At 58.5% G+C, this 105,000-nt stretch overlaps 6 protein-coding genes across 9 annotated transcripts; 3 read left to right on the forward strand and 3 right to left on the reverse strand.

The window, feature by feature from the left end:
• Positions 1-7,574: 7,574 nt before the first annotated feature.
• LOC308234178 (ATPase PAAT-like) lies at positions 7,575-15,912 on the forward strand. Of its 2 annotated transcripts, XM_080641558.1 has the most exons (6): positions 7,575-7,762; positions 8,885-9,088; positions 10,075-10,147; positions 12,452-12,658; positions 12,968-13,419; positions 13,558-15,912. In XM_080641558.1, exons 1-6 carry the CDS (start codon positions 7,611-7,613, stop codon positions 13,790-13,792), a joined length of 1,323 nt encoding a protein of 440 aa, XP_080497684.1. In that variant the 5' UTR covers positions 7,575-7,610; the 3' UTR covers positions 13,793-15,912. The 2 variants fall into 2 exon arrangements, with proteins under 2 accessions (XP_080497684.1, XP_080497685.1); XM_080641559.1 differs by lacking the exon at positions 12,452-12,658.
• A 379-nt stretch (positions 15,913-16,291) lies between these two features.
• On the reverse strand, positions 16,292-17,435 carry LOC308233234 (protein FAM24A-like; the record flags this gene model as incomplete). The annotated part of the gene is made up of 2 exons (XM_080640090.1): positions 16,292-16,481; positions 17,326-17,435. 2 exons carry the CDS (start codon positions 17,433-17,435, stop codon positions 16,292-16,294), a joined length of 300 nt encoding a protein of 99 aa, XP_080496216.1.
• Positions 17,436-21,077: 3,642 nt separating this feature from the next.
• On the reverse strand, positions 21,078-28,767 carry LOC308257940 (ATPase PAAT-like). Of its 2 annotated transcripts, XM_080688131.1 has the most exons (6): positions 27,751-28,767; positions 26,438-26,641; positions 25,383-25,455; positions 23,181-23,387; positions 22,426-22,877; positions 21,078-22,287 (listed from the first exon to the last, which is right to left on the reverse strand). In XM_080688131.1, the coding sequence occupies exons 1-6, from the start codon at positions 27,900-27,902 to the stop codon at positions 22,053-22,055; spliced, it is 1,323 nt and encodes a 440-aa protein (XP_080544257.1). In that variant the 5' UTR covers positions 27,903-28,767; the 3' UTR covers positions 21,078-22,052. The 2 variants fall into 2 exon arrangements, with proteins under 2 accessions (XP_080544257.1, XP_080544258.1); XM_080688132.1 differs by lacking the exon at positions 23,181-23,387 and having other exon boundaries at positions 27,751-28,758.
• PSTK (phosphoseryl-tRNA kinase) lies at positions 28,533-36,598 on the forward strand. Its single transcript, XM_080688134.1, has 6 exons — positions 28,533-28,812; positions 33,173-33,461; positions 33,595-33,796; positions 34,212-34,293; positions 34,662-34,755; positions 36,107-36,598. The coding sequence occupies exons 1-6, from the start codon at positions 28,597-28,599 to the stop codon at positions 36,301-36,303; spliced, it is 1,080 nt and encodes a 359-aa protein (XP_080544260.1). The 5' UTR covers positions 28,533-28,596; the 3' UTR covers positions 36,304-36,598.
• Positions 36,599-38,331: 1,733 nt separating this feature from the next.
• IKZF5 (IKAROS family zinc finger 5) lies at positions 38,332-52,963 on the reverse strand. The gene is made up of 5 exons (XM_080688133.1): positions 52,822-52,963; positions 50,446-50,594; positions 43,363-43,543; positions 40,994-41,176; positions 38,332-40,725 (listed from the first exon to the last, which is right to left on the reverse strand). Exons 3-5 carry the CDS (start codon positions 43,493-43,495, stop codon positions 39,794-39,796), a joined length of 1,248 nt encoding a protein of 415 aa, XP_080544259.1. The 5' UTR covers positions 43,496-43,543; positions 50,446-50,594; positions 52,822-52,963; the 3' UTR covers positions 38,332-39,793.
• Positions 52,964-53,084: 121 nt separating this feature from the next.
• Positions 53,085-79,268, forward strand: ACADSB (acyl-CoA dehydrogenase short/branched chain). 2 transcript variants are annotated; one of them, XR_013961593.1, is made up of 12 exons: positions 53,094-53,239; positions 66,689-66,848; positions 67,044-67,144; positions 68,101-68,307; positions 68,995-69,165; positions 69,843-69,968; positions 73,168-73,260; positions 75,084-75,173; positions 76,811-76,948; positions 77,721-77,820; positions 78,593-78,725; positions 78,769-79,268. XR_013961593.1 is itself a non-coding variant. In XM_080687173.1 (11 exons), the coding sequence occupies exons 1-11, from the start codon at positions 53,198-53,200 to the stop codon at positions 78,661-78,663; spliced, it is 1,299 nt and encodes a 432-aa protein (XP_080543299.1). In that variant the 5' UTR covers positions 53,085-53,197; the 3' UTR covers positions 78,664-79,268. The 2 variants fall into 2 exon arrangements, 1 of the variants encoding a protein (XP_080543299.1); XM_080687173.1 differs by having other exon boundaries at positions 53,085-53,239; positions 78,593-79,268.
• The last annotated feature ends 25,732 nt before the right edge of the window (positions 79,269-105,000 follow it).

A 105,000-nucleotide genomic window follows, 5' to 3' on the forward strand; every position in this document is an offset into this window, starting at 1 on the left:
TTATTTTATACCCCAAATACCAGGACGTTTCACCAAAAGTCAAGACAAAAGGAGATTATTTGCATTCTTGAGTAGGCCCGAGCATTCCTGGTGCTGGACTGGATTTAGATATCAAAACCCACTCCCCACCACCTGGGCTGAAATGAAGGTCAAGCTGATAACGCCCTTGCCTTTTTTGGCAAAATGTGTTCCCAGGGTGTGGCTTTGCCTATCGCCTTGGGTTCAGCTGACAATTTATTTTTATTTATTTATTTTTTTTAAATATATTTTATTGGTATTTCACAGAGAGGAAGGGAGAGGGATAGAAAGCCAGAAACATCGATGAGAGAGAAACATCGATCAGCTGCCTCCTGCACACCTCCTACTGGGGATGTGCCCGCAACCGAGGTCCATGCCCTTGACCAGAATCGAACCTGGGACCTTTCAGTCCGCAGGCCGACGCTCTATCCACTGAGCCAAACCGGTTTCGGCTCAGCTGATAATTTAAAGAAATGCCCATGTGCCTTCCTGGGCGCTCTCTACACCCACACTCAGCAAAGTTGGTTTAATGAGATGAGGGAATTATTTTAATTCCAGAGGTCATTCCTTGCTGGTCTGGCCAAACCCTGAGTGAGGCCATGAAAAGCAGAGGAGGTATCAACAAAAAGAGTGGCGTACGCCTGGCCGGTGTAGCTCAGCGGTTGAGCGTCAACCTATGAACCAGGAGGTCACGGTTCGATTCCCGGTCAGGGCAGGTGCCCGGGTTGTGGGCTGACAAGCAAGAATGCCAATTTGATTCCATAGGCGAATACTCGGTGCCTACTGCGCACTAGGCGTGGCGATTCCCCGGGGCAGGGCCTCGGTGGGGTGCGGCCTGTACTCCAGTGAACGAGGCCCAGGGAACGCTTCCTCCTCGGGTGTTGCTCACAGAGAACCAGTCGTACGGCTGCTATTTCCTCACATAAATCCATACGTTGACGTTTCCCTGGGGGCCAGAGCGCTAGAGCAGGGGTGAGTGAGGGCGAATCAGAGTTCAGGTTTGTCGAGCCTTGTGGTTTTCCCCCTAAACTACCCCAGAAATGTGTCCTCGGGGGGATCTGCAGAGACCCGTCAGTGTGAGCAGAAGCCAACCTCCTGGGCTGCCGTGTCTGAGGCAGGGCACGGCACTGTCTTTTTTTTTTTTTTAAATATTTTTATTGATTTTTTTACAGAGAGGAAGGGAGAGAGACAGAGAGTTAGAAACATCGATGAGAGAGAAACATCGATCAGCTGCCTCCTGCACACCCCCCACTGGGGATGTGCCCGCAACCAAGGCACATGCCCTTGACTGGAATCGAACCTGGGACCCCCCAGTCCGCAGGCCGACGCTCTATCCACTGAGCCAAACCGGTCAAGGCCACGGCACTGTCTTTAAGGATGTGGACGTGACAGCGTGGGAAAGGGAGGAGGAACGGGGGATGCTCAGGTTTTCTTCACCTACGGTGGATGCCAATGGCCCTTCTAAGCACTCAGCTCCCCAACCAATACCTGGCAGAGAACTGTGGGTCTCGGGGGTAGCCACGGAAGAGGCGTTCCTTTATCTGACAACTGCTTTGTACTTCACATGACCGAGGGGGTCGATTACCAATAAGAAGGTTTGATATGGGCTGAGATGTGTGTGCCCCCCACCCCCAATTTTATATATGGAAGCCCTAACTCCCTGTACCTCCTGACGGGACTCTCTTTAGGGCTGGGCCTTTAAAGGGGTAATCAAGTTAAAATAAGGCCATGAGGGTGGGCCCTACTTCAATACGGCTGATGTCGTAATTGGAGGTTAGGACACAGACACACACCGAGGAAAGAACACGTAAGAACACGGGAGAAGACTGGCATCTATAAACCGAGGGGCGGGGCTGAGAAGTCCAATGCTCACACCCTGACCTTGGACTTGTAGTCCACGGAACTGTGAGCACTAAGCAGCTGCCGCCGGCTTTTGCAGCATGGATTCAGGATCTGGAGAGGGGCGGAGACATAAACGGATACACTAGACAAGAAATATACATTTGGAAGGCATGGGGAGAGCCAGGCAGAAACCTCCGCTCGAGGGCAGTGGCTCTCTGAATCTCTGGACCCACAGCCTTTTATTTACTAGAACATACATTTGCCCTTTAGCAAAGCAAACAGACATCCATGGTAAGGTTTGGTAAACAATAAACAAGTTATCAGGTTAGGGAGCTGCCTTTGGCCATTCAGCCTGCAGCAGCTAATAATATGCAGGTGTCCAGCCCTTGCTGAATATCCAGGTCCATCAGCCTTCTGTACTCCTGTGAATGAGGGCCATCTCCCTTTTATATGTTAACTACTTGTTGGTCTTTGCCTCCAGCAAGTGGTGTGTGAGCCACCCAATTCCTGGCATTTTGTGCCGTAGCCAGAGAGGAGTGCAAAGGGTGGGGCTGTGGCAGGTCAGGGGGGGGGGCCCGAACCACGCTCCACTCTTCCCACCCAGAACCTCGAGGTGAAGTGTGGGTAGGTGGAGGCCGAGCCGGGAGGGGTGCTTTAGGATTAAATGAGGGCAGAGGGTGCTGCTAGAACCGTCCGCAAACCCAGTACAATGATCATGTCTTTTTCTTGTGACGAATTCACCACGTCAGAGAAGTGGTGTCAACTCAGATGTGGGAACCCCTTTCACGTCCCGCGTGGTTCAGGGTTCCGGTTCAGGGTTCGGGTTCTGGAGAAGGCCGCACACAAATGAAGAGAGACTTGGAAAAGTATTAATTTGGGAAAATGGGGGGCCAGGCGGGAGCCCACCTCTAGTGGGAGGACTACCCTTTGCTCTGGCCTTGCAATCCCTTTTATTGAGACTATGGGATACGCCCATAACCTTTAGGCAGGTAATTCCAGTAACAGGCAGATTATCTGATTATTTGGTGGGGAAGTTGCTTCAGCTACCATTGTCTCAATTAGATAGGGAGTGGTTGGCTCTGACCTTTCAGAGCTTCAAGGTTGACCAGCCTTCCAAGGTTCCTTGTCCACATCTTTCCATTAGTGAGACAATGATCGGTTTCGGGCACCCAGACACCTATTATTTTGCGGATCCTCTGGGAGAGGAGCGGGCAGGACTGAAGCCAGAGGAAAGGTGGCATCGCACACCTGCGAGAAGCCTGGGGCCCCACCGGAAGCAGGCGGCAGGGTCTCCGCGGCCTCCTGTGCTGCTGAGGGTCAGTGCCCGAAGTGGACGGGGCAGGGGGGGGCCTGCGGTCCTGGCTGCGACCCTGCGTGGCACGCGTTTACCACCCTCTGGGCTCTGAGTACAACAGACTTCTCCCGTCCACCCTCCTTCTCCCTCCCTCCTGTGCCACGCTCACCTCACCGTAGCACAGCCAACACGTGCATTCTTACAACAACGCAGTCCAGTTCCTTCCTCTTTCTCTCTGGCGTGCCTTGAATAGATATACACGCTGTGGTTACCAGGGGGTTACCTAACGCACAAGTCTATCTTAAGCTGAAGACAACTATGATTACACACAAAAACACACCTTTACTCCCCCCCCCGCCCCGTTTTTGATGTCACAACTTACACCTTTTCATGTGTGCACCCATCATGTTTTACAGTTCGCTTTCGTCACGTTTCCACTGGGGTTAGACTTCTCCACCATCACACGGTGCTCTGTGCTCCTCTCCATCGACCTTTGGGAGCGCGTTTCGACGCTTCCCACGCTTGTCTTGCCGGTTAGCAGGCTTTCCCTCCCACTGGGTAATTCCTGAGCATTTATCAAGCAGGTCCGGCAGAAATGAACGCCCCGCTGTGTGCAAGTCCCTCTCTCCTTCGTGTTTGCCAGGGTGTTCTCGGTTCGCAGGGTTTCCCTCGGTACTTTGGAGAGAGCACCCCACTCCCTTGACCTGTCCACTGGGGAAGCGTCCTCGGCTTCCTCGTTTGCCATCTTGCTCCACACTAACACGTGCTTTCACTTGTTTATGAGTATCTTCCATGAAGGTAAGTTCCAAGTTACCACATTTTTTCTTTCATGGATTGTCTTTTTGGTGCTGTATCAAAAATGTCATTGCCGCCCTGACCCGTTTGGCTCAGTGGATAGAGCGTCGGCCTGCAGACGGAAGGGTCCCAGGTTCAATTCTGGTCAAGGACATGTACCTTGGTTGCAGGCACATCCCCAGTAGGAGATGTGCAGGAGGCAGCTGATCGATGTTTCTCTCTCGATGTTTCTAACTCTCTATCCCTCTCCCTTCCTCTCTGTAAAAAATAAAAAAATATATATTTTTAAAAAATGTCATTGCCAAACCCAAGGTCACACAAATTCCCTATTTTCTTCTCTATGTTTTAGAGTTTTATATTTTACATTTAGGTCTATACTTCATGTTCCTTTAGTTTTTGTATAAAGCATGAGGTATATGCTAACTTCTTTTTCTTTAAAATGTTCCCCTCTATTCCTAATTTGCTAAGATATCTTATCTTGAATGGATATTAAATTTTGTCAACTTTGGGTGGTGAATACACATTATAATTTACAGATTGTGTAGTACTGTAGGTCTGAAACCTATATAATTTCATTAACCAACATTCACCCCCCCCAATAAATTCAAAACAAAAATAAATGTCAACGAGAGATTTTTTTATAATTTCATATTTACTGAAAAGTACATTAGAAATCATCCTATATAAAAAAAGAGGAATATGCTAATTACCCATTACACCATGAGAGGAACATGCTAATTATGCTAATAACTAGAGGCCTGGTGCAAGAAATTCATGCATGGGGGGGGGGGGGTTGTCCCTCAGCCCAGCCTGCACCCTCTCCAATCTGGGACCCCTTGAGGAATGTCCGACTGCCCGTTACTGGGATTGGGCCTAAACGGGCAGTCGGACATCCCTCTCACAATCCAGGACTGCTGGCTCCCAACTGCTCGCCTGCCTGCCTTCCTGATTGCCCCTAACCGCTTCTGCCTGCCAGTCTGATCACCCCCTAACCACTCCCCTGCCAGCCTGATTGATGCCTAACTGCTCCCCTGCCAGCCTGTTTGCCCATAACTGCCCTCCCCTGCAGGCCTGGTCCCCCCTAACTGCCCTCCCCTGCAGGCCTGGTCCCCCCTAACTGCCCTCCCCTGCAGGCCTGGTCCCCCCTCATCTGCCCTCCCCTGCAGGCCTGGTCAGCCCTAACTGCCCTCCCCTGCAGGCCTGGTCAGCCCTAACTGCCCTCCCCTGCAGGCCTGGTCAGCCCTAACTGCCCTCCCCTGCAGGCCTGGTCAGCCCTAACTGCCCTCCCCTGCAGGCCTGGTCAGCCCTAACTGCCCTCCCCTGCAGGCCTGGTCAGCCCTAACTGCCCTCCCCTGCAGGCCTGGTCAGCCCTAACTGCCCTCCCCTGCAGGCCTGGTCAGCCCTAACTGCCCTCCCCTGCAGGCCTGGTCAGCCCTAACTGCCCTCCCCTGCAGGCCTGGTCAGCCCTAACTGCCCTCCCCTGCAGGCCTGGTCAGCCCTAACTGCCCTCCCCTGCAGGCCTGGTCAGCCCTAACTGCCCTCCCCTGCAGGCCTGGTCAGCCCTAACTGCCCTCCCCTGCAGGCCTGGTCAGCCCCAACTGCTCTCCCCTGCAGGCCTGGGTTCCCCCCCCCCCCCAACTGCCCTTCCCTGCAGGCCCGGTCGCCCCCAACTTCCCTCCTCTGCCGGACTGGTCACCCCTAACTGCCAGCCCCTGCAGGCTTGATTGCCCCCAACTGCCCTCCCTTGCAGGTCTGGTCCCTCCCAACTGCCCTCCCCTGCTGTCCATCTTGTGGCAGCTATCTTGTGTCCACATGGGGGCAGCCATCTTGTATGTTGGAGTGATGGTCAATCTGCATATTACTTTTTTATTAGATAGGATAAGAGAGGAATATGCTAATTATCCATTATGACTGCGTAGTATCTGGACCATGGATCTGCAGGAGGGTGGCAGCCACCTACTGGCGCACGTGAGCAGGGCTACTAGTGTAAATGTAACCTCCTAAAGCAAATGAAGAAACACTGCAATTATCAAACACTAAAACCGTACTTGAACTGAAATGCTAACTATTTCACTAAAAGGAAATAAAATACACACCAGGAAGATACCTGCAACCAGCATTCCAGGTTACACTCCCCCACTCTGGCCACAGAAGCATGTTGGGGGGCAACTGAGTTTGGCAGGGATGGCATCCTCTTCAGCCGGGGGGCGGGGCCCCGGGGCTGAGCATCCCCCTAGGAAAGGGGAGGTCACAACTCCATTCGGGTCAGGGCACGTGCCCGGGTTGCGGGCTCCATGCCAGTGTGGGGCGTGCAGGAGGCAGCTGACCGTGCTTCTCTCTCATCCTGGATGCTTCTCCCTCCCTCTCTCCGGAATCAATAAATGTGTGTAAACCAGAAGCCCCGCTCTTCCCTGCCCCGGAGAGACTAGCGACACTTGGTCCTCCCGCTCTGGGAAATTAAAATGAACCTCCTCCCTGCATCTCTTCTCCAGTTGTGAGTTCTTTCACAGCCGCCACCGGCCAAACCCTACGCCTCCCTGTCCCGGGTGGCGTCTCCGTCACCGGAGACCCAGGCCCCGCTTCTGCTGCTCTTGCAGGAGCCCGGGGTGCAGACCCCTGGGAGCGGGCCCCTCTGGCGCCTCAGGTCAGCAGGTCTCCCCTCGCCTGGCCGCCCAGTCTGTCCTCTGCCAGGATGGCGATGTCCAGCTTGCCAGGCAGGCGGGGCGGGTTCAGCGGGCGGGTGGTAGGCAGGGCAGGCCACGGTCTGAGCAGCTCATCACCGGAAGCGCCAGGCGGGAATCGGCGGGGTTTAGGCTCTGCGGGAGGCCTGCGGGGCAGGGAGGGCCTGCAGCAGCCAGGAGAGCGGAGCAGGGAGCAGGGGGGCTCGGGTCACCGAGGCATCAACCGGGTGACGGCAGGTAGACACGAAGCAGGCGTGTACCAAACCTGCCCTGGACCACAGGCCTCGGGGCAGCCATGGGGGCCCCTCCCCGGGAGTCGGGACCTGCTGGCAGCAGCTTGCCGCGCTTTGGCTTAAATCGTGGGTCCGGTGCTCATTCTTCCCCAGGCGGCTTGCACTCTGGTCATCACTGTGACTCCGCTCGGGCTTCGGCCTCACTGCCCCGCCCCCGGGAGGCCGCGTGGGCAGAGGAAGGGGGGGAAGAAGCCCACCCACGGCCGCCGCCCGTCCCCACGCCACCCGCTCCACTGCCTCCCGGACGCCCGCCGCCCACCTGCGGGGTTTGGAGGAGTTCTTCCCCCCCCAGGAGCCACCACCTGCCTTTCCATGGACTCTCACTGGCCAGCCCTCCCCGCGCGCCAGCACTGACGGCCACCCTTGGCCTTTTCCAAGGAAACGTCCACAAACCCAGCTGCTTCCGGCGCGCCTCGCCCCGCGCCTGCGCATAGCGCCCCCGGGAGACGCGGAGAGGTTCATGCGCATGCGCCGCCCTGGAGGTCTGCGGGTGAGTTTTGAATCCATTGGGGAATCCGGCCGAGATGCGCATGCGCCGCTGCAGAAATAGGGTCTCTCCCTGCAGGAGTCTGAGGCCCCTGGGGAGGAGCCGGAAGTTGTTGGGCGTCGTCCCCTCCGCCTCGGCCCCGCCGGAAACCGGAGCGCCGGAAGAGAGGTTCCGGGCCGGCCGGGCCCGGCGGTGGCCCAATGGAGACCGAGACTGAGGACGAGCGATCGGCCAGACACCCGACGCTGGCCTCTTCCTGGGATGCCGCGTGCGGGGCCCTGGGCCGGAGCCTCCGTGTCCGCGGAGCCCAGGACTCAGACTGGGATGAGCTGCTGGCGCCACCTGCCTCGGGGTGCGCTGGGCCGGCGGGGACGGGTGGCGGCCACGCTCCGGGGGGGGGGGGGGAGGTGTGAGGGGACTTGGAGCCGAGAGGGGAGAGCGTCCGGGCCCGGGGTCCGGGAGCCCAGCTGGGGACGGGCTGTGCGGGGAGCCGGGCAAGAACCGCGAGGGGTGGGGCCGGGGGCGGGGCGGCTGCGCGTGGGGCGCCGGGCACGGGGCGGGGGGCCGTGTGTCCTCAGGTCAGCCCTGCAGGGCCCTGTCCCCCAACAAACAACACCCTCCTGTGGCCCAAGAGGCGGAAAAACGCTCCCAGCCCTCGGGAGTCTCCCTCCCCGAAATTTGGAAAAAGACACTCTGTCTTTCATCCTGTTCTGCCCCCACTCCTCACAGACAGGTGCCCTGAGCCTTAGATTAAATAGGAGTCCTTACAGCGGATTGAGGAAGATGTCCATGATCTAGGGCAGTGGTCGGCAAACTCATTCGTCCACAGAGCCAAATATCAACAGGACAACGATGGAAATTTCTTTGGAGAGCCACATTTTTTAAACTTAAACTTCTTCTAACACCACTTCTTCAAAATAGATTCGCCCAGGCCGTGGTATTTTGTGGAAGAGCCACACTCAAGGGGCCAAAGAGCCTTATGTGGCTCGCGAGCCGCAGTTTGCCTACCACGGATCTAGGGCGAGAGCAGGAGAAACCCTGAGGTCCAAATACCCCTTCCTCAAAGGAGGGTGTTTCCCCGGTTCCGTTCCGTTTTGTTTTGTTTTGTTTTGTTTAGAAAGAGAATGGCGGGGAGGGAGAAGGGGACGGGAAAGACAGAGGAAACTTGCAGATTGGTTGCCTCCTGTTCCCCCCCCACCTGGGCCGGGGCTGGACCTGAAACCAAGGTCCATGCCCGTGACCCTGCGACCCTCAGTCTCTGCCCGGATGCCACCCGCCGAGAAGACAGGCCAGGGCTGACCTCGCCATTTCTCTGAGAATCTGTGTGGAGCCGGTGTTGGCTGCTTGGAGGGTGTGAACCCCAAAGGCAAATGGCCGTGAACGGAATGTCAGCCCGGGGCCGGGGCCGGGTCGGCGGGGCAGCGGCGTGTGCAGAGGGCACACAGTTCCATGTTTGTCCCTTTCTCCTCCTCAGCCGGGACCTGGTGATTCTGAAAAGGAGCCGGAAGAGCCCAGAGGAGCAGCCCTGCTTCCTCTCCCTGAGCTGCGACCCGAGTGGAGGTGAAGAAATCGTTTCTGTGGGCATTTTAAGTTCAGCAAGAAACATGGAGGTGTACTTAGGCGAGGAGTACTGTGGCACCAGTAGGGGCAGGAGTGTTGGGGATGTGCTGGATACCAGGTGCGTGGCCTCCCTGCGCACGTTCTCAAGGAGGGTGTCTGTCTCGGCAGCTCGGGCCGGAGCTCTTGCTTCTCTGACATTGGCCTCAGACGTTGGGGGGTGGAGGGGGGGTAGCTGGAAACACAGCAGCCGCCTGGGAGTTCAGGCCTTGGGGATCCCTGCCACAGGCTGGATCCGCCCTGTTGCCTTAGCAACTGCAAACTGACGGCTGGTAGAAGGGAGGTGAGCTGGTGAGGTCCCACCAGGGCCTGGAAGAGGTTTCCTCTGTTTCCCTTAAGCAGTACTCTGTCAGTCAGCCTGGCGCTTTGGACAGACCTGCTTGAAGGAAGCCCTTTACAAACAAACAGTGCGGAGCCCAACACTGCCATTCCAGCATACCTACCCTGGGGTTATGCCTTTTTCCGAGTTTTTACAAAGATCCTGTCCTAACCTCTCTTTTATGTAACTCAACATATGAACTGTTGTATGTACCACACATGTTGGAAGTAGTAGATATGTTCCTTGAGCGTTACAATATGCTTGTGCAACAAGATGTTACATTTGTTACCAAGTTTAATTCTCTCATAAGCTGGTAAGTGGTCTGTGTAGTCTGGCCCCCCGCAGTTTCCTAGGAAGCCACCACCCTCAGCGGGAAAAGGGAATTATTAGAAGCGTTGCCCTGGAAACCCTTATTTCTAAATGTGACCATTAACAGTGATAATAGCCCGGCAGGGATGGCTGGTGGTTGAGCATCGGTCCACCCGTGAGCTGGAGGTCACGGTTGGATTCCTGGTCAGGGCACGTGCCTGAGGTGCTGGCTCCATCCCCAGGAGAGGGCAATCGCGAGGCAGTCCATCAGGGATTCTCTCTCATCATTGATGCTTCTATCTCTCTCTCTCCTCCCTTCCTCTCTCGGGAATAAGTTTTAAACATTTAAAATAATTTCTCAATTTTAAAGAGTGATAATGTGTGAAAATAAAAAAGTCAATTTTTATTTTTATTTTCAGTGAACAAGAAAAAATTATTTTATACAAAAAATTTCTAAAATTGGAGTCGGCTGCACGTGCTTGTAAAATAAAGGTAAGTCATGACTAGATTTGAACTAAGTTGAAAACTGCAGTTGTTTCTGTACGGTGCACATTCATTGTATGCTGGGTTAGTAATTCTCAGTGTTCGCCTTTTAAAACTGCCCATGTATTAGCCATGGCAATGCCATGCCGTGGACTAGTGTTAACACGGTTCATGCTGTGGTGCTCTTTGGCTTTGGGGAACTCAGTTAAAAGTCATTTTTACTTTGATGTAAAACGTAGGTGCCAAGACAGCCACGAGCAGATTTGGGACCAAAATACTGAGGAAAAGAGCCAGGTCGGGGAGTTTCAGACCAGGGCACCACGGAGTTAGAGAGACCTGGCCAGCTGCCTCCGCATGGAACTGGCTGCAGTGAAGTGCCCTCTGGGGGCGGGGCCGCGAGCTGGAAACGGGCCGCCTGTCCGGGGGCTGGTGGCTGATGTCCCCCGCTTAGCCCCGGCCTCCTGGGCAGGACTGGAGCGGAGGAAAGGAGTCCTTGGGTGGTTTCCATCCCGGAAACCCGGTGCTCGCTGTGCCTCCCAGATGGCGGGATCGGTTGTTCCAGGACGTGGTTTTGGAGGTACATACGTGTTCATCGCTTCTAAAGTGGCTTAAGCAAGGTGATTCAGTCAGTGAAAACATTCTGAGTGCCTGTTGCTGCCACGTACTGTACTGGGCACTTAGGACTGAGCAGCCATACAATAAATTGCAACCAAGCCCTCGTGTTAGTGTTACAGTGGGCAAGACATAAGTAGGTTCAATGTGCAAAACACGTTCTGTTTGGTAGTGAGAAAGTCTTGGGGATTAAAAAGCAGAAAGGGTGCTGTGGAGGTTGGAATGTGGGTGTGGAAGTGCAGGGAGGTGGTGACTTAAGGGTGGATGACAGTCACGTTGGGTCCGTGGAGGGTTTAGATCAGCGGAGGGCGGTGTGAGCCCTGGGGGGTGTCTCGGAAAGTGGGTGTTTCTGTAATTCTGTGGAAGGTCGTGCAGTGCAAAGGGCGCTTCATTCAGGGAAATGTTTGGTTCCTGTGGGGTTTCTTCTGCGCCAGTCGTATATTAAAGTTAGAAATAATAGGGATGCATGTTTTTGAGCTCTTTCTCAGTGGTAGATACTGGAAATTTACCACTGATCGTCATCACAGCAACCACAGGAAACACACACACACACACACACACACGTGCGCAGAGTAGGAGAGCCATCGCTGCACACACACGTACACACACACGCACATACATACACACACGTACATACGTACACGTACACACATACATACACACACAGAGTAGGAGAGCCATTGCTGCACACACACATACACACACACGCACATACATACACACGTACACGTACATACATACATACACACATACACACACAGAGTAGGAGAGCCATTGCTGCACACACACATACACACACAGATACACACACATACACACATGTACACACATTGAGACAAGAGTAGTAGCAGAGCCATTGCTGCACACACACACACACACACACACACGTACATACACATACACACACGTACACACACACACACACCGAGACAAGACTAGTAGCAGAGCCATCGCTGCACACACACACACACACACGTACATACACATACACACACGTACACACACACACACACACCGAGACAAGACTAGTAGCAGAGCCATCGCTGCACACACACATACACATATACACACACACATACACACACACGTACAAACACAAACACACATGTACACACACATACACATATACACACATATACACACACACATACATACACACCTACACATACACACACACACACACACATACACACACACACACACAGGCACACACCGAGACAAGACTAGTAGCAGAGCCCTCGCTGAGGCCTGTCTGTCTGAGTTTGAATCCTCTTCCCTTCCCACTGAGCGGCCGTGCTGTCCAGACACACAGGGAACGTGTTCCGGTGACAGTGGGCGACATGGGGCAGCAGGAAGCACTGGACACCATTGACCGCTTCGGCGGCACTGCCTGCCCTGGCCAGCCGGCTCTGTATGAAATAGTATCAGAGCAGCTTGCAGTGCATGAAGCCGTCAGATTGGAACGGTTTATCTTTGGCTCCTCACCTAAGTGTGTAAAACGTTATTTTACATGGGACTGTTCGTTTGAAGAGGGCTTTTTTATTTAAATGGTTGAGTATTTTCAGTCTTAACTATCCTAGCGACATGTCAGTGAACTTTAGACTCTGACTGCTTCCCTGTTCCCTCGGGGACGGCAGGAGGTGGCCTCCGTGGGGTTCCCGTTCCACGTGGTTACGTTCCTGAACTTGTGTTTTATGCCAGTTGCTGTCCTTTGGCGAAAAGCCGTGCGTGTTCGTCAGTCAAGTGGTGACGCACGTGCGGCCCGTCCCAGCGAAGTCTCCCACAAGCTCTCCTGCTCTGGGGTGCAGGGTGGACCTCGAGAGGGTCCACAGCATGGTGGCGGCCATGGGGTCCACGCTGTCACCTGGAGCTCAGCAGCTGATGAGTATGGTCAGCTCCCAGCAGCAGGTGCGTTTACTTCCCTGCGCCCCGAAGGAATATGAACGGTGCCAGGGCAGCTTCCCGGAGTGCGCTGGGTTCATCTTAGTGTTTTCTGGACGGAAACCACAGGCAAGTGGTCAGAGGCCCGGACTGGAACCAGGCGGCCAGGTGACCGTGACCGTGACCGTGGTCTCCTCCGCTTGCTGGTGGCCGTCGTGCAGCTGCCTGCACAGGGGGGTGCGAGGACCCGAGGGGAGAGTGCCCCGGCCTGATTCTAAAGTGCTGCCAACTGTCGCTCGGTCACTGCTGTTCACAGCCTGTTTCCTGTTCCCTCAGCGCTGCCTTCCCGTGGGGGAGCAGCTGCAGGCGGTTTTGGGGAGCGCTGCCTGCAAGCGAGTGCTGGGCCTGCGGGCCTCGGCGCCCTCGGGAGCCTGGGACAGGCCGACCTGCGCACCTGCTCCTCTCAGAGCCGGGCTGACGTCGGGACGCGGGACTGAAGACGTGGACGCTCCCGGGGATGAGCGCGCACGGCCCCCCGGGGGAGGGAACCCCGCACCCCTCGGAGAGTGGGACGTTGCGCCCCAGAGCCACCCTCTCCCCAGGAGGGACCTTCAGCTCGCGGCGTCCTTCTTACCAAAGAGAGCGAGTGACAGCCCCGGGGCCCCTGCCCCCGAGCTGCTGCCCTTCCTCCAGGATGTGTGCGGTCAGGTGCGCCGTCTCCGTGGGGCACAGGGCGCCGCGTGGCCGGGACACGCCCCCACGCCCAGCGCAGGCGGCCTTGGTGCCGGGTGAGTCTTCACACAGGGCCCCGGGCGGGTGAGCACCGACGTGGACAGCAGCAGGCTGTGGTGGGCTGGCGTGGAGGTGGCTGTTTTGTCGCCTTTTCCGCGGTGATGGTTACGTTGCGTCTTTCAATTCGCTTCCAGGATGGGCGAGCCGCCCGCCTGCTCCTACCTGGAGAGGATTCTGTCCAAAAAGCTGGAGCTGATGGAGCGGAGACTGACGGACCACCTGGAGGAGCGGCTGCGCGCCCTGCAGGAGCACATCGACCGCCAGGTGGCGCTGCTGGCGCACGCGCTGCACAGCCCCGGCTCCCCGCCCCCGGGGGTGCCGCTCACACACTGTGACTCTGGGGACGGACTCTCCAACGGGGAGAGATAGGCGCTCCGCGGCGCCTGCGTGCCGATGTCTATGACTGTTTATTACAGCGCCGCCCCGAGCTCAGAGCACGCGTTTCTGTCATGTGAGGATCAGCGTCCTACCTGCATCAAGTGACCTCAGCGTTCGTGTCCCTGTGCTGTGACGTGACCCCGTGATGTGACCCCGGGCCGCCCCCGAGAGCGGATGACCTTCCTGTGCTTGTGACGTGACCCCGTGACGTGACCCCGGGCCGCCCCCGAGAGCGGATGACCTTCCTGTGCTTGTGACGTGACCCCGTGACGTGACCCCGGGCCGCCCCCGAGAGCGGATGACCTTCCTGTGCTTGTGACGTGACCCCGTGCCTGCGTGTGCGCGGGATCGGGCCAGGAGTTGCTGTGTTTGCAGAGCTGTCCGCTCACAGACATTTGTGTCCGTCGTGGTGTGTTGGGTGTGTAAGTTGTTAAGGATTTCTCCTGCACCGGGTGCCATAGAAGTGTGTGTTTTGTCCATGAAAGACCTCATTTCCTCATCGTAGGAGGGAGAGGACGGTGCTCAGAGGACCTGGTGACTGTGTTCTCTTGGATTGTCTTGGGAAGTCGGAAGCTCTGCGCCCACGGACGTGCCCTGGCGTTGCCACCCCGGGAACGGGCGCAGGCGGCCTCCGCAGACCGGACGGCGTGGCCTTGGCTCCCTGGTGTCGCGGTGACGGGGCAGGGAAGTCGGCGCCTCTCCCGGGGAGGCTGTGGCTGTAGATTCATGTGGGACGGGAAGGGGGGACGTTAACTTGTTCTGTCTCCACCCACCGCCAAGCCCGGGACCCCCTGCCGAGCAGGTGCTGCTGCCCCCCGCGCCGTGCTGGGGTGGGCGACGGGGCTCGCGCTGCGGGCGAGGCGTGTGGCGAGGGGATGGCAGCGCTCAGTGCCCGCTGCAGCGGCAGGAAGCGTAACCGTTGCATGTGCTGAAGGTGATGTATTTGCATCTGAAATTAAATGCGTCTGTTTTGGAAACCCCGTGAGTGAACAGAAGTGCTTTCTTTTCCCTGGATCTCTCCTCGCCTGGGAACCTGCTCCACTTCCTGATCCTGTGCGGGGGCCACGGGCAGCCGCCTCCCAGTCTTCCCTCGTTTGGGGGTGTTCACGGCGGGCACAGCCACAGGTGTGTTTGCTTTGTCCTTCCCGAGAGTTCTGTCTCCGTCAGTCGGGTTTCACAGCTTCCGGTGTGTAGCCTCCCCAGGATGTAGCCACGTCACCACCCTCGGAGCAAGGACCAGGGATGCACGTAGATGCAGGTGGTGGGGAAGCCAGTGCCCGATCCTTCCCGGGTGCCGGGAAGGAAAGGGGATCGGCGGCAGCGTCACACCGTCTCACGGGAGCGTTGGCCCACGTGAGTGGGGTATGTTGGTGGCCGCCCTGCGTGTGCCGTGAAGCCTGCACGTTAGGACTCCGGGATCGCATCTCCGCTGGCAGCGAGCAGCTGGGTCCCAGGCCCGGGCTTGAGCCCAGGAGCCACTTACCTGGCCCAGCTTTCATCTCCGCCTCGTCCACGGCTCCCCCTGCCCTGCGCCCCGGACTCTCCCCTTCACCTCCTGCTGACCCGGGCCTGCTGTGCCCTGGCCCCTGCCGCGAGGAGCCAGCGCTGCCAGGGGAGGGTCCCCCTCCGGAAACTATCCCTCCAGGGCCAGCGTCGGGCTCCAGGCTGGGAGGGGACAGACGCCTGGACAGACGGCGGGCCCTCTGGTCTGCAGGGGCCGAGGCTGAGAATCTGTCCTGAGTCCTTGTCAAGTCCAAAAGGAAGGCATCGGCTCCCGGGTCTCAGAGGCGCGCCACACAACCAAACCCAGGCAGGACTCTGCACCGGGAAACGTTTGTCTCATCCGGAGACACATTTCCCTTTCGCCGAGGCTGCTGGGAAATGTGCGTCTAAAGTCAGTTTCCTGCCGAAACCGGTGTGGCTCAGTGGATAGAGCGTCAGCCTAGGGACTGAAAGGTCCCAGGTTCGATTCCGGTCAAGGGCATGTTCCTTGGTTGCAGGCACATCCCCAGTAGGAGGTGTGCAGGAGGCAGCTGATCGATGTTTCTCTCTCATTGATGTTTCTAACTCTCTATCCCTCTCCCTTCCTCTCTGTAAAAAGCCAATAAAATGTATTTAAAAAAATAAATAAAAAAAATAAAGTCAGTTTCCTGATGCTTTCAGTTTCCGTCCCAAGCGCCCAGCACGATGCTGCCCTCCCGTCACACCGTCCACACGCCTCTTTAGCTCTTACTCTCGCCCGCCTTACGCTGCTACGTGACATTACAAGCCTGTGGCTCCACGTCCCAAAGTGGGCGATACGCAAGTTCAAGGGCGTGGATCACTAACCACACCAAACATGCCCAAGGCTGAGAGGGTTCTTTTCAATTCTGCATTTATTCAAAAGCACACGAACGTCCTGTAGCACATGACAAGGGGAACACGATAAAACATCTGGAATAAAACACTCTGCTAAGAAAGGTCGCGCCTGCGGGGGCCGCGCCCGCCGGGTCAGAGCCCCTCGCTCACGTCGCAGAAGCCGGGCGGCAGGGACGCGGTGTCGGCACACAGCTGACACTCGTCGTAGCGCTGGAGGCCGGGGTAGCAGCCGGCGGTGATGGACGGGGCCGCGGTGATCTTGTCCCTGGTGACCATGGACGGGTAACTTTTTAAGACCAAGCACACCGGTAGCTTTGGAGCTCTTAAGGAAAGACACACACAGGAGGGTTAGAAGCCTCGGCCCGTCCGTGGCCGCGTGGGACCGGAGGTCTGGGGGCCCAGCTGCGAGGAAAGCTCTGCCCTGGCCCAGGCCCCCGCGTCCCGTGCTCTCCAAGACGCCAGCAACCAGGTCAGACCCAGCACCCAGGGAGCGAGGCTGCCCGTGGGGAGCCCCGGCGCTGAGGCCCCAGCTGCCGAGCCTGGGAGGGGCAGGCGCCCGTCAGCTGCCCCGGGTTCTGGGATTGACCTGGTGCACGGCCTCCGTTCCTAGCACGGAGCGCCCCGGCTTTGGACAGCGAACCTCCCACATCTGAAGGGTCCCCCCCGCCCCCCCAGCTGAATGACCTGCGCTCCCCTCCCTGTCTGTCCCCAGGATCTTCGACAGCTCCGCTCCCCACGCCTCCAGGCACCTCCCTGTCCCCAGGCCACGGGCAGTGGAGGAGGGAACCCGGAGCTCTGGGCTCGGGCAGGGGAGACCAACCGAGCCGGGCTCTGGGTGAACTGAGGCAGAGGTGCGCGCCCGCCCCGCGGTCCTCCGTCTGCCGCGCCCGGGACACAGGCTGGGCCGGCCGGGTGAGTCCCCGCGGACGGGGGGCAGCTCCCCGAGGCCCCGGGCAGCGGACGGACAGCGCTGACCCTAGCCGCCCGCCGGGACCTCACTGTGAGCTCGCAGCCCAGCCCGAGGGGACGCGGCCAGGATTCCGTGCTCACCTGCCTCTGCCTTCTCCCAGCTGCCCCGTGCCTGACCCCGGGGGGGTGGGGGGGCCCGGCTCCAGCTCGGCCCAGGTGCCCGTGCGAGGGGGTCGGCACTCTTACACGTCACTTACTTCAATATGCTGGTCAGTTTGAAGAGGAGGCTGGTCACACAGAACATCAGCAGGACTATGGCGATCAGCAAGGCAACCCCGATGGCCGTCATAATCTTGATGTCGAACATCTTACAGGCGCCTGGGCAGAGCAGTGCAGGGCGGGACTGGCTCCCTGCCCGCAGCCCGGCGCAGCCTGTGTCCTCCTCCCGGGAAGGAAGAAGGAGCCCCACCGGCAGGCTTGTGCCTGTAAAACACGGACGGGTCTCCCAGGGAGGCCGAGGGGCCCAGCCGCTGGGCCACATGGGGGTAGAGTTTATTCGCGGATGAAAAGGGACTGAAATGCAAAGGCAGAAGGAAGGAAACGGGACAGACGGTGGGAAGGGCTTTCTCTCCCTCCCGCAGGCAGTAACGTGCAGCCAGCGGTGAGTAACAAACAGGCCGCACGGAGCACAGGGTTTCACTCCCAACGCCTGGGTCTCATGAAATACCCTCGCTCAGAGTCAGGACCGCCCCTTGCTGCTCGTCAAGCTTAAACTGTTCTGAGAACATAACTAGGGACACGGCTCTTTCCCAAACGCCGTGCTTCCCAGCTCAGCACAAGCAAACCCACTTGTCACGCTGTTTGCAGGAAAAAGGCCTCTACTTGTCCTCTGACAATCGTCCTGCCGCCTCACGGTTCGAGGAGATTCGAGGAGCCCTTGTCACTGGGAGACCATGGGCCTTTCTGCCTCTTTCCTCCCAGATCTTCCCAGGAAATGCCATTTGGTTGGAAGAATAAACAGTATGACTGCTGCCTGGCCGGCGTGGCTCAGCTGTTGAGGGTCATCCCTGGATCGGTTCAATGGTTGACTCCAGGTCAGGGCACGTGCCTGGGAAGTGGGCTCAGTTCCCGGTAGGGGGCAGCTGATGGATGATTCTCTCATTGATGTTTCTCTCTCTCTCCCTCTCCCTTCTCAGACATCAATTAAAAAAATGTTTAAAACAACAACATGACTGCCAAGCATCCTTGGTACAGTTAAACCCTCAGAGAAAAGAAATGTATTGAAAGACCGTAGGAAACAAGTTATTTGATCAAACCCATCGTGGGACACCACCCTGGACCTTACTGAGTGAAAGGCCGGGCGGGGTCGAGCCTGCACTGGAGGAGGAGGGAGCTATCGGTTCATCCTGGGAGGAGTTGGGTCCGAGACTGAAGAGCTCACTTTAGAGGCCCAGCCATGGCCCAGCTCCACCTTCCGCGCCGCGGGCTGTGACATCACCGCTCCGCCCCCGGCCCCGCCCTGAGGTTCTGAATTCTGTTCCATTGTACTGGAGCTCAGCCCCCAGGAAGCAGAAACACTATTTTGAATCACTTAACTCTAAGTTTTTACCTTTCCAGGTTGTATTTCCCCTTATTTTCAGAATTTGGTTGTTGACCAAAAGCAAGTTTAAGATGTCAATTTTACAATTAAAAGACAGAAACGTGGGGAGGATAAAAACTCTTACTGTTTCAAAGCTCAGTGCTAGCCCTAGCTGGTATGACTTAGTGGTTAGAACACGGCTTGTGGACTAAAGGGCCCCAGGTTCGATGTGTCAAGGGCACGAACCTCGGTTGCAGGCTCACTCCCTGGCCTCAGTTGGCAACCAATCGATGCGTCTCTTTCACATCAATGTTTCTCTCTGTCTCTCCCCGCCTCCCTCCACTTTCTCTACAGAAGATAATCAATGGACTGCATGTTCAATGGTGACCTAGATGATAATGAAGCTGAAAAATTCCTACCACGTCGTGACGCCGTGACGTTTTATTTATTTACATTTGTGGTGATGCTGGTGTAAACAAACCTGCTGCTCTTCCAGGTGTATAAAAGTACAGCACGTGACTATGTACAGCACATAGTACTTGATAATGAAAACAAATGACTATGTTACCGATTGATGTATTCATTACACTAGTTTATTTAATATACTAGAGGCCCGGTGCACGAAATTCGTGCACTGGGGTCCCCTCGGCCCGGCCTGCTCCCTCTTGCAGTCTGGGACCCCTTGGGGAATGTCTGCTTGCTGGCTTAGGCCTGCTCCCCGAGGGGGTTGGGCCTAAGCCTGCAGTCAGACATCCCTCTTGCGGTCTGGGGATCCCCAGTCCAGAACCCTTCGCTCCTTACTGCCCGCCTGTGGTGGAGGGAGGAGAGGCTCCGACCACCGCCACTGTGCTCACCAGCTGCGAGCCCGGCTTCTGGCTGAGTGGTGCTCCCGAGAGAGCGCACTGACCACCAGGGAGCGGCTCCTGCATTGAGCGTCTGCCCCCTGGTGGTCAGTGTATGTCATAGCGACTGGTCGTTCCACCATTTGGTCAATTTGCGTATTAGCCTTTTATTATATAGGATACTTATTTAATACACTAGAGGTCTGGTGCACAAAATTCGTGCACTCGGGGGGGGGCGGGTTCCCGCAGCCCAGCCTGCACCCTCTCGCAGTCCGGGAGCCCTCAGGGGATGTCCGACTGCCAGCTGTGGAGGCGGGAGAGGCTCCGACCACCACCACTGTGCTCGCCAGCCATGAGCCCGGCTCCTGGCTGAGCGGTGCTCCCGCTGTGGGAGCGCACTGACCACCAGGGAGCGGCTCCTGCATTGAGCGTCTGCCCCCTGGTGGTCAGTGTGCATCATAGCGACCGGTCATTCCGCTGTCGGGCCGAAACTGGCTCTCTGACATCCCCCGAGGGGTCCCGGATTGTGAGAGGGCACAGGCCAGGTTGAGGGACCCCACTGGTGCACAATCGGGGTTGGAGAGGGAGGTTGGCCAGCTGGGGAGGGACCGCGGGAGGGCTCCAGGGTATGTCTGGCCATCTCACTCAGTCCTGACCAGCCGGACCCCAGCAGCAAGCTAACCTACTGGTCGGAGCATCTGTCCCCTGGTGGTCAGTGCACGTCATAGCGAGCAGTTGAGAGGCCTTAGCATACATTAGCATACTATGCTTTAATTGGTTGCACGGCCAACCAGATGACCGGACACTTAGCATATTAGGCTTTTATTATATAGGATTTTTATTGATTTCAGAGAGAAAGGGAGAGGGAGACACAGAAACATCAATGATGAGAGAGAATCATTGATCAGCTGCCTCCTGCATGCCCCACACAGGGGATCAAGCCCGCAACCTGGGACTGTGCCCTGACCCGGAATCAAACCGTGATTTCTTGGTTCCTGGGTCCACGCTCAACCGCTGAGCCACGCCGGCCGGGCCTGTATTATACTTTTAATCATGGTTTTAGAGTGTGCTTTCTGCTTTAAAGGAAGTTTGGTGTGAAACAGCAGCCACGCTGGGCCGGCAGCAGCCTCAGGTTTGTTGTTTAGAGTCTCCTGATCGCATCATTTTCTCTCGCACTTGGTTTGGTCTCGTGTTGTTTTGCACAGGAACACACTGCGCAGGCGTGCAGCCAGGGGCCACAGGCGGACCACGGAGCCCAGGCGTGCAGCAGGCTATACCGTCCAGGCGTGCGTAGGTGCACCATCATGTTCACAATTGGACGACACCACCCAAGGATGCCATTTCTCAGTGAGCCCTCAGCCTGCCGTGCGCACGACTGTGCTGACTGAATGTGACGGCCCTTCAGCACCAAGACGGGAGGGGGGGGGGGCTTTCACATTTACTGGGACAGCAGTGACGTGGGACCACGTGCCACTCTTCCTGTCTGAGAAGACAGAACGCAGGAGCAGAAAGAGGGAGAGGGCGAGAACACCAACACTTGGTGGTGTGACACCTACAGTACAGACGAGGCTTGTGCCGGGACATCGTGTCCAAAACATCACCCCTTTATTCCCCATTTTACTGTTTCCAGAGCACACGCACTTATTCTTGGATGCAAATACCCCACCATCAGCACAGCAACAGTTACGCTTCCTGACGATGAGCTGCCACACGCCTCGCCCGTTGCGTACACCGAGCACAGAGCTCTGGGAGGCCCCGGGTTCGGAGTGGCAAGGGGAGTCCCCACGCTTTCCGGGGGGACGGCAGCACGATATCCTCTCGTTTTGCGTCAACCACTAACCCTAAATAATTCTAACAAAGCGTCCATTTCGATTTCACTTTCCTTCTGTAGCTACAGCAACAAAGAACGCAAAACCAGTGGCCCCAATGGACACTAATTTACAAATGCCAAACACAACTAGTTTCTTACTGAGACGAACAATTAGGAAAAGAAAGTAACAAATCTCTAACCATTTTCCCCTGTCCCTAAAATATAAGGTCTTTATATAAAACAGTGCATACTTCAAATATGTTCACAATACACACTAATGAACTGAACTAGAAATACTTAACTATTTAAAGATTTAAACACAGAAGTATGTGTACAATTCTGAGAGCGGACAGCTCTGCAAACAAAGTAACTCCTGACCCGATCCCGCGCACACTCAGGCACGGGGTCACGTCACAAGCACAGGAAGGTCATCCGCTCTCGGGGGCGGCCCGGGGTCACGTCACGGGGTCACGTCACAAGCACAGGAAGGTCATCCGCTCTCAGGGGCGGCCCGGGGTCACGTCACGGGGTCACGTCACAAGCACAGGAAGGTCATCCGCTCTCAGGGGCGGCCCGGGGTCACGTCACGGGGTCAGGTCACGGGGTCACGTCACAGCACAGGGACACGAACGCTGAGGTCACTTGATGCAGGTAGGACGCTGATCCTCACATGACAGAAACGCGTGCTCTGAGCTCGGGGCGGCGCTGTAATAAACAGTCATAGACATCGGCACGCACGGCGCCGCGGAGCGCCTATCTCTCCCCGTTGGAGAGTCCGTCCCCAGAGTCACAGTGTGTGAGCGGCACCCCCGGGGGCGGGGAGCCGGGGCTGTGCAGCGCGTGCGCCAGCAGCGCCACCTGGCGGTCGATGTGCTCCTGCAGGGCGCGCAGCCGCTCCTCCAGGTGGTCCGTCAGTCTCCGCTCCATCAGCTCCAGCTTTTTGGACAGAATCCTCTCCAGGTAGGAGCAGGCGGGCGGCTCGCCCATCCTGGAAGCGAATTGAAAGACGCAACGTAACCATCACCGCGGAAAAGGCGACAAAACAGCCACCTCCACGCCAGCCCACCACAGCCTGCTGCTGTCCACGTCGGTGCTCACCCGCCCGGGGCCCTGTGTGAAGACTCACCCGGCACCAAGGCCGCCTTCGCTGGGCGTGGGGGCGTGTCCCGGCCACGCGGCGCCCTGTGCCCCACGGAGACGGCGCACCTGGCCGCACACATCCTGGAGGAAGGGCAGCAGCTCGGGGGCAGGGGCCCCGGGGCTGTCACTCGCTCTCTTTGGTAAGAAGGACGCCGCGAGCTGAAGGTCCCTCCCGGGGAGAGGATGGCTCTGGGGCGCAACGTCCCAATCTCCGAGGGGGGCGGGGTTCCCTCCCCCGGGGGGCCGTGCGCGCTCATCCCCGGGAGCGTCCACGTCTTCAGTCCCGCGTCCCGACGTCAGCCCGGCTCTGAGAGGAGCAGGTGCGCAGGTCGGCCTGTCCCAGGCTCCCGAGGGCGCCGAGGCCCGCAGGCCCAGCACTCGCTTGCAGGCAGCGCTCCCCAAAACCGCCTGCAGCTGCTCCCCCACGGGAAGGCAGCGCTGAGGGAACAGGAAACAGGCTGTGAACAGCAGTGACCGAGCGACAGTTGGCAGCAATTTAGCATCAGGCCGGGGCACGCTCCCCTCGGGTCCTCGCACCCCCCTATGCAGGCAGCTGCACGACAGCCACCAGCAAGCGGAGGAGACCACGGTCACGGTCACCTGGCCGCCTGGTTCCAGTCCGGGCCTCTGACCACTTGCCTGTGGTTTCCGTCCAGAAAACACTAAGATGAACCCAGCGCACTCCGGGAAGCTGCCCTGGCACCGTTCATATTCCTTCGGGGCGCAGGGAAGTAAACGCACCTGCTGCTGGGAGCTGACCATACTCATCAGCTGCTGAGCTCCAGGTGACAGCGTGGACCCCATGGCCGCCACCATGCTGTGGACCCTCTCGAGGTCCACCCTGCACCCCAGAGCAGGAGAGCTTGTGGGAGACTTCGCTGGGACGGGCCGCACGTGCGTCACCACTTGACTGACGAACACGCACGGCTTTTCGCCAAAGGAGAGCAACTGGCATAAAACACAAGTTCAGGAACGTAACCACGTGGAACGGGAACCCCACGGCGGCCACCTCCTGCCGTCCCCGAGGGAACAGGGAAGCAGTCAAGAGTCTAAAGTTCACTGACAATGTCGCTAGAATAGTTAGAGTCTGAAAATACTCAACCATTTGAATAAAAAAGCCCTTTTCAAACCGAACAGTCCCATGTAAAATAACGTTTTACACACTTAGGTGAGGAGCCAAAGATAAACCGTTCCAATCTGACGGCTTCATGGACTGCAAGCTGCTCTGATACTATTTCATACAGAGCCGGCTGGCCAGGGCAGGCAGTGCCGCCGAAGCGGTCAATGGTGTCCAGTGCTTCCTGCTGCCCCATGTCGCCCACTGTCACCGGAACACGTTCCCTGTGTGTCTGGACAGCACGGCCGCTCAGTGGGAAGGGAAGAGGATTCAGACTCAGACAGACAGGCCTCAGCGAGGGTTCTGCTACTAGTCTTGTCCGGTGTCTGTGTGTGTGTGTGTGTACGTGTGTGTGTGTGTGTACGTGTGTGTGTATATGTGTGTGTATATGTGTATGTGTGTGTGTGCAGCGATGGCTCTGCTACTAGTCTTGTCTCGGTGTGTGCCTGTGTGTGTGTGTGTATGTGTAGGTGTGTATGTGTGTATGTGTGTGTGTGTGTGTGTGTGTGTGTGTGTGTACAGCAATGGCTCTCGTACTCTGCATGTGTGTGTGTGTATGTGTGTGTGCAGAGATGGCTCTATTCTGCGTGCGTGCGTGTGTATGTGTGTGTGTATGTGTGCGCGTGTGTGTGCAGCGATGGCTCTCCTACTCTGCGCACGTGTGTGTGTGTGTGTGTTTCCTGTGGTTGCTGTGATGACGATCAGTGGTAAATTTCCAGTATCTGCCACTGAGAAGGAGCTCAAAAACATGCATCCCTACTATTCTCATTCTAACTTTAATATACGACTGGCGCAGAAGAAACCCCACAGGAACCAAACATTTCCCTGAATGAAGCGCCCTTTGCACTGCACGACCTTCCACAGAAGTTACAGAAACACCCACCTTCCGAGACACCCCCCAGGGCTCACACCGCCCTCCGCTGACCTAAACCCTCCGTGGCACCAACGTGACTGTCATCCACCCTTAAGTCACCACCTCCCTGCACTTCCACACCCACATTCCAACCTCCACAGCACCCTTTCTGCTTTTTAATCCCCAAGACTTTCTCACTATCAAACAGAACGTGTTTTGCACATTGAACCTACTTATGTCTTGCCCACTGTAACATTCACACGAGGGCTTGGTTGCAATTTATTGTATGGCTGCTCATTCCTAAGTGCCCAGTACAGTACGTGGCAGCAACAGGCACTCAGAATGTTTTCACTGACTGAATCACCTTGCTTAAGCCACTTTAGAAGCGATGAACACATATGTACCTCCGAAACCACGTCCTGGAACAACCGATCCCGTCACCTGGGAGGCACAGCGAGCACCGGGTTTCCGGGATGGAAACCACCCAAGGACTCTTTCCCTCCGCTCCAGTCCTGCCCAGGAGGCCGGGGCTAAGCGGTGACATCAGCCACCAGCCCCCGGACAGGCGGCCCGTTTCCAGCTCGCGGCCCCTCCCCCAGACCGGCCACTTCACTGCAGCCAGTTCCATGCGGAGGCAGCTGGCCAGGTCTCTCTAACTCCGTGGTGCCCTGGTCTGAAACTCCCCGACCTGGCTCTTTTCCTCAGTATTTTGGTCCCAAATCTGCTCGTGGCTGTCTTGGCACCTACGTTTTACATCAAAGTAAAAATGACTTTTAACTGAGTCCCCCAAAGCCGAAGAGCACCACAGCATGAACCGTGTTAACACTAGTCCACGGCATGGCATGGCCATGGCTAATACATGGGCAGTTTTAAAGGGCGAACACTGAGAATTACTAACCCGGCATACAATGAATGTGCACCGTACAGAAACAACTGCAGTTTTCAACTTAGTTCAAATCTAGTCATGACTTACCTTTATTTTACAAGCACGTGCAGCCGACTCCAATTTTAGAAATTTTTTGTATAAAATAATTTTTTCTTGTTCACTGAAAATAAAAATAAAAATGGACTTTTTTATTTTTACACATTATCACTCTTTAAAATTGAGAAATTATTTTAAATGTTTAAAACTTATTCCCGAGAGAGGAAGGGAGGAGAGAGAGATAGAAACATCAATGATGAGAGAGAATCCCTGATGGACTGCCTGGCGATTGCCCTCTACTGGGGATGGAGCCAGCACCTCAGGCACGTGCCCTGACCGGGAATCCAACCGTGACCTCCAGCTCATGAGTGGACCGATGCTCAACCACCAGCCATCCCCGCCGGGCTATTATCACTGTTAATGGTCACATTTAGAAATAAGGGTTTCCAGGGCAACGCTTCTAATAATCCCCTTTTCCCGCTGAGGGTGGTGGCTTCCTAGGAAACTGCGGGGGGCCAGACTACACCGCCCACTTACCAGCTTATGAGAGAATTAAACTTGGTAACAAATGTATCATCTTGTAGCACAAGCATATTGCAACGCTCAATGAACATATCTACTACTCCCAACATGCGTGGTACATACAACGGTTCATATGTTGAGTTACATAAAAGAGAGGTTAGGACAGGATCTTTGTAAAAACTCGGAAAAAGGCATAACCCCAGGGTAGGTACGCTGGAATGGCAGTGTTGGGCTCCGCACTGTTTGTTTGTAAAGGGCTTCCTTCAAGCAGGTCTGTCCAAAGCGCCAGGCTGACGGACAGAGTACTGTTTAAGGGAAACAGAGGAAACCGCTTCCAGGCCCTGGTGGGACCCTCACCAGCTCACCTCCCTTCTACCAGCCGTCAGTTTGCAGTTGCTAAGGCAACAGGGCGGATCCAGCCTGTGGCAGGGATCCCCAAGGCCTGAACTCCCAGGCGGCTGCTGTGTTTCCAGCTACTCCCCCCACCCCCAACATCTGAGGCCAACGTCAGAGAAGCAAGAGCTGCGGCCAGAGCTGCGGAGACAGACACCCTCCTTGAGAACGTGCGCAGGGAGGCCACGCACCTGGTATCCAGCACATCCCCAACACTCCTGCCCCTACTGGTGCCACAGTACTCCTCGCCTAAGTACACCTCCATGTTTCTTGCTGAACTTAAAATGCCCACAGAAACGATTTCTTCACCTCCACTCGGGTCGCAGCTCAGGGAGAGGAAGCAGGGCTGTTCCTCTGGGCTCTTCCGGCTCCTTTTCAGAATCACCAGGTCCCGGCTGAGGAGGAGAAAGGGACAAACATGGAACCGTGTGCCCTCTGCACACGCCGCTGCCCCGCCGACCCGGCCCCGGGCTGACATTCCGTTCACGGCCATTTGCCTTTGGGGTTCACACCCTCCAAGCAGCCAACACGAGCTCCACACAGATTCTCAGAGAAATGGTGAGGTCAGCCCTGGCCTGTCTTCTCAGCGGGTGGGCATCCGGGCAGAGACTGAGGGACGCGGGGTCACGGGCATGGACCTTGGTTGCAGGTCCAGCCTGGGCCCAGGTGGGGGGGAGAACAGGAGGCAACCAATCTGTTTTCTCTGTCTTTCCCATCCCCTTCTCCCTCCCCGCCATTCTCTTTCTAAACAAAACAAAACAAAACGGAATGGAACCGGGGAAACTCCCTCCTTTGAGGAAGAGGTATTTGGACCTCAGGGTTTCTCCTGCTCTCGCCCTAGATCGTGGTCGGCAAACTGCGGCTCGCGAGCCACATAAGGCTCTTTGGCCCCTTGAGTGTGGCTCTTCCACAAAATACCACGGCCTGGGCGAATCTATGTTGAAGAAGTGGCGTTAGAAGAAGTTTAAGTTTAAAAAATTTGGCTCTCCAAAGAAATTTCCATCGTTGTCCTGTTGATATTTGGCTCTGTGGACGAATGAGTTTGCCGACCACTGGGCTAGATCACGGACATCTTCCTCAATCCGCTGTAAGGACTTATTTAATCTAAGGCTCACGGCACCTGTTCTGTGAGGAGTGGGGGCAGAACGGGATGAAAGACAGAGGATCTTTTTCCAAATTCCAGGAGGGAGACTCCCGAGGGCTGGGAGCGTTTTTCTGCCTCTTGGGCCGCAGGAGGGTGTTGTTTGTTGGGGGACAGGGGCCTGCAGGGCTGACCTGAGGACACACGGCCCCCCGCCCCGTGCCCGGCGCCCCACGCGCAGCCGCCCCGCCCCCCCCAGCCCCACCCCTCGCGGTTCTTGCCCGGCTCCCCGCACAGCCCGTCCCCAGCTGGGCTCCCGGACCCCGGGCCCGGACGCTCTCCCCTCTCGGCCCCAAGTCCCCTCACACCTCCCCCCCCCGCCCCGGAGCGTGGCCGCCACCCGTCCCCGCCGGCCCAGCGCACCCCGAGGCAGGTGGCGCCAGCAGCTCATCCCAGTCCGAGTCCTGGGCTCCGCGGACACGGAGGCTCCGGCCCAGGGCCCCGCACGCGGCATCCCAGGAAGAGGCCAGCGTCGGGTGTCTGGCCGATCGCTCGTCCTCAGTCTCGGTCTCCATTGGGCCACCGCCGGGCCCGGCCGGCCCGGAACCTCTCTTCCGGAGCTCCGGTTTCCGGCGGGGCCGAGGGGGAGAGGACGACGCCCAGCAACTTCCGGCTGGGCCGGCTGCAAACCCAGTAGCGGCGGCCTCAGGCTCCTCGGGGGCGAGAACTAGTTCGGTAGCAGCGCAGGCGCGTGCCGGCTGCCCACGCGCGGCGTGAAGGCGCAGCTGACAGTTACTCTGCCCTCCCGCCTGTCAATCAGGTCAGGGCGGGGCAGCGGAGCCTGGCGGCCCGACTGTCAGGTCCGCGCCGATTCCTTGACTTGCAGTCACTGAGCTCCCCAAGGCCGCCGGGGGAGCGGTGCAGTCTCTCGGGTGACTCTCCCGGGGCGGGGACTTCACCGCCACCAGCGCGAGGCCCAGACCCCGAGGCCCGGCCGGCGCCCGGCAGGAAGGACGACTAACCGAAGATTCCCCTCTCGGGCCCGTTAGATGTCCTGGCGTTGGGGGCCGCATTGCTACGCCTCCCGGCCCGAAGGGCGCACCAGCACCGCAGGTCACCGCGGGGACCTCCCGCCGACAGCCGACGCCTCGGGTCACTCGGGTTCAGACGCGCCTCTTCGTGCCCCGCGGCGCCGGGCGGAGCAGCAGCGCGGGCGGAAGGCGGCTCCGGACGCCACGCTGCCGGCGGCTCGCGGCCTCCCGGGGCGGCATGAAGGCCGGCGAGGACGCCCGGGCGGCGCGCGGCGAGGGCCCGCGGCGGCTGGGGCTCTGCGTGCTGTGCGGCCTGCCCGCCGCGGGCAAGTCCACCCTCGCGCGGGCCCTCAGCCACCAGCTGCGGCGCGAGCGGCGCTGGGTCGTCGGCGTCGTCGCCTACGATGACGTCATGCCGGACGCGTTTCTGGAGGAGGCGGCCGCCGGGCCATTGGTCAGTCCGCGCGGGGGCGGGGCCTCGGCGGCGGCCTTAGGCAAAGCATCTGCTTGGCTGCAGGCTGGAGGGAACCTGGGGTGGGAGGTGGCGCCCAGGGCTGGAGTGGTGCTGGATTGGGGGGCATGAGGCTGGGGTAGCGTAGAATGAGTTGACTGCATGTTAAGAGTAATTCATTATAGAGACTTATATGCACGTATGGGGCAGGTATGTATGTATATTCTCTACGGTGTACTCTTATGGGGTCAGGTTCTGAAGTCCGCGTGCAGGTGGAAATCTCCAGGTCAAATAGACTCTTGAAATTCCTTTGGGAAGGTGGTTCTCTCAAAAATCCCACCATAGCCAGTTTAACATCCAGCCAGGCGCGAATGCAGGCTTGTGGGGCTTAGAGTTTATACCATTTGGGGAACCTTTTTTAAGAAAAAGGAATACAAGCCTGGCTGACATAGCTCAGTGGTTGAGCATTGACCTATGAAGCAGGAGGTCAGGGTTCGATTGCCAGTCAGGGCACATGCCCAGTTTTCGGGCTCGATCCCCAGCGTGGGGTATGCAGGAGGCAGCCGATCCATGATTCTCTCTCATCACGGATGTTTCTCTCTCCCCCTCTCCTTTCCTCTCTGACATCAATAAAGATATATTTAGAAAATAAAAAACAAGAAAAGAAAAAAGAATACAGGTAACAACATTGCTAGGGTCCCTCCCAGGACGATAAAGAGGCTGTACAAATGAAGGACCTGGGCCTCCACTTTCCTTCATTCTGGGTAAACCTGCCTCATTCTGGGTAAACCTGCCTCTGCAGGCAAAGGGGAGGGTGGTGCCAAACGCATTAATGGCTTGTACTTAGGGACCAACTTGTATGTTCCAAGTACACACTTCTCTTTAAGCCCTCAAATCCCGCTCTCTGCCGTGAGATACATCCCCTGGGAGAAGCAAGTGAAAGCTGAGGCTTCTGGGTAGAGTAGATTGATGCTCCCCATCTCATGCTCACTCCATAGCAAACACTCACTGGCTGAAATATTCTGAATACTTGAAGTAGTTATTTTTGTCGTTTAGGCCTGAGTGTAGATTGTTAACGTAGAAAAAAACAAAAACATTCAAACCTGTAAAGAGTTTCTGTGAGTTTATTTGAGCCAGACCGTCGACAATTGCCAGGAAGAGCAATCTCAATGTATCTCAGCCGTGGGCAAACTACGGCCCGCGGGCTGGATCCGGCTGTTCTATCCGGTTCTCTTGGTCTCCCCTCCGCTCCTTTACTTTGAATGTATATTCGTTCACACGAACACTCCATCCATGCTTTTGTTCCGGCCCTCCGGTCCAGTTTAAGAACCCATGGTGGCCCTCGAGTCAAAAAGTTTGCCCACCCCTGACTAGGTAGTGCTCTGGAGAACGGTGGTTTTTCACCTATTTTTATAAATTGCCATCAAAGGAGGGGACCTAAGTGGGTCACATGATGGATGAGGGAGGCGGGAGAAAACATGATGGGGTGGGACCTCTGGGACTGGATTAAAAGCAAAATGATAAACACACACATCTTTTACACAGGTGGGCACAGGACCGTTAACAGTCCAGTTAACACCGTAACAGTAATAATGAGGGAATTTGTGGGCTCTGCCCAGGTGTCCTGGGGGGTGGTGGGGGGGAAGGAAGTAACAAGTAACCTAGATATTTCACAGGTATGTTATCTTAGATGCTCAGTAAAGATCAGAGTTGATCTTTGTCAGGGAAGATACTGGCCTAGAACGTGACTACCCACTATAAACTGCTCTTTACTGAAAAGGTTTTCATTTCAGACCGTCCTCCGTGGTTACTTTAGGTCTCCGGGTTTGCAAGGCCACCACGCAGGCTTTCCCCGAGTTAGTCAGGTTAGCGTTGGGCGCCTTTTTGTCCAGAAGATGAATTCACATAAATAAAGTACAACTATGATGTGGTTCTACAACCGGACAATCAGTGGGTCCGGTCCGCCTGTCACTGCTTGAGCCAATGAAGCAGAGACAGGGCTGAATCGTATATGAACATTTATTCCAGTACTGCCGGGAGGGTGTGAGAACAGGTTACCCACAAAAATGTGCTGTCTCCCCACCATAAGCCAGCCGCTTGTATTGGGTAGGACAAAGACTCCATGGGGAAGTGGGCAAAAGGAACAAGAATGGGTGTGAAGAGTGGGCAGCTTACAGGCTATGCGGGCTGGGGGTTTGCAAAGGGCTGGGGGTATGCAAAGGGCTGGGGGTTTGCAAAGGGCTGGGGGTTTGCAAAGGCCTGGGGGTTTGCAAAGGGCTGGGGGTTTGCAAAGGCCTGGGGGTTTGCAAAGGGCTGGGGGTTTGCAAAGGCCTGGGGGTTTGCAAAGGCCTGGGGGTTTGCAAAGGCCTGGGGGTTTGCAGAGGGCTGGGGGTTTGCAAAGGGCTGGGGGTTTGCAGAGGGCTGGGTGTTTGCAAAAGGCTGGGGGTTTGCAGAGGGCTGGTGCCTCGGGTGCAACAGGTGGTTAAGCTCTCGCGCTAACAGGCAGCTCCCGCAGTGGAGAATGGGCTGCATTTCCAGGTGAGCCGGGTCCGTCTTGTAGCCCCCAGTCCCCAGCCAGGCTCCAATGTGCTCTCTCTCATCAACGAACACCCCGGCTAAGAAAGCACGATTAATATTTGCTGTAATCACAGCTGGTCCCCAGTATTCTATTCCTGCCCTAACAATTTCATCTATTTGTATATATGCCAAAACACAGCACATTTGGTGCATGGAAAAGTCTGGGCCACTCCAGCGAAGTTCCTGCTTGCCCATTCCTGGCTCATTCTGAGGTGGACACAGTATCAGGTCGCGGGCCGCCCCGGGTTCCCTAGCTGACAGCATTTGACGCTGCGGGAAGCTGGGAGCCGCGGTGAGGATTGCTGCCTCCTCTGGGCTCTTCCTCATTCTTGCTTCCCACTCAGACGGACAGAGGCCATGGGGCTCCTCTCGTCACGTGAAAGGGTGTCACCACTGCTTTGGTGGTGTTTTCAGTGAGTTTAGCTGATGGATGTGTTGGAGGTGCCCTGGTCTCCGTGACGTGGTAGGTGTGGACCGGCAGGAGAGGACCCTGACCTCCTGTCCTGGTCTTGGCTTCATGGCTGTGTCAGAGCTCCCCACAGCCCTGGAGCGGCACAAGATGACAAGCATCTCAAGCCATTCATTCCCTTCCCCTGGCGGATGGAGAAGGGGCCACATGCCCACCTGACCGCTCAGGGAAGGCCAGCGTGGGGCACAAACGAACGCCCTGGGCGCCAGGGCGGAGACCACAGTTCCCTCACTGTTACTGCTGTCGCGTCATTGGCCGGTTTACTGTCCCGCACCCGCCTGTAAAAGAAGCATGTGTCCTTCACCTCACCCAGTCCCAGGGGTCCCCCCTTGCTTTCCCGCCTCCTAACCTGTCAGCAGTGGGATTCATGGGACCCAGCCTCCTCTTGGACGGGAACGTATAAAACAAGGTGAAAAGCCGTACCCTCCAGAGCGCAATCCCAATACACGGAGATTCTGCTTCCCGGCAGCTGCGCCCCGATTGGCCCAGACTCACACACACTCTGTCCAGGTGTGACTGTTTCCCCACCAACTCCTGCCTCTGCTTCCCTCTCCCCCCTGGCCCAGGGCCCTTCAGCCGACCTTTCTGTCCACACTTCCTTGTTTCGGGGGAAGCAGAGCCAGCGGAGCCAGCCTCGGTCTCTGTGGCAGCTGTTGGCTTGGCTTCCTTCTCCCGGCGGTAGCAGCTTTCTGTCCTTTATTCACCGCGGAGCCACACAGTAATTTAAGAGGCATTTCTGGAGCATCTGGTGATGCCAGGCCCTCTGCAGGAGGTGGGGTGTGCCGGGGCCTCGCAGGGACATAGAGCTGTGCAAGCAAACGGCTCAGCAGCGTGCACCCCGCCCCAGTGGAGCCCCGGGATGTACAGGACCAGGGTCGTGACAGCCGAGGGAGGTCCCGGACGCTTCTGCACGGCCGTCCGAGAGGATGCACGGGCTGGTGTCATCGAGGAGGAGTTTTACAGGAGGACATGGAGGCATGTGCCCAGCCGGCGTGGCTCAGTGGTTGAGCGTTGACCTCTGAACCAGGAGGTCACAGTTCGATTCCCAGTCAGGGCACATGACTGCGTTTCGGGCTCCATCCCCAGTCGGGGGCGTGCAGGAAGCAGGGGATCCGTGAGTCTCTGGTTATGGATGTTTCTCTGTCTCCCTTCCTCTCCGGGATCCATACAAATGCACCTAATGAAAAGGAAGGGGAAGAAGTGCGTCAGGGCACCCCGGCGGCTCGGTGCGCAGGCGGGATGTCCCTGCGGGGCCGGTGGGACGGGCCAGCGCCTCCGCACGGATTGTGCGGGACGGTGCGTTCGGGTCTCTTGCAGCCGCCCCGCTGGAAGGCGCTGCGCCGGGAGCTGCTGGCGTGCCTGGAAGGCTTCGTGCGGGCGCTGCTGCACCGGGACCCGCTGTCGGCGCCGCCCGGGGGCACGGAGGCCCTGTGGGAGGCCTTCGCCGCCTGCCTGCGGGCTCAGGGCCTGCTGCGCCCCGCCTCGGAGGGCCCGGCCCGCTACCTGCCCACCCCGACCGCGGCGGCCGGACCTTTGCTGCTGATCTTGGACGACAACTTCTATTACCGGAGCATGAGGCACGAGGTCTGCCAGCTGGCGCGCAGGTGTAAGTGAGCCGCCCGCGCTCAGCGCACCCAGGTGGATGGAGGGAGGGGGGGGCAGTTCCCAAAGCGGCTGCTCCCGGCGGCCGGACCGGTCTAGCTTCCTCCGCGCTCACCGCGGCTCCCGATGGCTCGCAGACTCGCTGGGCTTCTGCCAGCTCTTCTTGGACTGCCCCCTGGACACCTGCCTACAGAGGAACGGCCGGCGGCCCGGGGCGCTGCCCGCCGAGACCATCCGCCTGATGCGGACGAAGATGGAGGAGCCCGACCCCCGGAAGCACGCCTGGGAGCGCAACAGCCTCACGGTGCGGAGCTCCGCGTGCTCGGCGGCCGAGGCCAGGTAGCTGCCCCCGCCCCCCCCCCCAAGAGAGCCGCTCCCCCCCCAGAGAGCCGCTCCCTTCCCCCCCCCAGAGAGCCGCTTCCCCCCCCAGAGAGCCGCCCCCCCAGAGAGCCGCTCCCCCCCCAGAGAGCCGCTTCCCCCCCCCAGAGAGCTGCTCCCTTCCCCCCCAGAGAGCCGCTCCCCCCCCAGAGAGCCGCTCCCCCCTCCAGGTAGCCGCTCCCCCCCCCAGAGAGCTGCCCCCACCCAGGTAGCTGCTCCCCTTCTAGGTAGCTGCTGCCCCACCATAGCCTCCCCGTTTCTCTTAGCATAGCTGCGGGCTACCCCTCACATGAGGAGGCACAGTCCCCCCCCCCCAACCAGGTGAAGATGTGGGGTACAGTGATTTGCTGTGTAACATGTCCTCCTCCTCCTCCAGCCCCGAGCTGACCGGCCTGCTGCTTGCTGCCCTGGAAACCCCAGCACCCTGCCCCTCCGCAGAGGACAAGGCAGAACAGAAGGTGCGTCTCCCCTCAGGGCGGGGGAAGGCCACCTTTGCAGGAAGGTCTTCTGGAGCCCAGGGGACAGGCCCCGCCCCTGGACGCAGGGGTGCCCTGGGGGTGCCCCGCTCCTGTGCGGAGCCTCTGTGTGGGTCACTGCGAGGGCCAGGAGGGGGCCGCTCACACAGACTGACGGCTCTGTGGCCGCCTCGTGTTTTCCTGGCGAGCCCATCACTGTCACTCACCTGCCCCCCTGCCCCCAGCACCCCGCTTCCAGCGGACGCATCTCACTGGGAGCCCCTCCTCCAGGAGGAGGAACAGCAGAACCCGCCAGCCCCGCAGCCAGGCCCTTTCTGAGCCGCACCATCTCATCAGTGTCTGTCCCGCAGGAAGCGGACAGAATGGTTTGCTCCACCAGCACGCTGCACCAGGCGGACCAGACGCTGCGAAGGATCATCTCCGAGACGATGAAGGAAGCGAAAGGTACGCGGGTCGTCGTATGCGTGAGCGCGCTTGGTCTCGCTGCCGCCAGGGGGACGCAGATAAAACCGGTGAGGCCTCCGCAGGCCCAGGACGCCACGTGGGAAAGGTCAGTGCTGCGAGGGGGGGAGGCCGGGCCTCACGGCTGCCACAGGATGGACGGGCAGCGTTACCATGGGACCCAGCTGTGCCACTCTTTTTTTAAAAAATATATTTTTATTGGTTTCAGAGAGGGAGGGAGAGGGGGAGAGAGAAACATCCATGAAGAGAGAATCATGGATCGGCGGCCTCCTGCAAGTCCCCTCTGGGGATCGAGCCCGCAACCAGGGCCTGTACCCTGACGGGAATTGAACCCGGGGCCCTTCAGTCCTCAGGCCGGCGCTCTAGCCACGGCGCCACCCGGCCAGGGCAGCAGGGCCCTCTTAGGCACACGCGTTCCTGGCAGCATCATTCGTGACAGCCGGAAGGGGAAAGCAGCCCGATGCCCATCAGCTGGCGGCGGCTTAGAGAGAATGTGGCATCCACAGAACACGGGCCGTTCGCCACAGACAGGAATGCAGCCCTGATGCATGTCACATGGCGAACCATGAACATATTATGCAGCATGAAAGCAGAGAACGGCCCCGGCAGCCTCGGCACCGGAGCGTCAGGGCGGGACATCCCAGCCGTGGGCAAACTACGGCCCGCGGGCCGGATCCGGCTGTTCTATCCGGTTCTCTTGCTCTCCCCTCCGCTCCTTTACTTTGAATTTATATTAGTTCACACAAACACGCCATCCATGCTTTAGTTCCGGCCCTCCGGTCCAGTTTAAGAACCCATGGTGGCCCTCGAGTCAAAAAGTTTGCCCACCCCTGATAGACTCAGTCACTGGATTGGTGGGGGCGGGGGGCTGGGGGGCGGGTGGGGAACAGGAAGGTGATAGCTGAACATGACGCCGTCTGGACTGTGGCTCCGGTGCACACGTCTGAGTATCCTACAGCCACTGCGCTGTCGTTTACATGGAAACCACATGTGGGCTGGACACAGGCACTCCACCCGGCAGGACGCGGAGGACCGCGCTGGTGGGTGACCGCGTTCCCGAAGCAGGCGGCCCTCCTCCGCCTCAGGCCTCGGTGCCTGTCCGTTCAAGGTGGTGGGTCAGCTGTCAACGAGCCTCCCCTTCAGGCTTGTCTTCGCCGCCCAGCGACTTCACAGCAGGTCACTGAGGGACTCGCTGTCACGTTGATGGGGCCTTCTGTCCCTGCCACCCGCTCGGCTGTACTGACGGGTGTGACTGTCTGAGGAACCCAGGGGCTCTCCGAGTCACGGACCGCCCGCTGGCGTGGCCCCGTGACCGAGACTGTCTTGGTTTCAGATGCGGGCGTGCGGCCTCCCGGCCTGAAGCTCCTGGCGGAGGCGCTGAACCAGCTCCGGGCGGAGCTGCTGCGGGACCTGAGGCTCGGGACCAAGGCACCCCTGTGCGCGCAGGCCCGGGGCGTCCCGGACGTGGCTGCTCTCTTCCGTGACGAGAAAGACAGCCTCGTGCACAAGTACCTTTCAGAGCAGCATTAGGACTCTCCGTTTCCAGTCAGAGCGCTGATGGTGGTCAAGATTTCGCAAACTGATTACGGTTTTGTATTCCTGCAATTTCTCTAGGCCCATGACACGGGTGGCCAGACTTACTGTTCACAAAAATTCGATCCATTTGTCGTAACAAAAATGACTGGTCATCCACCTGTCACGTGTGGCGTGGAGAACTGAGCCTCAGAGGCCGCCTCCCTCGTTGATGTGCGGGACCCGCAGGGCTGCGTGGGGCGGGAGGCACCCTGAAAGGATCTGTAATAAATGAAGAAACTAGGAAGGAGACAATGGCTGTGTGGAGCTTCCGTTTTTAAGTCATGTGACAGATCTACTCAGGGGTAAGGCATTCTACAAATTCCAGCTAATGTAGCCATAAACCTTGTTTTCATTAACATTTTAAATACTGGAAAGTTACTAAAACGTTAATTGGGTCCTAGTTCTCAAGAAAGAAAAATGGAAATCATTAGGCAGTGTTAGTTGTTTATTCAGACGTTACAGAGGCAGAGCTGCTTGCCCATGGCCATACACTGGGCCCGGGCATTTCCGCGCTGAGCTCTTTCTGGAATCCCCAGACAAGTTTTTGCAACCAGACTCATTTTGTTTTGCATACAAAGTATGTTCTTTACATCAAAGTACATATTAACAAAAACACGTTCTAGAAATCGTATACCCTCTAAAACTATTTAATGAAAAAATCCTTAGGGAATTTTTAAAAATAATACAGCCATGTGGTAAATATTTTTGCAGAACTTAAAATGAGGTTTATCTCTGAACATAAATTTAGCAATATTCCCTTAATCAAACAATTCTGCAGATGAATGGCAAACACCTTTTTCTAAAAGGAAATAGCAGGAAAATAGCCAATGGGATTTTTTCAAAGTAGAAATCTAGCCTTGACTTGAATTTCCAGAAGTTGTAGCTACACACTACATTAGTGAAATCGGTTATTCCATATTAATCCTTTCACAGTTTCTTAAAAAAATATTAGTGGAGATAAATTATCTACCAACTTTAAAAATCTAAACTTATGTTCACTGAACAAAAATAAATTTAGTTTCAGAACATTGCCTGTTAACAGCAAAATACTATAAATATTGCATGTTAAACTTTCCCCAACACCTCATTTCTATAAAATGGGATTAAATATAAAATGGGATAAATATACTCAATACTTAATGGAAGATACATTTAACACACAGATTTAAGTGAAACCCTAAATCTTTTAAAAAACAGAACACTAAAGAGCGGCTAAGGCAGACTCACTTCAAGGCCTTGCGTGCATCACGCCGATGGAACAGCAACTGCGCCGAGTCCCAGGGAAATTAGTCATACATTCGAGTTTGCAATTATGAAAAAAAGTCTACATTGAAAGCGAAACGCACCTTCCAAACATCTATCTTTAGTTGTCAGAAAAAAATATAGTTGTCACTATCTGGCCCAGAATGCAGTTAATAAACTGGTTTTAACAAGAGAGTTCTCCCCTTTGTTTAATGGAAACCTGCATTTGCTATTCTGCGTATTGCTTTTGAATAAAGTAAAAGTGAGGGGGAAAAAGCTTCCAAACGACAGCACCCTCGTGCTTTGTGGGAATGAATGAATTCGGGGCGAAGTTACGCGTCTGGAAACGGCGGCACGGACCCCGGTCTGAGCGGTGAGCGAAGCGAGAGCGAAGCAGGACCAGGTTTTGGCCGCAGGAGCCTGGGCGGTGAGAGGGAAGAGGTCGAGTCGGAGCAGCCCTTTGAGATGCTGCTGCTTGGACCAGTGCCAGGGAGATGGGCTGACGGAGCACTAACCACTGAGGCCTTCGAAAGGCTTCCCAGCACTGCGGGCAGGAGACCCGTTAACTCGGCACTTCGGGCTTTTGTGCACATTTGCCACCGACACTTCCCTTTCAGGAGCAGTGTCCTTTTCAGTTAAAAAAGGCTCAACCGTTAGGGCGTTCTCTACAAACCCGGTAAGTGACACTCTCAAGCTTTAAACCAAATTAAAAACAGAATGTTTGCCAAGTACACAGAAACCAACAGTTAGAAATAATAAGTTTATTTGACCAAGTGCTCTTCAGGGTAAGCGAGTTATCACACAATATAGAAACAGCAACCTCCTATTCGAAATCCCTCTAGATTAATGAGCACGTCTTACTTCTGTAAACAAATCAAATGTGTCTGTGCATCTGCTACCTGCTTCCCCATGGCAAGCCCTCTTCCACTCCGGAGTCGAGGGGGCCAGCTCCCAGGGCCCTGTCACTGCACAGGGAAGACGGTCCCCTGCAGCGAGCATCACAACTGGAAGTCACACTCGGGTGCTAGGGGCCAGTTCTGAAGAGGAGACAGAACTCGTTTTGGACGGATGCTTCCTATTCAGAAACACCCTCCGCCTCACCTCTTCCCATGTGTTCCTGTACACGCACCAGAGAAACGACGGACAGCAAACGGGTGCGAGGCAGGAGGCAGGGCACGGGACGGTGGGGGTGCGTGAAGGCCTGTTTCCGGGAACCAGGGGGGACTTGCACTTACCTCTTTGGTCATCAAAGGAACGGGAGGGGGAACGGACACTCAATAGCCTTGTCAATATCCTCACCTGACAGTAATGATGTCAGAATAAAAGGTTTAAATACAAGGTTCAAACTAATAGAACAAAAAAGGCATCTTCATAGATAATCACCCTGATATTTCTAGCATTCTCATGTATTTACTTGTGGTTTTTAAAATAAACTACAAGTATAATAGAACGAATCCGATGGAAAACTGATGCATTTTTAAACAAGAGATTGAATAAACAGGTTTCCAAATATTAAACTCCATTTTCGATGTAAAGTCTTGTTTCATTTCTTTTCAGAACACTTCTCTCAAATTTTTATCACTTTAATTTTAAAGGAATTAGCTGTTTTACATTCCCCCTTATGGAAAAAAAGAAAGGTTTACTATATACTGAAATAGCTTTACTTCTATCAGTTGAAACTATCAATTCAACTTAACCTAAGTGAACTAGATAGTATTTCAACTATCTAAAGAGCAATTTTAAAGGCAATTCCTCTGCTAAACATGGAAATAAGTTGTAACAAAGTTGGTGAGAAAGTAATTTATTCTACCGTTTTAATATGGCAGAAATGCCATCTAGCTGCGTATACAGTGGGCCACCACCAGGATCAAGCTTTGAAGTCTACATGGACATAAACATGGGGTTTAAAGGAATACCTGTAAGACTAAGATTGCACTTCAATCATCAAATGTCTAAAGAAAAGGAAAAAACAGACACCAATGTGTCTAATTGTTCTTATAAATGACCCTGACCAAATGTTTATGGGAAAAAAAAAAGGAAAACATTTGTTTCCATTGTCAACTTTGTTTTCTATAAATATAATGTATAAACTTTAAATTAGCACATTAGGGATGGGTCCTCCCCCCAACAACGAAAACCAACGATGAACAAAACTAAGAAACGCGTCCCGTCAGAGCCGAGTCAGGAACGAGTGACCGTCCGGTCAGTGCTGGTTATGCTGCCCTCTTGCGAAGTGACAGGCGAAATCATACTTGTTTTTGCACTTGCAGCCGCATATGTTGCACTGGAACGGGTTCTCGTACCCGTGGCAGCCCATGTGGATGGTGTAGAGGACGTTGTCGGCGAAGTACATGTCGCAGTGCGGGCAGTGGTGCAGGAGCTGCGGGTCCTGGGCCGGCAGGGTGGGCGCGGGCGTGCTCGGCTGGCTGTTGCCTAGGCTGGGGGTGCTCGTGTGGGCGCTGGGCTCGCTGCTGGGACCGGCCACGGGGCTGTAGTTCCTCTGGCCGTGGGGCGGCCGGGGCTCGGGGCTGGCGGGGGAGGCGCTCTGAGGAATGCTTGGGGCCCCGGCCTGGGCGGAGGGCTGCTGCATCAGGAACGGCTTCTCGTCCGGGCAGGGCACGACGTCGGGGGACGCGGGGTTCTGGTTCTCGGGGGGCAGGCTGGACAACTGCCCCGCGAGCGTGGAGAGCTGGTTGAGGGGGTTGTCGACCAGGAGCTCCTGGGGGTCCCGGGGCAGGCCCCCGGCGGGGGCGGTTTTCGCCATGCTTTCGTAGGAGTCCGTCTGGATGGCGGGGATCTCGTGGGCGAAGTCGTTAAGGTAGTCTGGCTTCTGGACCACCATGGAAGGCGGGCTTAAGTTGATGAGTGCTCTTCTGCTGTAGCCCAGGTTGCTGGTTTTCTTCTGTAAAACACCCCACATTTTCTTGCTGCTCAAGGAAGACCTGGCACCTTTAATCGGCACCATCTTGTGCTTGCGCCGTCGATGATGGGACAGGTTGCTTCGATCGCTGCAGCGGAAGGAACACAGTTCACATTTATACGGTTTCTCCCCCGTGTGGGAACGCATGTGTGCTTCCAGGTGGCGCTCGTAAGCAGAGGCAAATGGACATAAGTGACATCTATGAGGCTTTTCACCTGTTCAGAGAGAAAAGCGGGGAGAAAGGGCCAGACAGAGGTTGAGAGATGATGTGGATCGGGACAGAGATGGCTGAGGAAGGGGAAGCTTTGCAGGGGCCTCACTTCCTGTGTGCATGCTATTATGCTGTTACTTCCCATCTGTTCAAACCTCACGTCAACCTTCCGTTTAAAACAATCAGAACTTCTTACAGCGCAGGCCCACCTGCCCTCCTGGGCCCCCCCCGCCCCCACAGAAGTGGCTCCCCGCCCGCCCGCTCTCCGGTACCTGTGTGGATTCTGATGTGTTCGATGAGCCGGGCTGTTCCTTTGCTGGCATAGTTGCAGTACCGACACTTGAGCTTCCCATCGAAGGTCCTTTCGAACCCGTCTACTAACATTCCTGAGTTTTCATCCAGGGACACTTCCACCGATGGGTGGTCCAGTCCATTCTGATCGCCGTCTGTCCCCGCTGTGAACAAAGGACAGCAGGAGGGGGTGTGCATCTCACAACGCAGCGCGCACTCTGGCCTGCGGGGGGGGGGGGGGCACACCACCTTGCCTGAGCGCAGCTCCCTGGCTCCTCCCAAAGCTACCGTCCTCCCAGGCTTCGGGGCCATGTCGGGGTGCGGCCCTTGTCTGACAGAGAGGAGACGGGGGGCCAGGTCGGGGTGCGGCCCTTGTCTGACAGAGGAGATGGGGGGCCAGGTCGGGGTGCGGCCCTTGTCTGACAGAGAGGAGACGGGGGGCCAGGTCGGGGTGCGGCCCTTGTCTGACAGAGAGGAGACGGGGGGCCAGGTCAGGGTGCAGCCCTTGTCTGACAGAGAGGAGACAGGGGGGCCAGGTCGGGGTGCGGCCCTTGTCTGAGAGAGGAGACAGGGGGGCCAGGTCGGGGTGCGGCCCTTGTCTGAGAGAGGAGACAGGGGGGCCAGGTCGGGGTGCGGCCCTTGTCTGAGAGAGGAGACAGGGGGGCCAGGTCGGGGTGCGGCCCTTGTCTGAGAGAGGAGACAGGGGGGCCAGGTCGGGGTGCGGCCCTTGTCTGACAGAGAGGAGACGGGGGGCCAGGTCAGGGTGCGGCCCTTGTCTGACAGAGAGGAGACGGGGGGGCCAGGTCGGGGTGCGGCCCTTGCCTGACAGAGAGGAGACGGGGGGGGAAGTAGTGACAGCAGCTACACGTTTACGTGCTCGCCACTTCTATCTACAAATATAACAGGAAGCCAGGAACATCTCCCCAGGTCCTCACTCTGCTTACTGGAGCCTAAAGCAATCAAAGCCGAGTTCTGCGCTGTCCCCCTCAGTCTGTACAGATGTCCTAGATGCTGGCTTGCATTTAGGACCCTAACACTCCAAGCACATAAAAATATCGTACTGGAGTCCTCTGAGCGTCAGAACTGCAGGACTGGGAGAGCTGGAAGGTGCTTGGCTCCGGCTCTCAACCCAACCCCACGACCTCTTTGTACAGGGACCCGAGGGCAAGCGCTCCCAGCAGGAAAACCAGCCCAAGGCGGGGACGGCCCTGCTCCCTCGAACCCCTGCACACTGCAGTGTCTGCAGGGACAGGCTCACTCCTGGCTCCCGGGGAAAGCACTTCCGTCCCATCCCAGGAGGCAGAATGCTGCCGGGAGGAATTCAAGCGGCACCCCACCGGGGAGAGAAGTCCAAGATCCAGCACCGCCACTGCCCCGGAGGCCTGGGCTCAGCTCCGCCCGCCCGCCCGCGCTCTCCCAAGCCAGGGCTCTCTAAGCGTGATGGATGTGCGGATCACGCGGGGAGTGTGGACTGGCCTGACATCCTGCACGTCTCACAAGCTCCCAGGTCTCTGCCGCTGGTCCCTGGACTACAAGGCCACAGACCATCTCGGTCAGGGGCCGGCACCTTTCCCTACAAGGCTCAGACAGCAGACACTTCAGGCCGTGGGGCCACGTGGCTCCTACCACAACCACTCAATCCGCACTTGTAGCACAGCTACAGAAAAATGTAACCAAGCGAGTGCGGCTGCATTTCAGTACAACTTTATTCACGGGTGCTGCAGTGTGGATTTCAGGATTTTCACCTTATGACATTCTTCTAATTTTTCCCAGCCATCTTTCAGGAGAAACCACTCTTAGCTTGCAGGTCACACAGAAATAAGTGGCTGGCAGTCCAGATGGGCTCCAGGCTGTCCTGTGCGGACCTAGGAGTGAGGTCAGAATCCATCGCGTGTGTGGGGCGCAAACGAGACACAGTCTGTGTGCAGGGGGCCGCTTTCTCCGCCCTAGCTCCTCCCCCAGACGGCTAACCATCGCCCCGTCTTCTTTCTGAGAGGAGAAACCCAAATCCCGCTTTGTCTCAGGCCTCACACAGAACCCGGTGGCCGAGTCCTTCGGTCTGAGCGGACGCTGGCCCGGGGTGCCTGTCCCTGTGAGTTACAGAAGAAGCTGGAGGACAGGGTGCCACGAGCGCCCGCATCGTCCGAGGCCGTGAGGCAGCGCTCGGCCCGGGGAAGCCTGGGGCCTCCCTCACAAAACCTGACGGGTTCAAAGGAAGGAAGGAAACTGCCCTGTTCTTTGTAGGAAAAAGGGACTGACTCACAGAGGGAGCCATGGCCCCGGTGGACAGCAATGACGCACAGGCCTGTGTCTGTGAGGAGGAGTTAGTGAGAGAATGAGGTGAGGATACCTCCCTGAAGAGCCTCTGCTTCCTTGTCCCCGCTCACGGAGCCCGAGATCATGTTCACGTGGTGGGTCTGCTGAGTCAGGTACTCCTGGAAGTCCTTCACGAAGTCCAGGGGCTCTGGTTTCTTCTCACCCATCTTTGCTTGTTTTGTGTGGGTTGCTTTTGGAGTTTACAGTCGTTCTACCTGGGGGGAAACGGACATGATTTACACTATTTAGGGGTCCAGTACAGGTTACGAGTGACAAAGCACGGCTGCGAGGCCCTACGCAGAGCAGCAGAGGACCGGTCCCCGTCTTTACACCCGTGTCCCCTGCCTGCGGCTGGGGAGACACCCACAGAATGGTGGGGAATGAACGTTTCATACTGACGTTCACGGGGGTTCGAATGTAGGTCTCAGAGGATGGAGGGAAATTACGAAGACCGGAAAAGAAGAGAGAGTCCGTCCAGATGGAAGAAGCAGGCACAGCAGCAGGGCGATCAGTGGGACAGGAAAGACACCACGTGGCTCGGGCTCCAGCTTCCTGGATGACGGGCAGGCTGCAGACCTGCATCGCCCGGAGCAGGTGTACTGGCCGCACGGAGCCCTGAGCACTGGGAATGTGGCTACGACAAACGACGCGTGTTACATTTCATTTAATTTACCCTGAAACAGCCAGGGACAACAGCCAAGGCTCCGAGTCAGAGGGTCACGTGAATGAGTCCTCTAGGAAGAGGGGATCTAGAACAGGGCGCAATCTTTCTGTCGAAGTCCAAACAGTAAATACTTTAGGCTTTGCAGGGCACACAGTCTCTGTCAAAACTACTCAACTCTGTCCCGTAGCTAACGGCAGCCACACACAACACGTAAATAAACGAACGCGTAGGCCTGTTTCAATAAAACCACAAAGCGGGCCCGAGCCGGGCTTGGCCTACGGGCTGCTCCCCTCCCCCTGCTTTCCCCTCCCCCACCTCTACCACCGCCGTCAGCCCACTCACTCTGAGAACGAGGGGGCGGGGAATGTGAGTTTGTCATCACAAACTAAACTGGTCCTCACTTAGGTTTATGGCCCAAATTCACAAACCAAATCACCAAAACGTTTTCCGGTAAGAACAAAATTAGGAAGTCTAACACCTAAAAGGCAAAAAGTCTTTTCTTCCAGTAAAAATACTGTTATGTAAAGGCCAAAGCTTGTCCAGTGGGAGGGCTCCATAACAGTATTTTCTAATTAACAAAAGCTGAACCAACATTCTAAGAACTAAAACTTCTATTTTAATTGATTAATTAGAAATCTACTGGAAACACACGTAACCCTTGACTCCCGCCTACCACAGCTGACCTGACCACACAGCAGTGCGGCCACGGCCTCCGGAACCCCCTACGGGCCGGGTGTGTTCAGCTGCTTCGTCCCACCTCCCCACGTTTCCCTGTCTGGTTCTGTTTCCTAGTCACTGTATCACTGTATTCTATTTGTTTTGTGACTGGAGTTGAATCTACTGATTATTTGTCCTTTAAAATTTGCCCTGTGGTTCGAAAAACAAGATGAGCCCGTCAGCTCCAATGAAAAAGATTAAGAATAAGATCAAGAACAATCCTATATAATAAAAGCCTAACATGCAAATTGTCCCCTCGACCGGGAGTTTGACCACTCGCTATGATGAGCACTGACCACTAGGGGGCGGTGCGGAGCATGGCGGGTGTCAGTGGCGGTGCTGGCAGCCGGTGGCAGTGGAGGCGCTGCCGGCTCTGATGGGCCCTGACGAGAGCAGGACCGCAGTGGGATGGTGGAGCAGGTGAGTGGGTGGCGCCAGGCCAAGGCAGGTGCAAGCCGAGGCTCAATTGCCCCCCCCACATCACCCTGCAGATGGCGACCAGTGGCAGCGGTGGGGGGCGGGGCTGCCGCCCGGCTCCCAGGCACTGAGGGAGCCAGGCAGGGTCCAGCCCAGATCGATGGCCTGCAGATGGCGAGATGCAGGGTGTCCGCCGAGCTCGCTCTCACTGCCCTTTTACCTCCCCTGGGATGCCAGGGCTTGCAGCCAGAGGAGCCCCCACGCTCAGGTGCCAGGCGCCGCAAGGAGCCCAGCCCGCACGTGCGCGGCCTCTTCCAGGTGAGCGGGGCTGCAGCCACTGGGACCGCAGGGGCCAGTCGGGCTCCCAGTGGGTTCGTTCGCACAGGAGCTGGTCTGCGAGGCTGGCCGGGAGCGAGTGCACTGCCCGCCTGGCTTCCACGTGGACCACTGGGCGGCCCAGAGGCCACGCTGTGCCCTGGCCCACGGCGTCTGGCAGCGCTCACCGCATCTCCGCATGGGGACTCGGGCGCCGTGACTCAGGTGGAGGGGCGCGCGCGGGGGCCTGTGGGCCCAGGAGCTGCCCAGGGCCCAGAGGTCAGCTGGGACCTGCCCTTCCACGCCAGTGGTTCATGCTTCGATCGCCAGCCAGGCCTAGGGACCGTACCCATGCACAAATTTTGTGCACTGGGCCTCTAGTCTATAATAATGAAAGCATAATATGCTAATTAGACCGGACGTCCTTCTGGACGACCTTCCGGACGAAGCTGGGGCTGAGAGGGAAGCCTGGGTCCCAGGTGCCAGAGGGAAGCCAGTGCCGGCAGCCGGGGGAAGGAAGGCCTACTCTTGCACGATTTTCATGCATCGGGCTTCTAGTATACTAGTGGCCCAGTGCACGAAATTTGTGTGTGTGTGTGGGGGGGTGTCCCTCAGCCCGGCCTGCACCCTCTCCAATCTGAGACCCCTCGGGGGATGTCTGACTGCCGGTTTAGGCCCGATCCCCTAAACCGGCAGTCGGACATCCCTCTCGCAATCCGGGACCACTGGCTCCTAACCACCCACTTGCCTGCCTGCCTGATTGCCCCTAACCACCTCTGCCTCAGCCCCACCACCATGGCTTTGTCCGGAAGGTCTCCCAGAAGGTCTCCTGGTCTAATTAGCATGTTACCCTTTAATTAGTATAGATAATAATGTTATATCTCAATAAAACTGAAAGCGAGGGAAGACAACTCAAAGCACAGAGGGGTGGGGAGAACTGTAAAAATATATACAAAAGTGTAAGAAATATAACAGTTGTAGAATGAGTTCCAGAAACAGAAAAATGTATAAGAAATAGTTTTTTAAAAACAATGATCAATAAATGTCCAGAATTAGAGATCTATTTCATAGTGAATGGGGTCAGAGTGTAAAATAGAATATACGATAACACTTAGACACATTATTGTGAAATTTAAAAATCTCAAAGACAAAGAAAATTATACAACACTGTCTAGAGAGAAAAGGCAGTGCACCCACATAGGAAAACAATCAGATTGATAGGGTATCAATGCAACCCCAGGTACAGAAAACAATAGAATCCTGCAGAATCAATTTCAGAATGCTTAAACTTTAAACTGATAAAGGGTATCTTCCAGAACGACACCACAATTAAGGGAGAACATTTAGAGGCGTTGCTTTTAGAACGGGTAGGGAACCTTTTTTTTTTTGCCCAGAGCCATTTGGAGCTTTACATCATTCGTGCGCCATACAAAATTATTAACTTAAAAATTAGCCTGCTCTATTTGGTAAAACAATTAACTCACTCCTAATGCCTTGGCAGGGCCAGACCAAAACATTTCTCTGGCCTTATATGGCCCACAGGCTGGGTGTTCCCCACCCCTGCCTTAGAATCAAGAAGACAAGAATACTTGCTATTGCTACTGCTATGCTTTAACACTGAATTTTGTTGGGTGACACTGGTTAATAAAATTATACAAGTTTTAGGGGTACAATTCTATAGTACATCATCTGTATAATGTATTGTGCTACTGCTATTCAACATAGCTTTGGAGGTAGAGACCCCCACAATAAAGAAAAAAATGGTATGAGGATTGGGAGATAAAAGATGATGATGATGAAGGAGAGGAGGAGGAGAAGGAAGAAGAAGAGGAAGAGGAGGAGCAAGAGGAGGAGGAGGATCGGGCAAATTATTTTATAAATTGTAAAAGTTATAATTAAGAAAGAAATCCTGATATTTACCTTGCAACTTAGCATCACCTCTAGCCAATCAATTCATATGGACACTGGTGTTTCCACTGGGAAGTAGCTGAATGTGCTGTGACAAGGTTCACTAAGCAGACACAGCTTCTTACCAAATCCCAACCAGAAAGCACACTCTGCCAGGGCACAACACGTGACAATGCAGAGAAACGCGGGAGACTGTCAGCGCGCAAGCAGAAGACGATGCTTTCCTGCGGGCCTCTCGAGATTTAAGAGCACAGACGAGCCTGATTACAGGGGGGGCTGGCCATTCTGACCGTCTTGGCGATGGAAAAAGGAAAATGACATTGTAAACATGAAAAATCAAATTTTAGTTTTTAACATATTGATACGGCTTGTAACCTGAGACCTACATCACCGCCCCCCCCCCCCAACATACTTACACACAGACACGCACACACCCTGATGCATGCACAGCACGACAGGTCCTTGCACAGCTTTAAGCCCTGGGGTGAAAGTTGCCTAAGTCTGAATGGAGTCTTTGGTTCAAGACCCAGGTTTCTCTAGCTCAGTCAGTCTATCTTAGCACAATAAACAGAAAATGAACACTAATTCTGAAACAACAGAAAGCTTCCTGAAGCTGAAAGAAAATGCAAATTTTTATACCCAAACCACCTTTCTGTCTTTAATAAAGCAATCAATAGGCTCAGGACTAAAAGTTTACTCTAAGAACTCTGCAAATTAACTGATATATGGAAATGCCTCTAAAACACTAATAAATTTTAAAACCTTTGCAAAAATAACATAAAAATCAACTTTGGAAATCAGCAAATTATAATGTTTTTATTGAAAGTATCTTTCGTACTGGCCATGAATTCAACACCTTGGAGCTTGTTAGCCAAAAAAACCTTACACAAAATTTCAATGTGTAAAATGATGTCATCAGAAAAAGAAACATATTTAAGAGTTGTCCACTTTTACCATAGATTTGGAAGGTATATTCCAAGCCTGATCTACTCTTTCTGTAACTAATATCTATACTAATAAAAGGATAATATGCAAATTGATTACGACGCCCTCACAGTAACAACCAAACAGCAGGCTGTGTGGGGTGACAAGGCCTGCAGGGGGGTTAGCGAGGGACGAGCAAACGACTGACCAGCAGGCTGCGTGGGGCAACCAGGCCAGCAGGGGGGGCAGTGATGGGCGACCAGGCCAGCAGAGGGGGATGAGGGGCGACCAGGCCAGCAGGTGGGGGGGGGGCAGTTGGGGGTGACCAGGCCGGCAGGGGGGGCAGTTAGGGGTGACCAAGCCAGCAGAGGGGGGCAGTGAGGGGTGATCAGGCCAGCGGGGGGGGGGGCATTTGGGGGCAACCAGGCTGGCAAGGGGGGCATTTGGGGGCAACCAGGCCAGCAGGGGGGGCACTAAGGGGCAACCAGGCCAGTGGGGGGGGGGAGCAGTTAGGGGCAACCAGGCTGAAAGAGGGGGCAGTTGGGGGTGACCAGGCCAGCAGGGGGGGCAGTTAGGGGCATTCAGGTAGGCAGGCAGGCAGGTGAGCAGTTAGGAGCCAGTGATCCCAGATTGTGAGAGGGATGTCCGACTGCCGGTTTCGGCCAGATCCCAGGGACATCCCCCGAGGGGTCCCAGATTGGAAAGGGTCCAGGCTGGGCTGAGGGATCCCCCCACCCCGTGCATGAATTTCGTGCTCCAGGCCTCTAGTCTAACTATATCAACCAAAGAGAATAGTTGTTTCCCATACTGTATGATAACATTAGTGGCCCAGCGCATGACATTGCATGCAGTAGGCCACCCGCTGCTTCTGCAGGAGCTGGCGGGAGCCGCAGCACACACGTGGAAGCCGGCGGGAGGGAGCCGCGCTGCTTCTGCGGGAGGTGGGAGGGAGCTGCCGCTGCTGCCAATGTACGTGGGACCGAGAGGTGCTCCATGCATCTCCTGGTGACCGGTGGCGCACGCAGCCCTGCACCTCGCCGCGCGCAGACCCTCCCACCCGCGTGCACCTGCTGCGCACACAGCCTCCTGCGGATCGGTCGTTACTGTGATGGCGTCCCAACCAATTTGCATATTAGCTCTTTATTATATAGGATTATCATATAGGATTCTTTATGATACTGTAACATTTCTGAGCCCTCCCTGTGATTACTGATTAAAATTGAACCGGGTACTCCACTGCGTGTAGGTACATGTCTACATAGAAACTGAGTAGCTTATACCTCAATTATTTTTATGTCAATAGCGTCCCCCAAACTAGCCATCCAAGGCTCAAAAATAAGGTTCTTACCAAGCGGAGGCTGCGCACGCTGGTGAAAGAAAGACCCACCTGAGAGCGAGCTTTGCTGTCCTAAAGGACACGGAGACCTCTTGACCACTGAGCAGGTGACTGAAACTATTCTGATCTTCCTTTGGTTTCTGGTAAAGGACCTATTTGTATGATGCCCTCTGATCTTTCTTCTTTACTCTCACATTACAAATGGGAAGTTTTGATCACCACACACACGCACACACACACACACACACACACACACACCCTCTGAACCAGTAGATAACAATACAGAGGCGTCAGGATGCAAATTACAAGACGACCACAGCCCTGGGATGGAGGGAATGTAAGAACCACAGGAACTCTAACCACCTTTTTCCTAAGCTCTAGGAGAACTTGGGGAACATGCGATTAGGGAATAGAATCTATTTTATTGACACATTTGTCTTAGAAGGATTACTAATCATAGAACAGAATACTTAGCAGTGTACTAATGCAATAACTTAATGTGGGGGTTAGGTAGGCCTATAACATAAAAGTGACTGCAGTTCAACGGATGTGCTTACTTTCATACAAATAATCATGGTCCTTGAAAAACTTACTCGGCCATAGAACAGACATCAGCAGAGAAGTCTGACAAATCAGGTTTGGTTCGTGTAGGGAATAAATGGGCTCTCACAGAGAATTAGAACACATTTCCTCCGATTATAGAACTGTCAAAAAACAAATTCTCGAAGGCAAAGAGGGACATTCGGAGGCATTGGGAAACCAGAGAACATAAAAGTAAAACATAAATAAGGACAAGTTATTAGGAGAAATTCAAAAGCAGAGTTACACAATCTAACCTTTTCACCCCAAATCAGTTCCTCCTTTTTCTCGCCAGTCCAGCATTGATGAAATGTAGAGTAACTGAAGTTTACTCTGGAGACACACCAAGCGGCTCCACAAGGCCATGGAGGGAAGTTCAACTGAGATGGAAAAGCCACAGGGAGGTCTGCAGAGAGAAACACACCACAAATGAACCGTCTGTGGCAGGGGTCCTCAAACTTTTTACACAGGGGCCAGGTCACTGTCCCTCAGACCGCGGGAGGGCCGGACTATAGTTTAAAAAAAAAACGATGGCCGAAACCGGTTTGGCTCAGTGGATAGAGCGTCAGCCTGCAGACTGAAAGGTCCCAGGTTCGATTCCGGTCAAGGGCATGTACCTTGGTTGCGGGCATGTCCCCAGTAGGGGGTGTGCAGGAGGCAGCTGATCGATGTTTCTCTCTCATCGATGTTTCTAACTCTCTATCCCTCTCCCTTCCTCTCTGTAAAAAATCAATAAAATATATTTTTAAAAATAAACAAAAAAAACCCACGATGAACAAATTCCTATGCGCACTGCGGGCCCGGGACGCATCGGCTGCTAAGCAGGACAGGCAGCGGCCCCCGGCGGGCCGGATCCATGTCCTCGGCGGGCCGCCTGTGGCCCGCGGGCCGTCGTTTGAGGACGCTTGCGTGGTAAGAAGGGCGTTAGCATCTACTACAGGGTTAACCAGCTCACAGAATACCCGGGGGCCGTCTCCCCGCAAAACTGTCAACAGACGATCAAAGACCACAGAGCGCGGGCCGAGACACACCTGCTGGGTCTCCTCCCACCGTCCGGCGTCCGGCTTTTTGCATTGGGCACCCGGTGCCCTCAGCGGCAGCCCTTGGGGTGTCCTGAACCCAGCAAAAGCTCCCAAGGGTCCCCCAAGAATAACACGCGCTCCTGCGACTACTGTCTGTCCTTTTCTCAACGGGTGGGCTGGATGTCGGTCCAAACTTGCAGCGTCTCTCTAAATTCAAGCTGTTCATTTCACTAGTTCACGGGCACTGCTGGGAGGCTCAGGCTGGGCGGACCACCTCCGGGTGCATGCGAACAACACACAACCAGAGGACACGCCAGCGGGCAGGGGTGTGAACGCCCACCTCCCCCCCTCAGGGCACATCTGGACTCCACCTGTCACCCTCCCCACGGCGACCCAAACGCGTAGGGTTTTCAGGGCAACCCTGCACCCCAGGGGCCAAAGACACCTAACCCCTCCAGTCGCTGTAACGACTTCCCGAGAACAGGTTCTGGGGCTGGGGCGAAGGCGCCATGTACGTGGAACTACATGGAACTTTTAAAAGTCGTTAGCGCAGGCATTTTACAAGTTGGCGTGGCGTTCTGTTCCTTACACACCATTGACTGTCCCTCCATCTCACCCCGTAAAGCGCCTGCACGCCCCTCCCCGCGGGTCACTGCTTGTGGGTCCTGAACCAACAGCACACCGAGGGGCACCAAACGGGCCGCCGTGAATTCAAACCCCAACACCGCCCCCGAGCGCGGGCAGGTGCGCGGCCCGGCCACTCGCGCTCCGGACGGTTCCTCCGGAGACTTCAGACCCGCGGGACGCCGCGCAGCTGCCGGCTGCAGGGCCCTTCCCGGCCCGCGCCCCGCCCCGGAGCCGGCGCACACGCGTTCCTCCACCCCGGCCCGAGCGCGGCTCCGAGGGGCCTTTTAAAGTCCTTCTCCCAACCGGCCGGGAGGCGGGCACCTGGGCGGCTGCGCCTCGCCGGGCCCTGGAACCCCGGCCACGGGCGCCCCCCCTCAACCCGAGCCTCCGAGCCCCGCCCGACGGCCGCCACCTCGGGGCGCCCCCCTCAACCCGAGCCTCCGCCCCGCCCGACGGCCGCCACCTCGGGGCGCCCCCCTCAACCCGAGCCTCCGCCCCGCCCGACGGCCGCCACCTCGGGGCGCCCCCCTCAACCCGAGCCTCCGAGCCCCGCCCGAAGGCCGCCACCTCGGGGCGCCCCCCTCAACCCGAGCCTCCGAGCCCCGCCCGACGGCCGCCACCTCGGGGCGCCCCCCTCAACCCGAGCCTCCGAGCCCCGCCCGACGGCCGCCACCTCGGGGCGCCCCCCCCCCGCACGCCCACCTGTCAGAGCGAGGCCGCCCCCCAAACACGCCCGACGGCCGCCACTTGGCACCGCTCCCTCGGGACCGCCGGGCCCCGAGCACCGCGCCCTTCGCACCAGGGCCTGAAAGGGCCCCGGGTCCTAACCCCACCGACCCGTCGACCACGCCCGCTGCCCTGCTGGGCTGAGTTCCGGGCGGGTCAGCCGCTCAGCCGCCCACCCGGCTCTCCCGTCCCGCCTCTCTCCTCAAGCGTCCTACTTGGCCGCGTGGCCGCCGGCTCGGACGGCAGCCGGCTACTTACCGCCTGGCAGCTGCCCCGAGTCACCCCCGCCGCCTGGTACGTCGCCGCCGCCGTCGCCGCCGTCGTCCCCGTCACCGCCGCTGCTGCCGCGGCCGCCGCCATGTTTGGTGCGTCTCCGCTTCCTTCCCGCCCCGCTGCTTTCGTCAAATCTCGCGCGAGCAGGGAGGAGCGCCAAGGCGGAAAGGAGAATTGTCTCTCTTGGGGTTCCGTAGTTGGAGGGGGCGTGGCCGAGGGGGCGTGGCACGAGCGTGGTGGGCGGGTGCGGAGGGGGCGGGGCTGGGGGCGGGGCTGCCCTGCGGCCTGGGGCGCTGGCGAGCGGCCGGGGATTTAGAGGAATTAATTCGCTGGCGCGTCGACGCCCCGGCCTGCGGCTGCCATGGAGGTCGCGGCGGTCCGGCTGCTGCGCGGCGGCGCGCTGGTGAGTGCCCCGCGGGGGTGGGGGCGGGGGGCGGGGGGGGGGGGCGTGCTGAGAGGCGGGGGCGACCTTGGACCCCGCGGCAGAGTCTTGTAACGGGACTGGGGCGCCCGCCACCTCCGCGGGCCAGTGTCACAGACCTTTCTCCGCGGCCCGGCGCCACCTGGGTTTCCGTAAGGCGGGCTGGGCTGGCAGTGGCAGCGGGTGGGCAGGGGCTGGGGGCCGGCAGGACGCTCCTTTGGCGGAGCCGGCTCCCTGCGTGGCCGTCGGAGGGCCGCGGGTGCGGGGTGTCCTTGCAGCTGTGGGGCCCGGGCCCCCGAGGCTGGGACCTGCGGAGACACTGTGCAGAGATGGCACCTCTCCCTCCGGTGCCCCCTTTGCCCAGAGGTTATTTTCAACCTCCCCCGCCCCTCCCCGCCACCTCCAGAAAGGAAGATGGTTATAGCGTGACCAGTCTCCTTCCGAGCGAGCGGAGCTCCTCTGCCCTCCCCTCCCCTCCCCTCCCCTCCCCTCCCGGCCGCGGTCCTGCTCCACAGTTAGACGGCACCTCGGGGCTGCTCGGTCAGACCCACCGGCCACGGGGAAAGCGCCCCCTGGTCCTCCTCCCGCGGCTGGGGTCCGAGCATCCTCCTGGATGGGCTCCCCTCGCACCCGGAGCCCCTTCCCGCCCTGCCGGCTGGGCTGGGGCTGAAACGCCGCCCCAGGGGCACCCACCTGTCGCGCCCAGCGCTGCTCGCTGGACCTACACACCTGCTGGTTCTCCTCCCACCGCCCGGCGTCCGGCTTTTTGCATTGGGCACCCGGTGCCCTCAGCCGCAGCCCTCTGGCAAGCTGTCCGGAACCCCCCAGGCTGGGCACGCACTTCCCTTTGTCCTCCACGGCCCTTGGGCCTTCCTGGCCGCACTGTTTACTTTTTATACGTCCTCTTATTTGCTTGAAGGACGTAAAAGTTCTTCAGCCGCTGCCTGAAGGCAGGACTGTGTTTCATTAAGGATAATTAGTTCCTTGGTATTTAGGGGTATTAAGAAAATGAGTCAAACAATGTTAGCAAATTGTCGCAGAGAAACCCGTGGGTAGGATCTTCTGTAATACTGTTTGATAATTGCTGTCGAATGGCTTATTATCGGAACCGCCTGGGCCTCACAGCTTGACTGTGTGTGTTAGGGCCAATCTTCCTGGAGCGCACACGGACGGACGTGTGGCGGCCTGTTCTCCGCTGCTCTTGCTGCATCGTGGAGTTCTCACCCCCGTCCTGTAAGGCAGTCTGACTTTCCAGGTGCAGAGCCTGTGGCTGAAAATACGATTAAGCCACCCGCTCAAAGTCACTCAGCTAGGAAGTGAGCCAGCAGGTGTCACTCAGATGGGATTCTACACTTAACCTTCCTCCCAGCGGCCTGGATCTGCTGGCTCTGTGGCGGCTTGCGGCCCTTCCTCCTTTTGCAAGCATTTGCGCCTGCTGCGATGTTGGCGCTAGCATGGCGGAGGAGAAGGGGGCCAGGTGCTTGGGTTTGACCCAGGCTCCGTCCCTTCCTGGGAGGATAGTCTCAGACATGTTTCTTCTCCTCTGGGTCTTGGCTTCCTGATCCATAAAACCAGGGGTCCTCAAACTGCGGCCCGCGGGCCACATGCGGCCCGCCGAGGACATGGACCCGGGGGCCGCTGCCTGTCCTGCTTAGCAGCCGACGCGTCCCGGGCCCGCAGTGCGCCTAGGAATTTGTTCATAGTTTTTTTTTTAAACTATAGTCCGGCCCTCCCACGGTCTGAGGGACAGGGAACTGGCCCCCTGTTTAAAAAGTTTGAGGACCCCTGCTTAAAATGATGGAAATGACAGTACCTGTGCCCACAGGGTGGTTGTGAAGATTAATTAATTACACGGGCATGTGAGGCACTTAAAATAGTGCCCCGCATGGAGGTAGATGTCCTTAAATGTTCTCTCTTGTTCTTGCCAAGTATGAGTACTGTGGCAGATACGATAATAAAGACCCTAGACAGCCGTGGGCAAACCACGGCCCGCGGGCCGGATCCGGCTGTTCTATCCGGTTCTCTTGCTCTCCCCTCCGCTCCTTTACTTTGAATTTATATTAGTTCACACAAACACTCCATCCATGCTTTTGTTCCGGCCCTCCGGTCCAGTTTAAGAACCCATTGTGGCCCTCGAGTCAAAAAGTTTGCCCACCCCTGCCCTAGCACTTACTTACCTCTGAGAAGTTTCTCTCTTGCCTGGCCAGGGTGTGGCTCAGTTGGTTGAGTGAGTCCCCTGCACCAGGAGGACCCACCCCGGTTGGATTCCCGGTCAGGGGTCAGGGCACATGCCCCGGTTGCAAACTCGATCTCCAGCCGGGGGCGTGCAGGAGGCAGCCAGTCAGTGTTTCTCATGGGTGTTTCTGTCTCTTCCTCTCCCTTCCTCTCTCAGAAATCGATAAAAGCCTATTTTAAAAAATTAAACAAGAAGTTTATCTGTTAGTGGAAAGATTAGAACTGTACCCACCCGGCCTCACCGCTCCCAGATGTGGTGCCGATCCTGGGGGGCCCACCGCCTGCCTGTGGCTCGGAGCAGGGAGAGCCGCCAGGGCCATCGGGGAGAGAGGCTCTCTGGAGCTGGGTGTGGCTCTTGGGATGGACAGAGCGGAGGGTCCTGAGCGAGGAGGGGCTGGGCATTCCGAGGGGTCCTGGGCTTTATCTCTGGGCCTGGGGCCCTGGGGGGTCCTGAGCCTGGGAGCTGCATCATCACCGCTGTGCCAGCTGAACGGTTACCACGGCAACCGGCCTCGGTGGGGAATGCCAGGCAAGGCTACTTCCGGTCCCTGACCAGGGACCAACGCGGAGTCACTGGAGAGGGCTTTGCTGTGACAGGGGCAGCATTGGGCATCCACCGCCCTGTTCCTCCCCGCGAGCCAGGAGCCCGTCAGCACGTCCTTCCCGGGGGACTGGAGGCGGCGCTCAGCCCTGGGCACACGCGGTCCGGCTGGTCCCAGCCCACGCCCCATGTCCCAGCCCACACCCCATGTCCCAGCCCACACCCCATACCCAGCCCACACCCCATGTCCCAGCCCACACCCCATGTCCCAGCCCACACCCCATGTCCCAGCCCACACCCCATACCCAGCCCACACCCCATGTCCCAGCCCACGCCCCATGTCCCAGCCCACACCCCATGTCCCAGCCCACACCCCAGCCCCAGCCCATGTCCCAGCCTGAATCCCAGCCCGCGCCCCAGGCCTGTCCCAGCCCGCGCCCCAGCCCGCGCCGCCGCCTCCCATCTCCCTGTCCCCGGCGATCGGGACTCCCCTGTCCATTTGGATTAAACGACCCCCTCGCCGGTGGTTTTGGGACGTTTCAGGCAGTGCCTGTTCGGTTCACCGAGTCCCGGACTGCCAGCCCCTCTGCCGCGCCCAGCACTGGCACCCATTCGCACGGGCCGAGCGCGGGCGGAGCAGACGGTGGGTGCGGCTTGGACAGGAGCCGGCCACGGGGCTCTGCGCTCTCCCGCCTCCCGGGCATGGCCCCGCTCCCCACGGCGGCAAACAGTGAGCTGGGGAGAGGCGTGTGGGGCTCGGCAGCTCTGGGCCGTGGTCAGACCGAGCGGACACGAGCTGGTGGCGCAGGTGGACGCCCTCCCACCCGAATAACGAACGTCCGCTCGGCGCGGTGTCCGACCAGGCGGCGGGCCTGTGGGGGCAGCAGGTCATTGGCCTCAGGAAACGCGTTTCCCATGGGGACACGGCCATGTGCGTTGAGAAAGGCGTGACGGACGGTGGGAGCTTGCCATTGCTCGTACGTGGGGGACAGGTGTGCTCGGAGCGGGGGCTCAGGCTTAGGGTCGCAGTGGGCGGGGAGCCCAGGCCGAGGTGTGTCAGCCAGGCGAGGGGGCTGGCTCTGAGGAGCCTTCAGCAGGGAGGGCAGAGGAGGGAGGGAGGGCAGAGGGGGGAGGGCTGAGGGGGGAGGGCTGCGGAGGGAGGGAGGGCTGAGGGGGGAGAGCTGTGGAGGGAGGGCTGTGGAGGGAGGGCAGAGGGGGGAGGGCTAAGGGGGGAGGTCAGAGGGAGGGCTGCGGAGGGAGGGCTGCGGAGGGAGGGAGGGCAGAGGGGGGAGGGCTGAGGGGGGAGGGCTGTGGAGGGAGGGCAGAGGGGGGAGGGCTGCGGAGGGAGGGAGGGCAGAGGGGGAGGGCTGAGGGGGAGGGCTGTGGAGGGAGGGCAGAGGGGGGAGGGCTGAGGGGGGAGGTCAGAGGGAGGGCTGCGGAGGGAGGGCTGCGGAGGGAGGGCTGTGGAGCGGGCTGATCAGGTGGCAGTTGCTGTCGCTGGGAGCGGGGAGGCCTGGCTTGTGCCGCAGCAGCAGCATCGCCCGCAGCCCTGGGCTGAGCCTTCTCCTCGCCGGATGCCGGCCTGCGGAACGGCGCTGCCGTGTGCGGAGATGTGGGTGCTTCTCCCCCCCCCCCTCGGCCCCCCTGGTTCCGGGACGACCGCCCGCCAAGATCTCTGGCTGCCTTAAGAGTCTTCCCCTTCTCTCAGGGACTGTGCCCTGGGAAACGAAAATTTCACCTTCCACAACTCAACACTGAGTCTCCCTTTATTTATTTGTTTTAAATATGTTTTTATTGATGTCAGAGAGGAAGGGAGGGAGAGAGAAGCATCATTGATGAGAGAGAATCACGGATCGGCTGCCTCCTGCACGCCCCCCACTGGGGATGGGGCCGCAACCCGGGCCTGTGCCCTGACCGGGAACCGAACCACGACCTCCTGGTTCCTAGGTGGATGCTCAACCCCTGAGCCAGTCAGGCCACTGTGATCTAATTGAGAACATCTCAGAATTTTCTCCTTGTCAGAAACCAGGCACCGTAAGCCTTTACCGGTGGCCGTCAGGGTGTTTAACTGCTGCAGAGACCTTGGGGAGGTGTTACTAGAACGCTGAGTTCCTGGTGCCCTTTGACATAGAACTCTTCTCTCCGGTGGCGGTGTGCGGAGAGAGTGCGCCGGCGTGGAGTAACGCAGGTCAAAAGCTATTCACCAGGCTTCTGTTCCCCCCGCTTTGTTAGCTTAACAATGAAAGCTGAAGTGAGAAGCAGCAAGCATCTGGGCGGCGAAAGAACAGCAGTGCACGAAGCACTGGTTCAGCCGGAAGGGCGCCAGGCCCACATGGGGAGGGTTACGGGCGAGGGAAGGGGGCAGCTGCGTGGCTGGGGGTGTTAATGAGCTAAGGACGGACTCCCTATGGGTGTGAACAAACCAACAGCGATGCTAACGCCAAGGGTTGCCATTGCAAGTGAATCAGCTACACAGAAGGGGGTGGGGAGAAAGAAATTTCAGAAACGAAGCATTGATTGGTGAAGGGAGCAACCTTTGCACCCCAATATATGTCTCTGAGACATAGGGTGACTAGGCCGGGCGGTCTTAGGGAACAGCGGACATGGGGGAAGCTCTGGGAACCGAGGAGAAGACGGCCTCTGTAGGGTGGTTTGTGCCTGCTGCGAGTCTGCCAGGGCCATTCGCTCCCTGGGCCCGGCCTGCACTTTGAGGGTGCGGAGGGGCCACACTAAGATTGGGGAGGCCTGCTGGGCGGCCTTTCCCATGCACAGACCCGCAGGCCCGCCAGGATGGTGTGGGACCCAGGATGGTGTGGGACCCGGGATGGTGTGGGACCCGGGATGGTGTGGGTACCCAGGATGGTGTGGGACCCAGGATGGTGTGGGTACCCAGGATGGTGTGGGACCCAGGATGGTGTGGGTACCCAGGATGGTGTGGGACCCAGGATGGTGTGGGTACCCAGGATGGTGTGGGACCCAGGATGGTGTGGGTACCCAGGATGGTGTGGGACCCAGGATGGTGTGGGTACCCAGGATGGTGTGGGACCCAGGATGGTGTGGGACCCAGGATGGTGTGGGTACCCAGGATGGTGTGGGACCCAGGATGGTGTGGGACCCAGGATGGTGTGGGACCCAGGATGGTGTGGGTACCCAGGATGGTGTGGGTACCCAGGATGGTGTGGGACCCGGGATGGTGTGGGACCCGGGATGGTGTGGGACCCGGGATGGTGTGGGACCCGGGATGGTGTGGGACCCGGGATGGTGTGGGACCCGGGATGGTGTGGGGACCCAGGATGGTGTGGGGACCCAGGATGGTGTGGGACCCAGGATGGTGTGGGACCCAGGATGGTATGGGACCCAGGATGGTGTGGGACCCAGGATGGTGTGGGGTAAAAGCTCGTTAACTAGAAGGCGGTCACGGAGGGGACTCGCCCGAGGCCAGCGCCTTTCTCGACCAAGGTCCGTCTTCCCCCAGCCGGGCCTGCCTGTGGTTGCATCTGGGATAACGTACCTTTGGATGCCAGGGTCATTTCCTTCCCCAGACCCCTCGGGGCGCAGTCCCCCCGCCAGAGCCCTTCGTTGCCATTGTTACGGGTTCATTGCCGTTGGCTCCCTTCTGCCCGCCTGTGTTGCAGTGGGCGTGTGTCCATCGCTTGCTTTCATCCAGTCCCCCAGGTGCCCTGCTCCCGCCGCCCCCTGGCCTCTCACCAGTTGATTCCGTGTAACCTGTGCTCCCGGTGATCTGAGTATGAAGAGGTGGTAAAATGGCCGTTTTCCGGGGTGTTTTCTCACTCGGTTGAGATCTGGCTTCCTGGCCGTTTGGCTCAGACAAACTCAGGAGACCCGGCAGGTGACCGTCTGCGCTGTGTCCTGTGCGTCGCCTTGGTCACGCCCGGAACCGGCGCTCCACCCCACATCTTCCTTTCGGTGTTTCGGGTGCTGGCTTCGGCCCTGTTGGCGAGTTGCTCGGTGTTCCCGAGTCTCCACCTCGTGTGCAGGGCCGGGACGTGCCCGTGAACTTCAATTTGTTTCTCTCCTGCTAACCTGTCCCTTACAGCTTGGCTGTAGGCCAGCCGGAGCCCTTAGGAGGGCAGAGGTGTGGCGTCCAGGGAAAGCTGGCCAGTCCCTGGGGAGGGGGGAGGGGGAGTCTGAGACAGAAAACGAAGCAACACCGAACCGTTTGGCCACCTGCAGCCGCCGGTGGATCACAGGACCTGTCTCCCCCACCAAGGACACCTGGGAACGCCATGTGCCGCTTCAGTCGCGCTGGCCTGGGAAAACAGCACAGACCCACTTATGCCATTTGTGCCCCTAAACCCAAGGACAGGTCCGCTGGGCGGCGTTGGACAGGAAAGACAGCTGCTCGGGCAGGCGGAGGGGGAGGGCGACGGAGGGGAGGGATCTCACCCACTAGTCAAAGAAGTCAGCTGCCTTAGGACTTGCCAGACCAGATGACCAGGTGTGTGTACATGACCAGGTGCCATGGCGAGAAGCCACTACAATGCAGAAGGGCGTTTGGAAACCTGGTCTGCTTCCCAAGACATCCAGCAGAGGAGCTGTGAAAGCTGGGGGGGGGGTATAAGCCCCGGGAACACCACCCCCTTTCCCTCCCCGCCCGCCCCCACCCCACACACACACCCCTGTCTGCAGGGGAAAGGGCCGGGGGATGCACACCCCCCTGTCTGCAGGGGAAAGGGCCGGGGAATGCACACCCCCCTGTCTGCAGGGGAAAGGGCCAGGGAATGCACACCCCCGTCTGCAGGGGAAAGGGCCGGGGGGGGGCACACCCCCCTGTCTGCAGGGGAAAGGGCCGGGGGGCGCATACACCCCTGTCTGCAGGGGAAAGGGCCGAGGGCGCACACCCCTGTCTGCAGGGGAAAGGGCCGGAGGGGGGCACACCCCCCTGTCTGCAGGGGAAAGGGCCGGGGGGCGCATACACCCCTGTCTGCAGGGGAAAGGGCCGGGGGCACACACCCCTGTCTGCAGGGGAAAGGGCCGGGGGGGGGCACACCCCCCTGTCTGCAGGGGAAAGGGCCGGGGGGCGCATACACCCCTGTCTGCAGGGGAAAGGGCCGGGGGCGCACACACCCCTGTCTGCAGGGGAAAGGGCCGGGGGCGCACACACCCCTGTCTGCAGGGGAAAGGGCCGGAGAATGCACACCCCCCTGTCTGCAGGGGAAAGGGCCAGGGAATGCACACCCCCCTGTCTGCAGGGGAAAGGGCCGGGGAATGTACACCCCCCTGTCTGCAGGGGAAAGGGCCGGGGAATGCACACCCCCCTGTCTGCAGGGGAAAGGGCCGGGGGCGCACACACCCCTGTCTGCAGGGGAAAGGGCCGGGGAATGCACACCCCCCTGTCTGCAGGGGAAAGGGCCGGGGCGCACACCTCTGTCTCCAGGGGGAGCAGACTTGTGTTGCAGCAGCCATCTCCTGGGGAAAGTGTGGGTGGCTCTCCCTTGGGGGTCAGCACCCCTTTGTCATGTGTCTGCCTTGGCCTCTCATGCTGTAAACACTTCCTATGCTGACGCCAAGGAGGAGGTTATGGCTGACACTGTGGCCAAAGTTAATGGGTTTAGCGAAAGATTTACCAGAGCATTCGGCCGTCGGGATCTTAACCGTTTTGGTGCCGTGGGTGAGAGGCACCTGGCAGAGTAAAAAAGGGTACAGACCTTTTCTCAGAATGTTTCAAAATGCATGAATATACAGGATTACAAAGGAAGTAAATGGCGGAAAAGTTATAACACAACAATCTGTGCCTCTTAAATGAGACCCGGCAGCCGTGAGTAACTGCCTTGACTTGGAAGTAGCCCCGAGCCCAGCAGTGTCTCAGGGCATTCGGACCCACTGTGTGACGTGCGAGTGTCTGTCCTTCCTTCCGGTGGCGTCACATCACGCCTCCCCGCTGCGACTCGTTGCCTACGTTGCGAAGGGGAGGAAAGGCTCTTCCGTGAGAGGGCAGTGAGGTGGGGTGTGAGTCTAACCATCCCAGTCCCTGGACTTCGGTTCCGTCCACAGGGGTCCCCAGGCCCCAGGCTTGGTCACCAGTAGCCAGTGTCTAGCAGCAGCCGCTCTGGCGTTGGAGCAGGAGACAGATGGGCGGAGCTCTGGAGAGGGGGGGAGGCATGAAGCCCCCTTCCACTCAGGAGCACTCGCTCTGCACGGAGTCCGGGAGGAGGGGCAGTGGGAGGGGCACATGTGGACAAGCATGTGACAGCGGGCCCCGAGCGCAGAGGCCGTGGCCACCACGCAGGGCAGGGCTCTCAAAAGTCACCGTTGAGCCCGGCCGGTGTGGCTCCGTGAGCGTTGACCTGGAACCAGGAGGTCAGGGTTCCCCATTCCTGGTCAGGGCACAGGCCCGGGTTGCGGGCTCCATCCCCAGTAAGGGGCGTGCAGCTGATCCATGATTCTCTCTCATCATTGATGTTTCTCTCTCTCTCCCTCTCCCTTCCTCTCTGACATCAATAAAAATATGTTTTTAAAAAATAAACTACTGGAGAAACCAAGATGGCGGCATAGGTAAACACCTAAACTGCTGCCTCGCACAACAATTTCAAAACTACAACTAAAAGACAAAACGGATATCATCCAGAACCACAGGAAGGCTGGCTGAGTGGAAATTCTACAACTAGAAGGCAAGAGAAAAGCACACTGAGACTCACAGGAGCTGCAGGAGGCAGAGGTACTGAAACGCGCGCATGGAGAGGACTGGCAACTGAGTGCACGGCTGGCTTTCTCAAGTGGGAGGGAGACAAAAGCTCCCGATTGCGCTGAACTCCAGTTCTGGGTGAGACTCTGGGGACCCAGACTCATTTGGGGAGAAACTGGACTGTCTGGCAGCGGGCAGAACTCGAGGGTGACTTTCTCTCAGAAGTGCTTGCAGCGATTACCACGGGACACTGAGACACAGGGACCTATTAGGGCAGGGCTGACGGGAAGCCAAGGCTGGCTGCTCTGCCCTAAGACTCCGCACATCCAAGCTGAGCACAGAGGCTTTTGCAAGTCTTGTCTCATAAGGGTGTCTCCAGCACAGAAGTTCTCCCAGCCAGCGTAGACACAGCTGATCCTCACAGCCAATTGGCCTGGAGGTCAATTCCTCCCGGTGATACCAACAACAATCAAGGCTTAACTACAACAAGACTGTGCACACAGTCCACAAAGGGGTGCACCAAGAGTGTCCAACTCAGGTAACTGGGGAGGCTGAGCCACTGGGCCCTATAGGACACCTAGCACACAAAGCCACTCTTATCAACTCAGGGGAACAGCCAAAATGCGGAGACAAAGAAACAGATCACAAATGAAAGAAATGGAGGAAAGCAAACAACTGGATATAGAGTTCAAAACCACGGTTATAAGGTTTTTCAAGAATTTTCTAGAAAAGGCCAATAAATTTAGCGAGACCCTCGAGGATATGAAAAAGGACCAACTAGAAATTAAGCATACACTGACTGAAATAAAAAATAATATACAGAGATCCAACAGCAGACAAGAGGATCGCAAGAATCAAGTCAAAGATTTGAAATACAAAGAAGCAAAAAACACTCAACCGGAAAAGCAAAAAGAAAAAAGAATCCAAAAATATGAAGATAGTGTAAGGAGCCTCTGGGACAACTTCAAGCGTACCAACATCAGAATTATGGGGGTGCCAGAAGAAGAGAGAGAGCAAGATACTGAAAACCTATTTGAAGAAATAATGACTGAAAACTTCCCCCACCTGGTGAAAGAAATAGACTTACAAGTCCAGGAAGCGCAGAGAACCCCAAACAAAAGGAATCCAAAGAGGACCACACCAAGACACATCATAATTAAAATGCCAAGAGCAAAAGACAAAGAGAGAATCTTAACAGCAGCAAGAGAAAAACAGTTAATTACCTACAAGGGAGCACCCATATGACTGTCAGCTGATTTCTCAACAGAAACTATGCAGGCCGGATGGGAGTGGCAAGAAATACTCAAAGTGATGAATAGCAAGAACCTACAACCAAGATTACTCTACCCATCAAAGCTCTCATTCAGAATTGAAGGGCAGATAAAGAGCTTCACAGATAAGTAAAAGCTAAAGGAGTTCATCACCACCAAACCAGGATTATATGAAATGCTGAAAGGTATTCTTTAAGAAGAGGAAGAAGAAAAAAAAGGTAAAGATAAAAATTATGAACAACAAATACATATCTATCAACAAGTGAATCTAAAAATCAAGTGAATAAAAAATCTGGTGAACAGAATAAACTGGTGAATATAATAGAATCAGGGGCATAGAAAGGGAGTGGACTGACAATTCTTGGGGGGAAAGGAGTGTGGGGGGTGAGGGAAGAGACTGGACAAAAATGGTACACCTATGGATGAGGACAGTGCGGGGGGGGGGGGGGCGGTAAGGGCAAAGGGTGGGGTGGGAACCAGGTGGAGAGGAGCTATGGGGGGGGGGGAAAGAGGAACAACTGTAATAATCTGAACAATAAAGATTTATTAAATTAAAAAAATAAACTCTCACTCAGCACACAGCCCCCGTCTCTTCCGGGGAGCACTTTCCCACCTACACTGCGTACCCCCCTCCTTTCTGGTCCAGAGTGTTCATGTCCCAACTCTGTCTCTGAACGAGAAAAATGTTTCATGCAACTTTGCCCTAACCTACCTGCCTCCTCATTTCAAAACAAAACAAAACAGAACGGGCAGAGGAGTGAATTCACACATTTTCCTTCCCTGGGGCCAGGGTTTCTGTCCCACTTAACTCGGAGCAGAGCCCACGTGCTCTCAGCACAGCCCGGCCACGGTGGGCGGCGAGCGGGGAACGGCCGTGGTTGCAGCGGGGCTCCCCCTGTTCTCTGGGTGTCGGGGACTCCGCAGGTGTAGCCAGAACCCGGAGAAGGCGTTTGCGTGACGCAGGCGCTGCTGTGGATCCTGCACCGCCTGGCCCTCCCCACGGGCAGGACGCTGCCTGGCTGCCCTGTGTGCTCAGCAGCGTCTGGGAAGCGCCAGCGCTCGCCTCCCTCTGGACGCCCAGCCCGGGCGGGGCCAGGGCCCGAGGCAGCCTCTTCCTCGTGAGGGAATAGCAGGAAAGCGGATTTCTTTCTCAGAAATAACTTCCCTCCACGAAGCGCAGTCACTGTAAGTGAAGAAGACAGTGACTTTCAGCCATTGACGGAGCTGTGCGCCCACCCATCACCCAGAGAACCTGGGAGATGTTTGTCATCAGAGGCATCCCTGCGCCCTTCACAACAACTCCTCCTCCCCCTCCTCCTTCCCCTCCTCTTCTTCCTCCTCCTCCTCCTCCTCTTCCCCCCTCCTCCTCCTCTTCTCCCCCTCCTCCTCCTCTTCTCCCCCTCCTTCTCCTCTTCTTCCCCCTCTCCTCTTCCCCCTCTTCTCCTCCTCCTCTTCTCCCCCTCCTCCTCCTCTTCTTCCCCCTCTCCTCTTCCCCCTCTTCTCCTCCTCCTCCTCTTCTCCCCCCACCCTCTTCCTCCTCCTCCTCCTCCCCCTCCCCTGCCCGGCCCCACCCCACCCCAGCAGCCACCTCCCTCCCTCTTCTGGATTTTCATAGATAGAATCCCGTAATATGTGCACTTCTGTGCCAGCTACCCCCACTTGGCGTGTTTTCAGGCTCAGGAAATGACTGACGCCTTGTTTCCTCACTAAAATCCCGCGGAAGAACAGAGAAAAGGTATGAGAAGCATTGCAATTGGACGGCCTCTTTTTTCAGTGAAATCGTAGCAGCTCCACGGCTGAGTAGAATGGGCAGGTCGAGGGCTTGGGACACGGCGACGGAGTGTGCTAGCCTGGAGGTCCCCGAGGTAACTCACCACCGGGACCGCGTCTGTCATGACGACTGACCGCACTGACCCCCGCGGTCCCGGCAGCGAGAGCCGCCTCCGCCCACGGAGCCCTCTGTGGTGGGTCCTCGCTGGTCCTTTCCGTGGCTCCCCTCATCCATCCTCACAACTAGCGAGCGGATTCTCCGCACTTGACAGGGGAGGGAACCAGGGCGGAGATTGGAACGGAGGTCAGAGTCACCTGCCCAAGGTCACGGCGTTGTTGGAGATGAGGTGCGAGGGTTCGAAGCCCGTTCTCTGGCTCCAGAGCTGCTTTTCTCTTAAAAGTTCTTACTGACGTCAGAGAGGAGAGGAGGGGGGAGAGAGACACCAGTGGGGAGAGAACCTCGGGCCGGCTGCCTCCTGCACGCCCCCCTGGGGCTGAGCCCGCAACCCGGGCAGCGACCCCGGGCCTCCTGGCTTCTAGGCGGACGCCCAGCTGAGCCATGCCGGCCGGGCCGGAGCGTCTTTCCTTCAGCCTGTCTGTGCTGTGCTCTCTTCCTGATGAGGACCCGAAGGACCAAACAGGCCGTGCAGTTAAGAGTGAGCTGCATCTAGAAAGTTCTCTTTGCTGCAGGCGAAGTTAACCACCTGGGAAATGTGCTCATTCGGAGCGGCTCATTGCTGGTGAAGGACTTCTATCCCCGCAGCAGCGTTTGCTCTTGTTCCCATGACCGCGAACAAAAAGAATCTGATGTTCTGACCCTTCTCCTACCGTGTGTGCACATGTGTGCATATGTGTGTACATGCGTGTGTTCCCTCTCCATGGGTGTGCATGGGTGTATATGTGTGGTGTGTGTAGGCATGTACACGTGTGCCTGTGTGCTCCCTACTCAACGGGGACTGTTTTTACAGCTCAGACGAGCCTTCCCAACCTGCCTGCCTTCTTGGAAGAGCCCCCCCCGGGCCCACCGGTCCTCCCAGTCCCAGGCCCTGCTCCGCCCGGCCGGCAGCGGGCTCCCCGGCGCCCCCCTGCAGACGCTGTCCGAGGAGGAGCTGATGATCCAGAGTGCAGGTGAGCGAGCTCGCTGCCCGGGCTGCCCCTCGGCCGGGGTTGGGGCTGCGGCGTGAGGTCCAGGCAAGCGGGGCGGATCTGTGCATCTGCATTGGTGAATGGAATTGTGTGACATGAATTTAAAACTCTTTTTGAGAAAAGTAATGCACGTCATAGCAATAGAGTCCAGACTTGCGGCATTTTTTCCCCCTACAGCTAAAAAATTCGCCCAGGATCAAGTTGCTCCTTTGGTCTCAACGATGGATGAAAACGCGAAGATGGAGCCGTCGGTGATCCAAGGCCTGTTCCAGCAAGGGGTACGGAATGCACGTCTCCGGTTTCGGTCCCAGTGCACGCTTCCCGGGTTCAGTGCTGGGCTGCTTTTACCCGTGGAGGGTCTGAACCATAGTGTCTGAGCTCTGCAGGGAGCGACCCGCCTCGGCCTCAGGCCCCGCGTCCTCGCCGCTTCCTCCCGCAGCCCCTCTCCGCTTCTCCAACCACTTCCATCTCCCTTGTGGCTGTCCCTTCAGGCCAGCTAAGTGTCCCCCAGCTTACAACTGAACAGCCACCACCGGACGGCACTGGAGGGGGTCGGAGTGTCAGGAAGGGACAGCGCTCGCCTGCCACTGCTACCAGCTCCGGGTGGTGACTTACGTGCACGCGCCTCCCCTTCCTGGAACGAGGACTTGGACCCGGGGAGCTGGGGGTTCCTGGTCCAGGCCGAGCTACTGAGCGGATGCGGGTCCCGGGAAGCCCGGCCGCCGGGTGGCAGGCACCTGGCCAGTCCAGCCGGGCGAGGAAGCGCCGCCAGCTGCATCCGCTCCTGGGTTTGCTGCCGTGGCTCCGAGGCGCGGCCCCTGGAGGGCGGAGGAGTCGGGCAGCTCCCGGCTGGGGAGGCCGTGCCGAGGGAGAGCAGACGTCCCCACGAGCAGGTCCCCTCAGTGTCCTCCTCACAGGGCCACCAGTGGGAAGGGGCCGCGCTAAACCCACCGCCCGCCCCTGCAGCCTGAGCGGTGAGGGTCAGGGTGTTGATGGCAGGGTCCCGCGCCCCTTCCTGGTCTCGCAGCATCTCCCCCGTGGAGGGATTGCAGTCACGGGGGGAAGCAGGTAGTGTGGCGGGTGGTTATGTCGCCCTTTTCAGCTGCGTGTGGTCGATTTCACACGCGTGGATAGAACGGCATCCACACGACACGTAGAGCGGAAGGTGCGTGGTCACAGCTCCCGTGGCTCTCCTTGTGAGGACGCCGCCTGCTGAGCCGCCTGCTCCCCGCAGTTCATGGCCGTGGACGTCGACGCCAAGTACGGCGGGACCGGGGCTGCCTTCTTCTCCCTCGTGCTGGTGGTGGAGGAGCTGGCCAAGGTGGACGCGTCCGTGGCTCTGATCTGCGACATCCAGAACACGGTGGTGAACGGGCTGGTGCGGAAGCACGGGACGGAGGAGCAGAAGGCCACCCACCTGCGCCAGCTGGCCACGGCCAAGGTGAGGGCCGCGGGGCGGGGGCTTGGCGCCCAGTTTCTGGGAGGACGTGGCTGTGTGTGGAGTGTCTGCCCCGGGCCCGGAGCGCGGGACCGGCAAAGCCCCCGGTGCGTTCTCACCGCTAGAAACACACCCCCGGCCTCTCGCGTCCACTTGGAAATTGAGAGGATAATCGTGTGGCAATAGTTCCTTTTTATTTTTTTTAAATATATTTTATTGATTTTTTACAGAGAGGAAGGGCGAGGGAGAGAGAGTTAGAAACATCGATGAGAGAGAAACATCGATCAGCTGCCTCCTGCACACCTCCCACTGGGGATGTGCCCGCAACCAAGGTACGTGCCCTTGACTGGAATCGAACCTGGGACCTTTCAGTCCGCAGGCCGACGCTCTATCCACTGAGCCAAACCGGTTTCGGCTCTAGTTACTTTTTTTGACCCGATGACATTTGTGGGGCCCTCGCTGGAGGTTTCACGTCCCCCGCGCTTTCTCCTGGAGTCGAGCCGATTCATGTACATTAGCGCTGGACGTGTGAGCTGGGCCCGGCCTGCCTTCGACGGGGGTCGGGAAACACTGCCGTCTCGGCCCTGGGACGTGCAGGGGGTGCGTGGCCGCACGGCCGAGGAGGGTGCTTGCTGGCCGTGAGCGTGTCCCGCGGGGCGTGAGCAGTGAGCGTCGCTCGTGTCCCCACAGGTGGGGAGCTTCTGCCTCTCGGAGGCCGGGGCCGGCAGCGACTCGTTCGCCTTGAAGACCAGAGCCGAGAAGAAGGGGGGCCACTATGTCCTCAACGGGTCCAAGATGTGGATCAGCGGCGCCCGGGAGGCGGGGCTCTTCCTGGTGATGGCCAACGTGGACCCGGGCGCGGTCAGTCCCAGCACCCCGTCTTCCCGCTTGCTCTCTCCGCGTCCAGTCCCCCCGGCCTGTCCTGCAGGCCGCCCTCCTCGGCACCGGCAGGTGCGTGCCCGCCTCCCTGGCAGCGCCGCCTCCTGGTGCTGAGGCAGGTGTGTGCCCGCCTCCCTGGCAGCGCCGCCTCCTGGTGCTGAGGCACGTGCGTGCCCGCCTCCCTGGCAGCGCCGCCTCCTGGTGCTGAGGCAGGTGTGAGCCCAGGGCCACCACTTCCGTGTCGTCCCATTTCTCATTCCGTTTAACGGTGACAAAGCCAGGTACCCGTTCATTTGGTTTACGATGATTTTATTCCATTGGAAAGCAGGCATACAGCAAAATAAATACATTTAGCTTTTGTCTCTTCTCGAATGTGACATTTAATGGGATTAGATTTTAAGATGTCGAAGTTTTTAATGAAATTGAAGGGGAACGTGGAGTCCCCGTGCTCACGTGATTCTGTAACTGGATCATGGAGAAGCCCCACTGGCTCTGAGGCAGGAGGAGGGGCTGTGAGACGGAGCCCAGGCCCTCTGTCCTGGGGCCTCACCCGCACGCAGTGCCCCGCCCCTTCGCCCCTCTCGCTAAAGGCCCCGTCCACCTGAACTGTGGGAAGGAGGGTCTTCTCAGCCAAGTGTGGTCACACCCGCCTCCCCTAGGGGTACCGAGGGATCACCTGCTTCCTGGTCGACCGGGACACGGAGGGCTTCCACGTGGGCAAAGCGGAGAACAAGCTGGGCATCAGGGCCTCGTCCACCTGCCCGCTCACCCTCGAGGACGTCAAGGTGGGTGCCGGGCCTCCAGCACATCGGAGGGTGGGAGCCAGCTCCGCGTGGACCGTGGGTGCGGGGAGGCGGCCCCCTGCGCGGGTCAGGGGTGCGAGGACTAGGACATGCTCGGGCGTCGTGATCACTGCGCTCCCCCGAGGGGTTAGCCCAGAGGGAGCCGGGCTGCCCGCAGCTCCAGCTCCGTTTATAGGCCTGATGCTGTGGCCAGGCCCAGGCAGAGCCTGTCGGGTACAGCGAAGGCCACAAGGTGGGGGTGTTGCTCAGGGAGATGGAGAGCACCGGCAGCGCCCCTCAGTTCTGAGCTGAGTCTTTTAAAAATGAGGGTCAGACTTTAGAGAGAGAGAGAGAGAGAGAGAGAGAGAGAGAGGCTGTGAGGGCGGACTTTAGAGAGAGAGAGAGGCCGTGGGGGTGGACTTTAGAGAGAGAGAGAGAGAGAGGCTGTGAGGGTGGACTTTAGAGAGAGAGAGAGAGGCCGTGGGGGTGGACTTTAGAGAGAGAGAGAGAGAGGCTGTGAGGGTGGACTTTAGAGAGAGAGAGAGGCCGTGGGGGTGGACTTTAGAGAGAGAGAGAGAGAGAGGCCGTGGGGGTGGACTTTAGAGAGAGAGAGAGAGAGAGGCCGTGGGGGTGGACTTAGAGAGAGAGAGAGAGAGGCCGTGAGGATGGACCTTAGAGAGAGAGAGAGAGAGAGGCCGTGAGGATGGACCTTAGAGAGAGAGAGAGGCCTGGGGGTGGACTTTAGAGAGAGAGAGAGAGAGAGAGAGGCCGTGAAGATGGACTTTAGAGAGAGCAAGGCCGTGGGGGTGGACTGAGAGAGAGAGAGGCCGTGGGGGTGGACTGAGAGAGAGAGAGGCCTGGGGGTGGACTTAGAGAGAGAGAGAGAGGCCTGGGGGTGGACTGAGAGAGAGAGAGGCCGTGGGGGTGGACTTAGAGAGAGAGAGAGAGGCCTGGGGGTGGACTGAGAGAGAGAGAGAGAGAGAGAGAGAGAGAGAGGCCGTGAGGATGGACTTAGAGCAAGGCCGTGGGGGTGGACTTAGAGAGAGAGAGAGAGAGAGGCCGTGGGGGTGGACTGAGAGAGAGAGAGGCCGTGGGGGTGGACTGAGAGAGAGCGAGGCCGTGGGGTGGACTGAGAGAGAGAGGCCTGGGGGTGGACTTAGAGAGAGAGAGGCCGTGGGGTGGACTGAGAGAGAGAAAGAGAGAGAGAGGCCGTGGGGGTGGACTTTAGAGAGAGAGAGAGAGGCCTGGGGGTGGACTTAGAGAGAGAGAGAGAGGCCTGGGGGTGGACTGAGAGAGAGAGAGAGAGAGAGGCCGTGGGGGTGGACTTTAGAGAGAGAGAGAGAGGCCTGGGGGTGGACTTAGAGAGAGAGAGGCCGTGGGGTGGACTGAGAGAGAGAGAGGCCGTGGGGTGGACTTTAGAGAGAGAGAGAGAGGCCGTGGGGTGGACTGAGAGAGGGGCGGTGGGGCGGGTTCTCTGCCGCTCACTCCAGGCCTCGCCTGGCTCAGGGCCGAGCAGGGACTGGCCTGCAGCTTTTGGGGCCTCGCGGCCGCCTTCGTCCTCCTGCTCCTGCCCCCCTTTCTCCAGCTCCCGTCTCCCCGCTCTCGGACCCTGAAGCTAAGTGCCTCCTTGGCTGTGTCTGGTGTGGCTTTGGGATGACGCGTGAACACGATGCCCTCTCCTCCCCCCCCCCCAGGCCCGAGCACGTGCTCAGGTGCGTTCTGAGGGTGACAGCCTCCAGGGCCTCCCGCCGATGTCCGCAGGGAGCCCGTGTTCTCTGCGGCTCCGTGTCGTTCACCCTGGGCCCTGCGGACAGGAGCTGGGACGCCCCGTTCCTTCGAGCCGTGGAGGGGCTGGATGCGACCCCTTCCTCGGACGCATTCGTCACCGGCAGGTGCCGGGCGGGGCCGTCCCTCCCAGAGCCATGCGGGGAGCCACGCACGCGGGGCGCAGCAGGGCGAGCACTGTGCTGGGTCACGCGCACGCGTTGCGGTCGATGTGCGTTACGAAGGAAAAACCAGCCGGGCCGGGAGGCTCAGTGGTTGAGCATGACCCACGAACGGGAGGTCCCGGTTCGATTTCCGGTCAGGGCACAGGCCCAGGAGGGGGCGTCAGGAGGCAGCCAATCTGATTCTCATCATTAATGCTGCTATTCCTCTCTCTCTCCCTTCCTCTCTGAAATCAACAAAAACATTTCTATTTTTGCGCGCTGGCCCACACGCCCCACACCCACGCACCCCCACTCGCGCGTGCACCTCCCCCCTGCGGGGCCGGCGCCGGCCGTGTCCCCGCTATTTGGGCACATACGTGTGTGCGTGCCTCTGGCCTGCCTTTTTCTCCAGGTGCATTTTGTATTGTCACACTTTGTGTTTTTGTTTTTAAAAAATATATATTTTGCCCCAGCCGGTGTGGCTCAGTGGATAGAGCGTCGGCCTGCGGACTGAGGGGTCCCGGGTTCGATTCCGGTCAAGGGCATGTACCTTGGTTGCGGGCACATCCCCAGTAGGGGGCGTGCAGGAGGCAGCTGATCGATGTTTCTCTCCCATCGATGTTTCTAACCCTCTATCCCTCTCCCTTCCTCTCTGTAAAAAATCAATAAAATATATTTTAAAAAAAATATATTTTTTATTGATTTTTTTACAGAGAGGAAGGGAGAGGGATAGAGAGTTAGAAACATCGATCAGCTGCCTCCTGCACACCCCCTACGGGATATGTGCCTGCAACCAAGGTACATGCCCTTGACTGGAATCGAACCTGGGACCCCTCAGTCTGCAGGCCGACGCTCTATCCACTGAGCCACACCGGCTAGGGCTATTGTGACACTTTGTACTTTTTCAATAAACATGATGCCTGAGCCCGCGGTGCTGCCTTCCTTCCCGGAGACTCAGCGTGCCAACAAAAACATTTTATATATATTTTTATTGGTTTCAGAGAGGAGGGGAGAGGGAGAGATAGAAACATCAGTGATGAGAGAGAATCATGGATCAGCTGCCTCCTGCACGCCCCCCACTGGGGATCAAGCCCGCAACCCGGGATGTGCTCTGACCTGGAATCAAACCAGGGACCCTTCAGTCTATAGGCCGATGCTCTATCCACTGAGCCAAAACAGCGAGGGCAACATTTAAAAAAAAAAATACACACACACACACACAGTCAAAATGAGTTATGTTGAATTAAATTGAGAAATAATTGCTTTTTTCCCAGGTTCCAGAAGCCAACGTCCTGGGGCAGGTGGGCCACGGCTACAAGTACGCCATCGGGAGCCTCAATGAAGGGAGAATAGGAATCGCCGCTCAGGTGGGTCGCGTTGTGCCCTCCCACGCTCTCTCCCGGGCGGGTCCGTGAACACGCAGGAAGGGGAAATGCAGTGCAGCCAGCAAGCAGGGGAGCGTGCGGACACAGGGGCGCCCCCCTCCAGGCCCGCAGGGCTCCGGGCTCAGGTGGGAGATGTTCTGAGGACCCCGCAGTGGGCTCAGTGGGAGATGTTCTGAGGACCCCGCGGTGGGCTCGGTGGGAGATGTTCTGAGGACCCCGCAGTGGGCTCGGTGGGAGATGTTCTGAGGACCCCGCAGTGGGCTCAGTGGGAGATGTTCTGAGGACCCCGCAGTGGGCTCGGTGGGAGATGTTCTGAGGACCCCGCAGTGGGCTCGGTGCTGCCGAACATGGCCGTTTGCCGATGCCTGCATCGATAGCTTCCAGACCATGTATAGACAGACACAGCGTTCTATTTTAAGTCCAGCTTTTAGAGCATGGAATTCACCCTGGGAGAAAGCTCTGCATTAAGAAGAAGTGGTTTTGAACTCTGTAGTGAAAGCCTCTAATCAATAGGTAATGACATGTTAGCTCCTAGGTTTGCATGTGAATTCAGGTGATTTTTGTGTGTGAGACGCTTGAGGTAGAGTAGCTACAATTGGATAGATATGTAGGGTGAGAACTATCCAATGATCGTATTTGCCATGCATAGTACGTTTCTATTAAGTGATGGCAGTTATTTCTCAGGTTAAGAAAATGAATAAAGCCTTTGGTTTTATTATAAATTACATCATTTTTGTAGGATACATTTATTTACTTTTAATCAGTGACTATCCGGAATTCAAACACGGAAGAGCTTTTAGATTTTGAAGATATGATGCAGATCCTAGCTGTTGGATTACTTACCTGTGGCATGACTCGAGATTATTTTCACAGCCATTAGGTTTGCTAACAGAATATCCTTAAATCGTAACGCTTACCTCCCCACAACCAGATAACATCTTGCTGAAGCAAACTGGCCTCTCTGTTCTTCTTAAAGGCTTTCTGCGGCTCCGCTTCATCACACATGTAGCTGATGTGGGCGCTGGCGCAGAGCACGCGGCGGGGCGGCGCTAATGGCTCAGGGAGCGGCTGCTCCTCGGCTGATACCGCGGGCGCCTCGTAGGGACCGAGGCCCGGGCAGCAGGTCTGGAGGTGTCCGTCCCCGGCCCTCTGCAGCCGCAGAGAGCTCAGACCGCCAGGGTTTGTAGTGAAAGCATTTCACAGAGGGGGCGGCCTGTGCGAGTGGACAGCCGCCATTTCAGTTTTCCCGTCGATAGAAAACTCTGCTCTAAGGTGAAATAAACGGAGCTCAGAGCGAGTGCAGGGCGCTGTGCACTGCCCTGGTTCTTGGCAGTTTTGTTCAGTTGCTTTGCCCTTTGAGTTTAGCACGGTGCCCTGTGTGTGCTCCAGGAAGTCCAGAGTAGACGGCTAGAGGGAAGGTGACGAGTTCTAATGAAACACGATGTTTGCGGGCGTTTCTCCCCAAAGCTTAACCTACCGATCCTCTCCCTTCTTCTGAACCTGCATGGCACGCCGTGCTCACATGTGACTTAATGACGACGTAACGGCGAATTCAGGGGCCGTTTCTAAGCTGGGGCCGCTCAGTGGATGCGGAGCTTGGTTAGCAAGGAGGAGCTGCGGCTGGGCCGGCCCCACGTCCTGGGTGTTCCTCCGGGGGGTGAGCCGCGGTGGTCCCACCTGCTCCCGAGTTCTCCACTCCAGCTCTGCGCTCCACCCGTGCGGGAGTCTGACGCCCCGGCCTGGCCACACGGCCCCTGCCCAGGTTCGGGCTCTAACAAGTAAGAAATTCTGATCTTTTCCCTCAGATGCTGGGATTGGCTCAAGGCTGTTTTGACTACACCATGCCGTACATTAAAGAAAGGATGCAGTTTGGCAAAAGATTATTTGACTTTCAGGTATACAATCCTCCGCATCTTCTCCTGTGCGGGTGCTGGACGCGCCTGCCTTCCCGCTATTGAAGAGGGGGTGCAAAGCCGTGGGGGACCCTCGGATTCCAGTGGGGAGAGCCTTAGAGCCGGCTCCGCACAGCTTCCTAAGCTCCGGGACACGGGGTCTGGTCACTCCCTGGGCTCAAGTCCTGGTCCTCGGTGTTACTGGCGTTAGGCCTGAGACAAGTCCCCGCAGCCCTGCGCTCCGGCGGCCTCGTCTGTCAGGTCACGGTGAGGCCCCGTCCTCGGCGCGCGGGCGGCGGCTGACAGTGTTCAGTGACTGACAGTTGAGAGGCCGGAGCCGCGCAGGATCCTCCGGAGACTTGCTCTGTCCGACCCGCCCCTTCCACGGGCGCACTCGGCACAGAAAGTGCCGGAGAGATGCTCCCCGTCCAGCGTGTGGGTGGCACTGGCCTGGCCCCGTGGCCTGGCTCTCAGAGCCCCGGCAGCCAGGGCATTGGCTGGGGCCGATACCGTCTTCCTCTCCAGCCCGGACCGCCCTCAGCAGGTCGTAGCAGGCTGGAGGCTGGAGGGCAGCTTATGGAGCTTCGCCAGCTCCTCGCCGGCGATGCAGAGGGGTTACTGCGCGGTCTGTGTAATCCCCTGAGCTCGGGCCTGCTGCGTCTCTCGGGGTGCGTAGCAGCCAGGCATCATGCAAGCACGCGCACTGCACGCGTGCAGAGGCCCCGGGCTAGGGGTGCACGGTCAGGTCAAGGTCTGCAAAGCGGGAGCACAGCAGGCCTGCCCAGGTCCCCGCAGTCACATGACCACCGCCATCCTCTGTACGGAGACTGAGTTCCCAGGGTCCCCGCAGTCACGTGACCACCGCCATCTACTTGGAGGCTGAGTTCCCAGGGCCAGGCAGGTGGTATCAGAATTACAGCGTCTGTGGTCCCAGCTTCTGGTCAAATGGTCACTTCATTGTCCTCGAGGACCTGCTCTGAGCCAGCCGCCACCAGACAGCAGCAGGGGGCCAGGCGCGGGCCAGGGCTGAGGGAGGCTTGGTCCCCTGGCACACGGGAAGCAGCGTACTGTGGACGCGGGGGAGGAGGAAGGACCAGGGTGACATTTCTAAAGATGCTTCTAGAACACGTAGAAGTTTGATCACGCAAAGCAGCGCTGTTAGCTTTGTGTCTGTGTGAAGCCGGGATCCCAGTTGGTCGTTTTTTAAAAGCTTGACCCCCACCAGAGCAATTGGCTTGGCTCTGCCCGCGATGACGTCGCTCTCCTCCAGACCGCAGGCTCCCGGAGGGAGGGTCTGGCTGCAGAGTCCAATGTTCTTAATTCAAGCAAATGGGAGTATATGTTCAAAGGTTTGCTTTTTTGGAACTTGGTTTAACCTCCACTTGAACGTAAAAAGGGTTGAAAATAGTTATTAAATAGAAGTCGAGTTTTTAAAGTTAGCTTGTCGATCGTTAATTTTTTCCAACCTTGACAGTGATCCCGAATTACGTGAACTTGGAAAGCTTCTTAAGCAGCTCATGCCGTGCCGGGGGCAGGTTTTGGAGTGTTTTCACAGAACGAGTGTGGGGTCCCGGGGTGTTTGGGTCTCATCGCCCGTCGGCGGGACCTGGGCGCCTTCCCTAACGTGGCCTCCTGTGCAGGGGCTGCAGCACCAGGTGGCCCAGGTGGCCACCCAGCTGGAGGCGGCGCGGCTGCTGACCTACAACGCCGCGCGGCTGGTGGAGGCGGGGAGGCCGTTCGTCAAGGAGGCGGCCATGGCCAAGTACTACGCGGCCGAGGTGAATGCTGCTGCTGCTGCTGCTGCTGCTAATGACTCAAAAAGAATGAGGGCTTTAATTCTGTGAGGTCCCGAGGGGTCCCAGGGTCCCACGTGGAAGCCATGGCCCTAATTCAGGTGGGAGGGCCCCCGTAAACCCCAAATCGGCCTCCTCCGAGTGCTGGCATCGCCCCGTGGTTCCATGTCGGGGCGAGCGAATGCCATGGCGATGAGGGGAATGAAAACCCCTGGAAGGGCCGCCCGTGTTCACGCCTCTGTTCACACAGGCGAGCTCCGTGTTACACAGACGAGCTCCGTGTTACACAGACGTGTTCTGTGTTACACAGACGTGTTCTGTGTTACATAGATGTGTTCTGTTACACAGGCATGTACCGTGTTACACAGACGTGGTCCGTGTTATACCGACGTGTTCTGTGTTGTACAGACGTGTACCGTGCTACACAGCCGAGCTCCATGTTACACAGACGTGGTCCGTGTTGCACATACATGTTCTGTGTTGTACAGACGTGTTCCATGTTACACAGATGTGGACTGAGAACCCGGCCAAGTCCCGGGGTTCCTCTCCCCAGCCTCGCAGTCTGTCCTCCTTCCGTGGCCTCACGCGGCCCTTGAGCCCTTCGTCCCCAATGAGCTCCTGTCTCCACCTCCCTGAGGGCCAGACTAGCAGACCCCGCGTCAACGCCGCCTGCGCCCACGCGGCACGGGAGTGGGGTGCGCGGCGGGAGTGGGGTGGCGGGGGGGTCTCACAGGGCACCCCTGCGTGTGTTTGGCAGGTGGCGGGGCTGACGACCAGCAGGTGCATCGACTGGATGGGCGGCGTGGGCTACACCAGGAGCTGCCCCGTGGAGAAGTACTTCCGAGACGCCAAGATCGGTAAGGGCAGCCGTCCTCGCTGCTCGCCCTGCTGCTGCCGCCTCGGAGTGCGGGCCGCCGCGGCGGTGGGGGCGGGGGGCTGTGTCCCTGCGCCCGGGGGGGGGTGCTCCTCCTCCGCTGGGCTTTCCCACCTCTCCCTTCAGAAGCGGGGCTCCCGTGTTCTTTACAACATCAGATTGCCTTTCTAAACGCCCGCAGACCTCTCTTACCCCCAGCAAGCTCTGGCCGCCCTGGCCCGCGGCCCGGACGGTGGGAGCATCGTCCCGTCACCGAACGGCTGCGTCCCGCTCCCGGCAGGGCACAAGCCGAGGCTGCAGGCCGGGTCCCGGGGGGGCACGTGTGGGAGGCCACCGATCTGTCCCCACTCCTCCCTGAAGGTCGATGAGAAAACATGTCCTCAGGGGAGGATTTTTAAAAATCTGCCTTCACTTTCCTTTTGCTAAAAAGGTCATTATTCTGGGCTTGGTCCGTGCTGCTCTTTGGAGCGTCCGTTGTAATCTCAGAAGCTCCGTGCCCACCGCCTGAGCGCCCCAGCTCTCCCAGGCGGAGGGCCCAAGCCGCGCCCCGAGGCCCTCGCTGCCGGCTCAGGAGCGAAGCCCTCGCCCGTGCGATGCGGGTTCTGAGCCAGGATCCCGCGTGCAGGCGGAGGCCATCCGCTCCCCGGGCGGCACGTTGAGGGGCGCTGAGCGCGGGCCGGAGCCCAGCGGATGCAGCGTGTCTGTGCTGTGCCTCCGCAGCCCGCTGAGGCCTCTCCTCCCGCCCTCTGTCTAAGGCACCATATACGAGGGCACGTCCAACATCCAGCTGAACACCATCGGGAAGCACCTCGACGCGCAGTACTGAGCCGGGGCCCGCTGGCCGGGAACGGAAGCCCTGTGTGTGCTTTTTGGGCAGCGGCACCGGCAGCGGCACCGGCACTGGCACCGGCAGCGGCACCGGCACCGGCAGCGGCAGCGGCAGCGGCAGCGGTTGATCGAGTTGTGGTCGTGGATCTCGGGGCCGACTTCTCTGTGCTGTCTCCCAGCTCTGCCCTGCGGGGAGTCTGATGGGAAGGGGGGGGGACCTGATGGGAAGTGGGGGGAGAGACCATTTAAATCTGGGAAGAAACGCTCTCCTCTCTTCTCGGAACTCCTCCAAGTCCTGAGGCGGCGTCCCAGCTGCAGGTCCAGAGGGTTCTCGCCACATCGGGACGCTGGGGACACCCGCGTTTCTGTCCCCACGAGACCTCCCCGTGGCACGCGCCAGGCATGTCAGTCAGACCTGGAAGTGTCCAGGATTGAGTCCCTCCTAAGCTGCTAAACAAGGTAGAAACGGACAGACGTTTTCTGTGGAAAATCTGAAAGTTCTAGTTGTAAGAACCAGAGACTGGAGGAGGGTAGGTCCCCTCTGTAAGTCACACCCACCAAGACAGCGTTATGTCAACAAAATAAAGCGAGGCTGTCCGAGGCCGCCTGTGCGGACACGGCTGTTCGTCTCAGGAGCCAAGCTCCGGCGCTGGGGTCCGCGGTCAGAGGTGCCCGTCATGTCGCCCGTCCGCGCCGTCGCCAGCAGGTTCCTCCTCGCACGGGACTGTCCTCGGGCGCGAGGCGCTCCTGGCTCCACCGTGGCCCCGTGGTTCTCAGGAGGGAGGTGCCTGCCCCCAGGAGCCATGTCCGATCTCATGGGGAGAAGGGGGGTTAGAGCATGCTCAGTGACCGGAAGTAACAAGTGATTTCACCCTGGGGAGCGGGAGCACGTTGGTTGCTGACAGCACAGATGCAGGAGGGCAGAGTCGGCACGTGTGGCTGGGGGACCTGATGGGACCCCCGTCAGGAGGGACCTCGAGGGGGCGTGTCCTGAGCGCTCAGGAGGGACGGGGATGGGGGTGCCGGGGCCACAGGTCCTGAAGGGCCTTGGGAGGGGGGTGAGTGTTGGAAGGCGGCTGCTCAGGAAGCACCTCGGGGCTTCGAGGAAGGACGGGGCTTCGTAAGGAAACGCGGTTCCCGAGGAAGCTGTGCTTTGCACGTTCGTGTTGATTGAATTGGATGATGTACCGCCAATCATAGGCCGATATTCAGAACTGTGTGAATTCAGTGGACATGGGGTTACATTAAACTGTTAGGGAGCAGTAAGAACAAATGTAGTCCTGGGACCCAAAGCGGTAACAGCTACTTAACTTTCAAACGGGGAGATGAGGAAAGCCCTCTTTCAGTCTCTCAGAACGGAAGTGGGGGATCTGTTGGGATAGTGGAGGGGTCTGATGGGAAGTCGGGGGAGTCTGATGAGAAGTTGGGGGAGTCTGATGGGAAAGTGGGGGGACCTGATGGGAAGTGGGGGGAGTCTGATGGGAAAGGGCGGGGGGAGGAACTGGTGGGAAGTCAGGGGATCTGATGGGAAAGTGAGGGGACCTGGTGGGAAGTCAGGGGAGTCTAATGGGAAGTCGGGGGACCTGATGGGAAGTGGGGGGACCTGATGGGAAGTCGGGGGACCTGATGGGAAGTGGGGGGGACCTGATGGGAAGTCGGGAACCTGATGGGAAGTCGGGGGACCTGATGGGAAGTGGGGGGACCTGATGGGAAGGCGAGGGACCTGATGGGAAAGTGGGGGGACCTGATGGGAAAGTGGGGGGACCTGATAGGAAGGCGGGGGACCTGATGGGAAAGTGGGGGGACCTGATGGGAAGTGGGGGGACCTGATGGGAAGTGGGGGGACCTGATGGGAAGGCGGGGACCTGATGGGAAGTGGGGGGACCTGATGGGAAGGCGGGTGGGTGCAATGCTCTGAAGGAGGGGCGTGGACGTCACTTCCTGTGACTGAAGGAGGGCTTTACCGCTGACTGCAGAGAAGCCAGCGTTGGTGAAGACTCTCGGCTCCCCTGGAATAGAAACACGCGGAAGCCCCGGGCCAGCCGATGTCCCGGTGAGCAGCCGATGGGTGTCCCACGTCCATGTTTCTCCCCGCCACCACCACCCCCCCCACCCCGCGCTCTCTGTAAGTCAATGAGACCATACCCTCGGGTGAGGATTAACAAAAGCTCCAAGAGCGGGAAGTGGCTGATGGGAGATGAAACCACGGACCGACACCCGCGCCCGGCCGCTTAAGGAACGGGGTGCACCGCCGAGGTTAAGTCACCGCTGGTCTCGTTTAAGGGGGCAGCGCGCAGTGTGTGCAGAGCAGCGGGGACTGGCTCGGTGCGTGCAGGCGCTGGGTGAACTCTCAGACTCGGCAGGTCCCGTGGCCACGCAGAACGCGCTGGGACGTGGAGTAGGAAGGCAGCCGGTTGCTGGCAGCTCCCCCCCCCCCCCCGCAGGTTTATAACGGAGGCCGTGGTGCATCCCCCCCCCCCCGCAGGTTTATAACGGAGGCCGTGGTGCATCCCCCCCCCCCGCAGGTTTATAACGGAGGCTGTGGTGCATCCCCCCCCCCCCCCGCAGGTTTATAACGGAGGCCGTGGTGCATCCCCCCCCGCAGGTTTATAACGGAGGCCGTGGTGCATCCCCCCCCCCCCCGCAGGTTTATAACGGAGGCCGTGGTGCATCCCCCCCCCCGCAGGTTTATAACGGAGGCCGTGGTGCATCCCCCCCCCGCAGGTTTATAACGGAGGCCGTGGTGCATCCCCCCCCCCCGCAGGTTTATAACGGAGGCCGTGGTGCATCCCCCCCCCCCCCCGCAGGTTTATAACGGAGGCCGTGGTGCATCCCCCGCCCCCGCAGGTTTATAACGGAGGCCGTGGTGCATCCCCCCCCCCGCAGGTTTATAATGGAGCCTGTGTGCGTGGGGATGGCTGTTGCCTGGGACACCACCTTCTGTGCTTGAAAATCAGTGCGTGAGCGCTGCCGAGGGGGCCCGGAGTTTTCCACGTTTGTGCGCCGTCCTCCTGCCTTGCTCACAGCCCAGGAGGCAGTGCCTGCCGCCACCAGGGAGACTGGCCTGATGCGGGGCCCGAGGGACTCGCCCTGAGCTGGCTGCCCGGCTGAGCACCTCTCACCCGAAGGGCTGCTCTGGGTGAGCGTCTTGCCTTGACCTGTAACTCGATTCCATGTGCTTGGCCCCGCGGTGAACAGCTGGGCCCAGGAAGAACCAGAATTCCGAAGTCCTGGTGACGGCGAGGCCCCGGCCGCATGGAAATGGGTGGTTCTGCTGTGACCTGGGAGCCACCCGGGAGCCACCCGGGAGCCGCCCTGAAGAGGGTGTGAATGAGCAACAAGAGCCTGGCTGCCTCCCGCCCGCGATGCCCACGCCAGTCACCACCTGGCGCCGTGGGGAAAGGGCCACGCTGCTCCCCCGTCGGCCCTGTTTCTGCAGGTGCTGCCTCCTCCCAGCCCTTCTCAGGCTCATGTCCCCCAGGTCCCCACCACCCGGGCCCCACCACCGGGGCCCCTCCACCCGGGTCCTCACCATCCAGGTCCCCACCACCCGGGCCCCACCACCGGGGCCCCTCCACCCGGGTCCTCACCATCCGGGTCCCCACCACCCGGGCCCCACCACCGGGGCCCCTCCACCCAGGTCCTCACCACCCGGGGCCCCTCCACCCAGGTCCTCACCACCCAGGGCCCCACCACCCAGGGCCCCACCACCAGGGCCCCACCACTGGGGCTCCACCACCCGGGCCCCACCACCGGGGCCCCTCCACCCGGGTCCTCACCATCCAGGTCCCCACCACCCGGGCCCCACCACCGGGGCCCCTCCACCCGGGTCCTCACCATCCGGGTCCCCACCACCCGGGCCCCACCACCGGGGCCCCTCCACCCAGGTCCTCACCACCCGGGGCCCCTCCACCCAGGTCCTCACCACCCAGGGCCCCACCACCCAGGGCCCCACCACCAGGGCCCCACCACTGGGGCTCCACCACCCGGGGCCCCTCCCCCCGGGCCCCTCCCCCTGGGCCCCTCCCCCCGGGCCCCTCCCCCCGGCCCCTCCCCCGGGCCCTCCAGAGGACGGCGGTGGCAGAGCCAGTTGCCTTCAGCAGCTGCGGAGGACGACCTTGCGGGGAGCCGAGCCCCGCGGCTCAGCACGGACCCCGCCCGCGAGGACTGCACGTCTCATGCCCAAACCAGAGCATCCACGGGCGGGCGTCTGGGAGGCGCCCCCGTCCGTCCTTCTGTCCGACCGGCAAGGGCGGCTCTCGGGGTGCTGGTGGCTGGCTGTGAGGCCTTCCTGCGGTTCCCCCCAACACTCCGGCCCCTCGTATTCCGAGCTGCCCTCTGCCCTTCGCTTCTCACGTGGGGGCCCCTCCCTGCCCGGTTTCCTGCCTGAGACCTATGGTAACCGCCCGTGGACGGAGCACCGGGCCCTGAGCCCCCGGCCCCGCCCACGGAGGCTCGCAGCCCACCACGGGGCCCGCCCTGCCCTCGTTGTTTCGAGAAGTAATTACATTTTTCACAAAGAGGCTGAACTCGCAGGGACTCCCCTCGCGTGTGGGTTTGATGAGAGCGGTTTTCCTGCAGATGCCATTGTTCCGCCGGTAATTACATCTCCCTGGACGGCGAACGGGCCGCGGCCTGCGCGCGCGCTCGGTTATGACGGAGTTTTAACGTTTTGAACGGGCCCCGCTCGGAAGGTGTTCCATTCCCGGTTCTTTGCGGCTTTTCTTGTTTCCTAACCCCCACTTTTGTATTTCCTGTTTCTATGATGATCTCCTGTGACTCTGTGACCCACAGGGCTTTAAAAAATAATTGTATTCAAAGCGTTCAAGAGCAGAAAATACGATGGAAGCTGCAGGCGGGACGGAGGCAGTGGCGCGGCCACAGGAAGCTCCGGTTCTGGCGGGGAGAAGGCTGGAGGGCAGGCTCAGCCCGGAGGGGGGGAGGCTGCGCCCCGAAACCAGCTCGGGTCCCAGGAAAGGGGGCAGCATTGTTCCCGCGAGGGAGGAGGCGCTGGGGCCTGGAGCTGTAAGCCCCGGCTCGCAGGTGCGGGTGGAAGAGAACCAACGGCAGCAAGAGGCGACCTGGGGACACGAGCGCCCGGCAGTGCCCGGCGATGCCCACGGGGGAGAGGAGCAAGGACAGCCCCAGCCCTGGCCCCGCAGCCCTGGCCCCGCAGCCCTGGCCCCGCAGCCCTGGCCCCGCAGCCCTGGCCCCGCAGGGGAGTCAGCCGCAGGTGCCCTGACCGGGGTGCTGAGCCCATTCAGCCGAAGGAGGAGGAACAAGCTGGTCCCATCCAAGACCCAACACATCCGGGGCAGGTGGGGGCTGGGCCAGGTGAGCCGTGAGGCTCCTGACATTAGGAGGCGCTTCTTTTCCCTGGAGGAGGGGAGCTTGCGATGGCGGGCCGGGAGGGAGGAGCCTACATCTCGATCGGCTTTGTGGGATCAGCTGAGTTGGGGTAAGAGAGAATCCTTTTCATCCGCTGCGGACTGACTGACTGTGCCCCGAATTCACGTGCTGAAGTGAAGGGCGAGGGATGTACTGGGCGGGGGCCCGGGTGGGGCGCCTGGGCTGTGCGCGTATAAACGGGGTGCGCTCGGTATAAACGGGGCGCACTCGGCCGCCGGAGCCCAGGAGAGCAGCTGGCGCGAGGAAGCGGGGTCCCCTGCGGCCCCCCCACCCCCTCCACGCCGAGCCTCGCGGCCCCGTGACCTTGGACTTCACAGCCTCCAGAACTGTGAGTGATGAACTTTTCTTGCTTCTAAGCCCCCAAGTTCACCCCAACAGACTAAGACGCCACCCCCGCTCCAGCCTCCAAGAGCTGAGGCAGGTGCCGAGGGCAGGCCCGGGAGCCAGGCAGGCCCGTCCTGCTAGAGCTTCGACTTAGAGCCGGTTCGTAAATGGTTTCCTTTCTCTCGCTCGCTCGCTGCCTTCGGTTCCGGGGGGCGGGGGGGCGGCTGGGAGCTGCTGGGGACACTGAGGCATCGTTTTGGAGAATCAGCTGTGGGGGGGACAGACTCGCACACTCGGCGGATCAGCAGGTGGTGAGCCGGACAGAGGGGGTTCAGGCTCGTTCCAGCACCCCCCTCGGCTCCACCCAGTCCCGGGAGGCAGCTTGCGGTCCTCGGGCCCAGGCGCTGGCCCTGCCTGCTCCGCCCCCACGGGCCGTCCTCGGCTGTGGCCCCGCAGCTGCCGTGTTGCCCGTGACGTCACAGCGACGTCCCAGGAAGAGGAGGTCTCGGGACGGAAGCAGGTGCCCTCCACGGGCCTCTCCCTCTCCCCCAGCCTTTCTGAGTCTGTCATTCCAGAACCGGCCCTGCGATCAGGCAGGACTGCTGGGGGGCGGGGGGGGGGAAGGGGGGGGGGAACCAGGACAAGAGCCAGGCTGCGGAGGGGCGGCGGCTGGCGCGGAGACATGCCGTTAACTGCCGGCTGAACGCAGCAGACACGTGTTCTCTCTGAGTCCTGGGGGCCAGCCCTGGCCGGTGGGGCTCCGCGGCAGAGCGACGGCCTACGGACAGAAGGGTCCCGGGTTCGATTCCGGTCAAGGGCACGGACCTCGGTTGCAGGCCCCTCGCTGGCCTGGGCCCTGGTCGGGGCGCGTGCAGGAGGCAGCCAGTCAGTGTGTTTCTCTCACATGGATGTTTCTCCCTGTCTTTGCCTCTCTCCCACTCTTTCTAAAAATGGATGGAGAAGCGTCCTCGGGCAAGGATGAAATCAACAAAAATGTGAACAGGGGTTCTGGGGCCCGAGGTCCGACGTCCAGGTGGGAGGGCCAGGCTCAGGGGGCTCTGGGGCCTGAAGTCCGACGTCCAGGTGGGAGGGCCGGGCTCAGGGGGCTCTGGGGCCCGACGTCCGACGTCCAGGTGGGAGGGCCGGGCTCAGGGGGCTCTGGGGCCTGAAGTCCGACGTCCAGGTGGGAGGGCCGGGCTCAGGGGGCTCTGGGGCCCGAGGTCCGACGTCCAGGTGGGAGGGCCGGGCTCAGGGGGCTCTGGGGCCCGAGGTCCGACGTCCAGGTGGGAGGGCCGGGCTCAGGGGGCTCTGGGGCCCGAGGTCCGACGTCCAGGTGGGAAGGCCGGGCTCAGGGGGCTCTGGGGCCCGAGGTCCGACGTCCAGGTGGGAGGGCTGGGCTCAGGGGGCTCTTTGCCTCCTCGGGGGGGGGGGGCGGTCGTGGCTCACACAGCACAACTCCCGTCTCCTCCATCGTCACTGCCGCCTCCACTCTGTGAATGTCTGTGTCCAAATTCCCCTCTTCCTCTAAGGACTCCGTCACCTGGGATCCAGGGCCCAGGGCGACCCCATCTTAACGTGGTCACAGCGAAGTGCTCGCTTCCGAGGGGGGTCACATGCACAGTTCCAGGGGGACACGGATCTGGGGAGACCCTCTGCGACCCAGCACACGTGGCACCGGCTGGGTCCCCCCGGAAGGAGGGTCCCCCCGGAAGGAGGCTCGCTGGTGACTAGCGGGTGGCTCAGGAACAGCGCGTCCTGTGGAGCCTGGGGGAGGGGACTCCCTCGGGGGAGGCCCCGTTCAAGCCCCCAGTCCGTTTAGAATAAAGTAGCCTTCCCGGTGGGGATGTTAAAGCGTGGACGAGGGAGTGAGCTTGCCTGTTTTTACCTCGTAGACACGCCTGTGTAATACCAGTAACAGTGAGTAGGTTTGAAAAGCTTAATTTCACGGAAAAGTTCTGCATGTGTGACTGTCATGTTAAACTCCCGCTGAAGAGGAGCAGCGGGTGCTGCACTCAGCAGGCTCCTGCGCAAACATGGGCCCAGGCGTGGCGTGGTGGGGCGTGGCGTGGCATGGCGGGGCATGGCGGGGTGTGGCGTGGCAGGGCGGGGCGCGTGTGGCGTGGCATGGCGTGGTGTGGCGTGGCGTGGCGGGGTGTGGCGTGGCGTGGCATGGCAGGGCATGGCAGGGCATGGCGGGGCGTGGTGGGGTGTGGCGTGGCGTGGCGTGGCGGGGTGTGGCGTGGCAGGGTGGGGCGCGTGTGGCGTGGCATGGCGTGGTGTGGCGTGGCGGGGTGTGGCGTGGCGGGGCATGGCAGGGCATGGCGGGGCGTGGTGGGGCGTGGTGTGGCGTGGTGGGGCGTGGCGGGGTGTGGCGTGGCGTGGCAGGGCATGGCGGGGCGTGGCGGGGCGTGGCGGGGCGCGTGGAACAGCGATCGACCCAGGTGTCCCGCCGCAGGACGACGCCTGCTTCCTGGGCACGGGCTCCTCACGCCGAGCATGTCACAGGTGGTGACTGGGTTTCGGTGTGCATCCTGCGTGGCAGACCCGTGATGGAACGTCCATGAGGTTACTGAGCGTCCTCTCGGGGCCTCCTGGCTAAAAGCTGTTGGGAAAAGACAGTGACTTTGCCCTGGCCGGCGCTCAGTGGTTAGAGCTCCGGGACCTCACCGCAGGAGCCTGGGCTTGGGGTCAGACTGCGGGGTGTGGCATCCACTCCCCCATCGTCCCTGTGCAATCGGGCCGGGGGGGGGCACCTCTGTAAGGCCCTTTTCTTCGATTATAATGTGGACATGGATGACAGCGCCAGGGCCCGCCTGGAGGCCGCTGTGCGGAGCGCGGTGTGCGAGGCCTGTGCCCGCAGAAGAGCGCCCGTCCGCGGCTGCCGCTCAGGGAACGCTGCCCCGTCACTGCGGGACCGCCGCCGGGCTCCCGGTCCGTGTTCTCGTCCCCTCAGATCAGACCGACGGCCCCCGAGCAGGTCCGAACGCAGCGTGCAGAAACTTCTGGAGCCCACGTTCGTGCCCAGAGCAGCGCCCGCCGCCAAGGGCAAATGCCTGCCGGAGCTGGAGGCGGCCATCTGCGCGGGGAGCGGAGGTGCTGAGCCCGCGCCCCGGTGGCTCCCGGAACGATGATCCGCATGGCACTCGGGTCAGTCAATTTAGAGAGAATGGTTCTCGCCGCCACCGTGCGTGTCCAATCACGGGGAATGGGGTCCCCGACGGGTTTCCGCGGGCCGGTGTCATTTCCTCAGACGCATCGGCCGAGCGGGGTGCTGAGAGGGGGTGGCGCATTTCCGCCCGCCTCTGCGCGGGCCTGTCTGCGCTCCTGCTCGGGAGTGAAATTGAAATCATCGAGCCCTTTGAGGCATTGCAAGGACATCTCTCAAGAAGGACTTTCAGTCCGGGGGTGGGGTGGAGACACAGCATCTGCCTGGAGGACGCACGCACGCACGCACACGCATACAGGCACACACCACACATGCACGCACATGCATACAGGCACACACCACATGTGCACGCACATGCATACAGGCACACACCACATATGCACGCACATGCATACAGGCACAAACCACATGTGCACGCACATGCATACAGGCACACACCGCACACGCACGCACACACATACAGGCACACACCACACACACATGCACACGCATACAGGCACACACCACACGCACATGCACACACAGGCAGATGCCACGTGCACATGCGCACGCATGCACACATACATCCACACACATACAGGCACACACCACATATGCACACACATGCACACACATGCAGACGCCACATGCACAGGCGCACGCATGCACACATACAGGCACGCATACATACAGGCACACATACATTCAGCACATATGCACACGCACACATGTGCACACGCATACACACACACACACTTAGTCTTTTCCAGAGCACGCTTCTCCCAGCGGAGCAGTGGGGTTCCAGAAGCCGGGGTTCTCTGCTGGCCGTGTCTACCTCCGTGAGGACTTCATTGGCAAACGTGCAGGCAGCCTGAATGGGTGGGGAAAGGGGCCATTAGAAATAGGCAACGGGCTTATTTCCCCGAAACGGGCTGGCTGTGCCTGGCTGTGGGTTTTGGAGAAACAGACCGATTAATTTATGTCCCCAAGAGCCGGTGGCCTTCAGCGACCGCGGCGTGTGTTGAGCTCGTCGGAAACGTGCGTGGGAAATGAAGGCAGAAGAACGGCCTTCATGTGGAACGTGCAGGGTGCGCGGTCCCTGGGACATCAGCAGGGTCGTTGCTCGAAAGGTGAAGGAGGACTTTATTTCCCCGTGCGCCGTGGGTCTGCCGGCCGGCTCGCCGCCGGGATTTCAACTTCTAAAGGGAAGGAGATGGGGCGGGGTGGGGGGGGGAGGAGGAGGGCTTTTTATTCACTCCCCCCTTAATTTCCTCGCCGCCATGCCAGGCCCGGCTTAATGCACGTAATTGCTACCTTTGATGAGAACACTGTGATGGAGATCACTCGTTACACTGGGAAACGGCGTCTCTTTAAAGACGCGGCCGCGGCCTCTAATTACCGTGTAACAAGTGTCCCGGACAAAGGCCGGGGAGCGGGGAGCGAGGAGGCAGCCCCACAGAGCAGATCAGACCGGGCCCCACAAAGCCTGCCCCCCTCATTTCCTGCAGGAAGCCATTGTCCCAGAGGGCGCGCCCTTCTCCCGCCGCCCAGGTGCCGCGCGCGCCTCTCCGCGGGTGACAATGGCCCGGCCTGAACTCGCCCCGGGAACTAAGAAAGGGCTTTTATGAACTTCCCTTTCATAGGCAAACGAGCGGGCGAGCTCGGGAGGGATAATGAGCCCCCCAAAAAGTGACTTTCCCGGGGCTCTCAGCCAATTCCTTTATCGGCTTCAAGGAGGAGGCGCGTGGGGAGGCAGCAGTGCCAGCTTCCCTGTGGCCGCCTCCGAGGACACGGGCCCTTTCTTGACTTTCGCCAGGACTTTCCCAACGGATCCCTAATCACACATGAAGCACACGGGTCCTAATCACACATGAAGCGCACGGGTGGGCTTGGGAGACCCTGGGTGTGGACCGCACTTGGCTGTTAAATTTGGAGGTTACTTCTTCAGCTGTCGCGGGGGGAGAGGGGCGGGGAGATCCGCTCACACCCGTCCTGCACCCTCTCCCCCACCTGAGCATCAGTGAAACCCGAGGGAAACGCCGGTCCGTTTCCAGGGCGATGCCGGATCTGGGCAGGGCTCTGCAGCCCCGCCGCCGCCCGCAGATCTCCGCCCCGTTCACCACTCGTGCGGCCGGCAGAAAGGCACCTCCACGTCCTGCAGCCGTCGGCCTGGCGCACGGGAAGACCCCGCAGGTCTCACGGATTCTGTTATGATGGACGGCCTGGAAGGCACCGGTGCTTCGTGAAATGGTTTCCCAGGTACCGGTCCCACCGCCGTGAGCCTGCCGCCGAGGTCCCCGGGAAGAGACGGCTGCGAGAACCCCATTGCAGGAGGCTCTGTTTAAGTCGGGAGCTCTTTTTGGGCCCGGCCGGTGTGGCTCCGTGGTTGAGCGTTGACCTACGAACCAGGAGGTCAGGGTTCGATTCCCGGTCAGGGCACATGCCCGGGTTGTGGGCTCCATTCCCTGTGTGGGGCGTGCAGGAGGCAGCCGATCCCTGATTCTCTCTCATCATGGAGGTTTCTATCTCCCTCTTCCTCTCCCTTCCTCTCTGACATCAATAAATATATAAAAAATAAAAAACAAAAGTAAAAGTCAGGAGCCTTTGTGCTAGCGTTCTGCTGGGTTTGCCTTGGGCGGAGTCCTGTCAGAGGCTCTGGTCCTGTGGGTGGAGTCCCAGATCCGGTCCAGGAGCCAGGGAGGCTGCTCCATCAGAAGGAAGACCTGGATACGTAACAGGAGAACCTCCCCGCTCCCCGCTCCCCCCGCCACAGTGCTAGGATTCAGCCCCTGCGTCCCCTGCTCACGTAGCTTCCTCAGGGCACAGGAGTCACCCCAACACTGTTCCCATAGAGCAGTGCCCCGAATGGCCTTTTGTAAAAAAATATATGTTTTTTTTATGTCAGAGAGGAAGAGAGAGGGAAAGAGAGATAGAAACATCCATGATGAGAGAGAATCATGGATCGGCTGCCACCTGCACCCCCCTACTGGGGATGGAGCCCACAACCCGGGCCTGTGCCCTGACCGGGAATCAAACCCTGACCTCCTGGTTCCTAGGTCGACGCTGGACCACTGAGTTACACTGGCCGGGCCCAAATGCCCTTTTCTGCTAAACTCTCGTGCCCATCTCTGCTCACCAATACAAAACCCATATCCATCAATGGCAAAGTATAAATGGATTGCAGAGTGGCGCTACCAGTGGTGCCAAAAATGTGTGATTTCACGCAGTCGTGGAAACGGCGCTGGAGAAGGATTTGAGGTCTCTGCAAAGGCACGGGCCGACGGGGTCTGGCCGGTCTCGATTTGAAGGAAAGACCAGCAGGCGAGGGAGACGGCCCAGCAGGCGCGTACTGGAGAGTGATCGGACGCCGGGAAGATGTGTCTCGTGAAAGTGCATGAAGCCTTTGGATCGTTTTGCAGAAAATGACGCTTTGTGGGACCATGTGAAGATCAACCACAGAGCCGGGTCCGCAGAGCGAGCCATCACACAATTATTTTGCTGGAAAAAAAAAAAAAAAGTTGCTTCAATGGCTCTGAATCAGGGGTCCTCAAACTTTTTAAACAGGGGGCCAGGACCGGGACGCGTCGGCTGCTCAGCAGGACAGGCAGCGGCCCCCGGCAGGCCGGATCCATGTCCTCGGCGGGCCGCCTGTGGCCCGCGGGCCGTCGTTTGAGGACGCCTGCTCTAAATCAACCCGATTCACTGTTCGCTCCGTCGAGGATCATCTGCAGCGACAGCCTCGACGTAAGAGCCAAGGTGATCTCTTGGAATAAATTAGGAGACAGACGCTTTAAGTTTCAGGACAAGTCCCGCGTCCAGCCTCTCCTGGCCGCACCACTTACCGGGAAGGAAGGTCCCTGCTTTAGGCAGAGCCGCCTCAGGTGGACTTTTCTCAGCAGCAGTGTCCCCACCACGGCCCTGACATGGGCCTCCATGCGCCGGGGATATCTCGGGGTCCCCAGGACAAAAGGCACACGTTCTTTTTTGTTCTTTTTTATGATTTAAAAAAATATTTTTTTTTATTGATTTCAGAGAGGAAGGGAGAGGGAGAGAGAGAGACATCAACGATAAGAATCATTGATCGGGCCGAAACCGGTTTGGCTCAGTGGATAGAGCGTCAGCCTGCGGACTGAAGGGTCCCGGGTTCGATTCCGGTCAAGGGCACGTACCTTGGTTGCGGGCACATCCCCAGTGGGAGGTGTGCAGGAGGCAGCTGATCGATGTTTCTAACTCTCTATCCCTCTCCCTTCCTCTCTGTAAAATATCAATAAAATATATTTAAAAAAAAAAAAAAGAATCATTGATCGGCTGCCTCCTGCACGCCCCCTACTGGGGATGGAGCCCACAACCCGTGTCTGTGCCCTTGACTGGAATCAAAGCTGGGACCCTTCAGTCTGCAGGCCAACGCTCTATCCACTGAGCCACACCAGCCAGGGCTTAAGGTTTTTAGTTGATTTTTAGAGGAAGTGAGTGAGAAAGATCGATGTGAAAGTGAAGCCTCGATCAGCTGCGGGACCCTTCAGGGCACGGGACAGCGCTCAACCCACTGAGCCCACGGCCGGGCCAACGGGCCCGCGTTTTCCCTCAGGGCTCGGTGCGCGTCCCCTGTGGTCCATGGGGAGGGAGCTAGGCAGTAGGGGCCACCCCACAGCAAAGGGCCGTGAGCTCTGTTGCTGGGGTCAGAGGAAGGGGGCCCAGGAGGACTGGACACGGGTCCAAAGTCTGGGGCTGCCAGGCTTGGAGTGGGGGGCTGAGGGCTGCCAAGGAGGCCGCCCCGGTTTGGCCCCGGTTTGGCCCCGGTTTGGTTCCCGGTTTGGCCCAGGTTTGGCCCCCGGTTTGGCCCAGGTTTGGCCCCTGGTTTGGCCCCTGGTTTGGCCCCCAGTTTGGCCCAGGTTTGGCCCCTGGTTTGGCCCCGGTTTGGCCTCAGTCACAAAATCTGAGAACTGAGCTCCGCAAATAGCAGGCCGCCGTGGAGAGGGGCCACGTGAGAGTCGGCAGGGAGTCCGAAATGATGCTGTTGAAGCAGTGCCCCCCCCCCCCCACGGTCCTGCCTGACCCGCCCCCCCTCTACTCCCTCCGCCCCGTCCTGGCCTACCTACCCTGGTCCTGGCACAGCCCTGAGGGGAGCCCGGGAGGCACAGAGGCGGGGGGGGGGCTGGGCCCTTGCCAAGGGCACCCAGTGGTGCTGGGATGTAGGACACTGGAAGCGGGGGGCTCCCGCGAGGACCCGCACACCCATCACGGACCGCCGCTCTGGAAATGGGCTGGACGCCCTCCGAGGGGCTGCACGGGGACGGCGTTAAAGAGCGAGCTCTGAGGCGGCGGCGCCTGGAGGCTGATGGCGGCTAATGACCGGCCATTTCCTGGTCCGCTGGTCGGATTAGCATCCGCGCTGCCATCTGTCTTGCCTCTTCATTCACCTTGGCGCCCATGAAGGGTGATGCCCCGCCGCGCACACACGCCGGTGCCGCTGGGGGCCTGGGGAGAGCCGCGTTCCGGGAGGGCTCGGGTGAAGGTGGGCCCCGAGGGGGGAGGGGGGGCTCTGGGTTTGGATCCGAGGCCCGGCCTCTCCCCGCTGGGTGGTCTGTCTGTCGGGGGTGCTGTCCCCTCGGCCTCATCAGTAAATAACAGGCATCCAGCAGGCCAGGGGTCCTCGGGGCCCCGCTCCCGGACCGCCCACCAGGGAACCCTTCCAGCCTGTCCTCGCCTGTCCCCAGCGGAGGACCCCACCCCGGCTCCCACCCCGTCAGGGCCCCCACACCTGCCGCGAGGCTGCGATCCCCCCGCCCAGCCCCCTGCTCCCTCCTGGGCTGGCTGTGGCCGCAGCCACGGCTGGGTGGACGGGCGGTGCCCAGGGGACGGACAGGGAGACGAGGCTGGGAGACAGACAGGGCCCAGGATGCCCGGCCCACCTGCCCGCGGCCGTGCTGGTTGGCAGCCGCCACGCTGTTGCCAGGAGGGCGGGGGTCTGCGGGTGAAGGGGCGTGACCTCCGTCCGGCAGGGCGGGAAGGCGGGCAGCTCCCTAGGCCCCGGGGACCAGGCCCATCACATGTGGTGGACAATGTGCAGGATGCCAGTTAGACGTGTGCTCGGGTAAGCAGTGAAGGAGGTTTAAGTGTAAGCGTGTCCCAAATATGGCATGAGGCCTGCTTATGCTGAACCTGTGATTTTTTTTAAATTTATTTATTTTTGTAATTGTTTGAAGTATTACAAATAGTAGTACATATGTCTCTTTTTTTTCCCCATTGACCTTCCCCCGGCCTCCCCTTCCCCCCAGTACATGCCTTTACCTGCCCCCCCCTCCGCAGTGTCTTTTATCCATTGGTTATGCTTATATGCATGCGTACAAGTCCTTCAGTTGATCTCTTACAGCCGCCCCCCCCCAACCTCCCCTGCCTTCCCGCTGTAGTTTGACAGTCTGTTCAATGCTTCTTTGCCTCTGTATCTATTTTTCCCCTTTTCTTTCCTTTAAAAAATCTTGCCTCTGCAGACTAGAAATAAACATATAATAACAAAAAATGTTTGAGTCCCAATTTCAATGTCCAACAGTTCTGAGTCCCCGTTTCAATGTCAAACAGTTCCTTATGTGTCTATGTCAGCAATGATATCTGGATGGTGGGCACACAGTGGCAATGCAGGTCCGACCCTCCTGGTTTGGTCCTAGGCAACCTGCTGCGTTGCACAGCCGCTGACTGCTAGCGTGGCAAGGCGTCGTCAGCGTCTCCCATCTCTGGACTGTTTCTCCTCTTGTCTTCCTGGTTGGAGCAGACCTGTCCATTCCTCTCTGTTGCAGGAGTCCACATGGTCTTGGAGTTGTTTTCTGAAAATATACAAACATATTCTCGACCAAAAGTTAATAAAGGAGAACCTGTGATTTTTTTTAAAAAAATATGTTTTTATTGATTTCAGAGAGAGGAAGGAAGAGAGAGAGAGATAAAAACATCAATGAGGAGATAGAAACATTGATCGGCCGCCTCCAGTGCGCCCCCTACTGGGGATTGAGCCTGCAACCCGGGCACGTGCCCTGACCGGGAATCCAACCGGGACCTCCTGGCTCCTAGGCTGACGCTCAGCCACTGAGCCACCGGCCGGGCCTGAACCCGCTGTTTCTGTTTATCTGAAATCCAAGCTAAGCTGGTGTTGGCAGGGGGGTGGTGGATCTTATTTTGTTAGTTGAGGGCTTTTCGTTTGCTTGTTTTTCTGATCGGGCGACCTGCCCTCCCTCTTTCCCCGTGGCTGTCTCTGGCTCTGTCTGAGGGTGACTGACCTCTGAGTCCAGGGTGGCCGCCAAGCTCCCGCCGCCCTCTCCGGGTTTAGGCAAACAGACAGGCGGCCCCCAGCACCCAAAGGGCAGAGGGTTCCGTCTGAGTCAGAGGCTCTGACTTCCCCCCGGGCTGGCTCCGCTAACACCAAGGCATCGTCACTGGTTTTGTTAGGTGGAGCGGTATGGTGGGTGTATGAGAAAATGTCCTTTTCTGCAGATGCATCCTGAAATGCGTAGATGTAAAATGTCCTCATGTCGCCGAAACCGGTTTGGCTCAGTGGATAGAGCGTCGGCCTGCGGACTGAAGGGTCACGGGTTCGATTCCGGTCAAGGGCATGTACCTTGGTTGCGGGCACATCCCCAGTGGGAGGTGTGCAGGAGGCAGCTGATCGATGTTTCTCTCTCATCGATGTTTCTCTCTCTCTATCCCTCTCCCTTCCTCTCTGTAAAATATCAATGAAATATATTTTTTTAAAAAAATGTCCTCATGTCTCATTATTTTTCACAGTTTTGGGGGGCAGGGGAGCAAACGCGGCGAAGTCTTACCGACGGAATCTGGTGAGGGCTACGTGGGTGCCCATCACCCTCGTCCTCTGCCTTCCTCTGTGCTTGACAGTTGTCTTAACGAAGAGCTCGAAGAGCTCGTTCGTTTCAGGAGAGATTTCCCATAATCCCCGCCCTGCGGCTGACCAGTCCTTGCAGAAGGGGGCGCTGGGAAATGTAGTCCTTGGGCTGACCTACTGCTGCCTGGATGTAATCCAGGCTCTGTCCGTGAGGAAGACGGGGAGGATGGCCCCAGGCAGGACCGCACAGCCTATGCCCGGGGCACCACTTCCCAGCTCGCTCTGCCCGGACAGGGAGGCAGGGCCACGGTGCCCAGCGCTCTGCTGTGGCTTCCTTCTCGCAACAGCCGCTCCTGGTCTCGCTCAGCCTCCCGATGGGATGTCTGCCCTGAGAGCAGCGACCTTGTCACAGCCTACCTGTCACCCAAAGGTGGGGACGGAGGGGAGCTGCTGAGCCCAGATCTGTGCATTCCACAGCCTGTTCATGCTGGGGGGGGGGGGCGCTTTGCCCGTGCTTCACCCTCCTAGGCCCCGAGGCCGCCTCTGTAAACAACACATGGTCTAGCCCGGCTGGCGTGGCTCAGAGATTGAGCATCGACCTATGAACCAGGAGGTCAGGGTTCGATTCCCAGTCAGAGCACAGGCCTGGGTTGCGGGCTCCATCCCCAGGAGGGGGTGTGCAGAAGGCAGCCGATCCGTGATTCTCTCTCATCATGGACGTTTCTGTCTCTCTCTCCCTCTCTCTCTGAAATCAATAAATAAATATTTTTTAAAAAGAATGCACCGTCTAGATTAGCCTTGGGCAAACTACGGCCCGCAGGCCGGATCCGGCTGTTCTATCCGGTTCTCTTGCTCTCCCCTCCGCTCCTTTACTTTGAATTTATATTCGTTCACACAAAACACTCCATCCATGCTTTTGTTCCGGCCCTCCGGTCCAGTTTAAGATCCCATGGTGGCCCTCGAGTCAAAAAGTTTGCCCACCCCTGATCTAGATGCTTCCTGTGCTCACTGAGAGGGACTTCCGTGCCCCGGTCACTGGGCTGGCCCCGTGCAGGGGTACCAGTCTCACCTGGAAGGAAGTCGGAAGCCACCTGTCCCACCGGCCGGCCACGCGGGGACTAGCAGCCCCTGGACGGTGCTCGCTGTGACACACCTCGAGGCCGGGCCTGCACAAACATGTGGGCCGGGGCTTGGGAGGCACCTGGCCCACCCAGGGATGACGGGTAAATACCACGCGGGACAGCCATACAGTGGAACCTCGCACAGCCATGGAAAGGGATGAAGCTCTGACTCATGCCACATGAACCACCCTGAGAACCGCTATGCCGAGCCCTAGCGGGTTTGGCTCAGTGGATAGAGTGTCGGCCTGTGGACCGAAGGGTCCCAGGTTCAGTTCCGGGCAAGGGCAAGTACTTCAGTTACAGGCTCCTCCCGGCCTGGGCCCTGGTCAGGGGCACATGCAGGAGGCAACCAATGGATGTGTTTCTCTCACATGGATATTTCTCTCTGTCTTTCCTTCTCTCTCCCACTCTCTCTAAAAATCAATAAAAAAAAAATATCCTTGGATGAGGATTTAAAAAAAAGAAGAAGAAAGAAAGACGATGCCGAATGGAAGAAGCCGGTCACAAAGGACCACGTGCTGGCTGGTTCCATTTCCATGAAACATCCAGGCGGGGCGACGGACAGACACACACGGTGGGTGAGGGGTGGTCCGAGGCTGGGGTGGAGGAGAACTAGGAGTGACGGCCATGGCAGGGGCTTCATTATGCTCTGAAATGGACTGTGGTGGCCCTGGCCTGGTGGCTCAGTTGGTTTGAGGGTCCTCCCGATAAGGCAAGGTTGCGGGTTCGATCCCTGGTCAGGGCACATACGAGAAGCGACCAATGACTGCGTCAGTAAGTGGAACAGCACATTGATGCTTCCCTCTCTGTCTCTCTCAAACCACCCAATAAAAAGTATACCTTTTTAAAAAACGGACGGTGGTGATGGTGGCACACGCTTGTTGATTTATTAAACCCGTGAACTGTGCACTTTACGTGGGCGAATCGTATCTCAATAAAGCTGTTTAAACAGGAAAAAAGAAAAAGCACTCTGAAAACGGGAGGTATTTTTTTTAAATATATTTTATTGATTTTTTACAGAGAGGAAGAGAGAGGGATAGAGAGTTAGAAACATCGATGAGAGAGAAACATCGATCAGCTGCCTCCTGCACACCTCCCACTGGGGATGTGCCCGCAACCAAGGTACATGCCCTTGACCGGAATCGAACCTGGGACCTTTCAGTCCGAAGGCCGACACTCTATCCACTGAGCCACACCGGTTAGGGCGGGAGGTATTTTTTTAAAATACATTTTTATTGATTTCTGAGAGGAAGGGAGAGGGAGAGAGAGAGAGAGACATCCATGATGAGAGAGAATCATGGATGAGCTACCTCCTGCACTGCCCCCCACCAGGGATCCAGCCCACAACCCAGGCATGTGTCCCTGACTGGGGATCGAACCCAGGACCCTTCAGTCCGCAGACCAACACTCTATCCACTGAGCCACACCAGCCAGGGCTGGGAGATGTTTTTATCCACGGCAGCAGCATCGACGCTATGCGGGTGCTGACTGGGACAGCCTTGTGAGCTCTGGACGCCCAGGAAGCCGCCCGGCCACTGCCAAACTGGACACTCCCGGGGCCCACTGGGTCCCAGGAGCCTGTCGGGCCGGACCGGGCTGGGGAGAGAGACCCTGCCTGGTCCCTGCCCAGCAGCGAACGGGCTCAAGGTAATGGACCTCCACTTACACATATTGATCGTTTACCTCCTCCTGTTCCCGGCGCGAGATCTATGAGCGAGAGGAAAGGAAAAAGGAGTTCAGGTTTAAACTCTTATCACTAAAGTGAGTCCCCCTCTACATTAAAAAACGGCCCGGGCCCGGTGGCAGGAATGGGCTCTGTTCTCGGGGCATAAATTTGTGTGTGTGGGGAAAAGACTTATTGGTGAATTTCGCAGTATTTTTCGTTGAACTGGCAGTTGCTAACCATTACACCAGTATTTATTTGATTCTTAAAGAGTACAAAACCATGGCCCACAAATAAAGGAGATGGAGTAATGGTTTGTGGCTGGACCACTAGCTCTCAACTTGAAATGAAGTGTCCAGCGTTGAGTTACTGTGTCCAACCACCATTTGTACAGTTTGAAAAGCGGGGGCATTTTTCCCGGCTGTCAGAGCGCCCGCAGTTCATTGCCGTGAGTGATGTCGCCCCAGGAGCGCTGGTTCGGCGGCGAGCACCTCACTCATGACCGGAATCTATTACGGGGATTAATCGGCGCCTCCCGGTAATTTAGGGAGGCCCTCGCGATGACACATGCCTGTGCATCCTTGCTTTATGGCTTGCTCCCGCGGGCGACGATGTCTCAAAAGTCTTGCTCCGGATGAAGTTGAAATTACATGTCACCCGATCGCATATGCAGCTCGGTGGCTTATTTGGCCGTCAGAATTACCACCCTGCAACAACAGGGGACGTTAATGGGGCCGTGGCGTGATTTACCTCGACGGCGCCGGCGGCCCAGAGCACTCGGCGCGGCCAGGGGGCCACGTGCTCGGGAAAGCCGGCCGCCGCCGTCCCGGCTCCGCCTGTGATCCCCGACCCACGTGCCCCAGCGCGCAGGCCGCTCCTGAGATGGAGATCGACGGGGTTCGAGATGCTCTGCCAAATAATCGCTGAAGTCGGGGAGGAAACAAAAATGTGTATTTCGCCCTGACCGGTGTGGCTCCGTGGATAGAGCGTCGGCCTGCGGACTGAAGGGTCCCGGGTTCGATTCCGGTCAAGGGCATGGACCTTGGTTGCGGGCACATCCCCAGTGGGAGGTGTGCAGGAGGCGGCTGATCGATGTTTCTCTCTCATCGATGTTTCGAACTCTCTATCCCTCTCTCTTCCTCTCTGTAAAAAAATCAATAAAATATATTTTTTAAAAAATGTGTATTTCAAGCAGGTTCGTCCTCCGTGGGCAGAAAGGACTCAGTCTGTTTCCCATTCGAACCCGCGACCGAGGTCTCTGGCGGACGTGCCCGGGGCGTCACGTGCAGACGCCTCCGAGGCACAGCCTGGCCTCAGACCAGGAGGCGCTGCTTCCCCGCCCGACACGCCACCGTCCCTGGACCGCCTGTCACGTCAGGGAGCAAGGGGAGGCCGGGGGGCCAAGGGCCGCCTCCTCTCCTTTCTGTTAATCCTCATCCGAGGACATTTTCCCCATTGATTTTTAGAGAGAGTGGGAGGGATGGAGAGAGAGATAAACGTGGATGTGAGAGAGACACGTCGACTGGGTGCCTTCTGCACACGCCCCGACCAGGGCTGGGGTCCAGCCTGCCACCGGGGGGGACGGGACTTTGCCTGGAATCGAACCCGGGACCCTTCAGTCCACAGGCCTACACTCTACCCACTGAGCCACACTGGCCAGAGTCAAAGGGCGCCTTTCATAAAGCTCGGGGGGGGGCGGGCGGGGGGTGCCCGTGTTCAAAGATGACCAGGCGTGGCAAAGCTGCCTGGAGCTGGGCCAGCAGCTGCTGGGACCCATGGGTCTCCCCCTCGCACACACCAGCTGTCATTTCAGATGCATGAACACGGACAGCGCTGCAGACGACACGTTTTTAAATGTCACTTCAAGACTGCGCCGATACCAAGACCACATCGAGGCTGGGCTTACTACCCGGTAGCCATTGCCGTTGTGTTGATTTCGCGTCCGACTTTGAAAGGAATGAAAACGAGCATTTCCTGGCCGCGGGATCCGAACCCCGGCTCTGTCTCCCCGGGTTCCTCCTCCTCTTTCTTTCCGGGATTTCCTGCTTTTAAGGCTCATCGAGGGGCCGAGGGGCCGGGCCTCCCCGGTCCCAGCCTGGCCGGGGTGCTCCCCGGGCCTCCCCCACAGCTCCCACGTGGGGAGCATCCGACACTCCTCCCTCCCGGCTGCCTCCCCTCCACATATTTGTCTTTATTTAAACCAACGGGCCAGGCCCGGGCTGGGGGTGTGCCGGTGGTTGGAGAGTGGGGACGGGCAGGGGCCCGCTCCCCTTGCCCGCGGGCATGGCTGGCTGTGAGGACGGGGAAGGGTGTTAGTGATGGTCCGCCACCCGCCCTCTGACCCCTTCGACCCCGGTCCGCCTTCCCGGAGAGTTTCCACAGGCGCTTAAAGGACGGCCCTGGTCCCCGCCGACCGCCCGCCGTTAATCATGTTTTCATCCGTGACAGTGACAAAGCCGCGGGACTTGGGAGAGTTTATGAAGGTCAGTCTATAAATAAGAATTAAAAAGTCTTAAAAACGGGCTGACACCCATAGACAGACAGATGGACAACGTGCTTGGAAGAAACAGTAAAGAGAAGAATAAACAGGGCGCCGAGCAGCCGGCTGGGAGAGCGCGTGTCTCTCGAAGCCGCTTCGGAGCCGTGGGTCCCGGCCCCCGGCCCCCGGCCCCCGGCCAACGCGATGCCGCTTCGCTCAGCTGATGGAGAGACGCCAGCCCGCGGCCTCTGTGGGGCCCCCGGGGAGAGCACTGGTAACGTTTAAATGTCTCCTCTGGCCCTGACTGGTGTGGCTCAGTGGATAGAGCGCCGGCCTGCGGACTGAAGGGTCCCGGGTTCGATTCCGGTCAAGGGCATGTACCTTGGTTGCGGGCACATCCCCAGTAGGGGGTGTGCAGGAGGCAGCTGATGGATGTCTCTCTCTCATCGATGTTTCTAACTCTCTGTCCCACTCCCTTCCTCTCTGTATAAAATCAATAAAATATATATTTTTAAAAAAATTAATAAATAAATGTCTCCTCTGGCCTCGGCCGGCCCGCAGATGGCTACCGGAGGGGACGGCTCCAGGCCTGTGCCAGCGACAGCGAGCCACGTGGTTCCGCTCGCCCGCCCGGCCCTGGCCTCGGGGGCCCACGCTTCCCTGCAGCCTGCGTGTCCTCGGGGTGGACACCGGCCTTCCCGCTCCCATGGCAACCACGAGCCGTCCCGTGGGGGCTTTTTAACACTCGTGCTGATACTTTTAAATTTTTTACTTAAAACTTAAAAAACATTTTTGTTGATGTCAGAGAGGAAGGGAGGAAGAGAGACAGAAGCATCCATGATGAGAGAGAATCACGGATCAGCTGCCTCCTGCACGCCCCCCACTGGGGATCAAGCCCACACCCGGGCCTGTGCCCTGACCCGGGGGGCTGCAGGGCTGCCGGGCCCGAGAGACCCGTCTGAATCGTGGCTTTCTTCGCACTCGGGCCTGGTCGGGCTTTAGCCACGGAAGAGCACGTGGCCGTGTCCCTCCTGAGAACACACAAGGACATGAAGGTGCCCGTGGTGACTGACCCTCCAGGAGGCGGACCGTCCGTGCGTCAGACGCCCACGGGGAAGCAGGGTGGGAGGAGGGCGAGCTCCCTGCCTCCCTGCCTCCCGGCAGCTCGAGGGGTGCACCAGAGATGGGGGGCTGTGTGGGACCCCCACCCACAGCAAGAGGGAGGCAGACCTCAGAGCCCTGAGCCAGAGGAGAGGCCCCGCCTTGGAGTCCTTGTGGCAAAGGTCTGGTGGGCGTGTGTGTGGCCCGCGGGGCCCTGAGCCGGGGCTGGAGATGAGGCTGGGTGGGGGTGGGGGGGGACGGAGGGGGGGGAGGGCGGGGGCGTGGCCCCAGCCCCTGAGCTTCAGGGGGAGATGGCGGCCATGTGACCACTTGCGACATGCACTGCGAGACTGTGTCGGCTGTGTGGACCCGGTTCTGTGAAGGCCTCTGTGGGGGGAGTTCTAGGAGGGCTTCACAGAGGAGGTGTCCCAGGGGACTGAGCCTGGAAGGACACTTGGGGAAGGGCAGTGTGGGAAAGGGACGGGTGTGCTATGGCACCCTATGGGCTGAGCTGTGGCCCCCAAATTCATGCGTTAAAGTCCTAACCTCCCGGCCGGCCTGGCTCAGGGGTTGAGTGTCGACCTAGGAACCAGGAGGTCAGGGTTCGATTCCTGGTCAGGGCACAGGCCCAGGGCTGTGGGCTTGATTCCCAGCAGGGGGCGTGCAGGAGGCAGCCAATCGATGATTCTCTCTCATCATGGATGTTTCTCTCTCTCTCTCCCTCCGTCTGCTTCCCTCTCTCTCTCTCAAAATCAGCGAACACATATTTTTAAAAAATGGCCGCCATATTGCACCCCAGAATTCCACCTTAACTGGTGAGTTCCTGGGGCCCCATCCACACAGCTGCATGGCCTCCCCCTCCCCCCGGCGCCCCATGTGAGTCCGCTCGAACGGGAAGGAAATCTCCCCTCTTCCCCCTCTGAAAATACTTAATTGTTAACATTCTTTTTTTTTTTTGCTGCTTAAAGTTTCATTCCTTTTAAACAATCCAATTTTACGGGCGCTGCATCCCTAATGCGACCTAATTACGGGGGATGTTGCGGTGACGGAGCGGGTGCGCGGCCTCCCCCGGCAGGTCTCGCCTCCCCACGGCCCGGGCCCGCGAGGGTTCTCGGGGAGTCTTACCTCATTACCCCCGTAATTGCACGCGTGTCTGAGGGGCCGCGGAGACGCTTCGTTACAAGTAATTAAATTAAACACCAAACACCGCCGGAGCGGCCGGGAACGCGGACGCCGCACCGCAGAGCGGCCAGCGGGTCAGGTGCGGGGCCGGCACCTCCTCCCTCCGCAGTCCCCCAGCAAGGGGGCCCCGCCGTGGACTCCACGTGGGTGGGCTGGGGTCGGGGAAGCTGGACTGGGTCCTGGCTCTGCTTTCTGACCAGCTTGTGACCTTGGGCGAGGACCCTGAGGTCAGCGGGGCCGGGGGTCCTCACCTGAAATGGGTCCAGCAGGGGCGGCCCTTGTCGTGGGGCACTCGGCCGCAGGCTCGCCCCGTCAAGCGCCCCGCAAAGACCAAGCGTCCGACGTGCCCCGTGATTCCCGCGCCAAAGCCCGCCCGATCCTGTTCATCACGCCGCGTCCCAGCGGGAACCCCGGGAGCCTGACCCACTTCACCGATGAGGAACCGGGGAGGGCGGGCGGCGGCGGCGGGGACACTGCCTTCCCGTGGCCTCGAAGGTCCTGCTGGGCGAGGCCCGGCCCTTCGCTCCTGTCCCTCCAGGCGCAGAAAGTTTTTTATTTCTTTTTTTAAATTATTTTATTGACTTTTTACAGAGAGGAAGGGAGAGGGATAGAGAGTTAGAAACATCGATGAGAGAGAAACATCGATCAGCTGCCTCCTGCACACCTCCCACTGGGGATGTGCCCGCAACCAAGGTACGTGCCCTTGACCGGAATCGAACCCGGGACCTTTCAGTCCGCAGGCCGACGCTCTCTCCACTGAGCCACACCGGTCAGGGCCGCAGAAAGTTTCTTGGCGTCAAAAACCAGAGCCTGTTCCGCCCGCACCTGCCGCCAGCAGCTGGGAGGGCCTCTCGGTCCCGCAGCCAAACTCCCGGGCAGAGGCAGGCGTTACCGTTCCGACCAGGAGCCGCCCAACCCCGCGGGGCAGGAGCTCACCGGCCGGCTCAGGGACGGTCTGGCGCGCCCAGCCTCGACGCCCGCCTACGGCGGAGAAAGCTCCCCACCCGCGATCGCGGGCTACAGGGGACTATTCGCCTGGGAGCCCCGTGAGGCCCGCGTCGTTTGGTGCCGATAAAATGCAAAGGATAAAAATAAAACACAACGCCGCGGCAGAAGTATTTCTATAAATCATGGAAATGCAAAGGAAGAAGGAGAGCCCGCCGCCCCGCTCGCATGCAGAACGAGGCCATCGGAGGGGTGGCAGGCTGCGGCGAGGCGGGAGTCACGAACACGATTGCGCGGGCGTTTTTCCAAGGGTGAAGTTTACAAACGATGGCGGTAAATGTTTACCCAGTTACAGGAGGGAAATGCGGTCACAGAGCATCTGTCTTTTGCATGTGCACCACGTGCCTACGCATTCCACTTGAGGAGCGAACGGGAGGTCTTTAAACACGGCGTGTACTCACCGCCTCCCCCCCTACCCCGGGCCCCGCCCTGCCTGCCACGTTTTTTTTTTGTTTTGGGCTTAACTTAAGCTCCGGGGACAACAGTGCCCCTTTGAGCCTCTGCTAAGGAAGTGGAGGGGCGTGGCCTGCGATGAGCTGTTCATTGACGATCGTTGATGACCGTTCAGGCCAGGGGTGGGCAAACTTTTTGACTCGAGGGCCACCATGGGTTCTTAAACGGGACCGGAGGGCCGGAACAAAAGCATGGATGGAGTGTTTGTGTGAACTAATAGAAATTCAAAGTAAAGGAGCGGAGGGGAGAGCAAGAGAACCGGATAGAACAGCCGGATCCGGCCCGCGGGCCGTGGTTTGCCCACGGCTGGTTCAGACCCATGGCCGCTCCCTTCATCCAGTGAGTCCTGCACAGTCGCCTGCAGAGGAAGGACGGCTGCCTCTCCTTCCTCCGTGGAAAGAGGAGCTTGGCTGGTGGGTCCCCCGTTGGCTCCGTGTGAACCGGAGGGTCCAAGCCTCTTCCGTTGATGGACGAGTCCTGAGCCCGTGCGTGCTGAAGGCACAGCCTGGGCGCGGGTGGCTTACTCCGCCTTACCTGCCGCCAGGCCTCCCCCCGGTGCACCGTTTCGTCGTCAATAAAATGGGGCCAGTGCATGCTGGGTTTATTATATTTTTGTTGATTTCAG

This window comes from Plecotus auritus (assembly GCF_963455305.1).
Source record: "Plecotus auritus genome assembly, chromosome: 9".
In the NCBI taxonomy this organism is placed as follows: Eukaryota; Metazoa; Chordata; class Mammalia; order Chiroptera; family Vespertilionidae; genus Plecotus; species Plecotus auritus.

What these genes read in the sequence shown, in the direction of transcription:
- PSTK (XM_080688134.1), top strand. Translation starts at nt 28,597, where the DNA reads ATGAAGGCCGGCGAGGACGCCCGGGCGGCGCGCGGCGAGGGCCCGCGG. An exon ending in CTGCCAGCTGGCGCGCAGGT is followed by an intron (nt 33,462 to 33,594) that starts GTAAGTGAGCCG and finishes GATGGCTCGCAG; the next exon opens with ACTCGCTGGGCTTCTGCCAG. An exon ending in AGGACAAGGCAGAACAGAAG is followed by an intron (nt 34,294 to 34,661) that starts GTGCGTCTCCCC and finishes TCTGTCCCGCAG; the next exon opens with GAAGCGGACAGAATGGTTTG.
- ACADSB (XM_080687173.1), top strand. Translation starts at nt 53,198, where the DNA reads ATGGAGGTCGCGGCGGTCCGGCTGCTGCGCGGCGGCGCGCTG. An exon ending in TGCTGCGCGGCGGCGCGCTG is followed by an intron (nt 53,240 to 66,688) that starts GTGAGTGCCCCG and finishes CTGTTTTTACAG; the next exon opens with CTCAGACGAGCCTTCCCAAC. An exon ending in CCAAGTACTACGCGGCCGAG is followed by an intron (nt 76,949 to 77,720) that starts GTGAATGCTGCT and finishes TGTGTTTGGCAG; the next exon opens with GTGGCGGGGCTGACGACCAG.
- LOC308234178 (XM_080641558.1), top strand. Translation starts at nt 7,611, where the DNA reads ATGGAGACCGAGACTGAGGACGAGCGATCGGCCAGACACCCGACGCTG. An exon ending in CTGGCGCCACCTGCCTCGGG is followed by an intron (nt 7,763 to 8,884) that starts GTGCGCTGGGCC and finishes TCTCCTCCTCAG; the next exon opens with CCGGGACCTGGTGATTCTGA. An exon ending in CACGTGCTTGTAAAATAAAG is followed by an intron (nt 10,148 to 12,451) that starts GTAAGTCATGAC and finishes GTTTTATGCCAG; the next exon opens with TTGCTGTCCTTTGGCGAAAA.
- LOC308257940 (XM_080688131.1), bottom strand. Translation starts at nt 27,902, where the DNA reads ATGGAGACCGAGACTGAGGACGAGCGATCGGCCAGACACCCGACGCTG. An exon ending in TGGTCAGCTCCCAGCAGCAG is followed by an intron (nt 22,878 to 23,180) that starts GTGCGTTTACTT and finishes CTGTTCCCTCAG; the next exon opens with CGCTGCCTTCCCGTGGGGGA. An exon ending in GAAGGCGGCCTTGGTGCCGG is followed by an intron (nt 22,288 to 22,425) that starts GTGAGTCTTCAC and finishes ATTCGCTTCCAG; the next exon opens with GATGGGCGAGCCGCCCGCCT.
- IKZF5 (XM_080688133.1), bottom strand. Translation starts at nt 43,495, where the DNA reads ATGGGTGAGAAGAAACCAGAGCCCCTGGACTTCGTGAAGGACTTCCAG. An exon ending in AGCAGAGGCTCTTCAGGGAG is followed by an intron (nt 41,177 to 43,362) that starts GTATCCTCACCT and finishes CTTTGTTCACAG; the next exon opens with CGGGGACAGACGGCGATCAG. An exon ending in ACACATCAGAATCCACACAG is followed by an intron (nt 40,726 to 40,993) that starts GTACCGGAGAGC and finishes CTCTCTGAACAG; the next exon opens with GTGAAAAGCCTCATAGATGT.